We start from the raw sequence: 144,179 nt of genomic DNA on the forward strand, positions 1-144,179 counted from the left end.
TCGCAACTGGTCAGAATGATCGCTAGTCCAGGATCGAACCGAGTCTATCAGTGACAATGAGGGAGTACAGAGACAAATCACATGACTCTTTTCGAGAACAGTGTCGGGGAATGTAGGCAATTGGACCCCCCCCGGGGAACGTGACAAGGCATCCGCCTTCCCATGCGCCGTTCCAGGACGGTGCATGATCCGGAAGTCAAAAGAGGAAAAGAAAAGATGCCATCGGACCTGTCTGCTATTAATGCATTTCAGAGAGGCCAAATCCTGTAGATTCCGATGATCGGAGTATACTGTGATAGGATATTTAGCCCCCAGAAGATGATGACGCCAAACACGGAAAGCGTCCATGACAGCCAAGAGTTCTTTTTCCGTAACGGTATAATGAGACTCAGTACTGGAAAACTTACGGGAGTGGTATGCCACTGGATGTAATTTGCCTGTATTAGGACATGTTTGTGACAGTACCGCCCCGAGGGCAAAGGAAGAGGCATCAGCCTCGACTATGAACGGAAGATCAGGATTGGGATGTTGGAGTACCGGTGCGGTAGTAAAGGCGGTTTTCAAAGTCTCAAAAGCCTCCTGCTGTTCTCTCTGCCACTGATATGGTACCCGAGGACTAGTCAGGGTCGTGAGTGGGGCTACAATCGTAGAAAAGGAAGAAATGAAACGCCTATAAAAGATGGCGAATCCTAAAAAGGCCTGCAAGGACTTGAGTGTTTGAGGTACTGGCCAATCTAAGACAGCTTTGACCTTAGACTCGTTCATAGACAACGCCCCAGGGGTGATGTGGAAACCCAAAAACTCAACAGAGGTCTTATGGAACTGACATTTCTCAGGTTTGGCAAATAAGGAATGTTTGCTTAAACGGGTTAATACTTCTCGGACGTGTTTTACATGGTCATCAAGATCTCGAGAGAAGATCAGGATGTCGTCCAAATACACAACCATGTACACATCCAGAATATCCCTGAAAATGTCATTCATGAATCGTTGGAACGTGGCCGGGGCGTTACATAAGCCAAAGGGCATGACAAGATATTCGTACAAGCCGTAACGAGTACAGAAAGCAGTTTTCCACTCGTCTCCCTCGCGAACGCGTACCAAATTGTATGCGCCGCGTAGATCAAGTTTGGTAAAGATGGAAGCATGTGTTAAATGATCTAAGAGTGGAGTGATTAACGGGATGGGATATCTATCCTTCTTGGTGATCGCGTTAAGACGCCGATAATCCACACAAGGACGTAAATCCCCCTCCTTCTTGGGTACAAAGAAGATAGGACTTGCCGCTGGTGAAGTGGAGGGGCGGATGTGTCCTAAACGCAGGGCGTTCTGTAAATATTCTTTTAACACCAGTTCCTCCGAAGGAGACAAAGAGTAGATCCTGCCCGAAGGAACAGTGGAATCAGGAAGCAATTCGATTGGGCAGTCATAAGTTCTATGTGGAGGAAGTACCTCAGACGAGCCTCGATCGAAAACTGATTCGAAAGCCCGATATTCTGGTGGAATCCCAGACACCAACCCCCCAACAGTATGGGACTGTATGACTTCTGGATCGTCAACTGTCAGTGTGAGTTGTGCTAAGGCTCCCAAGACCCGAGAGGGTGTGTCAGGGGCTTGATGGATCGGGAGACAATAATTCTGACAAATATCGGACTCAAAGAGTACAGTGCCTGCTTGCCAATTGATCAGTGGATTATGTTCACGTAACCAGGGAATCCCTAGTATGATACCGAATTGAGGTGCGGTGATCAAATCAAAACATAAGGTTTCTGTGTGTATGTCTTGTATGTTCAACAAGAGGGGTGCAGTTTGATGTCTAACAGGACCAGAAACCAATGCGGAACCATCTACGGCTTGAACATGTTCCGGTCGTGTTTTTACCACTAAGGGTAGATTGAGGGAATGGGCCAAATCAATATCTATGTAATTACCAGTGGCACCGGAATCAATAATGATATTGACTGCATGTAGAAGGCCAGTAGAGGGACATAGAGTAGCCTTTACGGAGATGGGTTGAACACGAGCAAAGGCAAGAGGGGTTCCCGGAGAAGAAGATGGGACACTCGACCTGGTCTCCGGTTCTAAGGTCGAGCCATCCGAAAAACCTGACTCTTCTTGGGACGTCGAGGACACTCTTTCACGAAATGTCCAGTGGTGCCACAGTAAAAGCATGCATTATCTACCCTTCTACGTTCCCTCTCAGATGTTGTAATAGGACTGCGTACCCCTCCCACTTGCATAGGTTCTTCAGTACCGGAAGCGGGAGTAATAACAAGAGTAGGAGAGGAGGAGGCCCCCAATTCAGCTCTACGCTCCAATCGACGTGCATCTACCTGCAGGACGAGATCAACTAATTCCTGATACTGAGTAGGCATAGAAGGGATCACTGCTAAAGCGTCTTTCATGGTGTTACTCAACCCCCTATAAAAGACCACCGCCCGCTTGTTTTCTGGCCATGATGTTTCCGCAACTAGCTGATTGAACCGGGTGATGTAATCTATCAGAGTTCTTTTGCCCTGAGTCAATTCTAACAACTCCAAATCCCTAGACTGTGCCTTGTGTCGAGTATCGAATACTCGGGACATTTCTAGGACCAACATATCAAAGTCGTAAAGAACCGGGCTATTATTTTCTAACAGGGGATTAGCCCAAGCGGCAGCTGTTCCGGCTAAATGGGAAAGGGCAAAGGCGGCCTTAGCAGTGGACGTGGGAAAAGCCAAAGGCCTGCATAAGAAATGTAACTTGCACTGGTTAACAAAGGTTCTGAATTTCTTGGGATCACCCTGGTAACGTTCAGGAGCAGCCAGGGGGGAAGGAGTCGGGAGGATTATTGGAGTCGGGACTGTAGAAGTAGCCAAGGGAGGGGGTGTAATGGAGGAGCTGCCATCTCCAAACTCAGGGTCTGCAGGAAGGGAATGCTGAACGCTCTGTATGGTATCCAACCTTTGATGGATCACTGTGTTTGCGGCGGCCATATCTGCCCTTAATATTGTAATTGCCAGAACTAAAGCAGTTATGGGTTCGTCCGTGGATCCCTGCATCGTCTAACACGACTATACGGCTTCTCAGTCTGTTCTGACTTGAGTGTCGTGTAGACCGATGAGACCTCCGTCCCCAAGTGACGCACAGGGGAACAATATAGAAACCCGCTGTGCGACCCTTGAGGCCACAGGTGAGAGATGTCTTCCCAGATCCACGGAGCCTCTGGAACACCGATGCTGCTGTCAAGAAGGAATGAGGTTAAGCACCAGGCAATCACAATACAGGCAGGTAAACAAAAGAATCTAAAGTGTCTTACCTATCTGGTGTAAGGGAGACCCAGGAAACCTAGTAGGGAGGTTCGAGGCTCAACAAGATACAGCGGTCCCTGGAGTGGTAGAACCGCAGGTAAGCGTGGATCCAGGTGGGCCACCTGTAAGATAGGGCTTGACTTGGGCGTAGAAGTACAGCAAGGTATTCAGGGATGATCCAAAGACAAGTCGATGTGCAGTCCAAATATCCGGCAACAGGTCAACAGTTCCAGGCAAAGGTACAAAGGGTGTCCAAGAGAGTCCAAGATAGAGTTCCGTGGTCGAGGTAGCAAGGAGCAGGTATAAACGCCAAACAGGGTCCGAAGCCAGCTGAGAAGCAATGATCGTCCTGCCTCTCAGATCTTTATACTGTGTGCCCCTGGGTCATGTGACGTCTCTGGGCCATGTGACGTCCACCAAGATCACGTGAGGAACGCCACACTGTATCACGTGACCGACGTGATGACGTAACGCCGTCCTTTCTGCGATACATCCTCCAAGGCAGTTGCCAATGCAGGAAAGGTTGTAAACGAGCCCGTACACCAAAGGAGGTACAGTGTTTTCGGTTCTGTGGGTTCACCGAATCCCTTGAGCCTCGAAGCTGGGGTGGAGATGTTTGGGGGATGTGAGCAGTGTTCTGATGTGGGGAGGCCTGATGTGCTGAGGATCGCCTAACACCTGCCCCTAAGCAGGGCTACTAATCTCTACTCTACACAAAGGACAGTCAAAAGAGATAATCATCAGGATGTCAAGGTGGCAAAACAAAAATTCAGTCCTTTATTCCCAATCCTATTCTAACCATAGAGTCTTTCCATATTTCTTAAGAAAACATAAACTAACCAAGACAGACTTTAGTAAACTGCCCAAACGAGGGGAAGCTGTATGTTTCTGACTCTATCCATGTGTTTATTTATGATAGGCCCTTGTCTATGTGAATGTTCCCAAGCATGCAATTCTTCTGCTGCTGGAGTGTCGTCCCGGGGCTTCAGCTAGGTCTTTCTCTCTCTCTCTCTCTCTCTCTCTCTCTCTCTCTCTCTCTCTCTCTCTCTCTCTCTCACACACCCTCTCTCGCTCGATCTCTGTCCCTCTCTGAAATCAATCTTGTTCTTTCCACACCGTGGCTCCTTTCCTTTCCACTCCCCACCATAGAGTTTCTTCCTACTGTCCCAGTCGGGGCCTCTGCTCTTTTCTTTCTCTCCACTCTGGGGATTCTTGGTCGTCTCCCCACTCTCGGGCTTGTCTCACTCCCTCTCCCCACTTTGGGATGTCTTACCTCTCTCCCTGCATCAGAGGTTTTCTGACTTCTTCTCCCCAATATGGGGAATCTCTGTGTTCTGCCATTTCTGGGACATTCCTCACTCCTTTTCCCCACTCGAGGCCTTTTCGGTATGGTTCCCTTTCAGGGGGACGTTTCTCAATTTTCCTCCCCACTCTGGAGGTTCATGGCATTCTCCCCTCTCTGGGCCGTTTCTCTCCCTTTCTCCTCAGGCTTGGAATGGCTGGTTATCTCCCCACTCTGGCTTGTCTCAGCTATGATCAACATCTTCTCTTTATGTCCACATCCACAGTGCAGGGATACCTTCTTCAGGCCAATTTCTTTTAAAATTGCAGCCAGTCATCTACCCATCAGATGAGGTGGGGCATCCAACCCAGCCTGGGAAATAAAATCAGAACTGACCATTAGTTAGCCAGGTTTCACTTCATGAACACATTTTTTTAAAAGCACTATATGCTGGTGTAACTGTTCAAAGACAGTGATCAGTCAATTAATTTAGCCCTTCTCCAACATGTTGGGCTCATATCAGACAGATTGACGCCCTCACGACTCTCTTTACAGGGGGAAAGATCATTATACTCGGCTTGAGGCTTCCCAATTTCAATTTTTCATTTAGCCCTTCGGGTAACAATACATTTACAAAAAGGCATATTTGGTTACTAAACCGTCACTATCAATGAATTACCTTATCTCCCTCAATGCGCTTTTTACAGGCATTTTGTGCAAGTAGTCATGGCGGTCCCTTTTGCAGATCCGTCTTTTTTGGCTTGATGTAGTTAAAGCAATACATTCACACATGGACGGAAAGGATAATGTATATTTTAGTATATTGCAGCTCTCCGTTTTCGGTGAGAAAACGTGCTATTACTAGCAACCAATTGATGTATCCCAAAATATGTTTTTCTTAATACACAAAACGCGCGCACCTCGGCAAGTACCGGAAAGTACCGCTTGGCTGCATTCTCTGCTCTCAAGGACTCCTCACTAGGGTTTTCTTTTTCAACATTATACCGTGCTGGAGCCACTTAGAACTACATTGCCCATAAGGTGACTTTACTGCACCCCCTGAGAATATTAGCTATAACATCTACTATATCTCCATTATATACTTACCTGTATCTCTCTTCTTTAGGCACTTTACTGCTTTTGAAGGCGGGGCTATAAAATCCAGCTTGCGTGCACACGCCGCGCGCGCACCTCAGCAAGTATCGGAAAGTAACGCTTGGCCGCGTTCTCTGCTCTCAAGGACTCTTCACTACGGTTTTCTTTTCCAACATTATACCGTGCTGGAGCCATTTAGAACTACATTGCCCATAAGGCACTTTACTGCTTTTGAAGGAGGGGCTATAAAATCCAGCTTGCGCGCGCTCCGCGCGCATGCACCTTGGCAAATACCGGAAAGTACTGTTTGGCCGCGTTCTCTGCTCTCAAGGACTCTTCACTACGGTTTTCTTTTTCAACATTATACCGTGCCGGAGCCATTTAGAACTACATTGCCCATAAGGTGACTTTACTGCATCCCCTGAGAATATTAGTTATAACATCTACTATATCTCCATTATATACTTACCTGTATCTCTTTTCTTTAAGCTTTTTACTGCTTTTGAAGGCAGGGCTATAAAATCCAGCTCGCGCACGCACCGCACACGCCCACCTCGGCAAGTACTGGAAAGTACCGCTTGCCCGCTTTGCTGCGCTTGTCGCGGGTTATGGGCAGGGTGGTGCTCTCCGGTGCTTCCCAGCATAATTCTACAGTCCCCCCCTAGTCTGAGTTGACTAGTGTTCACAATGAAGATAAATTTGATGTCTTTGAAAACAGGTATGCCACTGGAAGTAGGAGCCCATACTTCATTTGGTGCCACCTCCGTGATGAACTCACCACAATGTCCAATAAAAAAACTGCGGCTAAATTCTACCCCTCGTGAGGGACTGGTTAAATCTAGATCAACTTCTAAAATACAAAAACCATCGGGCATGGACATCCACCCCTTCTGTCAAGGACAAATCCCATATGGAATAGTAGATCTGGAAAAAACTGGAGACTCTGCACCTTTACAATCTCCTTCAACACAAATACAGGACACTAATTACCATTCACAGAACGGAACTCTACACAAACTGAATGAGAAAGGAAATGGAAATCATTCGGGGTTACAAGCACAGAAACTTCAGGTAAAAGAAAGCATTGTTCCGGATACTTCTGTTGTTTTTGCAAAGGAAAATGTCTCTCTGACTGACAGCATACTACTGTGCAATGCATTAACAGGTATTAGTGTTTCGAATTCAAAATTTTCTAATCAAAATGTCACAGCCGATTTGGCAATTATTGACATTGACGTAAATAATTCATGCTTTTCTTCGCACACAATGTCTGAACATTTGTCGAAATCTCCTAATTTATTTACAAATGTTAGCAACATGAATTCGGTTGAGAAATTATCTTTCATTGCTCCCACTCCACGTAAACCTATTCCATTTCACCCATCCTATGATGCAACTGAACAGGGAGGAAATGTGAGTGGTTTAACTGAGATAGCTTTAAAATCAATGAATGCTGCTATACACTATTTAGCTAGGCTGTTTGAGACATTAAGCACTAAAACTGATAAACAATCACAACAACTTGACCAAATTATAGCCTGGCAGCAAACATTGGTCAATAAAGTGGTCTTTTTGGGTACTCCCATTGCTCCAATTATTGGTAAGGTTTCAGTTAGTTCACAAACTGAAGTACATCACAATGAAAAATATGATTTAGAGTTGCTAAGCCATCCAATTCCCTACATTCTGAACCCCATTACAGACTTAGCTTGTAATAGCTCTAAAGAACCTGTTCTTCCAAATGGAAAAGGTACTCAAAATAAAACTGAGAAAAAAGTAAATTATGCACTTTTTGAACGAGCTAGTTCAAAGGTAGTCGAACTGAATACTAAAGACAAACAAAATAAGGCTGAACGAGCTAGTTCAAATGTAGTGGAACTGCATAATAAAAACAAACAAAATAAGGCCGATCTAGCTAAGAAATCGAAAAATATAAAAAGTGTTAAATCAATATCAACATCACAAACAAGGTATTAAAAATCTTACATGTCCGCGCACAGCAGCAACCGCAGCGTCTAAGGCGATTGCCAGGAAATATATGATACAAACTCAGCACAGGAGAAATCAGATTATCCTGGACAAGAGTACACAAATCGAATCCTACATTCCCCTTAATGCTCTGGCAAACGCTGTTGCGCAAGATACAACGGGTAGAATGGCATATGATAATGAAGAAACTTTAAAACTGATCAGTATTTCTGACCTTGAAAATCAAAGATTAATTGCTCGTCGAAACGAAATTAGGTATGCAGTTGATGAATATATGTCATCTAAACGAAAATATTGCTATTCATGAGATGCAAACAAATAAGTCAAATTCACGTCTGCAGCATGATGAACTAGTCTCAAAGCCTGCCCGTACTCAATCTGAACTTGACCTACGCAATGAGCACAATGAAATAAAACCTACCACCCAGTTCTGCCAATTGTCAACTGGCACTGACATACAGAATCTGATAAAAACAACATTGTTTCAGATTCTGGATGAAAGAGCTATTATAATTGGCAAAGATGACAGAGCTAGTGCAATTGGAAAGACTTTGCAAGCTTCGACAGATCACTTCAAACAGCCAAAAACAGCAACTTGTTTTGTAAAACGCCCTGCTGTTCATTCCTTAGCTCTGATTTGTCGCCCTCTTCCTTTACAAACAGTACAATCTAAATAGAGCTTCGGTGTTATCTATATTTAGTGAGATCCCTGGTCTGGATGACATAGGCACTATTGATATAGAACAGGTTGAATTCACTGACATCTCGAGTAGGTCTTCTGTGACCCTATGGATACATTCCAGAGTAGTAGGTAACGCCATTTGGGCTGTGAAATCTCAACCCTTTGATCTAGGTTTTGTGCTGCTATCAGGACCTAGCATGTCTGACATTACCTCAAATGGTATGACAAGCAAACCCATTATGAACATGGGCAACTCTAAGCAAACATCATGTAACCATGCCTGTAAGTGTATGCAAACAAATTGCTCAATGTTAGCTATCTTCAGTTGAATCTCATACATTATCTTTAATTAGCTGGAACTCAAGTGGTTTTAAGCACCTTATAAATAACACGATTTCTAACTTGCAGTCCCACGATATCGTCTTGTTGCAAGAAACATGGCTAATGACTACACCTTCTTGGGACAACTATGACATCTTCTTGACTCCAGCTAAAAAGGGAAGTTTTGGGAGACCAATATCTGGCTTATTAGTTGCCATCAAGCAAAGCTCGTTTATAACCTCACAAATATGGTTCCCACCAAACCCTTTTGTTCAAATGCTTAAACTTTCTAGAGACAATGTATTTTATGCACTTAATATTTACCCCTGGGGATAACTGACAATGAGTTTTTGGAATGTATGAATGAAGCTCTGGATTTAGTGGCTTTAGATAGTAATATCACCAATTTAATAATAACTGGTGATTTAAATCTTCATTGTCTAGAACCTTCTCGACAAAAAAATCAGAATCGATTACTAAAGTGGTTTAATTTCATTGAATCCAGAAATCTATTCATGCTAAATGGTGCCTGTAAGTCAGATATATGGCCAAATTTAACTTTGCAGAGAGGTTCCAGCTCTGGGATTATAGATTATATTTATGTGAATGAAGAAATGTTAAATTCAATGCAATCCTTTCAAGTTCTTTATTTTGATGCGAGCGATCACAATTTACTGAACGTTATCTGGTTACCAAAAAATCAGATGATTACAAGACATAATGAATATATCCCTGGATCTATGAACATAAACACAGCTCGGAATAGGCTAACAGGGACAGAAACATCTTTAGAAGCGTTCAGAGATTGTTGTGGCTCGCTGACGAATAATGAAGGAATTAATAAACAGACCTTTTCAATACCATACCCGAAACTAATGCAATTGTTTCAGCTGGATTCAATCAGGCAGAGAACATAACATACACCACATCAGCACATTTATATTCATGATTTAAGAATTATGAAATCAAAAATTCGATCTGAAAAAAGACAAGCCCTAAAATGACTGAAGAGTAGTCAACTCATTGCTCTAACTTGAATTCGAAATAAATACAGGAATTGGGTAAGAGGCATGAAAGCAAAGCTCTATCAAAATGATGGTAGTCACATGTTGAAAGTATTGTCTTCCAAAAACTCTGCAGAATCGTGGATAATTATAAATCAAGTCACTACAGGACATCAAGTAGCAGTTCAAACAAATGATGTGAAAGAAAATGATTGGATCAAATATTTCACAACTATCTATTCTGCATCCACTTCTTTATCACCCTTAATTTTGTTTGAGAGGCATAGAGAGTTTCACTTAAAATTTGACAGAGAAGATATATTATACTTTATCTATAAAGTTAGTAAATCGAGGGCACCTCGCCCCGATGGTTTATCAAGCATGACCATGAAACAACATCCGAAATATGGGCCGACATACTGTATATCACGTTTAACAACATAATTTCAGAACAAAAAATACCAGCCTCCTGGAAACACTCAATTACCATCCCTGTTTACAAAAAGGGTGACCGTGTAAATCCAGCGAGTTATAGACCAATATCTTTGCTTGATGCTCCTGGGAAGATCTTTTGTCACATTATTTTGAAAGAACTGAACAAGTCGTCCAGTAAACATTTTAAAAGAGATCCCTTCCAGTCAGGATTTGTAAGTGGGCTAGGTACCATACCAAATATGATTGCTCAATCACAATATGCTTTCTGGAAACAATCCTTATATTTTGCTTTTATTGATTTTCGTATGGCTTTTGATTCCATAGACCGCACTTTATTATTTTTTAAGTTAAAATCATTTGGTTGTCCACCATCTTTACTGGCTTTGATAATACAACTCCATTCAGATACTACAATGCAGGTGCGTCTGTCATTGGAAGGACTTCTTTCAGCATCATTTAACACCTTTTCAGGCCTCAAACAAGGTTGTATTATGGCATCTATTTTGTTTAACCTGTTTATTTTGGACATGGGCGAATCATTTATAGAAACTGTTTCTGATGCGCTGAGACTAGGTAGTCAGCGTATAGCCTGGTTGTTGTACCCTGATGACCTGGTCTTAGTGTCCCAGACTCCAAAGGGCCTACACAACTTATTGTCCTCATTGGCGTCCTATGTCAAGAAGAACAATTTAGTTGTCAATCTTGAAAAAACACAAATATCAGTCTTTAAGAACAACGGAAAGACTCGGAAAGCTGCCTTCAAAAACTGGACCTTTCAGGATGAACCCTTGCAAATTGTATTTGAGTAAAAATACTTGGGTATCACATTTCAGAGCACGGTCACAAATTCCATTTTTTTAATTAATATTCAGTCTAAACTAACATCTTTAATTTCGCCAGCTAGAATATTGGTTTATATATTTGGAAACATTACTTATAAACATCTACTCCTTTTCTATGAACAGAAAGTAATTCTTATATTAACTTATGGAATTGAATCTATGCTTTATACATCAAATAAGATGTGGAACAGGCTAGAGGCACGTTTTTGGAGAAAAGTGTTACATCTTCCTAATTGTACTCCGATGCCGATCTTCAGGTTCGAATTTGGCCTAAATTCTCTGGCTGGTCGAGTCATGTGGCGAATGTGCACCTTCTTTAGAAAATGCCTCTTGAGTTTGGAAACCAATAACAATCTGAGTGTTGTGGCTTGCCATCTAATTTCATCAAATTTTTATTTTCCTTTCGTATGGCGCAATAGTGTGTTGAATGCCTTCATGGGCGCAGATATCTCAATAACGCTATTGCTAGAACATCAAACACGAGCCAAGATCAAATTCTATCACTGGGATTGGATAAAAAATCATGAGACTTGTCTAAAATACAAAGATTTTGACACACATAGTTTCAGACATAAAAAGTTACGTCAAATGACAAGTTATCTACTGAAATTTCCATCTCCTAAGGAAAACATATTTACGTTTCAGACTGAATTTGTGGCTCACAAGGGACATCCTTGCAAGGAGAAAAGTCACATCAGCTGAAGTGAATTTCTGTTGGTTTTGTAATATCAGTACAGAAAAGGAAACCATTCAACATGTTGCAGTATCATGCCCCCTATTAAGAGCACAGTGGAAAAAAAATTCTAGCTGATCCGCTGTTCCTGTATAATGTCACGGACGAAAAGCAAATTTGGAATCAATTATTTTCTAGCACAAAATTTACTGTGATGAAGGCAATAGTACAATTCCTTGATGTAGCATTTTCTGAAGCAACCTAAGAGTAAATATGTATATTAGGTTGCATTTTTTATAGTGCATAACTATGTATTTTTATATGGACCATGTATGAAATTCTCTATGTATATAGAAGATATATAATTGTTTTATCGTAAATTGAATGTGTAAATAACAAGATTGTATTTCAAAAGTTGATTTTACAAGCTGTATCAAATCAAACAAAAAAATAAAATACACAAAACTCTATGGTAGTCTAACAAGTGCCCTATCTCTAAAAGGCTTTCTAGATTTTACAGCGTTTATGCAACAATTATGGTGACTGTTCATCATGTTTCCCCTGTATAACGTCTGACCGTCTAACAGTCTCGCTCCTATTCACATAATTCAAATCCCTGAGTGCAGGACCACAATTCGGTATAGTACATGTGAATGGTATCACTGCATATAACCTGGGTTCATAGTCTGATACTTGCTTTTGATGTATACATCTTACCTTGCGACTGTTCCGAGGGAACGTTTATAAGGCAGCAAGGCTCTGATAGGAATCTTGCACGTTCACCTTGCAAAGGGTAACCCTAGCAACAAGCTCATGTATTTATCCGTGTAGACCTATAGTGTTGGGGATCCAATCGATTCCAGTGAGTCGGATGGGTGCCTTTACTAGGAGCATGGAAAGACATGGGGATATGCCTGCTTGCTGTCTTCATCATTTTGGGAGACACAACTGGGTAAAAGCTATATTAAGGGATGGCCAGAACAAGAATGTGGTAAAGTTGGCGAGATATATGCTGGTATTATTTTGGGGACAGACTCAAATCAAGGACATATATTGCTTCATGATTGACAAGCCCTATGGGAGTAGGATGCAAGTAGACCGGTCTAAAGCCTCCTGACATATTACAATTAATTAGGCTTGTTTGATCTCTAAGGAAGTGATTAAATAATTTAATAAGAAATGTTTGGAAACAGTGTAATCTTTGTGCAACACAGACAGTGTAATCTTTGTGTACCACAAAATGTGCATTCCAATAAACAAACCCTTGACCCTTTCACAATTGGAGATTATGCTGCACTTAAGGCTACGGCGTTCCCATCAAAATGTAAGGGGATTAATTCTACCTAACCAGATAAGGCAACTGCAAAGTCTATAGAGCCAAAGGAGATTAAGGCTCTGCCATCAAAACAATAAATGGGTTCCTCTAAAATGGCTGCTGCCTGGAAAACATTCATACTCAGAGATGAACTCCAGAAGATAGCATTCCATAGTAGTGGGCATCAATGGGACTGAACCAGAACATTGCACACAAATGGCCCTCCACATGAAGATTTGGTTTAATGAAGATTTGGTTTAAAGCAATTGACTTCAGACACCCTGATTGCAAGAGAGTTGGCATCCTCTGACTGCACATTATCTACAGTTGCTGAACACAGCACATATAGGTATAGATTATGAGAGTAAGTGACTATCTGCCAGCTACAGATGAAAGTTATATCTTCATTATTGATGCTTCCAATTTTAATAATTCATCTCTCCAGATTATTTTGCAATCTTGTACATGTGTCTGACCACCTTAATACAGGTTCTTGAGAAATTCTTCTCTCTAGGAAAGTAAACAGATACTGTACAGAATTATGTTTGCATTTGTATTTGTATTTTGTTTATAGAGCGCACCAATCCCTGAGGCATCTGGGTGCATTGCTTGCATAAGAATTAGTTACATGTTACAATAGATTTACAATAAATTACACTTACATCAATACAGACATTGGGTCACCTGAATACAGATCACATGGGTTGCATGAAAGAGGAATGCATGGGTAAGTACAGATTGATGAGGTGAGTCAGATTCAGCTCAGTGCAGAATAAAGAAAAAGGCAGTCATCAGGCTGACACGTTGTTAATTCTCTTGTGTGAAGAGTCAGGTTTTAGCCTTTTTTCTAAGAATGGTGAAGGATGGTTCGGATCTAAGCGTTAAGCGTAGGGAGTTCCACAGCTTTGCTGCTGGTACTGGGAAGCTACTACCTATTAGCAGTCTCTAGGTTTATTCTCGTTCAACTATAACACAGCCCGCAATAGCAGCGTGTAGTTAGGGTTAAGTTGCTAAACTCATAGGAAGACCACATTTTCGGCGGCGTATAACTTTGCTCCCCCTGGAGGAATCGTCACCAAACCTTGCAAAAAAAGTATTTGGCTGGCTCTGAATTTGTTCGCCAAGTTTTGTGATGTTTCGTGCAGTGAGGGGCAAAGTTATAGAGGGGTCACCAATTATTTTTTTTTCTCCATAGACTGAATGGGGAAAAGTTTGCGCAAGGCTACAGGCAGAATGGCTGGGCGGATTTTCACCAGATTTGTGGGAGGAGCGGGGGGTTGGGTCAGAAAGCATGCTTTTGTGTCTTTGGTGGAAATCCAACCAGTACTTTTGTTGCAAAGAACTGAAATGTACATCCCAAAAAATTAGTGCTATCTGGGTCCACCTTGCGGACCCATTTCCTTGTTCACTCCACGGACCTAAGTCTCATTGGCCTACGGTACGCCGTTATGTCGGTGAACATTGGACGCGACCGGTGGTTGGCTGGAGGGAAGCCTGCTGTGCGTCAAATGTTTTGGGAAACGCTGCCATGGTGTATCAGAGGATAGTGTTGTAGTGTGTGTAGCAAGGCTCTAAGCCACTGTGTGCATGGCTGGGCCTCTTGTACATAGCAGTGTGTGCATTAAAATTAGTCACAACTGGCTCCACTCCGGCGTCCCAATTCCCTGTTGCCTGCGCAGTCAAAATTTTGATTGCACTGCAATGTGCAGTGACGGGATGTGTGTCAAAAGTGTTTCATGACGGTGGTATATTGTATCGGAGGACAATGCAGCAGCGAAAGGGCCTGAAAAACGTATTGTACGGCATCTGGTGGTGGGAAGAAGGGATGGAAAGGGCGTGGGAGTGAGAAGTGCTTCATGTGATATATCTCATTATACAAGAAGACGGTGGTCTACCAGCACTATCCGTGCATGCTCCACCAATGCACGGATACCTCAACAGGCAACAATCTTGTGTGGCCATTGCAAGCAGCCTTCGTTATGGCATGCAAGCTGCAGCAGCAATTTCTTTCTGTGATGAGTGGTGGCAGGCACATTTGCATTCCACGAGTGCATTCCACCAGACATTAGGATTTAAACATTGTCCACTGGTTGAAAGTAGGTGCCACATTATTGCTTATTGTTGCTTATTGTGTGTGGTTTGGCTGCAGTGCACACACTGTTGGTTGCATGGGTGGTTGCATGGGTGTGGTGATTGGTAGAACAATCTACAGTTAACAGTGTATGGGTGGAGATGGTGCAGTGACCAGTTGTACAGTGTGTACACTGAGTGCACTAACGGAATAGTGTACATATGGAAGAGGTCCCGGTGCATCTGGTTCTTATGTGTGCTTGCGTAGTGTGCATTGCACAGATTAGTAAGTGTTGCAGTGCACTACACACCATTGGTTCTATGCACATAGTAGAGTGTTGGGAGCAGGCCCAAATGTTGTAAAGATTGTCTTGTTTGGTTGGTATGCTTATAATGCTTTGTGATTGGAAGTGGGTAGTGGTGCCAAACACAGTGATAGGTTTCTGCATTACGGTAAGTGGAACACGTGTCCTTGCCTCCGTGCTTTATGGTACAGTGGTTGGGTGGAAGTGCTGGTGCATATGTTGCCTTTGTGATTTCTGGTGCATGCGTACATGGTTGCCTGCATAGCTCTGTTATGTTGTGGTGAGTGTGACCTAGTCCTTCATCACATCCACCACAATATAATGCAGAGATGCAGTTGTCACTCTGCATGCATTTGAAGTTGGTGAGTAGCACACAATGGTTGCAGAGGGCATTGTGCACTTGTTGGAACAGCAGAAGTGAGATGCTATGCAAGCCTACGTCTGCACCATAGCACGCCACCATAATGCAGACATGCAGTTTTAAGTAGGCGTGTCTCAGATGGTGGTGACATTCCAGAAATGGTTCTGCAGGACCTTGTAGACGTGGTAGAACAGCACAAGTGACCTGATATGTGTCCGGTACCATATGGTGTACATTATGCCACCACCTTGGACATTAAGGATGCGCATGGCGCTATTTGCGTTTGGCATGAGTTGGATTGTGGTATGTGGCAAATGTCCCCCTTCATGAGGCTATTATGTTGTGCTGGGTGTAGGTAAGGGCTACACTATTGGGTACATGGCCAAGGGCCATAGGCCGTTGGTTATGCACCCAAGAGCCTATCCTTTGACGACAGCCAGAACACCATACCGCAGCCATGCAGAGTTGGCTCTGCATCTCTCGGAGGATGGTGACCTTTGAATAATGGGTGCAGAGAGCATTTTACGCTGGGTGGAACAACCAAAGTGAGGTGCTATGCGTTCACGAGGACATGGTGTGGGTCATTGCATGTGTTGCACATTAGGGGTCCATATGTTAGCATTTCAGTTTGCTATGGGATGGCCTTTACAAGACCTTTGCTTGAGGTAGTGTTTTAACATATTGTGCCATGAACGTAAGTCAGCAGCATCATACAGTTGCAATATGGGCAATGTACAGAGCCTCTCACATGCCGTTAAGCACAGTCAATGCAACATCATGGAGCCATGCATGCAAAGATGTGGCCAGGGTGAAAGGTGGCAGGTGCTATTGCAGATGGGGAATGCATTTCACATGACATGAGGAGTACAACGTGGCAGCACTAGGGTGTGCTGTGTGTGGAGAGGGCCTAGGGTCTTGGATGCATGCCTTACACAAACAGCTATGTGGGTTGCTTGCATTTCGTGTGTGGTTTGTGAGTTGTGCTTGCATTGTTGATTCCATGTGTGTGCTCATTGTTCGCACATGGTACATTTTACAGTGCATGGCAGGAGCTTATGAAGTGAACAGTTCTGCAGTGTGTCCACTGAGTGCTGTGGTGAGAAAGTGTGTGTGTACTAGTGCATAGGGCTCAACTGCATAGTGTATTTGCTTGAGTAGTCTGCATTGTGAAGGTTACTAACTACTGTACTACACTTTGAAGTATTTTATCATTGGACTTGGTGGAGTGCTGGGAGGAAAAAACTATGGATACCTGCAGTTCGTGGTGCTGGGTGCCGCTCTGGGTGAATGTGGATGCTGGAAGCGTGCATCGGTTTGGAGTGCTGTTACTTGGAGATGCTCCACATGACACAAGACCTGTACTGTGAGTGTGTAAATGTACGTCTGCAGTGCAGTGCAGGAATGATAGTGTTCGATGCAGAGGTCGTGGATGTGAACAGTACATGCGTGTGCGACTATTGAATACTACCTAATGTGGGAGTGTTGCATACACAATAGTGGAAACGGACTAAGGAGTGTCTGTGCTTTACTGGGGTGTGGCCGTCACTGTAGCTGGGAAGGCGCACATGCTACAATCTGCCCTTCTGAGCATGGTGCCTTTGCAAATGGAACTGGGGGGATTATCCAATCAGTTGTCGAGGGTGTATTTTACAGGAAAGGGTGGTGATATATTTCCCCAAACCTCAATGCAGTGAGGTTGACAGAGATGGACAGACACAGAGCACTCCTCATGGCTGATACCTTTGTGCAAGATGTGCACAGGTATGCCGTGGAAAGAAGCATTGATACTAACTTTCAGTTGGAAGGCTTTTTGGGGCACAGTGTATTAGTGGGGTTTCGGTGCAATGGTTCACCTTTGCACATGTGTGACCTCTTTTGGTAGTGTGGATGTTGTGGTTGTGCATTATGGAACACTTCATTTGGGGTACATGTCGTGCTCACGTGTGCTCTCACCTCAAGAAGTTGATGGCAGCAGTGATGCAGATCTTTCCCACTGTCAAGGTGATTTTCTTCTCCATACCAGCAAGAGGTGAATGGGACCATGCCGGTGTAATTTGCCCACAGCCAGAGGTCGGGAGGTGTTTCACAAACAGAAGCAACTGTGACTTTATGTGCAGTGCTGGGATGTTCTGCATCGACTATGACAGCATTAATGAGCAAGATATGCAGTGGTTCCAAGGAAATTGAATTCTTTTACCTCCATTGGCAATGCTGTTTTATTTGCCACTCTGCATGCAGTGTTGCATACAATCCTGTAGAACTGTAAGAGAAGCATTGATGTTCAGTCCATACAAAAGTCAGGAGGAGAAGCAAACAGAAACACATCGAAAGAGATAAAAAAGAAATTGTATGCAAGCACGTACATAACAAAAACAGGACAAAAAAAACCTTTTGCTTTCTGAGACAGTACTACAGACCCAAACCCTTATCCTGTTTCACAATTACCTCCCCAACACACCCCTCCACCCCCCCCCTCACTCCCTAGCACAAAAACCTAGTGGATTACTCTTTACTTTCACGCTTTCACGTGCCACATCCAGCCATTTTCTGGATGGGAGCCATGGAAAGGAAACTCTGGAGTGAAAGACACTGTTTATAAGGTTGGTGGGTCTGGTGTGTACGCAAACACTCTGCCAGTAGGTCTCTTTGCACAAAGAAGTGCAGAAGGCTATGGTGGAAGTGAGCAAGGTAAGGGACAGGCATCCGGAGTGTATGCATGCACTGTATGTATTTGTTTGCAGTTAGTAACATGCAAGCTGTGCTGTGTGTGCGCAATATTTTTTGAAAAGTGTGCAGTAAGTGGGTTACTGCGGAAACAAAAACAGCTTTGCAGTGTACACGGTAAGTGGCAGGCATCCTACTGTTGTGCATGCATTGAGTGTAAGATATTATACGATGCGCAATTGTATGCTACGGCATTCGTAATTCACCTACAGACATGTCTAGCAAAGCACTCAAGGCAAGGGAGGGGAAACAGACGGGAGACAGAGACAACGACCCTACTAGGCCAGGTGTGACTTAGATCGGCCAAGTGCATGGGTGGAGGGAGGGCAAGGTACAGTACATGGGAAGAAGAACAAATGACTTTAAGTAAAAATAAGGGCCAATTGTGCCAAGTGCACAGATAAGTGCACACAAGAGGTGGTGGATGCACTGTTAGGCATACAGAAAACAGTCCTCAAGTGCAGGTTTTGCTAGAAAGCCAGAGTAGGGGTTTGCCTGGCGGGGGGAGGTGACATGGGTCAGACACCACAGAGTCACCAGGTAAGTAGTGCAGAATAAGTTAACATCAGGCAGTTAGCCAGGGAGAGGAGCAGAAACAGCAGACGCTAAGAGAAAGGGTTTGAGGTGCTTTCGGAACTGGCGATGGTTCCCCTCAAGTGTCAGGGTGGCAGGGAGGCTGTTGCAGAGGGAGGCCCCAAGGCGAAAAAGCACATCTACCAACAACAGTTTTTTTGCAGAAGCACCTGATCCTGAGGGAATTGGAGACGAATGAGGGAAGAGCTCGCAAACGCAGATATATAGGGAGTTACAGTTGGAGGTATTGAGGTCCCAGGGGCCAGAAGGCCTTCTGCATAATGCAGAGTCTTCTCACTTTATTCCTCGCAGCCACTGGGAGATATTGGTGACATTTCAGTGCAAGAAAGATACCATCCTAAGTCGCGCACTCCTCTTCCGGATGTGTTCCAGAGGGTGGAGAGTAGAAGGGGGCAGATTTAAAAAGAACCTTTTGCAATGGTGCAGCCTACACAGAAGTACAGTTGTGCAGACAATGATCTTAAGGAAAGTTGCTTTTGCTTGGTACGATACATTCAATGCTGCTATTGATGGCATTTTTCTATGATTTATGTAGGAGGTGGGTTAGTGGGGAAAACATTTCGTAGCTTTGTCAGAAGCAAAGCAGGGAGTTTCTGTGTTGATATTACGCTGTATGATATGGGTGAATGAGGATGTTGCAAGCACACATCACTGAAGTGCCACTTCATGGGAGGGGATGATAAAAAAATTGAATGCTTTCAAAGAACATAATGGCCGCTCAGTGGCAGATTCTGTGCGGAGAGGCACTTATAACACAGTCATACACATAGTGCAGAAAATATTTCTGTACCATTTTGTGGTGATGGCTGCGCAAGTGGATGAATGTGGATGTACAAATCTTGCAATCTTTTACTGAACTTTCTACTGGACATGTTGTAAAGTGACAGTACACTAGCAGGCTGAATTTGTAATGGTACCTATGAAGTGTTGTACAGAATTGACAGTGTTAGATGGTAACGTCTTGGATGGCATTGGTGGAATCGTGTTTGCCCTTTTACCCGTACCAAATGAGGTCATCCTGGACAAAGGGTAGTGGAAAGGGAAGAAGGACTGCTCCTGCTTTACTGGAGTGTGGCCCTCACAGTACTCTGGGCACCGTGCATGCCACAATCTGCGGTTCTTAAGTTGCTGTCTAATCAGAATTATCCAATCAGTTACTGTGGGTGTGGTTCACAGGAAGGAGCGGTCAATCTGCTGTACATTATACTCTGCATAGTGAGGCTGGTTGACATGGTGAAACCCATTGGGGGTCATTACGAGATTGGAGGTAAGGGATAAACGATGCCGGTAAAGGATTACCAGCATCGTTTACTGCTCCGGGCCCTTACGACCCACCAACCTGCTATTAGAGGCACTGTAACTAATGGTGCCTCAAATAGCGGCATGGGCGCGGGCACGTGACCTTCCATGCCAGAAATACCAGCATGGCGTAAACAGGAGGCTATCACAAGTCAGGCGGACATGCAAATAACCGCCTACTGAAGCCCGAAAAGTACCTTACCTGCATGTAGTAAATACCGGCATCGCAGACCACCCGTAAACGGCCATGTGCAGTGTTCCCAACTGCCACAGGTGCACACAATCAGCACAGGTGGAGGCAACATAGACTGGGCCAGCACAAAAGGAGCACACCCTACCCCTTCCCACACCCAGTCACACACCAAAATGATTCCAATACTACTAGCAATGCTGGGGCTGGAGGACATTATTGCAGTGGAACTGCTGCAACAACAACAACAACAACAGGCAGCACAGAGGAGACGCAAGAGGAGAAGGAGGGTGAGACAGGCACGGCAAGCCCCACCAGTGCAGCCAGTGGTACCACGCAGGCATCCCCCAATCCCTCGCATCTGAGCCAGTCCATTCAACCTAACCCCTGAGCAGATCCACACCCTGTACCGTCTGGACCGGGACACCATCACCACCATTGTGGACATGATACATGACGACATCGTCAGCCTGATTGAAATATGCACTGCCATCCCACTTCTACTGAAGGTAGTGTCTGTGCTCCAATTCCTGGCCACAGGCACCTACCAGCACACAGGAGGGCACATGCATGGCATATCACAACCATTATTCTCACGTTCGCTGAACCAAGTGCTCGATGCCCTCCTGAAGCACACAGGCGACCAAATTTTCCTACCACGGACAGCCCAAGAGATCTCCAACACCAAAGTTGGTTTCCATTCACTGCCCGGCATCCCTGGTTGCATTGGCGCCATCAACTGCACCCATGTCGAATTGGTGGTCCCACATGCCATGGAGGTAGTGTACCGCAACCGTGAGTTATACCACTCCATCAACGTGCAAATGGTATTTGACACAAACAAGATCATCACACATTGTTGTGCCCGATTTCCCGGATCAACCCATGATTCAATGGTCTTGCGGTACTCCATGATACCACGCTACATGGAGCGATGTGCAGGGCAGAGAACCTGGCTTCTCAGTGAGTTGCATGTCAGGCTCATTGTAATGCGATGTGGGTAGGTGATTGGGGGGAGCGATGCATAATTCACCTGACTGAGATGGGGGGAGATGCATACTGCACCTGGCTGAGATGGGGGGGAGATGCATATGCCACCTGGCTGAGATGGGGGGGAGAGATGCATACTTCACCTGGCTGAGAGTACCTGAGAGGATGTACCATGCTCATACCCCAAAGCAGGCCAGACTTGACCCGACACCTGACCACAAAATGCAAAACGTAAGCTGCCCTACCACGAAAATGATGCAGTGCAACAACCATTACATAGCCATCAACATGTACACTGCACATAATCAGACCGTAGCCCCCACAGCAAAATGCAGCGACAAGCAATTAAGATGGCCAATGTACAGCACCAAATACCATCATCAAAAAGGACAGGTCTCCATTACTGCATACAAAGGAGGCACATGATGTCAAAATACATGTACACACCCCTACACCAACACAGAGGTCCACCAAAACAGCATGCCACCATTTGTCATGCATAGTGAGATCATCATGACACTGCCATCAACGTTGACAGGATGGAAGCATACAAATCACTGCACATCACCCAGATCATGGGAACAACCAGTGTGGACTACCACAGTGCATGAGCACTCACATGGAATTGGCCCCAACTGCGCCCACTAGACGATGGCACGCACACCTGTCTATAAGAGGAATACACACATAGCAGTCACATCATGTGTCTCCATTCATGCATGTGGGTGCAAACAGGAAATGAATGCATGCTATGGTGTCATTGCTACAGGTCCCATATGATGTGAGGACCTACACATAATCATTGTTGCCCTCATGCAGGTGATGCAGGCTATCCCTTGAAGAGGTGGCTCCTTACCCAAGTCCGGAACCCGCAGAACAGGCATGAGGAGAACTACAATCGTGCGCATACACGTACCCGTGTGTTGATTGAGCAGACATTTGGCCTCTTGAAGACACGGTTTCGCTGCCTAAGCAGGTCTGGTGGGGCACTACTGTACGCCATGAGAAGGTGGGCAAGATCGTCATGGCATGTGTCATGCTATACAATATGTGCATCAGACGGAATGTGCCTCTGCCCCCTGATGCTGAACTGCAACCACCTGACGATGAGAATGAGGAGGGTGGAGACGGGGCTGCACTTCAGGGAGGCAGCGATGCACAGAAGGGAGGTGCCATGCATCAGACTCTGATTGACCAATGTTTCAAGCACACATGGATGGGGAGTGTGACATGGAGGTGGAACTCAGGGCACTGGGTGTGTCAGGGACATGGACACTGTAGACTGCTCACCAATAAAGCACACGTAGACAATAAGCAATGTCCACACATGTGAATTCAGATTTCTCAACAGGTGTAGTCAGAATATGTATCATGTCAAGTGCAGAAGCCCCACACACACTTCTCACCCCTCTCCCTTTCCCTTTCCCCACAACTTCCCCACACACCTTCTCCCCCTCCACCTCCCCCCACAACTTCCCCACACACCCTCTCCCCCTCCGCCTCCCCCCACAACTTCCCCACACACCCTCTCCCCTCTCCCCCTCCCCCCACAATTTCCCCACACACCCACTCCCCTTTCCCACTCCCCCCTGTAAGGATATTTGGCGTGTTACAGCACAGAGTACAGCACTACTGCACAGGTAGCAATTTTTTTTTTGATGCAGCACCAAATGCCTATGGTGCATTGCTATATGTGTTGCCAGGATAATATGGACATATAAGTAAAATCAGGCTATTCAGTCAAAAACGATTTTTACATATAAGATGCAAATCTATTTTCACGTGCACATTCAAAAATGCACAATACTTTTCACCTGAAATGCCTATGGTACAAGAGACACATTTGAAAATTAATAACTAACATTATTAATAAACAACCTGACTAATAAAATTCATTTAACATAACCCACTAATAAAAATGTGTCTCCACTGCAGAATTAGGCCTATTCTGAAAGTGAACTTTTCAACGCACATTCATTTTTTTTTTCGTTTTCTCTGCTGATCTGTCCACATAACTACAGGAAGCAAAAGGGCTCGAAAGAACAGGAAATCAGTTGGTTACAAAGTATTACTATAAAAATGAGCCATTGTGTAGAGAGGGAGGAGATGGCATGATTGATTCTGATTGGAGCAGCGTCATAGCAAGTATCATGCTAGAGGCAGTGATTAGGGTTTTGCTGGGGAGTTTTGAAGGAGAGAGGGAGAAGAGTGGAGATTTGGAGAGCTGGGAGAAGGACCTGTTTTTTTCCTGGTTGGAGCATTTCTGCTGAAAAAGCTGAGAGTTCCAGGCAATGACCCCGGTTTGAGAACGAAAGGCGCTCGTTTTCACTGGGGTTAATCTTCAAGGGAGCCACATTCAGAAAGGGAACAGCTGAAGAAAACTCGGGCTGAACAGATAAGGTAATTACATAAGTGTGGGAGCTGAGTGTGTACGAGAATATTCAGTCAGTGTAGGAAAGGAGATTCCTGTGCCTTAATCACATGTTAATGTTGCCAATTGAGTTCTTTTCTCCGCCACTCTCTTTTCAGTGTATCAGAGACAATGCTATTACTGTGCTATTTTATTTATTTCTGTAAAGAGTGAGATCGTGTTTAAATGCAACTTTTATAATACAGAAAAATATTTGAAAGCAGACGGGTGGTGTGTTTTATATTTACCAATACAGTGCTGATGATGTGGGGAGATTTTTAAACAGTGCAATTGTCATTTTAAGACAGATGTGTGCATGATCATATTCAGTATGGACAGTTGTGAGTGACTGTTTGTAGCATAGCTCGTTGGAGGTACATGAGCCAACGGGAAGAGGGACTCTCTGAACATAGTTCCCTACCGTATATAAGGTAGTGGAAAATACCACAAAATTACCACATATAGCTCTCTGTCGTAAATAAGTCAGTGAGATCGCCCATGGTGGCACACTAACACTAACACTGAAAATGTGGTATTCCTAAAATGTAGGTCTGAGGTCTCTCTAGTGATTACACGGAAAATCTAAGCAAAGATAAGGGATTCTGGATATTGGGGCCACAAATAAAACAAGGGAATTATGCTCACCAAAATACCACCAACCAAGCATACCAACCACGCATACCAAATATGCATGTCTGGGTGCTGAAATAATGCATGTCCACTGTATTATTGTTGTACATGGCCCAATCTGAATACAAGGAGTGATTGTTGCTAAGTTATTTTTTCGGCGGTAATAAAATACCGTCAGGCCCCAAATCTCCACAAAATACCCTACATATTTATGGTGCGTTGCAGGCCGGGAAAGTGATCATAGAGTACCTACTGGGCGTGGCAAGCGTGTCTCACACTGCCATTTGCACATTAAAGGGAACCCATTTTATAGTAGCAGTGTGCCACTAAAAACGAATTTCAGAATGTCACAAAGGGAAACCACATTCTCAGATCTAGTGCAATATTTAGAGGCAAAGTTGTTTGCACATGGGAATTGGTCGTTCAATAGCACGTTAGAATGGAGTAACCACATTCAGGGTGAGGTGCAGAAAGAAAAACTAGACAATATTTTTGCAGAAGGCAGCATAATTCAGGTCTGCCTTACAAGATTATTGAATGCAGCCCATAAAAGTGCAGAGAAAGACTGTTTAATACGGCTATGCAGCAAAATATGGTTTATTTTAAACAAGTCCCTGCGAATGCAAGAGAATGATACTCAGCTAATTAACAGGTTAAAGACTGAATTAGATGGGGCAAGTAAAAATCAGGAAATGTTGAGAGCAGAATTGGATGTATGCCAAAAAGACATGCAATTAAAATGCAGAGACTTTGATACTCAGTTATCCAAAAGCAAGAAACAATTTGAAGATATTGAGCAAGAATTGGCACACTTAAAAGCCTTAGTGGATCACATTAGACAGGATAAAGATGAGGTTGTTTCAGAGATGCAGATTTTACAAAAAGAACATTGTGAAAAAGAATGTGATCTCCAGAGTGCAGAACAAGAAATGATTAAAATGATTCAAGAAAGAGACAAGAGAAATAAAGAGTTCAATGAATGCCAAATGCAAATGTGCGACATACAGGAGGTGATTAATAAGATGAATGGTGAAAACAACTATTTGCAAGATGAAGCCAACAGACTCCTTAAAAAGTGTAAGGACTTAGAACAGCAAATGTGCATTCCCAGGTGGTGGTGCCTGACATTTTTAAAGCACTCCAGATACCTAAGGAACAGTACAGACAATATTTTCATTTAACTTTAGATGCCCCGACGGCCAGCATCATAAGGGGATTAAATGAACAGCAGAATATGACATGGTCGGAGTTTGAAAAAGAAATTAGGCGTCATTTTTCTCCTTTTCAGTCATTGCAGGAGGCAAAGAAAGTGGCTTACACAATTACTGCTGGACCTAATACATCCCCTCGCCAATTTTTACAAGACTTAAAAAGAGCATTTTCTCGCTTTGATGTATCTTTTGACTCAAATTCCAATGAGTTTAAAACTGCATACTTCTATGGGCTACAGAAGGACATCATATCCCAATTGGTCCGTGAATTTGACCGTGACAAGTCCCTTGAATGGATTGTACATCAAAGCACAAAACTATATGAGGTACTCTATTGTCAGGGTAGAGAAAGTGATAAAATGAAAGATACTAGACCTAAATCTAAAGAACCCTCAGCCACAGTAATGGAAATCAGGTCAGCCAAAATGTCCCTTGAGTCTGCTCAAAGCCAAGGTAAAAATAATGTGACACCTGAACAAAGGGGTAATCAACAAAGATCGCCATTTCCTGTACCAATGTTCCAATCACATGATCCTAGTAATAGAGAGAGCTACATCAGCCCTAGGTATTTAGGGGACAGACCCCGGGTAGGATACCGGCCTGATATGGCAGGTATGAACAATAACCAGAGACAAAATCAAGATCAAAGAAATGATGGTCCCTACCAGTCATTGGGGACACAGAGCAGATTTGATCCCAACACCATGATATATGGTAATCAGGATAGGCCCCGATATGTGGATCGATTTACTGATAATGGAAATCAACTTAGGGGCCAATACCCACAATCTGAGAGACAGGACATGAGGCAAAACGTGAACTACAATCCACGCCAGTACAATGATTCCACACCAGGGGACTATAATCAAAGGATGGGTGCAACCCGCTCCCCTCCACAAATGAATCAAGAGTTCAGAAACCATCCCAACCGACATCAATCACCTGAGAGGTATCAGAATAGATCCAATCAGGGGGAAAACAACCAATATCGACCTAGGCCACAGAAAGAGGATCCTAGAGAGATGGAAAGGTTCCAGTGCCTTGAGGCCCAAGTGAAAATGTTAGCTGAGCAAATAGGAAAGCTCTGTACAGCGCAAAAACAACCTTCCAAAGAGGGGGCTGATGGCCATAGCAATGACCGGGGGGCTTCCGAAAAGTGACTAAGTACTCATGATAACTGCAGTGCCAAAATGACAGATTGCTCTGATATAATTTTGCATAACGACTCTGAGATGCCTAATGGATTAAAAATTAAAGTGCCAGTAAATGAACTTGTGACAGAAAGTGCAAATACTTCTAAAAAAGAGGTACGGTTTAACCTGGAGCTAAATAAAACAGTAAAGATTTGCACAAATGAAAAAGAAACATTAGGAATTTCAAAAGAACAAAGGGACAGATTTAAGAAAAATGACTCATGGATGGGGAATACCAGTGAACAGGGAGTAAGTGGGGATGCTATAGCTCCTTCCCTGGGCAAGCAAAACAATGACCAAACACAGACAGAAAAAGGAAATACTCACAAGGATGGTACAAGTCAATCACCTGAAGAATTCTTTGAGCCACATATTTTTGAAGAGGCTGAAAGGGCTGGTATCACACTAAATGATCACAAATGCACAGAATTAAAAAATGACAAATTGCTGAATGATGTTGTTACACATGTTCAGTTGGAGGATTGTAATGTGGTCTCTAATGTTACCCAGATGGATGGGCGAACAGTGGCCACACTCCAAAAAACCTCTGATCATGGAGAAATGAATAAAATCTCTCGCGCAGAAATAGGTAAAAAGGAGGGAAAAATGTCTTTTCATTTACCAATGTGTTTAGCCAAAAGTGAAAAAGGCCTGAGAAAGGTGAGCCCTGAAATCAGTAAGAATTCACATTTCTTATGTGTATTAGAGGAAGTTGAGGACAGATATTATGCACCCATCACTGTAGAAGAAAAATGCCACACCTTTGCTATGATTGACACTGGCGCACAGGCCACACTTATGTCCAAGGAGCTGGTAAAGAGTATCAATGAAGGGAGACCCCCACAGAGTCAGATCACAGTGAAGGAAAATCAAGGCCCAGTGCATAACTTTAATGGGGAGGAGGTGCCCATCATAGGTGTAACTGAGGTTGACATAAAAATAGGAAAGCACAGAATGAAACAAGAGGTATTGATCACATCTATTTGTGAAATTCCATTTCTGATGGGGACAGATTGTCTGAAAAGATTATCTCCTCTAATAGATGGGGTGAATGGAGTGTTGTGGTCCTTAACCAAAAAACCATTGAGGCCTAAGAAACTAAAATCACAAAACAGCAATATAAATGAATGTCACACCGTTGCCAAAACAAATGATGCTGTGGAGGTATATCTCCAGAATAGCTGCATACCTAGTGTCACTGTTATATTAATGTGTCAAGACAAAATGCAGAGCGACAATGAAAAACTACCTGTACAAATATACTTGGACCCAAGGAAAAATTGGCAGACTGCCATAGATGAGCACACATTACGTTTTTATTTAAAAGAGAAAACATACAAACAGAATATTGCTCCTAAAACAGATTCAGAAAAACACATTACCACTCTGGCAGAAATACACATGGGAGATGAGCAACCATGGGTTCATGTTGGTATAAATGACTATTTTAAAACAATAAAAGCCACTTTAGCGCTTGAACATGAAAGGAGTTTCATTAATGAGAAATTGTTGCAAAAAATAATGGAAAGGGAAGAAATCCCGAGATTTAGGATTTAAAACCAATATGTTTCTGGCTTGGACAGTTCAGACTTTGAAAACTGAATTGCAGGCAGATGCATTCTTAAAATTAGCATTGGGCAGAAAACAATTTACCATAATGTATGGATAGTGAGTGGAGCACAAAATGAATTTTACATGGGAAATGACATCATGCACAGAATGTGTATGGTGTTAGATTTCCTTAATCAAAAAATATGGTCACGCCTAGGTGGTCCGGCACCTGAATTTGAAGACAAAAGAAGGGCTTATCATTGTGCACAACTGGTTCCTTATGCAATCGAATTACAAATGAGGAAAGATACTATTATTCCTGCATTTACAAAACAGTTTGCAATAATACTGAAATGCAAAAATGGACAGCAGATGAAAGGCTCTGATGCATTTGTATGCCTGAATGAATCCATAAAACTGCAAGGCCTGGATTATGAATACATTCCATTGGTAGATATTGTTGAAGGATCTGTAAAAATTATGGTAAATAATAAAGGTTGTCAGGATATTCATTTAGAGGAAAACTTCCCATTAGGAATGGCCATACAAAAATCACATTATACGGCAGATCTAAATAACATGGTGATTGGAAATATTCCTGAAAAGTATGTAGATGCCAAAGGTGAGTTGCCAGAACACCTGGACTCTCAGCCCAAAGGAATATTTAAAATTAATTCTGTGTATCCTTATGATTCAAATGAGACAGTGTGCTGCCATCAAGAGGATTGCATAATATTTAATTTAAATGAAAATGAAACAGAAAATCAGCCCATTGAAGTGGAAGCTGATATGCCAAAATATTTAAAAGTGGCAGCTTTACAAAAAGACACAGCCACATAGTTAGAGGAAAGCGCCGAGATTCCCTTACCAGAAGATTTTCCAGAATATTCTTAGCGAATGCGTGTGAAAGCAATGAAGAGAGGGACAATCTGAGGGAGATATTTATGGAGTTTAAGGATGTATTTGCAAAAGATGCTTATGATTGTGGTTTAACTGATTTACATGTGGCCACACTACCAGAAGGGTGTATCAGAAATCCAGTGTTTGTACGCCAGTATAGAAAACCACTGGCATGTTTAGAATCATTGGCAGAGATTATTAAAAATTTGGAATCGCGGGGAATCATCAGGCCCATTCATAGCACATCCAATACACCTATTTTAGGTGTGTTAAAGCCAAATGGTCAATGGCGGCTGTGTGCAGACTTGAGAGAGTTAAATAAAAGAGTACCAGTATCTAGATGGCCACTGCCATTCATTGATCAGGGCCTAGCTCAGGTACATGGTTCAAATGTATTTACCACATTAGATCTCACCTCTGGATATTGGTGCGTGCCATTGGCAGAGGAGATACAACATTTATTTTCCTTTACATTTGACAGGACTCAATATGCCTGGCTTAGAGCTCCGTTCGGGTACATCAATAGTGGGAGTGAATTTGGCATATTTTTGAGAAAGGCCATGCTGGATGCAGCGGAAAGAGGAACAATAGTTTATGTGGACGATGTCCTGATAAAAAATGAAAGCCTGAAAAGCCATTTTGATGAAATAAGACATGTACTTGGCCAATTGCAGAAAGCAGGCGCCAAAGTATCTTTGCAAAAAGCACAATGGTGCAAGAAAAAAGTGAACTTTCTAGGGCATGAAGTGACTGAACATGGGCTAAATCCACAAAAGAAGAAAATAGAGGCCATACAAAGATTAAAAGATCCTAAAAATGTGAAAGGAGTAAAAAGTTTATTAGGGATGACAGGCTATAACAGAAAGTTCATTGAAAATTATGCAGAAATCACTCAACCATTGACTAAACTGCTTAAACTGAATACTCCCTGGAAATGGGAAAAAGAGCAGTCTGATGCAGTGGCTAGATTAAAGGAATGTCTTGTAAAGGCACCATGTTTAGCATACCCCATAAAGGACAGGGATTTCTTTATAGAAATAGGTTTTTCTGAACATTGTATGTCAGCAGTGTTATCACAAAAACACGATTTGAATCACAAAACCATTGCATATGCAAGTAAGGCATTTTCTCAAGTTGAAATGAAATTTAAAGAATGTGCAAAGGCCCTATTAACCACTGTGTGGGCGCTACAACATTTCCGCCCCATTGTTCAGGGAGAAAAGGTAATTATTGAAACAAATCATCAACCTTTGCAATTTTTAGAGAGTAAAAGAATTAGATCAGGTAATCTAGCGCAATCCAGAATCACTTCATGGACGCTGGCATTACAAGGTTTTCCCGTAGAAGTGAGATATGGACAAAATAAAAAGAACCCAATTGCTCAAGGGTTAGCTGACTTACATGACTGTGCAGCTGAACAAATACCAAATGAAATGGAAGTAGAAACTAGTTTGCAGGAATTTGAACAATCACCACACAAAGCTTTTGATGAAAAAACATGCAAGGATTTGCCAACTGTATATGTGGATGGTTGTGCTTTTCACATTGAAAATGACAGTAATAAACAGTTAGTGGCAGGAATAGGAAATGTCTGGTTTAAATGTGAAGGTGTCCCCAGTATAGGGATGAGGATTGGAGATAGGAGCAGTCAGGTGGCGGAATTGGCAGCCATTTATAAAGCAATTGCTACTGCAGTTGATAAAAAGTTCAGTGAAATTGTCCTGGTGACTGATTCTGACTATGCACGGAATAGCTTTGTGGAGTATTTGCCTGGTTGGAAAGCAAGAGGCATGGTTACATATAACAAAAAGCCACTTAAGCATGGAAAAATGATACAAGCCATAGACAAATTGGTGTCAGAGAATAAGTTAACAATATACTGGAGAAAAATTTGTGGGCATTTAAAAACACCAGGAGAGGATAAGGAGGGAAATGATAAGGCAGACCACCTGGCTAAGATTGGGGCTGTGATGGGAGAATTGCTACCTATTGATTATTTAATGGGTGAAATACAAATTGATGCAGTCACACGTTCTAAAGCACCAAAGGAGGTAGATCAACCGGTGGTGCAGTGGAGTCATGACACGCCAGACCAAGATTTGATTGAGGCACAAAAGAATGATCAAATTTTGGGAATCTATTATCATCATTTGATAGATCCCGAACAAAATTCTTTGACAGAAAATGATTGTATGGGAAAAGAGGAGTTGAGGGTGTTATTAAAGAACAAAACACGAATTAGATTACAGGATGGGCTCATGATTAGAGAGTCCATAACAGGACAAATACAGTGGGTAGTACCTCTTTCATTCAGAGGACTAATGCTACACCATGCACATGATGCCATAACTGCAGGCCATAGAGGTTCACAAAAAACATTAGAAATACTAAAAGATTATGCTTACTGGCCACATATGTCCCAAGATGTGGAATTATATACTAGAGGATGTCTAGTATGCGCCCAATCTAAACCTGCTTCACCAATGCATAGAGCACCATTGATGAAAAGAGGCCTAACTCTCCCATGGTCAGATTTGCAAATAGACTATGTAGGTCCTTTAAAAAGGTCGAGCAGGGGACACCGTTATATTTTGAGTGTGGTATGTTTGATGTCGAAGTGGATTGAATGCATTCCTGCACCAGATTGTAGTGCGCAAACAGCAGCCACATTGCTGGTGAACCATGTGTTCTCAAGGTTTGGGTTGCCACAAAGAATTGAGTCAGACAGAGGAAGTCATTTCACAAGTACTCTAATGAGTAAGGTATGGAAAATACTAGGTGTGAAAAGGAAACTACATATCGCATATCGGGCGGCGTCTTCAGGTACAGTTGAAAGAAGCAATAGGTCTGTTGTGGATATTTTAAAGAAATTTGTGGCAGAAGCAGGTTCCAGCTGGGATTTACGTTTACCGTTGGTTTTGATGGCAATCAGATCAACTCCTGCCAAGGCAACAGGTGTTAGCCCCCATGAGGTCTTGACAGGTAGGAAAATGGTGTTACCACACCACCTACTATACAGAACACATGAGCAGACACTTGTGAGTGCATCCACAGTTCATGAATATATTGATGAACTGAGGAGGCATTTGCAACATGCATTTGCTTTTGTGCAGAGAAATCTGGAAAGAGCTGCTGACAGTGCAAAATCTTATTATGACAAAAAGACATCAGTAAAGGAATACAGTGTAGGGGATCAGGTGTACAAGTTTCATTTTGGAAAAAGTAAACAGAAAAATTCTAAATTTCTAGCAGCCTGGCAGGGGCCATTTCGAATTATAGATAAGGTCTCTCCTGTAGTTTATAAAATTTTGAAAAATGAAGGTGAAACAGCAATAGAGCAGTTTGTCCATGTAAATCAAATCAAACCATGCCATCCCAGACATGAGATCAGGCAGCTTGAGCATGTGGAAACAGATAAAGTCCCGTGAACACAAAAAGAGAAAATAAATGGGTACAATCAGGAGGCAGTGACAAAGAAGTTAAAAAGTTGATTGTTATAATGGCACATAAACACTGTAATATATGTAAAAATATATAATATAAAATAAATAAATAAATAAATAAAAATATATAATGGAAGCTCATGGTTGGTGTGCAGAGAGAAAATGTATTAAATATTGAATACTGTTTATATGTGCTTGTTTTCTTGTAACTTGTGTTTAATTTAAAAAAAAAAAAACGAAATATTTTTATCAAGCATGTTTTATTTTTGGAAAAAGGGTGAAGTTAGTATGGTGCTATGTACTTAATTTGTTTATTTTCTATTTGATTTAGAAAATTAACATTATTTGGTCGGAGGTTCCGGGATCAGAGGCCACGGGAGATGATGGAGTCCTGGAGTCCCCTGGATGAAGACCAAAAGATGCCTGCCTCCAGGTGGAGGTGAAGACAAGATAACCAGAATGCTAAAAAAGATGACTCCTATGGATCTAAGATTGCCAAGATGAATGTGTACTCGAATGAACCAAATAACATCGCTGGTCGGGACATATCAGGGGCAGACAAGAGTCCTGACATATGGAGTTCCACGTATTTATTATTTTAATTATTTATTTTAATTTGTTATATTAATTATTTGTTTTGGTTAGTTGTTTTATTTCATTGTTTTTAATTGACTTGTAAAATCTAAACTTAGAGTAATGCCACTTCCACTGAGAAGGCAAATGTAGAACATTTTGTAAACTAATAAACTCAGATGAATACTGTGTTGATTGCAACTTTTTCATTGATGCACATGAATATTCATTTTGTTGGATTGCTATATTGTGAAAAGAAGAAAAAGAACAAATTGTTTTTTGGAATTGGCTCGGATCGTAGCCAAATTCTAAAAACAAAAGGAGGGTATGTAAGGATATTTGGCATGTTACAGCACAGAGTACAGCACTACTGCACAGGTAGCAATTTTTTTTTGATGCAGCACCAAATGCCTATGGTGCATTGCTATATGTGTTGCCAGGATAACATGGACATATAAGTAAAATCAGGCTATTCAGTCAAAAACGATTTTTACATATAAGATGCAAATCTATTTCCACGTGCACATTCAAAAATGCACAATACTTTTCACCTGAAATGCCTATGGTGCAAGAGACACATTTGAAAATTAATAACTAACATTATTAATAAACAACCTCACTAATAAAATTCATTTAACATAACCCACTAATAAAAATGTGTCTCCACTGCAGAATTAGGCCTATTCTGAAAGTGAACTTTTAAACGCACATTCATTTTTTTTTTCGTTTTCTCTGCTGATCTGTCCACATAACTACAGGAAGCAAAAGGGCTCGAAAGAACAGGAAATCAGTTGGTTACAAAGTATTACTATAAAAATGAGCCATTGTGTAGAGAGGGAGGAGATGGCATGATTGATTCTGATTGGAGCAGCGTCATAGCAAGTATCATGCTAGAGGCAGTGATTAGGGTTTTGCTGGGGAGTTTTGAAGGAGAGAGGGAGAAGAGTGGAGATTTGGAGAGCTGGGAGAAGGACCTGTTTTTTCCTGGTTGGAGCATTTCTGCTGAAAAAGCTGAGAGTTCCAGGCAATGACCCCGGTTTGAGAACGAAAGGTGCTCGTTTTCACTGGGGTTAATCTTCAAGGGAGCCACATTCAGAAAGAGAACAGCTGAAGAAAACTCGGGCTGAACAGATAAGGTAATTACATAAGTGTGGGAGCTGAGTGTGTACGAGAATATTCAGTCAGTGTAGGAAAGGAGATTCCTGTGCCTTAATCACATGTTAATGTTTCCAATTGAGTTCTTTTCTCCGCCACTCTCTTTTCAGTGTATCAGAGACAATGCTATTACTGTGCTATTTTATTTATTTCTGTAAAGAGTGAGATCGTGTTTAAATGCAACTTTTATAATACAGAAAAATATTTGAAAGCAGACGGGTGGTGTGTTTTATATTTACCAATACAGTGCTGATGATGTGGGGAGATTTTTAAACAGTGCAATTGTCATTTTAAGACAGATGTGTGCATGATCATATTCAGTATGGACAGTTGTGAGTGACTGTTTGTAGCATAGCTCGTTGGAGGTACATGAGCCAACGGGAAGAGGGACTCTCTGAACATAGTTTCCTACCGTATATAAGGTAGTGGAAATTACCACAAAATTACCACATATAGCTCTCTGTCGTAAATAAGTCAGTGAGATCGCCCATGGTGGCACACTAACACTTACACTGAAAATGTGGTATTCCTAAAATGTAGGTCTGAGGTCTCTCTAGTGATTACACGAAAAATCTAAGCAAAGATAAGGGATTCTGGATATTGGGGCCACAAATAAAACAAGGGAATTATGCTCACCAAAATACCACCAACCAAGCATACCAACCACGCATACCAAATATGCATGTCTGGGTGCTGAAATAATGCATGTCCACTGTATTATTGTTGTACATGGCCCAATCTGAATACAAGGAGTGATTGTTGCTAAGTTATTTTTTCGGCGGTAATAAAATACCGTCAGGCACCAAATCTCCACAAAATACCCTACACCCCTCAACTTCCCCACACATGGTGTGCACTGGCATGCACCATAAATCCACATGAGACCAGAATGCCTGGCAGAACCTACAGCCGTTCTCTTCCGGCAGCAGATGGACCCCTGTCTGACCTGCGCAGGTTCCGCCCAGACCTACGCAGGGGGCTTGACTTATTGGAGCTGGCATTGGAGGATGTCCCAGGTTGTTCTGTCACCTGTGCCGGACGCATGGCCTCCATTGCTGCCATCATTTGAGAGAGGACCTGCCGCACTACTGCCAATTCACTGCATATGTCTTTTGAGGAGTTCCCAATCGCAGATTTGAGGGATGAAGCACATTATCTCATCCCTTTCCCGGCCACATTCCGTGATGTGCTGTGTCAACAGCCCTGTCAACTTCTCCTGCCGCTTCTGGATTGCCCTGATCCCCTCTTGGCTGTTCAGGACACTGGTTGATGTGTGAGGTGCTACCGACATGGTTGGTTCCTCATGCACGGTTGGCGTGGGGCTGAAACTACCGGGCATGACTCCCCAGGAGACAGCTCATGGCTGATGCTGTTGTGTATGCTGGATGGGGAGAGGTGTGGTGAATGCAGGGGGCTGTAGCAGTGGTTGTGCCTTGTGGCAGAACATCTGCCTCGTCAACGGTCACAGCTGCTGTGACAGCTGTCTCCCCCACAGTACTGCTGGCAGCCGATACAGTGCCTTCAGCCACTGGCTCCTGTGTGTTGGTGGCTGGTGTGGGCGCTGTGCTGGGGGCCGTAGTGCACATTGGTGCTGTGGGTTCTCGGGTTGTCTTGCCCTTCCGCGTTAGTCCAGGTTGCCCTCTTCCCCTTGATGTAGAGGGGCGGTTTTCTCCGCCCCTGGCCTTCTTGTGTGGTGTTGCGGCATCCTCCCTGGGGTCCTGGTCATCGCTGTCTGATGGCGTGCCTGTGGGGGACCAAGAGAGGGAGAGGATTAGTGATGGGTCTACATGCATCAGGCATGCATTGGGGTAGCTGCATTGATATGGAATGGCAGTTGATTGGCATTGGGATAGTTACATGTGGGTTGCTTGGCTTTTGGGAGGGTGATGCAGGGATGTGTCTGGGATGAGACATATATGGGGTGTATCATGCATGTGGACAAGATGGTGCTATGCACTGCCTGTAGGCAGTCTTGCAAATATGTGTCTGGCGGAACCTGCTTTCCATCATTGCACTGTCAGTTCAGGGGGACATCATCGTGTTGGTCTTTGCAGTGTTTCATTTGGGACACCTACTTGCATCGGCCGATGACGGGGCTCCTCGCTCCATGTCCCCCACTCCCTCAATAGCCTCCATCCCAATGGTGCTTGCTGATCTCCTCTCAGGGTTGCATTTTAATGGGGGAGTCTGCACCTACACCTGTTGCCATCACCTGCTTGCGGTTGGCCAAGAGGATGTTCAGCACGCGTAAATGCAGGTCGTCCCAGCGCTTCCGGACATCTTTATGGGTGAGGGGGGTGGTGCCAACGGCACTCACTTTCTGCGCCACCTCCGCCCATAACTCCTTCTTCTGCTGCACTGCAGGTCGAGAGATGTTGGTGGAGAATGCAACATCTGCATGTTCTTGCAGCGTCTCAGCCAGCATATTCAGCTCCTCTGGTGAGAAGCGCTCCTTGTGCAAGCGCTCTGCACTTTATTTGAGTGCTCTGGGCATGGTGAGATGCTGCAGGTAGTGGTAGAGGTGTGGTAGAGGTGTGGTGGAGAGATGGCTCCTGGTTACAGAGGATGGCAATGGATTGTGTTTTTAAAGATGGCTGCCGTGCTCTTTCCCGTTCCTGTGCGATGACGCTACCTCCGGTTCCGCTTATTAGCGGCGACCGCTAATTGCGGTCACCGCTAATAGCGGTCACCGCTAATGCCGATGGCTTGGATGGCGGTGGAGCTACCTGCGATTTGCACAATGCTGGCAAGGGCGATTTTTCACCCTTTTACAGCATGGCGGAAAGGTTGTTACCGGCATGGCGCAAAGCTCAAGCCTGCATAATCCTAATCGCCCTCTAATAGCGGCCTTGTGGCAACATGGACACAGTATTTGCTCCATGCCGGTAAGAGCCGTACCTTACCTCCAAACTCGTAATGAGGGCCATTGTGTTGCCAATAGGTGATGCCTTTCTACTAGATCTGCACAAGTATGCCCTGGAAAGAACCTTTGACTGCAATTTCGGGTTGGAAGGAGTGGTCGCATTGTAGAACAGTGTCTACGAGCACAGTTTCGCTGACATGGATGCACTTTGCAATGACCTGGTCACTTTTGCCAGAGCCGTTGTTATCGTCATCCACTACGGTGGCATGCTTATGGGTTACTTGTCTTGTTTAGGCTTGTTCCATCGACTGAAGAGGTTGCTAAATCTAGTGAAGAGGCTTTTCCCACTGCCAAGATGCTTTTCTCATCCATTACACCACGAAGCGTATGGGCCACTGCTCATGGATGTTGTTCCGAGCCAGACGCAGGAAGGTGTCTCATCAATAGAAGCATGAATACTTTTTTGGCTGCTGCTGGGATGTTCTTCTGCAACAATTACCTCATTAGTTGTGGAAATGCTGAATTTTTCAAAGCAAATGGCATTTCTTTGTCGCCCATTGGTAATGCCGTTTTGTTTGCCCGTCAACAAGATGCGCTGAAGAGTTTACTGTAACATTGTCCGACAAGAAAACACAAAATCAGAGAAAAAGTGAAAACAGGTGTTCCTCTAGAAGCGTCTAAAAAAAAAAATAAGGCTCTCTTAAGAGCTGCCCCTTTCAACCTACAGCCCCCCTAACTTGGTTGCATGTTATTCCCCCACACTCGCACGCAGCACAAAAGCTACATTTGGGGTTTTTCAGGATGGCAGCAATGGAAATGGGACTGTGAGCCACAGGGATTGCGCAATAACATTTCTGGGAGGAGTGTGTACGCAGAGGACTGTTGTACAGAAATGATACTGTTACATGGAGAGCTCTTCAATGTCATTGGTGTAAGGGTGTGGAACTTTTTGACAGTATGCAATGACGGCGTGCTGCAAAGAAGAAACTGGAAAGGGAAGAAGGAATGTTTCTGCTTCACTGGCCTCGCCGTGCTTGGGGAAATGCACATGTGCATGCTGCCCTTTGCCGCTAGCTACCCATGAGATTGGGAAAATGGGGACTATTGCAGCTGCGGGTGTGGGTCACAGCAAGGTCTGTTAATCATTTTCTCCATTACTGTGCATACTCAGCTGGACTGACATGGTTGCTATTAGTTGCAGACACACTGTGCACAGCAGATTTGGTGAACCATTACTTACAGGGAAAACCTATGTGGCCTGCTACTCTGTTGTAAAAAGCTGCAAACAGATTGCACAGCACCTCTGGGGTGTGCCCTTTTGTAGGGTTTCTGTGGACAAATTTCACCCAGAAAGCAGGTCTACATTGTTCCAAAACATACATACATGTGCAACGGCACATTGTGGTGTGTTTGTAAGCATGTACTTTCCGAAAAACACTCTGTACATTGCTGAACCCTGCACTTTCCCGCTATTCGCGGGACCGGCTCCTGTCTCCGAAATAAGGGCTTGCATGGTGACATCGCCACTGTTTTCCTTTGGGACAACTGTCCGCTGGACGCGTTTTGGGCAGAACACATTGTTCGCACGTGCATGGGTGTCCTATGCACACCGTTGCCATTTCTCTACTGACTAAAAGTGGGCCACATGTGCGCCAACCATTTAGAGTGATGCTGGCTATTTATAGGGTACAGCAGGTGGGATGGATGCACCAACCTATTTTACTGTTCCTTTGCATACGCTGCAATTTGGCGATGTCCCCAAGACACAGAGGAACAGATACACATGTACGTACTTGCACTACGCACAAATATCCGGTCCCACACTCATTGATAGGTGGTGGACAACATGCGGAGATGCAGAGCCTGCTGGCGGTGTACGGATACCTCCATTGTCATTGTGGATAGGCTGGAAAGCTGCAGTGTCCGTAGGACACCTACTTTTTTCTTACTTCGGTCATTGCAACACGGATTGTGTGCCGCTGAGTCAGAACCCATTTCAGGTAAAAAAGAATACCACACAAATACTAAGCAACATTCTCATTATTACTGTTCCTTGAACACATGCATACACCCCATTTGGAAAGGAAGGAGTAGCAGAAGTACGTATTGTGGGGAAATGGGGATTTGCACATCTTGGTTGTGAGGGGAGGAAGAGTTTGATGTATTACCGTAATGTCTCCCATGAAATGGATTTTGAGGGAATGGCGGGCTCCAACATGGGGAAGGGTGATCCAGTGCTGTCATTTTGCCCAAATCATATCCTTGCATGCAACCTTTAAAGTGGCACAATTGTTCACCAATTTCTCCACTTTGACTTCCACGCTGTCTATTTCCCCGTGCACAGAGTTTCTTTCCTTTTCTATGCCTGTATGCTGTTGTGGAAGGGTTGCCGCTTGTACTGCCTTGTATTCCTTTCCAATATGTTCTCTTACCGAAAACAGAAAGTGTTTGGTGTGCATGCAGCAATGGGTTTACTAGAGAAAGTCATTGCGTCATGAGGGAAATTTTCTTCCTGCCACTCTAAAGTGCTTGCAATTGCTGCATTACACTAAGACACGTTATGCTTCCATACTATTGCATACTGTAGCACCTGTGCAATTATTTTACAAAGTTTAGGGTCCTTACTACATTGTAGTAATGTTCAGGTCTTTCACTTTTCAGTCGTTACTCTTGCGGTTCCTCCTTTCTTACCCTTTACAGTAGCAGTGCGGTAAGATTGGTGAAGGCAGACTTCCCTTCTGTTGTTGATGCATTCCGTTATGGTGTAATCCCTATGCCTTTGTCCTGTTTGCTTCATAAGTGCACAATTTGCAAACCTACTCTATTTTTCCTGGCAATTCTTGAACATGGTGCTGTGTGTCTATGTTCTTTGGATTTGATGATTGGTACCACAATGTAAGAGAGCACCTACCTTCCTCAGCAGGTTGGAAGCCACATGATCTCCGCAAAAAGAAGCATAGTCCGTGACTGCTGTCCGCAATAACAAGGTGCCAGCAGTTGCAATATGTTGCACAGTTCTTCTTTACAAACTAAGGGTATCCTGCTAAAAAACAATGAAATTCACTGACAAAAAACATTGTTAAAGGGACTTTTGGTTAAGTTGCACTAGTAAAAACCTATGCAAAACCTATGCAATTCAATGGACAAACGTTGTTACAGGGACTTAAAAAACACAGGAATTCACCAGTCATGGTAAGCTAAGCAACCATAACTCGCGCTACCCCTGTGCACTGCAAGGACTAACAACCATGGCGGTGCACGGTGATGGCGCGAGTTATGGTTGCTTAGGTTACCATAACTGGTGAATTTAACACATTTTTTGCACTGAATTTCATAGTTTTTAGTAGCACAAATTAACCATTATGTCCCTTTAACAAAGTTGTTTTACTGAATTTCATAGGTTTTTAGTAGCGCAACTTAACCATAAAGTTCCTGTAACAAAGTTTTTCCACTGAATTACATGGCCACGGTAGTGGCCATGTCGTTATGGTTAAGTTGGGGTTTCCATAGGAAGAGCACTTTTTGGGGGGCTTATAACTTTGCTCCTCCTGGACGAATCCTCACCAAACTTTGCAAAAAAGTATATGGCCCACTCTGAACTTTTTTGCAAAGTTTGGTGAGGATTCGTTTAGGGGGGAAAAGTTATAGATGGGGTCCCAAAATGTCTTTTACCATAGACTGAATGGGAAAAAAATGTTGCTCGCCCCTACAGCCCAAACCGCTGGATGGATTTTCACCAAATTTGGACCAGGAGCAGCAGCCTGGTCCTGAAACTGTGCTTTTGCAGATTTGGTGAAAATCCGTCCAGTAGTTTTTTTAAAAATGACTAAAAAGTGGGTCCTAAAAAATTAGTGATATCTGTGTTCGGTCCGCAGACACACTTCCCTGATCGCTACGCGGACAGTGTCCTGATTGGCTTAGATCATGTCCGCAGACATGCAACGTGTTCGCTGATTAGACGGTGTGGAGCGTGAAGCGCATCAGATTTTCGGTGGCGCCTGCCATCTTGGATTCGCGGACAGACAGCGCGGTGTGTTGGTGTGTAGGAGTGTTTGGGGAGGGTGGGAGAGTATTAGATAGGTTGAAAGTTGTGTTTTTTTTATGTGGTAGACGTTCTTGTTGTGTTCGATTTGTCTGCGGACATCACGGGTGTTCTGAAATGTTCTAAATAAACTGAATGGGGGGTGTTCTGAGGACTCAATATGTGTCTGTTTTGTTCTGAAGCAAGCTGAAGCTGTTCTAAGAACAGTCGAGGTGTCCAGAAATGTTCATAAATAAACAAAATGGGGGTGTCCTGGGGACGCTGTCCGTATTGTTCGTTGTCAAGTTGAAAATGTTCTAAGAACTCTCGCGGTGTCCTTAAATGTTCGTGAATAAACATAATGGGGGGGTTCTGAGGACGCTGTCCGTATAGTTCGTTGTCAAGTTGAAAATGTTCTAAGAACTCTCGCGTTGTCCTGAAATGTTCATAGGGGATGTCCTGAGGACGCTGTCCGTATTGTTCTCTGGCAAGTTGAATGTGCTCTAAGAACACTCGCGGTGTCCTGAAATGTTCGCAAATAAACAAAATGGGGGTGTCCTGAGGACAATGTCCGTATTGTTCATTGTGAAGTTGAAAGTGTTCGAAGAACTCTTGCGTTGTCCTGAAATGTTCGTAGGGGGTGTCCTGAAGACGCTGTCCGTATTGTTAGATGGCAAGTTGAATGTGTTCTAAGAACACTCGCGGTGTCCTGAAATGTTGGTAGGGGGTGTTCTGAAGACGCTGTCCGTATTGTTCGATAGCAAGTTGAACGTGTTCTAAGAACACTAGTGGTGTCCTGAAATTTTCGTAGGGGGTGTTCTGATGATGCTGTTCGTCCTGTCTGGCAAGTTGAATGTGTTCTAAGAACTCTCGCGGTGTCCTGAAATCTTCGCAAATAAACAAAATGGGGGTGTTCTGAGGACACTGTCCATAGTGTTCTTTAACAAGTTGATTGTGTTCTAAGAACACTTGTGGTGTCCTGAAATGTTCGCAAATAAACAAAAAGGGGTGTTCTGAGGACTCTGTCCGTATTGTTCTCTGGCAAGTTGAATGTGTTCTAAGAACACTCGCGGTGTCCTGAAATGTTCGGAAATAAACAAAATGGGGGTGTCCTGAGGATGCTGTCCGTATTGTTCATTGTGAAGTTGAAAGTGTTTGAAGAACTCTTGCGTTGCACTGAAATGTTCGTAGGGGGTGTCCTGAAGACGCTGTCCGTATTGTTAGATGGCATGTTGAATGTGTTCTAAGAACACTCGCGGTGTCCTGAAATGTTCGTAAGGGGTGTTCTGAAGACGCTGTCCGTATTGTTCGATAGCAAGTTGAATGTGTTCTAAGAACACTCGTGGTGTCCTGAAATGTTCGTAGGGGGTGTTCTGATGACGCTGTTCGTCCTGACTGGCAAGTTGAATGTGTTCTAAGAACACTCGCGGTGTCCTGAAATGTTCGCAAATAAACAAAATGGGGTGTCCTGAGGATGCTGTGCGTATTGTTCGTTGTGAAGTTGAAAGTGTTCTAAGAACTCTCGCGTTGTCCTGAAATGTTCGTAGGGGGTGTCCTGAAGACGGTGTCCGTATTGTTCGATGGGAAGTTGAATGTGTTCTAAGAACACTTGAGGTGTCCTGAAATGTTCGTAGGGGGTGTTCTGATGACGCTGTCCATCCTGAGGACGCTGTCCGTATTGTTCTCTGGCAAGTTGAATGTGTTCTAAGAACACTCGCGGTGTCCTGAAATGTTTGTAAATAAACAAAATGGGGGTGTTCTGAGGACGCTGTCTGTATTGTTCCCTGGCAAGTTGAATGTGTTCTAAGAACTCTCGCGGTGTCCTGAAATGTTTGCAAATAAACAAAATGGGGATGTTCTGAGGACACTGTCCATAGTGTTCTTTATCAAGTTGATTGTGTTCTAAGAACACTCGTGGTGTCCTGAAATGTTCGCAAATAAACAAAATGGGGTGTTCTGAGGACTCTGTCCGTATTGTTCTCTGGCAAGTTGAATGTGTTCTAAGAACACTTGCGGTGTCCTGAAATGTTCGCAAATAAACAAAATGGGGGTGTCCTGAGGAGGCTGTGCGTATTGTTCATTGTGAAGTTGAAAGTGTTCTAAGAACTCTCGCGTTGTCCTGAAATGTTCGTAGGGGGTGTCCTGAAGACGCTGTCCGTATTGTTCTATGGCAAGTTGAATGTGTTCTAAGAACTGTCGCGGTGTCCTGAAATGTTCGTAAATAAACAAAATGGGGGTGTTCTGAGGACGCTGTCCATATTGTTTGTTGGCAAGTTGAAAGTGTTCTAAGAACTCTCGGGTTGTCCTGAAATGTTCGTAGGGGGTGTCCTGAAGACGGTGTCCGTATTGTTCGATGGGAAGTTGAATGTGTTCTAAGAACACTTGAGGTGTCCTGAAATGTTCGTAGGGGGTGTTCTGATTACGCTGTCCATCCTGAGGACGCTGTCCGTATTGTTCTCTGGCAAGTTGAATGTGTTCTAAGAACACTCGCGGTGTCCTGAAATGTTCGTAAATAAACAAAATGGGGGTGTTCTGAGGACGCTGTCTGTATTGTTCTCTGGCAAGTTGAATGTGTTCTAAGAACTCTCACGGTGTCCTGAAATGTTCGCAAATAAACAAAATGGGGGTGTTCTGAGGACACTGTCCATAGTGTTCTTTATCAAGTTGATTGTGTTCTAAAAACACTCGTGGTGTCCTGAAATGTTCGTAAATAAACAAAATGGGGGTGTTCTGAGGACGCTGTCTGTATTGTTCTCTGGCAAGTTGAATGTGTTCTAAGAACTCTCGCGGTGTCCTGAAATGTTCGCAAATAAACAAAATGGGGGTGTTCTGAGGACACTGTCCATAGTGTTCTTTATCAAGTTGATTGTGTTCTAAGAACACTTGTGGTGTCCTGAAATGTTCGCAAATAAACAAAATGGGGTGTTCTGAGGACTCTGTCCGTATTGTTCTCTGGCAAGTTGAATGTGTTCTAAGAACACTCGCGGTGTCCTGAAATGTTCGCAAATAAACAAAATGGGGGTGTCCTGAGGACGCTGTGCGTATTGTTCATTGTGAAGTTGAAAGTGTTCTAAGAAGTCTTGCGTTGTCCTGAAATGTTCGTAGGGGGTGTCCTGAAGACGCTGTCCGTATTGTTCTATGGCAAGTTGAATGTGTTCTAAGAACACTCGTGGTGTTCTGAAATGTTCGCAAATAAACAAAATGGGGGTGTCCTGAGGACACTGTCCGTATTGTTCATTGTGAAGTTGAAAGTGTTCGAAGAACTCTTGCGTTGTCCTGAAATGTTCGTAGGGGGTGTCCTGAAGACGCTGTCCGTATTGTTAGATGGCAAGTTGAATGTGTTCTAAGAAAACTCGCGGTGTCCTGAAATGTTGGTAGGGGGTGTTCGCAAATAAACAAAATGGGGATGTTCTGAGGACACTGTCCATAGTGTACTTTATCAAGTTGATTGTGTTCTAAGAACACTCGTGGTGTCCTGAAATGTTCGCAAATAAACAAAATGGGGTGTTCTGAGGACTCTGTCCGTATTGTTCTCTGGCAAGTTGAATGTGTTCTAAGAACACTCGCGGTGTCCTGAAATGTTCGCAAATAAACAAAATGGGGGTGTCCTGAGGACGCTGTGCGTATTGTTCATTGTGAAGTTGAAAGTGTTCTAAGAACTCTCGCGTTGTCCTGAAATGTTCGTAGGGGGTGTCCTGAAGACGCTGTCCGTATTGTTCTATGGCAAGTTGAATGTGTTCTAAGAACTCTCGCGGTGTCCTGAAATGTTCGGAAATAAACAAAATGGGGATGTTCTGAGGACACTGTCCATAGTGTTCTTTATCAAGTTCATTGTGTTCTAAGAACACTCGTGGTGTCCTGAAATGTTCGTAAATAAACAAAATGGGGGTGTTCTGAGGACGCTGTCTGTATTGTTCTGTGGCAAGTTGAATGTGTTCTAAGAACTCTCTCGGTGTCCTGAAATGTTCGAAAAATAAACAAAATGGGGATGTTCTGAGGACACTGTCCATAGTGTTCTTTATCAAGTTGATTGTGTTCTAAGAACACTCGTGGTGTCCTGAAATGTTCGTAAATAAACACAATGGGGGTGTTCTGAGGGCGCTGTCTGTATTGTTCTCTGGCAAGTTGAATGTGTTCTAAGAACTCTCGCGGTGTCCTGAAATGTTCGCAAATAAACAAAATGGGGGTGTTCTGAGGACACTGTCCATAGTGTTCTTTATCAAGTTGATTGTGTTCTAAAAACACTCATGGTGTCCTGAAATGTTCGTAAATAAACAAAATGGGGGTGTTCTGAGGACGCTGTCTGTATTGTTCTCTGGCAAGTTGAATGTGTTGTAAGAACTCTCGCGGTGTCCTGAAATGTTCGCAAATAAAGAAAATGGGAGTGTTCTGAGGACACTGTCCATAGTGTTCTTTATCAAGTTGATTGTGTTCTAAGAACACTCGTGGTGTCCTGAAATGTTCGCAAATAAACAAAATGGGGTGTTCTGAGGACTCTGTCCGTATTGTTCTCTGGCAAGTTGAATGTGTTCTAAGAACACTCGCGGTGTCCTGAAATGTTCGCAAATAAACAAAATGGGGGTGTCCTGAGGACGCTGTGCGTATTGTTCATTGTGAAGTTGAAAGTGTTATAAGAACTCTCGCGTTGTCCTGAAATGTTCGTAGGGGTGTCCTGAAGACGCTGTCCGTATTGTTGTATGGCAAGTTGAATGTGTTCTAAGAACATTCGTGGTGTTCTGAAATGTTCGCAAATAAACAAAATGGGGGTGTCCTGAGGACACTGTCCGTATTGTTCATTGTGAAGTTGAAAGTGTTCGAAGAACTCTTGCGTTGTCCTGAAATGTTCATAGGGGGTGTCCTGAAGACGCTGTCCGTATTGTTAGATGGCAAGTTGAATGTGTTCTAAGAACACTCGCGGTGTCCTGAAATGTTCGCGAATAAACAAAATGGGGGTGTCCTGAGGACGCTGTCCGTATTTTTCATTGTGAAGTTGAAAGTGTTCGAAGAACTCTTGCGTTGCACTGAAATGTTCGTAGGGGGTGTCCTGAAGACACTGTCCGTATTGTTAGATGGCATGTTGAATGTGTTCTAAGAACACTCGCGGTGTCCTGAAATGTTCGTAGGGGGTGTTCTGAAGACGCTGTCCGTATTGTTCGATAGCAAGTTGAATGTGTTCTAAGAACACTCGTGGTGTCCTGAAATGTTCGTAGGGGGTGTTCTGATGACGCTGTTCGTCCTGACTGGCAAGTTGAATGTGTTCTAAGAACACTTGCGGTGTCCTGAAATTTTCGCAAATAAACAAAATGGGGTGTCCTGAGGATTCTGTGCGTATTGTTCGTTGTGAAGTTGGAAGTGTTCTAAGAACTCTCGCGTTGTCCTGAAATGTTCGTAGGAGGTGTCCTGAAGACGGTGTCCGTATTGTTCGATGGGAAGTTGAATGTGTTCTAAGAACACTTGAGGTGTCCTGAAATGTTCGTAGGGGGTGTTCTGATGACGCTGTCCATCCTGAGGACGCTGTCTGTATTGTTCTCTGGCAAATTGAATGTGTTCTAAGAACACTCGCGGTTTCCTGAAATGTTTGTAAATAAACAAAATGGGGGTGTTCTGAGGACGCTGTCTGTATTGTTCTCTGGCAAGTTGAATGTGTTCTAAGAACTCTCGCGGTGTCCTGAAATGTTCGCAAATAAACAAAATGGGGATGTTCTGAGGACACTGTCCATAGTGTTCTTTATCAAGTTGATTGTGTTCTAAGAACACTCGTGGTGTCCTGAAATATTCGCAAATAAACAAAATGGGGTGTTCTGAGGACGCTGTGCGTATTGTTCATTGTGAAGTTGAAAGTGTTCTAAGAACTCTCGCGTTGTCCTGAAATGTTCGTAGGGGGTGTCCTGAAGACGCTGTCCGTATTGTTCTATGGCAAGTTGAATGTGTTCTAAGAACTCTCGCGGTGTCCTGAAATGTTCGCAAATAAACAAAATGGGGGTGTCCTGAGGACGCTGTGCGTATTGTTCATTGTGAAGTTGAAAGTGTTCTAAGAACTCTCGCGTTGTCCTGAAATGTTCGTAGGGGGTGTCCTGAAGACGCTGTCCGTATTGTTCTATGGCAAGTTGAATGTGTTCTAAGAACTCTCGCGGTGTCCTGAAATGTTCGTAAATAAACAAAATGGGGGTGTTCTGAGAACGCTGTGCATATTGTTTGTTGGCAAGTTGAAAGTGTTCTAAGAACTCTCGCGTTGTCCTGAAATGTTCGTAGGGGGTGTCCTAAAGACGGTGTCCGTATTGTTCGATGGGAAGTTGAATGTGTTCTAAGAACACTTGAGGTGTCCTGAAATGTTCGTAGGGGGTGTTCTGATTACGCTGTCCATCCTGAGGACGCTGTCCGTATTGTTCTCTGGCAAGTTGAATGTGTTCTAAGAACACTCGCGGCGTCCTGAAATGTTCGTAAATAAATAAAATGGAGGTGTTCTGAGGACGCTCTCTGTATTGTTCTCTGGCAAGTTGAATGTGTTCTAAGAACTCTCGGGGTGTCCTGAAATGTTCGCAAATAAACAAAATGGGGGTGTTCTGAGGACACTGTCCATAGTGTTCTTTATCAAGTTGATTGTGTTCTAAGAACACTCGTGGTGTCCTGAAATGTTTGCAAATAAACAAAATGGGGTGTTCTGAGGACTCTGTCCGTATTGTTCTCTGGCAAGTTGAATGTGTTCTAAGAACACTCGCGGTGTCCTGAAATGTTTGCAAATAAACAAAATGGGGGTGTCCTGAGGACGCTGTGCGTATTGTTCATTGTGAAGTTGAAAGTGTTCTAAGAACTCTCGCCTTGTCCTGAAATGTTCGTAGGGGGTGTCCTGAAGACGCTGTCCGTATTGTTCTATGGCAAGTTGAATGTGTTCTAAGAACACTCGTGGTGTTCTGAAATGTTCGCAAATAAACAAAATGGGGTGTCCTGAGGACACTGTCCGTATTGTTCATTGTGAAGTTGAAAGTGTTCTAAGAACTCTCGCGTTGTCCTGAAATGTTCGTAGGGGGTGTCCTGAAGACGCTGTCCGTATTGTTCTATGTCAAGTTGAATGTGTTCTAAGAACACTCGTGGTGTTCTGAAATGTTCGCAAATAAACAAAATGGGGGTGTCCTGAGGACACTGTCCGTATTGTTCATTGTGAAGTTGAAAGTGTTCGAAGAACTCTTGCGTTGTCCTGAAATGTTCGTAGGGGGTGTCCGGAAGACGCTGTCCGTATTGTTAGATGGCAAGTTGAATGTGTTCTAAGAAAACTCGCGGTGTCCTGAAATGTTGGTAGGGGGTGTTCTGAAGACGCTGTCCGTATTGTTCGAGAGCAAGTTGAACGTGTTCTAAGAACACTAGTGGTGTCCTGAAATTTTCGTAGGGGGTGTTCTGATGATGCTGTTCGTCCTGACTGGCAAGTTGAATGTGTTCTAAGAACTCTCGCGGTGTCCTGAAATCTTTGCAAATAAACAAAATGGGGGTGTTCTGAGGTCACTGTCCATAGTGTTCTTTAACAAGTTGATTGTGTTCTAAGAACACTTGTGGTGTCCTGAAATGTTTGCAAATAAACAAAAAAGGGTGTTCTGAGGACTCTGTCCGTATTGTTCTCTGGCAAGTTGAATGTGTTCTAAGAACACTCGCGGTGTCCTGAAATGTTTGCAAATAAACAAAATGGGGGTGTCCTGAGGACGCTGTCTGTATTGTTCATTGTGAAGTTGAAAGTGTTCGAAGAACTCTTGCGTTGCACTAAAATGTTCGTAGGGGGTGTCCTGAAGACACTGTCCGTATTGTTAGATGGCATGTTGAATGTGTTCTAAGAACACTCGCGGTGTCCTGAAATGTTCGTAGGGGGTGTTCTGAAGACGCTGTCCGTATTGTTCGATAGCAAGTTGAATGTGTTCTAAGAACACTTGTGGTGTCCTGAAAAGTTCGTAGGGGGTGTTCTGATGACGCTGTTCGTCCTAACTGGCAAGTTGAATGTGTTCTAAGAACACTCGCGGTGTCCTGAAATGTTCGCAAATAAACAAAATGGGGTGTCCTGAGGATGCTGTGCGTATTGTTCGTTGTGAAGTTGAAAGTGTTCTAAGAACTCTCGCCTTGTCCTGAAATGTTCGTAGGGGGTGTCCTGAAGACGGTGTCCGTATTGTTCGATGGGAAGTTGAATGTGTTCTAAGAACACTTGAGGTGTCCTGAAATGTTCGCAAATAAACAAAATGGGGATGTTCTGAGGACACTGTCCATAGTGTACTTTATCAAGTTGATTGTGTTCTAAGAACACTCGTGGTGTCCTGAAATGTTCGCAAATAAACAAAATGGGGTGTTCTGAGGACTCTGTCCGTATTGTTCTCTGGCAAGTTGAATGTGTTCTAAGAACACTTGCGGTGTCCTGAAATGTTCGCAAATAAACAAAATGGGGGTGTCCTGAAGACGCTGTCCGTATTGTTCTATGGCAAGTTGAATGTGTTCTAAGAACTCTCGCGGTGTCCTGAAATGTTCGTAAATAAACAAAATGGGGATGTTCTGAGGACACTGTCCATAGTGTTCTTTATCAAGTTCATTGTGTTCTAAGAACACTCGTGGTGTCCTGAAATGTTCGTAAATAAACAAAATGGGGGTGTTCTGAGGACGCTGTCTGTATTGTTCTGTGGCAAGTTGAATGTGTTCTAAGAACTCTCTCGGTGTCCTGAAATGTTCGAAAAATAAACAAAATGGGGATGTTCTGAGGACACTGTCCATAGTGTTCTTTATCAAGTTGATTGTGTTCTAAGAACACTCCTGGTGTCCTGAAATGTTCGTAAATAAACAAAATGGGGGTGTTCTGAGGACGCTGTCTGTATTGTTCTCTGGCAAGTTGAATGTGTTCTAAGAACTCTTGCGGTGTCCTGAAATGTTCGCAAATAAACAAAATGGGGGTGTTCTGAGGACACTGTCCATAGTGTTCTTTATCAAGTTGATTGTGTTCTAAAAACACTCATGGTGTCCTGAAATGTTCGTAAATAAACAAAATGGGGGTGTTCTGAGGACGCTGTCTGTATTGTTCTCTGGCAAGTTGAATGTGTTCTAAGAACTCTCGCGGTGTCCTGAAATGTTCGCAAATAAAGAAAATGGGAGTGTTCTGAGGAGACTGTCCATAGTGTTCTTTATCAAGTTGATTGTGTTCTAAGAACACTCGTGGTGTCCTGAAATGTTCGCAAATAAACAAAATGGGGTTTCCTGAAGACTCTGTCCGTATTGTTGTATGGCAAGTTGAATGTGTTCTAAGAACACTCGTGGTGTTCTGAAATGTTCGCAAATAAACAAAATGGGGGTGTCCTGAGGACACTGTCCGTATTGTTCATTGTGAAGTTGAAAGTGTTCGAAGAACTCTTGCGTTGCACTGAAATGTTCGTAGGGGGTGTCCTGAAGACACTGTCCGTATTGTTAGATGGCATGTTGAATGTGTTCTAAGAACACTCGCGGTGTCCTGAAATGTTTGAAAAATAAACAAAATGGGGATGTTCTGAGGACACTGTCCATAGTGTTCTTTATCAAGTTGATTGTGTTCTAAGAACACTCGTGGTGTCCTGAAATGTTCGTAAATAAACAAAATGGGGGTGTTCTGAGGACGCTGTCTGTATTGTTCTGTGGCAAGTTGAATGTGTTCTAAGAACTCTCTCGGTGTCCTGAAATGTTCGAAAAATAAACAAAATGGGGATGTTCTGAGGACACTGTCCATAGTGTTCTTTATCAAGTTGATTGTGTTCTAAGAACACTCGTGGTGTCCTGAAATGTTCGTAAATAAACAAAATGGGGGTGTTCTGAGGACGCTGTCTGTATTGTTCTCTGGCAAGTTGAATGTGTTCTAAAAACTCTTGCGGTGTCCTGAAATGTTCGCAAATAAACAAAATGGGGGTGTTCTGAGGACACTGTCCATAGTGTTCTTTATCAAGTTGATTGTGTTCTAAAAACACTCATGGTGTCCTGAAATGTTCGTAAATAAACAAAATGGGGGTGTTCTGAGGACGCTGTCTGTATTGTTCTCTGGCAAGTTGGATGTGTTCTAAGAACTCTCGCGGTGTCCTGAAATGTTCGCAAATAAAGAAAATGGGAGTGTTCTGAGGACACGGTCCATAGTGTTCTTTATCAAGTTGATTGTGTTCTAAGAACACTCGTGGTGTCCTGAAATGTTCGCAAATAAACAAAATGGGGTGTTCTGAGGACTCTGTCCGTATTGTTCTCTGGCAAGTTGAATGTGTTCTAAGAACACTCGCGGTGTCCTGAAATGTTCGCAAATAAACAAAATGGGGGTGTCCTGAGGACGCTGTGCGTATTGTTCATTGTGAAGTTGAAAGTGTTCTAAGAACTCTCGCGTTGTCCTGAAATGTTCGTAGGGGGTTTCCTGAAGACGCTGTCCGTATTGTTGTATGGCAAGTTGAATGTGTTCTAAGAACACTCGTGGTGTTCTGAAATGTTCGCAAATAAACAAAATGGGGGTGTCCTGAGGACACTGTCCGTATTGTTCATTGTGAAGTTGAAAGTGTTCGAAGAACTCTTGCGTTGTCCTGAAATGTTCATAGGGGGTGTCCTGAAGATGCTGTCCGTATTGTTAGATGGCAAGTTGAATGTGTTCTAAGAACACTCGCGGTGTCCTGAAATGTTGGTAGGGGGTGTTCTGAAGACGCTGTCCGTATTGTTCGATAGCAAGTTGAACGTGTTCTAAGAACACTAGTGGTGTCCTGAAATTTTCGTAGGGGGTGTTCTGATGATGCTGTTCGTCCTGACTGGCAAGTTGAATGTGTTCTAAGAACTCTCGCGGTGTCCTGAAATCTTCGCAAATAAACAAAATGGGGGTGTTCTGAGGACACTGTCCATAGTGTTCTTTAACAAGTTGATTGTGTTCTAAGAACACTTGTGGTGTCCTGAAATGTTCGCAAATAAACAAAAAGGGGTGTTCTGAGGACTCTGTCTGTATTGTTCTCTGGCAAGTTGAATGTGTTCTGAGAACATTCGCGGTGTCCTGAAATGTTCGCAAATAAACAAAATGGGGGTGTCCTGAGGACGCTGTCCGTATTGTTCATTGTGAAGTTGAAAGTGTTCGAAGAACTCTTGCGTTGCACTGAAATGTTCGTAGGGGGTGTCCTGAAGACACTGTCCGTATTGTTAGATGGCATGTTGAATGTGTTCTAAGAACACTCGCGGTGTCCTGAAATGTTCGTAGGGGGTGTTCTGAAGACGCTGTCCGTATTGTTCGATAGCAAGTTGAATGTGTTCTAAGAACACTCGTGGTGTCCTGAAATGTTCGTAGGGGGTGTTCTGATGACGCTGTTCGTCCTGACTGGCAAGTTGAATGTGTTCTAAGAACACTTGCGGTGTCCTGAAATGTTCGCAAATAAACAAAATGGGGTGTCCTGAGGATTCTGTGCGTATTGTTCGTTGTGAAGTTGGAAGTGTTCTAAGAACTCTCGCGTTGCCCTGAAATGTTCGTAGGAGGTGTCCTGAAGACGGTGTCCGTATTGTTCGATGGGAAGTTGAATGTGTTCTAAGAACACTTGAGGTGTCCTGAAATGTTCGTAGGGGGTGTTCTGATGACGCTGTCCATCCTGAGGACGCTGTCTGTATTGTTCTCTGGCAAATTGAATGTGTTCTAAGAACACTCGCGGTGTCCTGAAATGTTTGTAAATAAACAAAATGGGGGTGTTCTGAGAACAATACGGACAGAGTCCTCAGAACACCCCATTTTGTTTATTTGCGAACATTTCAGGACACCACGAGTGTTCTTAGAACACAATCAACTTGATAAAGAACACTATGGACAGTGTCCTCAGAACATCCCCATTTTGTTTATTGGCGAACATTTCAGGACACCGCGAGAGTTCTTAGAACACATTCAACTTGCCAGAGAACAATACAGACAGCTATTGTTCTCTGGCAAGTTGAATGTGTTCTAAGAACTCTCGCAGTGTCCTGAAATGTTCGCCAATAAACAAAATGGGGATGTTCTGAGGACACTGTCCATAGTGTTCTTTATCAAGTTGATTGTGTTCTAAGAACACTCGTGGTGTCCTGAAATGTTCGCAAATAAACAAAATGGGGTGTTCTGAGGACGCTGTGCGTATTGTTCATTGTGAAGTTGAAAGTGTTCTAAGAACTCTCGCGTTGTCCTGAAATGTTCGTAGGGGGTGTCCTGAAGACGCTGTCCGTATTGTTCTATGGCAAGTTGAATGTGTTCTAAGAACTCTCGGGTGTCCTGAAATGTTCGCAAATAAACAAAATGGGGGTGTCCTGAGGACGCTGTGCGTATTGTTCATTGTGAAGTTGAAAGTGTTCTAAGAACTCTCGCGGTGTCCTGAAATGTTCGTAAATAAACAAAATGGGGGTGTTCTGAGAACGCTGTGCATATTGTTTGTTGGCAAGTTGAAAGTGTTCTAAGAACTCTCGCGTTGTCCTGAAATGTTCGTAGGGGGTGTCCTAAAGACGGTGTCCGTATTGTTCGATGGGAAGTTGAATGTGTTCTAAGAACACTTGAGGTGTCCTGAAATGTTCGTAGGGGGTGTTCTGATTACGCTGTCCATCCTGAGGACGCTGTCCGTATTGTTCTCTGGCAAGTTGAATGTGTTCTAAGAACACTCGCGGTGTCCTGAAATGTTCGTAAATAAATAAAATGGAAGTGTTCTGAGGACACTGTCCATAGTGTTCTTTATCAAGTTGATTGTGTTCTAAGAACACTCGTGGTGTCCTGAAATGTTCGCAAATAAACAAAATTGGTGTTCTGAGGACTCTGTCCGTATTGTTCTCTGGCAAGTTGAATGTGTTCTAAGAACACTCGCGGTGTCCTGAAATGTTCGCAAATAAACAAAATGGGGGTGTCCTGAGGAGGCTGTGCGTATTGTTCATTGTGAAGTTGAAAGTGTTCTAAGAACTCTCGCGTTGTCCTGAAATGTTCGTAGGGGGTGTCCTGAAGACGCTGTCCGTATTGTTCTATGGCAAGTTGAATGTGTTCTAAGAACTGTCGCGGTGTCCTGAAATGTTCGTAAATAAACAAAATGGGGGTGTTCTGAGGACGCTGTCCATATTGTTTGTTGGCAAGTTGAAAGTGTTCTAAGAACTCTCGGGTTGTCCTGAAATGTTCGTAGGGGGTGTCCTGAAGACGGTGTCCGTATTGTTCGATGGGAAGTTGAATGTGTTCTAAGAACACTTGAGGTGTCCTGAAATGTTCGTAGGGGGTGTTCTGATTACGCTGTCCATCCTGAGGACGCTGTCCGTATTGTTCTCTGGCAAGTTGAATGTGTTCTAAGAACACTCGCGGTGTCCTGAAATGTTCGTAAATAAACAAAATGGGGGTGTTCTGAGGACGCTGTCTGTATTGTTCTCTGGCAAGTTGAATGTGTTCTAAGAACTCTCACGGTGTCCTGAAATGTTCGCAAATAAACAAAATGGGGGTGTTCTGAGGACACTGTCCATAGTGTTCTTTATCAAGTTGATTGTGTTCTAAAAACACTCGTGGTGTCCTGAAATGTTCGTAAATAAACAAAATGGGGGTGTTCTGAGGACGCTGTCTGTATTGTTCTCTGGCAAGTTGAATGTGTTCTAAGAACTCTCGCGGTGTCCTGAAATGTTCGCAAATAAACAAAATGGGGGTGTTCTGAGGACACTGTCCATAGTGTTCTTTATCAAGTTGATTGTGTTTTAAGAACACTTGTGGTGTCCTGAAATGTTCGCAAATAAACAAAATGGGGTGTTCTGAGGACTCTGTCCGTATTGTTCTCTGGCAAGTTGAATGTGTTCTAAGAACACTCGCGGTGTCCTGAAATGTTCGCAAATAAACAAAATGGGGGTGTCCTGAGGACGCTGTGCGTATTGTTCATTGTGAAGTTGAAAGTGTTCTAAGAAGTCTTGCGTTGTCCTGAAATGTTTGTAGGGGGTGTCCTGAAGACGCTGTCCGTATTGTTCTATGGCAAGTTGAATGTGTTCTAAGAACACTCGTGGTGTTCTAAAATGTTCGCAAATAAACAAAATGGGGGTGTCCTGAGGACACTGTCCGTATTGTTCATTGTGAAGTTGAAAGTGTTCGAAGAACTCTTGCGTTGTCCTGAAATGTTCGTAGGGGGTGTCCTGAAGACGCTGTCCGTATTGTTAGATGGCAAGTTGAATGTGTTCTAAGAAAACTCGCGGTGTCCTGAAATGTTGGTAGGGGGTGTTCGCAAATAAACAAAATGGGGATGTTCTGAGGACACTGTCCATAGTGTACTTGATCAAGTTGATTGTGTTCTAAGAACACTCGTGGTGTCCTGAAATGTTCGCAAATAAACAAAATGGGGTGTTCTGAGGACTCTGTCCGTATTGTTCTCTGGCAAGTTGAATGTGTTCTAAGAACACTTGCGGTGTCCTGAAATGTTCACAAATAAACAAAATGGGGGTGTCCTGAGGACGCTGTGCGTATTGTTCATTGTGAAGTTGAAAGTGTTCTAAGAACTCTCGCGTTGTCCTGAAATGTTCGTAGGGGGTGTCCTGAAGACGCTGTCCGTATTGTTCTATGGCAAGTTGAATGTGTTCTAAGAACTCTCGCGGTGTCCTGAAATGTTCGGAAATAAACAAAATGGGGATGTTCTGAGGACACTGTCCATAGTGTTCTTTATCAAGTTCATTGTGTTCTAAGAATACTCGTGGTGTCCTGAAATGTTCGTAAATAAACAAAATGGGGGTGTTCTGAGGACGCTGTCTGTATTGTTCTGTGGCAAGTTGAATGTGTTCTAAGAACTCTCTCGGTGTCCTGAAATGTTCGAAAAATAAACAAAATGGGGATGTTCTGAGGACACTGTCCATAGTGTTCTTTATCAAGTTGATTGTGTTCTAAGAACACTCGTGGTGTCCTGAAATGTTCGTAAATAAACACAATGGGGGTGTTCTGAGGGCGCTGTCTGTATTGTTCTCTGGCAAGTTGAATGTGTTCTAAGAACTCTCGCGGTGTCCTGAAATGTTCGCAAATAAACAAAATGGGGGTGTTCTGAGGACACTGTCCATAGTGTTCTTTATCAAGTTGATTGTGTTCTAAAAACACTCATGGTGTCCTGAAATGTTCGTAAATATACAAAATGGGGGTGTTCTGAGGACGCTGTCTGTATTGTTCTCTGGCAAGTTGAATGTGTTGTAAGAACTCTCGCGGTGTCCTGAAATGTTCGCAAATAAAGAAAATGGGAGTGTTCTGAGGACACTGTCCATAGTGTTCTTTATCAAGTTGATTGTGTTCTAAGAACACTCGTGGTGTCCTGAAATGTTCGCAAATAAACAAAATGGGGTGTTCTGAGGACTCTGTCCGTATTGTTCTCTGGCAAGTTGAATGTGTTCTAAGAACACTCGCGGTGTCCTGAAATGTTCGCAAATAAACAAAATGGGGGTGTCCTGAGGACGCTGTGCGTATTGTTCATTGTGAAGTTGAAAGTGTTCTAAGAACTCTCGCGTTGTCCTGAAATGTTCGTAGGGGTGTCCTGAAGACGCTGTCCGTATTGTTGTATGGCAAGTTGAATGTGTTCTAAGAACATTCGTGGTGTTCTGAAATGTTCGCAAATAAACAAAATGGGGGTGTCCTGAGGACACTGTCCGTTTTGTTCATTGTGAAGTTGAAAGTGTTCGAAGAACTCTTGCGTTGTCCTGAAATGTTCATAGGGGGTGTCCTGAAGACGCTGTCCGTATTGTTAGATGGCAAGTTGAATGTGTTCTAAGAACACTCGCGGTGTCCTGAAATGTTCGCAAATAAACAAAATGGGGGTGTCCTGAGGACGCTGTCCGTATTTTTCATTGTGAAGTTGAAAGTGTTCGAAGAACTCTTGCGTTGCACTGAAATGTTCGTAGGGGGTGTCCTGAAGACACTGTCCGTATTGTTAGATGGCATGTTGAATGTGTTCTAAGAACACTCGCGGTGTCCTGAAATGTTCGTAGGGGGTGTTCTGAAGACGCTGTCCGTATTGTTCGATAGCAAGTTGAATGTGTTCTAAGAACACTCGTGGTGTCCTGAAATGTTCGTAGGGGGTGTTCTGATGACGCTGTTCGTCCTGACTGGCAAGTTGAATGTGTTCTAAGAACACTTGCGGTGTCCTGAAATTTTCGCAAATAAACAAAATGGGGTGTCCTGAGGATTCTGTGCGTATTGTTCGTTGTGAAGTTGGAAGTGTTCTAAGAACTCTCGCGTTGTCCTGAAATGTTCGTAGGAGGTGTCCTGAAGACGGTGTCCGTATTGTTCGATGGGAAGTTGAATGTGTTCTAAGAACACTTGAGGTGTCCTGAAATGTTCGTAGGGGGTGTTCTGATGACGCTGTCCATCCTGAGGACGCTGTCTGTATTGTTCTCTGGCAAATTGAATGTGTTCTAAGAACACTCGCGGTGTCCTGAAATGTTTGTAAATAAATAAAATGGGGGTGTTCTGAGGACGCTGTCTGTATTGTTCTCTGGCAAGTTGAATGTGTTCTAAGAACTCTCGCGGTGTCCTGAAATGTTCGCAAATAAACAAAATGGGGATGTTCTGAGGACACTGTCCATAGTGTTCTTTATCAAGTTGATTGTGTTCTAAGAACACTCGTGGTGTCCTGAAATGTTCGCAAATAAACAAAATGGGGTGTTCTGAGGACGCTGTGCGTATTGTTCATTGTGAAGTTGAAAGTGTTCTAAGAACTCTCGCGTTGTCCTGAAATGTTCGTAGGGGGTGTCCTGAAGACGCTGTCCGTATTGTTCTATGGCAAGTTGAATGTGTTCTAAGAACTCTCGCGGTGTCCTGAAATGTTCGCAAATAAACAAAATGGGGGTGTCCTGAGGACGCTGTGCGTATTGTTCATTGTGAAGTTGAAAGTGTTCTAAGAACTCTCGCGTTGTCCTGAAAGGTTCGTAGGGGGTGTCCTGAAGACGCTGTCCGTATTGTTCTATGGCAAGTTGAATGTGTTCTAAGAACTCTCGCGGTGTCCTGAAATGTTTGTAAATAAACATAATGGGGGTGTTCTGAGAACGCTGTGCATATTGTTTGTTGGCAAGTTGAAAGTGTTCTAAGAACTCTTGCGTTGTCCTGAAATGTTCGTAGGGGGTGTCCTAAAGACGGTGTCCGTATTGTTCGATGGGAAGTTGAATGTGTTCTAAGAACACTTGAGGTGTCCTGAAATGTTCGTAGGGGGTGTTCTGATTACGCTGTCCATCCTGAGGACGCTGTCCGTATTGTTCTCTGGCAAGTTGAATGTGTTCTAAGAACACTCGCGGTGTCCTGAAATGTTCGTAAATAAATAAAATGGAGGTTTTCTGAGGACGCTGTCTGTATTGTTCTCTGGCAAGTTGAATGTGTTCTAAGAACTCTCGGGGTGTCCTGAAATGTTCGCAAATAAACAAAATGGGGGTGTTCTGAGGACACTGTCCATAGTGTTCTTTATCAAGTTGATTGTGTTCTAAGAACACTCGTGGTGTCCTGAAATGTTCGCAAATAAACAAAATGGGGTGTTCTGAGGACTCTGTCCGTATTGTTCTCTGGCAAGTTGAATGTGTTCTAAGAACACTCGCGGTGTCCTGAAATGTTCGCAAATAAACAAAATGGGGGTGTCCTGAGGACGCTGTGCGTATTGTTCATTGTGAAGTTGAAAGTGTTCTAAGAACTCTCGCCTTGTTCTGAAATGTTCGTAGGGGGTGTCCTGAAGACGCTGTCCGTATTGTTCTATGGCAAGTTGAATGTGTTCTAAGAACACTCGTGGTGTTCTGAAATGTTCGCAAATAAACAAAATGGGGGTGTCCTGAGGACGCTGTGCGTATTGTTCATTGTGAAGTTGAAAGTGTTCTAAGAACTCTCTCCTTGTCCTGAAATGTTCGTAGGGGGTGTCCTGAAGACGCTGTCCGTATTGTTCTATGGCAAGTTGAATGTGTTCTAAGAACACTCGTGGTGTTCTGAAATGTTCGCAAATAAACAAAATGGGGTGTCCTGAGGACACTGTCCGTATTGTTCATTGTGAAGTTGAAAGTGTTCTAAGAACTCTCACTTTGCCCTGAAATGTTCGTAGGGGGTGTCCTGAAGACGCTGTCCGTATTGTTCTATGGCAAGTTGAATGTGTTCTAAGAACACTCGTGGTGTTCTGAAATGTTCGCAAATAAACAAAATGGGGGTGTCCTGAGGACACTGTCCGTATTGTTCATTGTGAAGTTGAAAGTGTTCGAAGAACTCTTGCGTTGTCCTGAAATGTTCGTAGGGGGTGTCCGGAAGACGCTGTCCGTATTGTTAGATGGCAAGTTGAATGTGTTCTAAGAAAACTCGCGGTGTCCTGAAATGTTGGTAGGGGGTGTTCTGAAGACGCTGTCCGTATTGTTCGAGAGCAAGTTGAACGTGTTCTAAGAACACTAGTGGTGTCCTGAAATTTTCGTAGGGGGTGTTCTGATGATGCTGTTCGTCCTGACTGGCAAGTTGAATGTGTTCTAAGAACTCTCGCGGTGTCCTGAAATCTTTGCAAATAAACAAAATGGGGGTGTTCTGAGGTCACTGTCCATAGTGTTCTTTATCAAGTTGATTGTGTTCTAAAAACACTCATGGTGTCCTGAAATGTTCGTAAATAAACAAAATGGGGGTGTTCTGAGGACGCTGTCTGTATTGTTCTCTGGCAAGTTGAATGTGTTCTAAGAACTCTCGCGGTGTCCTGAAATGTTCGCAAATAAAGAAAATGGGAGTGTTCTGAGGAGACTGTCCATAGTGTTCTTTATCAAGTTGATTGTGTTCTAAGAACACTCGTGGTGTCCTGAAATGTTCGCAAATAAACAAAATGGGGTGTTCTGAGGACTCTGTCCTTATTGTTCTCTGGCAAGTTAAATGTGTTCTAAGAACACTCGCGGTGTCCTGAAATGTTCGCAAATAAACAAAATGGGGGTGTCCTGAGGACGCTGTGCGTATTGTTCATTGTGAAGTTGAAAGTGTTCTAAGAACTCTCGCGTTGTCCTGAAATGTTCGTAGGGGGTGTCCTGAAGACGCTGTCCGTATTGTTGTATGGCAAGTTGAATGTGTTCTAAGAACACTCGTGGTGTTCTGAAATGTTCGCAAATAAACAAAATGGGGGTGTCCTGAGGACACTGTCCGTATTGTTCATTGTGAAGTTGAAAGTGTTCGAAGAACTCTTGCGTTGCACTGAAATGTTCATAGGGGGTGTCCTGAAGACACTGTCCGTATTGTTAGATGGCATGTTGAATGTGTTCTAAGAACACTCGCGGTGTCCTGAAATGTTCGTAGGGGGTGTTCTGAAGACGCTGTCCGTATTGTTCGATAGCAAGTTGAATGTGTTCTAAGAACACTTGTGGTGTCCTGAAATGTTCGTAGGGGGTGTTCTGATGACGCTGTTCGTCCTGACTGGCAAGTTGAATGTGTTCTAAGAACACTCGCGGTGTCCTGAAATGTTCGCAAATAAACAAAATGGGGTGTCCTGAGGATGCTGTGCGTATTGTTCGTTGTGAAGTTGAAAGTGTTCTAAGAACTCTCGCCTTGTCCTGAAATGTTCGTAGGGGGTGTCCTGAAGACGGTGTCCGTATTGTTCGATGGGAAGTTGAATGTGTTCTAAGAACACTTGAGGTGTCCTGAAATGTTCGCAAATAAACAAAATGGGGATGTTCTGAGGACCCTGTCCATAGTGTACTTTATCAAGTTGATTGTGTTCTAAGAACACTCGTGGTGTCCTGAAATGTTCGCAAATAAACAAAATGGGGTGTTCTGAGGACACTGTCCGTATTGTTCATTGTGAAGTTGAAAGTGTTCGAAGAACTCTTGCGTTGCACTGAAATGTTCGTAGGGGGTGTCCTGAAGACACTGTCCGTATTGTTAGATGGCATGTTGAATGTGTTCTAAGAACACTCGCGGTGTCCTGAAATGTTTGAAAAATAAACAAAATGGGGATGTTCTGAGGACACTGTCCATAGTGTTCTTTATCAAGTTGATTGTGTTCTAAGAACACTCGTGGTGTCCTGAAATGTTCGTAAATAAACAAAATGGGGGTGTTCTGAGGACGCTGTCTGTATTGTTCTCTGGCAAGTTGAATGTGTTCTAAAAACTCTTGCGGTGTCCTGAAATGTTCGCAAATAAACAAAATGGGGGTGTTCTGAGGACACTGTCCATAGTGTTCTTTATCAAGTTGATTGTGTTCTAAAAACACTCATGGTGTCCTGAAATGTTCGTAAATAAACAAAATGGGGGTGTTCTGAGGACGCTTTCTGTATTGTTCTCTGGCAAGTTGAATGTGTTCTAAGAACTCTCGCGGTGTCCTGAAATGTTCGCAAATAAAGAAAATGGGAGTGTTCTGAGGACACGGTCCATAGTGTTCTTTATCAAGTTGATTGTGTTCTAAGAACACTCGTGGTGTCCTGAAATGTTCGCAAATAAACAAAATGGGGTGTTCTGAGGACTCTGTCCGTATTGTTCTCTGGCAAGTTGAATGTGTTCTAAGAACACTCGTGGTGTCCTGAAATGTTCGTAAATAAACAAAATGGGGGTGTTCTGAGGACGCTGTATGTATTGTTCTGTGGCAAGTTGAATGTGTTCTAAGAACTCTCTCGGTGTCCTGAAATGTTCGAAAAATAAACAAAATGGGGATGTTCTGAGGACACTGTCCATAGTGTTCTTTATCAAGTTGATTGTGTTCTAAGAACACTCGTGGTGTCCTGAAATGTTCGTAAATAAACAAAATGGGGGTGTTCTGAGGACGCTGTCTGTATTGTTCTCTGGCAAGTTGAATGTGTTCTAAAAACTCTTGCGGTGTCCTGAAATGTTCGCAAATAAACAAAATGGGGGTGTTCTGAGGACACTGTCCATAGTGTTCTTTATCAAGTTGATTGTGTTCTAAAAACACTCATGGTGTCCTGAAATGTTCGTAAATAAACAAAATGGGGGTGTTCTGAGGACGCTTTCTGTATTGTTCTCTGGCAAGTTGAATGTGTTCTAAGAACTCTCGCGGTGTCCTGAAATGTTCGCAAATAAAGAAAATGGGAGTGTTCTGAGGACACGGTCCATAGTGTTCTTTATCAAGTTGATTGTGTTCTAAGAACACTCGTGGTGTCCTGAAATGTTCGCAAATAAACAAAATGGGGTGTTCTGAGGACTCTGTCCGTATTGTTCTCTGGCAAGTTGAATGTGTTCTAAGAACACTCGCGGTGTCCTGAAATGTTCGCAAATAAACAAAATGGGGGTGTCCTGAGGACGCTGTGCGTATTGTTCATTGTGAAGTTGAAAGTGTTCTAAGAACTCTCGCGTTGTCCTGAAATGTTCGTAGGGGGTGTCCTGAAGACGCTGTCCGTATTGTTGTATGGCAAGTTGAATGTGTTCTAAGAACACTCGTGGTGTTCTGAAATGTTCGCAAATAAACAAAATGGGGGTGTCCTGAGGACACTGTCCGTATTGTTCATTGTGAAGTTGAAAGTGTTCGAAGAACTCTTGCGTTGTCCTGAAATGTTCATAGGGGGTGTCCTGAAGATGCTGTCCGTATTGTTAGATGGCAAGTTGAATGTGTTCTAAGAACACTCGCGGTGTCCTGAAATGTTGGTAGGGGGTGTTCTGAAGACGCTGTCCGTATTGTTCGATAGCAAGTTGAACGTGTTCTAAGAACACTAGTGGTGTCCTGAAATTTTCGTAGGGGGTGTTCTGATGATGCTGTTCGTCCTGACTGGCAAGTTGAATGTGTTCTAAGAACTCTCGCGGTGTCCTGAAATCTTCGCAAATAAACAAAATGGGGGTGTTCTGAGGACACTGTCCATAGTGTTCTTTAACAAGTTGATTGTGTTCTAAGAACACTTGTGGTGTCCTGAAATGTTCGCAAATAAACAAAAAGGGGTGTTCTGAGGACTCTGTCTGTATTGTTCTCTGGCAAGTTGAATGTGTTCTGAGAACATTCGCGGTGTCCTGAAATGTTCGCAAATAAACAAAATGGGGGTGTCCTGAGGACGCTGTCCGTATTGTTCATTGTGAAGTTGAAAGTGTTCGAAGAACTCTTGCGTTGCACTGAAATGTTCGTAGGGGGTGTCCTGAAGACACTGTCCGTATTGTTAGATGGCATGTTGAATGTGTTCTAAGAACACTCGCGGTGTCCTGAAATGTTCGTAGGGGGTGTTCTGAAGACGCTGTCCGTATTGTTCGATAGCAAGTTGAATGTGTTCTAAGAACACTCGTGGTGTCCTGAAATGTTCGTAGGGGGTGTTCTGATGACGCTGTTCGTCCTGACTGGCAAGTTGAATGTGTTCTAAGAACACTTGCGGTGTCCTGAAATGTTCGCAAATAAACAAAATGGGGTGTCCTGAGGATTCTGTGCGTATTGTTCGTTGTGAAGTTGGAAGTGTTCTAAGAACTCTCGCGTTGCCCTGAAATGTTCGTAGGAGGTGTCCTGAAGACGGTGTCCGTATTGTTCGATGGGAAGTTGAATGTGTTCTAAGAACACTTGAGGTGTCCTGAAATGTTCGTAGGGGGTGTTCTGATGACGCTGTCCATCCTGAGGACGCTGTCTGTATTGTTCTCTGGCAAATTGAATGTGTTCTAAGAACACTCGCGGTGTCCTGAAATGTTTGTAAATAAACAAAATGGGGGTGTTCTGAGAACAATACGGACAGAGTCCTCAGAACACCCCATTTTGTTTATTTGCGAACATTTCAGGACACCACGAGTGTTCTTAGAACACAATCAACTTGATAAAGAACACTATGGACAGTGTCCTCAGAACATCCCCATTTTGTTTATTGGCGAACATTTCAGGACACCGCGAGAGTTCTTAGAACACATTCAACTTGCCAGAGAACAATACAGACAGCTATTGTTCTCTGGCAAGTTGAATGTGTTCTAAGAACTCTCGCGGTGTCCTGAAATGTTCGCCAATAAACAAAATGGGGATGTTCTGAGGACACTGTCCATAGTGTTCTTTATCAAGTTGATTGTGTTCTAAGAACACTCGTGGTGTCCTGAAATGTTCGCAAATAAACAAAATGGGGTGTTCTGAGGACGCTGTGCGTATTGTTCATTGTGAAGTTGAAAGTGTTCTAAGAACTCTTGCGTTGTCCTGAAATGTTCGTAGGGGGTGTCCTGAAGACGCTGTCCGTATTGTTCTATGGCAAGTTGAATGTGTTCTATGAACTCTCACGGTGTCCTGAAATGTTCGCAAATAAACAAAATGGGGGTGTCCTGAGGACGCTGTGCGTATTGTTCATTGTGAAGTTGAAAGTGTTCTAAGAACTCTCGCGGTGTCCTGAAATGTTCGTAAATAAACAAAATGGGGGTGTTCTGAGAACGCTGTGCATATTGTTTGTTGGCAAGTTGAAAGTGTTCTAAGAACTCTCGCGTTGTCCTGAAATGTTCGTAGGGGGTGTCCTAAAGACGGTGTCCGTATTGTTCGATGGGAAGTTGAATGTGTTCTAAGAACACTTGAGGTGTCCTGAAATGTTCGTAGGGGGTGTTCTGATTACGCTGTCCATCCTGAGGACGCTGTCCGTATTGTTCTCTGGCAAGTTGAATGTGTTCTAAGAACACTCGCGGTGTCCTGAAATGTTCGTAAATAAATAAAATGGAAGTGTTCTGAGGACACTGTCCATAGTGTTCTTTATCAAGTTGATTGTGTTCTAAGAACACTCGTGGTGTCCTGAAATGTTCGCAAATAAACAAAATTGGTGTTCTGAGGACTCTGTCCGTATTGTTCTCTGGCAAGTTGAATGTGTTCTAAGAACACTCGCGGTGTCCTGAAATGTTCGCAAATGAACAAAATGGGGGTGTCCTGAGGAGGCTGTGCGTATTGTTCATTGTGAAGTTGAAAGTGTTCTAAGAACTCTCGCGTTGTCCTGAAATGTTCGTAGGGGGTGTCCTGAAGACGCTGTCCGTATTGTTCTATGGCAAGTTGAATGTGTTCTAAGAACTGTCGCGGTGTCCTGAAATGTTCGTAAATAAACAAAATGGGGGTGTTCTGAGGACGCTGTCCATATTGTTTGTTGGCAAGTTGAAAGTGTTCTAAGAACTCTCGGGTTGTCCTGAAATGTTCGTAGGGGGTGTCCTGAAGACGGTGTCCGTATTGTTCGATGGGAAGTTGAATGTGTTCTAAGAACACTTGAGGTGTCCTGAAATGTTCGTAGGGGGTGTTCTGATTACGCTGTCCATCCTGAGGACGCTGTCCGTATTGTTCTCTGGCAAGTTGAATGTGTTCTAAGAACACTCGCGGTGTCCTGAAATGTTCGTAAATAAACAAAATGGGGGTGTTCTGAGGACGCTGTCTGTATTGTTCTCTGGCAAGTTGAATGTGTTCTAAGAACTCTCACGGTGTCCTGAAATGTTCGCAAATAAACAAAATGGGGGTGTTCTGAGGACACTGTCCATAGTGTTCTTTATCAAGTTGATTGTGTTCTAAAAACACTTGTGGTGTCCTGAAATGTTCGTAAATAAACAAAATGGGGGTGTTCTGAGGACGCTGTCTGTATTGTTCTCTGGCAAGTTGAATGTGTTCTAAGAACTCTCGCGGTGTCCTGAAATGTTCGCAAATAAACAAAATGGGGGTGTTCTGAGGACACTGTCCATAGTGTTCTTTATCAAGTTGATTGTGTTTTAAGAACACTTGTGGTGTCCTGAAATGTTCGCAAATAAACAAAATGGGGTGTTCTGAGGACTCTGTCCGTATTGTTCTCTGGCAAGTTGAATGTGTTCTAAGAACACTCGCGGTGTCCTGAAATGTTCGCAAATAAACAAAATGGGGGTGTCCTGAGGACGCTGTGCGTATTGTTCATTGTGAAGTTGAAAGTGTTCTAAGAAGTCTTGCGTTGTCCTGAAATGTTTGTAGGGGGTGTCCTGAAGACGCTGTCCGTATTGTTCTATGGCAAGTTGAATGTGTTCTAAGAACACTCGTGGTGTTCTGAAATGTTCGCAAATAAACAAAATGGGGGTGTCCTGAGGACACTGTCCGTATTGTTCATTGTGAAGTTGAAAGTGTTCGAAGAACTCTTGCGTTGTCCTGAAATGTTCGTAGGGGGTGTCCTGAAGACGCTGTCCGTATTGTTAGATGGCAAGTTGAATGTGTTCTAAGAAAACTCGCGGTGTCCTGAAATGTTGGTAGGGGGTGTTCGCAAATAAACAAAATGGGGATGTTCTGAGGACACTGTCCATAGTGTACTTGATCAAGTTGATTGTGTTCTAAGAACACTCGTGGTGTCCTGAAATGTTCGCAAATAAACAAAATGGGGTGTTCTGAGGACTCTGTCCGTATTGTTCTCTGGCAAGTTGAATGTGTTCTAAGAACACTTGCGGTGTCCTGAAATGTTCACAAATAAACAAAATGGGGGTGTCCTGAGGACGCTGTGCGTATTGTTCATTGTGAAGTTGAAAGTGTTCTAAGAACTCTCGCGTTGTCCTGAAATGTTCGTAGGGGGTGTCCTGAAGACGCTGTCCGTATTGTTCTATGGCAAGTTGAATGTGTTCTAAGAACTCTCGCGGTGTCCTGAAATGTTCGGAAATAAACAAAATGGGGATGTTCTGAGGACACTGTCCATAGTGTTCTTTATCAAGTTCATTGTGTTCTAAGAATACTCGTGGTGTCCTGAAATGTTCGTAAATAAACAAAATGGGGGTGTTCTGAGGACGCTGTCTGTATTGTTCTGTGGCAAGTTGAATGTGTTCTAAGAACTCTCTCGGTGTCCTGAAATGTTCGAAAAATAAACAAAATGGGGATGTTCTGAGGACACTGTCCATAGTGTTCTTTATCAAGTTGATTGTGTTCTAAGAACACTCGTGGTGTCCTGAAATGTTCGTAAATAAACACAATGGGGGTGTTCTGAGGGCGCTGTCTGTATTGTTCTCTGGCAAGTTGAATGTGTTCTAAGAACTCTCGCGGTGTCCTGAAATGTTCGCAAATAAACAAAATGGGGGTGTTCTGAGGACACTGTCCATAGTGTTCTTTATCAAGTTGATTGTGTTCTAAAAACACTCATGGTGTCCTGAAATGTTCGTAAATAAACAAAATGGGGGTGTTCTGAGGACGCTGTCTGTATTGTTCTCTGGCAAGTTGAATGTGTTGTAAGAACTCTCGCGGTGTCCTGAAATGTTCGCAAATAAAGAAAATGGGAGTGTTCTGAGGACACTGTCCATAGTGTTCTTTATCAAGTTGATTGTGTTCTAAGAACACTCGTGGTGTCCTGAAATGTTCGCAAATAAACAAAATGGGGTGTTCTGAGGACTCTGTCCGTATTGTTCTCTGGCAAGTTGAATGTGTTCTAAGAACACTCGCGGTGTCCTGAAATGTTCGCAAATAAACAAAATGGGGGTGTCCTGAGGACGCTGTGCGTATTGTTCATTGTGAAGTTGAAAGTGTTCTAAGAACTCTCGCGTTGTCCTGAAATGTTCGTAGGGGTGTCCTGAAGACGCTGTCCGTATTGTTGTATGGCAAGTTGAATGTGTTCTAAGAACATTCGTGGTGTTCTGAAATGTTCGCAAATAAACAAAATGGGGGTGTCCTGAGGACACTGTCCGTTTTGTTCATTGTGAAGTTGAAAGTGTTCGAAGAACTCTTGCGTTGTCCTGAAATGTTCATAGGGGGTGTCCTGAAGACGCTGTCCGTATTGTTAGATGGCAAGTTGAATGTGTTCTAAGAACACTCGCGGTGTCCTGAAATGTTCGCAAATAAACAAAATGGGGGTGTCCTGAGGACGCTGTCCGTATTTTTCATTGTGACGTTGAAAGTGTTCGAAGAACTCTTGCGTTGCACTGAAATGTTCGTAGGGGGTGTCCTGAAGACACTGTCCGTATTGTTAGATGGCATGTTGAATGTGTTCTAAGAACACTCGCGGTGTCCTGAAATGTTCGTAGGGGGTGTTCTGAAGACGCTGTCCGTATTGTTCGATAGCAAGTTGAATGTGTTCTAAGAACACTCGTGGTGTCCTGAAATGTTCGTAGGGGGTGTTCTGATGACGCTGTTCGTCCTGACTGGCAAGTTGAATGTGTTCTAAGAACACTTGCGGTGTCCTGAAATTTTCGCAAATAAACAAAATGGGGTGTCCTGAGGATTCTGTGCGTATTGTTCGTTGTGAAGTTGGAAGTGTTCTAAGAACTCTCGCGTTGTCCTGAAATGTTCGTAGGAGGTGTCCTGAAGACGGTGTCCGTATTGTTCGATGGGAAGTTGAATGTGTTCTAAGAACACTTGAGGTGTCCTGAAATGTTCGTAGGGGGTGTTCTGATGACGCTGTCCATCCTGAGGACGCTGTCTGTATTGTTCTCTGGCAAATTGAATGTGTTCTAAGAACACTCGCGGTGTCCTGAAATGTTTGTAAATAAATAAAATGGGGGTGTTCTGAGGACGCTGTCTGTATTGTTCTCTGGCAAGTTGAATGTGTTCTAAGAACTCTCGCGGTGTCCTGAAATGTTCGCAAATAAACAAAATGGGGATGTTCTGAGGACACTGTCCATAGTGTTCTTTATCAAGTTGATTGTGTTCTAAGAACACTCGTGGTGTCCTGAAATGTTCACAAATAAACAAAATGGGGTGTTCTGAGGACGCTGTGGGTATTGTTCATTGTGAAGTTGAAAGTGTTCTAAGAACTCTCGCGTTGTCCTGAAATGTTCGTAGGGGGTGTCCTGAAGACGCTGTCCGTATTGTTCTATGGCAAGTTGAATGTGTTCTAAGAACTCTCGCGGTGTCCTGAAATGTTCGCAAATAAACAAAATGGGGGTGTCCTGAGGACGCTGTGCGTATTGTTCATTGTGAAGTTGAAAGTGTTCTAAGAACTCTCGCGTTGTCCTGAAAGGTTCGTAGGGGGTGTCCTGAAGACGCTGTCCGTATTGTTCTATGGCAAGTTGAATGTGTTCTAAGAACTCTCGCGGTGTCCTGAAATGTTCGTAAATAAACATAATGGGGGTGTTCTGAGAACGCTGTGCATATTGTTTGTTGGCAAGTTGAAAGTGTTCTAAGAACTCTCGCGTTGTCCTGAAATGTTCGTAGGGGGTGTCCTAAAGACGGTGTCCGTATTGTTCGATGGGAAGTTGAATGTGTTCTAAGAACACTTGAGGTGTCCTGAAATGTTCGTAGGGGGTGTTCTGATTACGCTGTCCATCCTGAGGACGCTGTCCGTATTGTTCTCTGGCAAGTTGAATGTGTTCTAAGAACACTCGCGGTGTCCTGAAATGTTCGTAAATAAATAAAATGGAGGTGTTCTGAGGACGCTGTCTGTATTGTTCTCTGGCAAGTTGAATGTGTTCTAAGAACTCTCGGGGTGTCCTGAAATGTTCGCAAATAAACAAAATGGGGGTGTTCTGAGGACACTGTCCATAGTGTTCTTTATCAAGTTGATTGTGTTCTAAGAACACTCGTGGTGTCCTGAAATGTTCGCAAATAAACAAAATGGGGTGTTCTGAGGACTCTGTCCGTATTGTTCTCTGGCAAGTTGAATGTGTTCTAAGAACACTCGCGGTGTCCTGAAATGTTCGCAAATAAACAAAATGGGGGTGTCCTGAGGACGCTGTGCGTATTGTTCATTGTGAAGTTGAAAGTGTTCTAAGAACTCTCGCCTTGTCCTGAAATGTTCGTAGGGGGTGTCCTGAAGACGCTGTCCGTATTGTTCTATGGCAAGTTGAATGTGTTCTAAGAACACTCGTGGTGTTCTGAAATGTTCGCAAATAAACAAAATGGGGGTGTCCTGAGGACGCTGTGCGTATTGTTCATTGTGAAGTTGAAAGTGTTCTAAGAACTCTCTCCTTGTCCTGAAATGTTCGTAGGGGGTGTCCTGAAGACGCTGTCCGTATTGTTCTATGGCAAGTTGAATGTGTTCTAAGAACACTCGTGGTGTTCTGAAATGTTCGCAAATAAACAAAATGGGGTGTCCTGAGGACACTGTCCGTATTGTTCATTGTGAAGTTGAAAGTGTTCTAAGAACTCTCGCGTTGCCCTGAAATGTTCGTAGGGGGTGTCCTGAAGACGCTGTCCGTATTGTTCTATGGCAAGTTGAATGTGTTCTAAGAACACTCGTGGTGTTCTGAAATGTTCGCAAATAAACAAAATGGGGGTGTCCTGAGGACACTGTCCGTATTGTTCATTGTGAAGTTGAAAGTGTTCGAAGAACTCTTGCGTTGTCCTGAAATGTTCGTAGGGGGTGTCCGGAAGACGCTGTCCGTATTGTTAGATGGCAAGTTGAATGTGTTCTAAGAAAACTCGCGGTGTCCTGAAATGTTGGTAGGGGGTGTTCTGAAGACGCTGTCCGTATTGTTCGAGAGCAAGTTGAACGTGTTCTAAGAACACTAGTGGTGTCCTGAAATTTTCGTAGGGGGTGTTCTGATGATGCTGTTCGTCCTGACTGGCAAGTTGAATGTGTTCTAAGAACTCTCGCGGTGTCCTGAAATCTTTGCAAATAAACAAAATGGGGGTGTTCTGAGGTCACTGTCCATAGTGTTCTTTATCAAGTTGATTGTGTTCTAAAAACACTCATGGTGTCCTGAAATGTTCGTAAATAAACAAAATGGGGGTGTTCTGAGGACGCTGTCTGTATTGTTCTCTGGCAAGTTGAATGTGTTCTAAGAACTCTCGCGGTGTCCTGAAATGTTCGCAAATAAAGAAAATGGGAGTGTTCTGAGGAGACTGTCCATAGTGTTCTTTATCAAGTTGATTGTGTTCTAAGAACACTCGTGGTGTCCTGAAATGTTCGCAAATAAACAAAATGGGGTGTTCTGAGGACTCTGTCCTTATTGTTCTCTGGCAAGTTAAATGTGTTCTAAGAACACTCGCGGTGTCCTGAAATGTTCGCAAATAAACAAAATGGGGGTGTCCTGAGGACGCTGTGCGTATTGTTCATTGTGAAGTTGAAAGTGTTCTAAGAACTCTCGCGTTGTCCTGAAATGTTCGTAGGGGGTGTCCTGAAGACGCTGTCCGTATTGTTGTATGGCAAGTTGAATGTGTTCTAAGAACACTCGTGGTGTTCTGAAATGTTCGCAAATAAACAAAATGGGGGTGTCCTGAGGACACTGTCCGTATTGTTCATTGTGAAGTTGAAAGTGTTCGAAGAACTCTTGCGTTGCACTGAAATGTTCATAGGGGGTGTCCTGAAGACACTGTCCGTATTGTTAGATGGCATGTTGAATGTGTTCTAAGAACACTCGCGGTGTCCTGAAATGTTCGTAGGGGGTGTTCTGAAGACGCTGTCCGTATTGTTCGATAGCAAGTTGAATGTGTTCTAAGAACACTTGTGGTGTCCTGAAATGTTCGTAGGGGGTGTTCTGATGACGCTGTTCGTCCTGACTGGCAAGTTGAATGTGTTCTAAGAACACTCGCAGTGTCCTGAAATGTTCGCAAATAAACAAAATGGGGTGTCCTGAGGATGCTGTGCGTATTGTTCGTTGTGAAGTTGAAAGTGTTCTAAGAACTCTCGCCTTGTCCTGAAATGTTCGTAGGGGGTGTCCTGAAGACGGTGTCCGTATTGTTCGATGGGAAGTTGAATATGTTCTAAGAACACTTGAGGTGTCCTGAAATGTTCGCAAATAAACAAAATGGGGATGTTCTGAGGACACTGTCCATAGTGTACTTTATCAAGTTGATTGTGTTCTAAGAACACTCGTGGTGTCCTGAAATGTTCGCAAATAAACAAAATGGGGTGTTCTGAGGACTCTGTCCGTATTGTTCTCTGGCAAGTTGAATGTGTTCTAAGAACACTTGCGGTGTCCTGAAATGTTCGCAAATAAACAAAATGGGGGTGTCCTGAGGACGCTGTGCGTATTGTTCATTGTGAAGTTGAAAGTGTTCTAAGAACTCTCGCGTTGTCCTGAAATGTTCGTAGGGGGTGTCCTGAAGACGCTGTCTGTATTGTTCTATGGCAAGTTGAATGTGTTCTAAGAACTCTCGCGGTGTCCTGAAATGTTCGTAAATAAACAAAATGGGGATGTTCTGAGGACACTGTCCATAGTGTTCTTTATCAAGTTCATTGTGTTCTAAGAACACTCGTGGTGTCCTGAAATGTTCGTAAATAAACAAAATGGGGGTGTTCTGAGGACGCTGTCTGTATTGTTCTGTGGCAAGTTGAATGTGTTCTAAGAACTCTCGCGGTGTCCTGAAATGTTCGCCAATAAACAAAATGGGGATGTTCTGAGGACACTGTCCATAGTGTTCTTTATCAAGTTGATTGTGTTCTAAGAACACTCGTGGTGTCCTGAAATGTTCGCAAATAAACAAAATGGGGTGTTCTGAGGACGCTGTGCGTATTGTTCATTGTGAAGTTGAAAGTGTTCTAAGAACTCTCGCGTTGTCCTGAAATGTTCGTAGGGGGTGTCCTGAAGACGCTGTCCGTATTGTTCTATGGCAAGTTGAATGTGTTCTAAGAACTCTCGCGTTGTCCTGAAATGTTCGTAGGGGGTGTCCTGAAGACGCTGTCCGTATTGTTCGATAGCAAGTTGAATGTGTTCTAAGAACACTTGTGGTGTCCTGAAATGTTCGTAGGGGGTGTTCTGATGACGCTGTTCGTCCTGACTGGCAAGTTGAATGTGTTCTAAGAACACTCGCGGTGTCCTGAAATGTTCGCAAATAAACAAAATGGGGTGTCCTGAGGATGCTGTGCGTATTGTTCGTTGTGAAGTTGAAAGTGTTCTAAGAACTCTCGCCTTGTCCTGAAATGTTCTTAGGGGGTGTCCTGAAGACGGTGTCCGTATTGTTCGATGGGAAGTTGAATGTGTTCTAAGAACACTTGAGGTGTCCTGAAATGTTCGCAAATAAACAAAATGGGGATGTTCTGAGGACACTGTCCATAGTGTACTTTATCAAGTTGATTGTGTTCTAAGAACACTCGTGGTGTCCTGAAATGTTCGCAAATAAACAAAATGGGGTGTTCTGAGGACTCTGTCCGTATTGTTCTCTGGCAAGTTGAATGTGTTCTAAGAACACTTGCGGTGTCCTGAAATGTTCGCAAATAAACAAAATGGGGGTGTCCTGAGGAAGCTGTGCGTATTGTTCATTGTGAAGTTGAAAGTGTTCTAAGAACTCTCGCGTTGTCCTGAAATGTTCGTAGGGGGTGTCCTGAAGACCCTGTCCGTATTGTTCTATGGCAAGTTGAATGTGTTCTAAGAACTCTCGCGGTGTCCTGAAATGTTCGTAAATAAACAAAATGGGGATGTTCTGAGGACACTGTCCATAGTGTTCTTTATCAAGTTCATTGTGTTCTAAGAACACTCGTGGTGTCCTGAAATGTTCGTAAATAAACAAAATGGGGGTGTTCTGAGGACGCTGTCTGTATTGTTCTGTGGCAAGTTGAATGTGTTCTAAGAACTCTCTCGGTGTCCTGAAATGTTCGAAAAATAAACAAAATGGGGATGTTCTGAGGACACTGTCCATAGTGTTCTTTATCAAGTTGATTGTGTTCTAAGAACACGCCTGGTGTCCTGAAATGTTCGTAAATAAACAAAATGGGGGTGTTCTGAGGACGCTGTCTGTATTGTTCTCTGGCAAGTTGAATGTGTTCTAAGAACTCTTGCGGTGTCCTGAAATGTTCGCAAATAAACAAAATGGGGGTGTTCTGAGGACACTGTCCATAGTGTTCTTTATCAAGTTGATTGTGTTCTAAAAACACTCATGGTGTCCTGAAATGTTCGTAAATAAACAAAATGGGGGTGTTCTGAGGACGCTGTCTGTATTGTTCTCTGGCAAGTTGAATGTGTTCTAAGAACTCTCGCGGTGTCCTGAAATGTTCGCAAATAAAGAAAATGGGAGTGTTCTGAGGAGACTGTCCATAGTGTTCTTTATCAAGGTGATTGTGTTCTAAGAACACTCGTGGTGTCCTGAAATGTTCGCAAATAAACAAAATGGGGTGTTCTGAGGACTCTGTCCTTATTGTTCTCTGGCAAGTTAAATGTGTTCTAAGAACACTCGCGGTGTCCTGAAATGTTCGCAAATAAACAAAATGGGGGTGTCCTGAGGACGCTGTGCGTATTGTTCATTGTGAAGTTGAAAGTGTTCTAAGAACTCTCGCGTTGTCCTGAAATGTTCGTAGGGGGTGTCCTGAAGACGCTGTCCGTATTGTTGTATGGCAAGTTGAATGTGTTCTAAGAACACTCGTGGTGTTCTGAAATGTTCGCAAATAAACAAAATGGGGGTGTCCTGAGGACACTGTCCGTATTGTTCATTGTGAAGTTGAAAGTGTTCGAAGAACTCTTGCGTTGTCCTGAAATGTTCATAGGGGGTGTCCTGAAGACGCTGTCCGTATTGTTAGATGGCAAGTTGAATGTGTTCTAAGAACACTCGCGGTGTCCTGAAATGTTGGTAGGGGGTGTTCTGAAGACGCTGTCCGTATTGTTCGATAGCAAGTTGAACGTGTTCTAAGAACACTAGTGGTGTCCTGAAATTTTCGTAGGGGGTGTTCTGATGATGCTGTTCGTCCTGACTGGCAAGTTGAATGTGTTCTAAGAACTCTCGCGGTGTCCTGAAATCTTCGCAAATAAACAAAATGGGGGTGTTCTGAGGACACTGTCCATAGTGTTCTTTAACAAGTTGATTGTGTTCTAAGAACACTTGTGGTGTCCTGAAATGTTCGCAAATAAACAAAAAGGGGTGTTCTGAGGACTCTGTCTGTATTGTTCTCTGGCAAGTTGAATGTGTTCTGAGAACATTCGCGGTGTCCTGAAATGTTCGCAAATAAACAAAATGGGGGTGTCCTGAGGACGCTGTCCGTATTGTTCATTGTGAAGTTGAAAGTGTTCGAAGAACTCTTGCGTTGCACTGAAATGTTCGTAGGGGGTGTCCTGAAGACACTGTCCGTATTGTTAGATGGCATGTTGAATGTGTTCTAAGAACACTCGCGGTGTCCTGAAATGTTCGTAGGGGGTGTTCTGAAGACGCTGTCCGTATTGTTCGATAGCAAGTTGAATGTGTTCTAAGAACACTCGTGGTGTCCTGAAATGTTCGTAGGGGGTGTTCTGATGACGCTGTTCGTCCTGACTGGCAAGTTGAATGTGTTCTAAGAACACTTGCGGTGTCCTGAAATTTTCGCAAATAAACAAAATGGGGTGTCCTGAGGATTCTGTGCGTATTGTTCGTTGTGAAGTTGGAAGTGTTCTAAGAACTCTCGCGTTGTCCTGAAATGTTCGTAGGAGGTATCCTGAAGACGGTGTCCGTATTGTTCGATGTGAAGTTGAATGTGTTCTAAGAACACTTGAGGTGTCCTGAAATGTTCGTAGGGGGTGTTCTGATGACGCTGTCCATCCTGAGGACGCTGTCTGTATTGTTCTCTGGCAAATTGAATGTGTTCTAAGAACACTCGCGGTGTCCTGAAATGTTTGTAAATAAACAAAATGGGGGTGTTCTGAGGACGCTGTCTGTATTGTTCTCTGGCAAGTTGAATGTGTTCTAAGAACTCTCGCGGTGTCCTGAAATGTTCGCCAATAAACAAAATGGGGATGTTCTGAGGACACTGTCCATAGTGTTCTTTATCAAGTTGATTGTGTTCTAAGAACACTCGTGGTGTCCTGAAATGTTCGCAAATAAACAAAATGGGGTGTTCTGAGGACGCTGTGCGTATTGTTCATTGTGAAGTTGAAAGTGTTCTAAGAACTCTCGCGTTGTCCTGAAATGTTCGTAGGGGGTGTCCTGAAGACGCTGTCCGTATTGTTCTATGGCAAGTTGAATGTGTTCTAAGAACTCTCGCGTTGTCCTGAAATGTTCGTAGGGGGTGTCCTGAAGACGCTGTCCGTATTGTTCGATAGCAAGTTGAATGTGTTCTAAGAACACTTGTGGTGTCCTGAAATGTTCGTAGGGGGTGTTCTGATGACGCTGTTCGTCCTGACTGGCAAGTTGAATGTGTTCTAAGAACACTCGCGGTGTCCTGAAATGTTCGCAAATAAACAAAATGGGGTGTCCTGAGGATGCTGTGCGTATTGTTCGTTGTGAAGTTGAAAGTGTTCTAAGAACTCTCGCCTTGTCCTGAAATGTTCGTAGGGGGTGTCCTGAAGACGGTGTCCGTATTGTTCGATGGGAAGTTGAATGTGTTCTAAGAACACTTGAGGTGTCCTGAAATGTTCGCAAATAAACAAAATGGGGATGTTCTGAGGACACTGTCCATAGTGTACTTTATCAAGTTGATTGTGTTCTAAGAACACTCGTGGTGTCCTGAAATGTTCGCAAATAAACAAAATGGGGTGTTCTGAGGACTCTGTCCGTATTGTTCTCTGGCAAGTTTAATGTGTTCTAAGAACACTTGCGGTGTCCTGAAATGTTCGCAAATAAACAAAATGGGGGTGTCCTGAGGACGCTGTGCGTATTGTTCATTGTGAAGTTGAAAGTGTTCTAAGAACTCTCGCGTTGTCCTGAAATGTTCGTAGGGGGTGTCCTGAAGACGCTGTCCGTATTGTTCTATGGCAAGTTGAATGTGTTCTAAGAACTCTCGCGGTGTCCTGAAATGTTCGTAAATAAACAAAATGGGGATGTTCTGAGGACACTGTCCATAGTGTTCTTTATCAAGTTCATTGTGTTCTAAGAACACTCGTGGTGTCCTGAAATGTTCGTAAATAAACAAAATGGGGGTGTTCTGAGGACGCTGTCTGTATTGTTCTGTGGCAAGTTGAATGTGTTCTAAGAACTCTCTCGGTGTCCTGAAATGTTCGAAAAATAAACAAAATGGGGATGTTCTGAGGACACTGTCCATAGTGTTCTTTATCAAGTTGATTGTGTTCTAAGAACACTCCTGGTGTCCTGAAATGTTCGTAAATAAACAAAATGGGGGTGTTCTGAGGACGCTGTCTGTATTGTTCTCTGGCAAGTTGAATGTGTTCTAAGAACTCTTGCGGTGTCCTGAAATGTTCGCAAATAAACAAAATGGGGGTGTTCTGAGGACACTGTCCATAGTGTTCTTTATCAAGTTGATTGTGTTCTAAAAACACTCATGGTGTCCTGAAATGTTCGTAAATAAACAAAATGGGGGTGTTCTGAGGACGCTGTCTGTATTGTTCTCTGGCAAGTTGAATGTGTTCTAAGAACTCTCGCGGTGTCCTGAAATGTTCGCAAATAAAGAAAATGGGAGTGTTCTGAGGAGACTGTCCATAGTGTTCTTTATCAAGTTGATTGTGTTCTAAGAACACTCGTGGTGTCCTGAAATGTTCGCAAATAAACAAAATGGGGTGTTCTGAGGACTCTGTCCTTATTGTTCTCTGGCAAGTTAAATGTGTTCTAAGAACACTCGCGGTGTCCTGAAATGTTCGCAAATAAACAAAATGGGGGTGTCCTGAGGACGGTGTGCGTATTGTTCATTGTGAAGTTGAAAGTGTTCTAAGAACTCTCGCGTTGTCCTGAAATGTTCGTAGGGGGTGTCCTGAAGACGCTGTCCGTATTGTTGTATGGCAAGTTGAATGTGTTCTAAGAACACTCGTGGTGTTCTGAAATGTTCGCAAATAAACAAAATGGGGGTGTCCTGAGGACACTGTCCGTATTGTTCATTGTGAAGTTGAAAGTGTTCGAAGAACTCTTGCGTTTCACTGAAATGTTCGTAGGGGGTGTCCTGAAGACACTGTCCGTATTGTTAGATGGCATGTTGAATGTGTTCTAAGAACACTCGTGGTGTCCTGAAATGTTTGAAAAATAAACAAAATGGGGATGTTCTGAGGACACTGTCCATAGTGTTCTTTATCAAGTTGATTGTGTTCTAAGAACACTCGTGGTGTCCTGAAATGTTCGTAAATAAACAAAATGGGGGTGTTCTGAGGACGCTGTCTGTATTGTTCTGTGGCAAGTTGAATGTGTTCTAAGAACTCTCTCGGTGTCCTGAAATGTTCGAAAAATAAACAAAATGGGGATGTTCTGAGGACACTGTCCATAGTGTTCTTTATCAAGTTGATTGTGTTCTAAGAACACTCGTGGTGTCCTGAAATGTTCGTAAATAAACAAAATGGGGGTGTTCTGAGGACGCTGTCTGTATTGTTCTCTGGCAAGTTGAATGTGTTCTAAGAACTCTCGCGGTGTCATGAAATGTTCGCAAATAAACAAAATGGGGGTGTTCTGAGGACACTGTCCATAGTGTTCTTTATCAAGTTGATTGTGTTCTAAAAACACTCATGGTGTCCTGAAATGTTCGTAAATAAACAAAATGGGGGTGTTCTGAGGACGCTGTCTGTATTGTTCTCTGGCAAGTTGAATGTGTTCTAAGAACTCTCGCGGTGTCCTGAAATGTTCGCAAATAAAGAAAATGGGAGTGTTCTGAGGACACGGTCCATAGTGTTCTTTATCAAGTTGATTGTGTTCTAAGAACACTCGTGGTGTCCTGAAATGTTCGCAAATAAACAAAATGGGGTGTTCTGAGGACTCTGTCCGTATTGTTCTCTGGCAAGTTGAATGTGTTCTAAGAACACTCGCGGTGTCCTGAAATGTTCGCAAATAAACAAAATGGGGGTGTCCTGAGGACGCTGTGCGTATTGTTCATTGTGAAGTTGAAAGTGTTCTAAGAACTCTCGCGTTGTCCTGAAATGTTCGTAGGGGGTGTCCTGAAGACGCTGTCCGTATTGTTGTATGGCAAGTTGAATGTGTTCTAAGAACACTCGTGGTGTTCTGAAATGTTCGCAAATAAACAAAATGGGGGTGTCCTGAGGACACTGTCCGTATTGTTCATTGTGAAGTTGAAAGTGTTCGAAGAACTCTTGCGTTGTCCTGAAATGTTCATAGGGGGTGTCCTGAAGACGCTGTCCGTATTGTTAGATGGCAAGTTGAATGTGTTCTAAGAACACTCGCGGTGTCCTGAAATGTTGGTAGGGGGTGTTCTGAAGACGCTGTCCGTATTGTTGTATGGCAAGTTGAATGTGTTCTAAGAACACTCGTGGTGTTCTGAAATGTTCGCAAATAAACAAAATGGGGATGTTCTGAGGACACTGTCCATAGTGTTCTTTATCAAGTTGATTGTGTTCTAAGAACACTCGTGGTGTCCTGAAATGTTCGTAAATAAACAAAATGGGGGTGTTCTGAGGACGTTGTCTGTATTGTTCTCTGGCAAGTTGAATGTGTTCTAAGAACTCTCGCGGTGTCCTGAAATGTTCGCAAATAAACAAAATGGGGGTGTTCTGAGGACACTGTCCATAGTGTTCTTTATCAAGTTGATTGTGTTCTAAAAACACTCATGGTGTCCTGAAATGTTCGTAAATAAACAAAATGGGGGTGTTCTGAGGACGCTGTCTGTATTGTTCTCTGGCAAGTTGAATGTGTTCTAAGAACTCTCGCGGTGTCCTGAAATGTTCGCAAATAAAGAAAATGGGAGTGTTCTGAGGACACGGTCCATAGTGTTCTTTATCAAGTTGATTGTGTTCTAAGAACACTCGTGGTGTCCTGAAATGTTCGCAAATAAACAAAATGGGGTGTTCTGAGGACTCTGTCCGTATTGTTCTCTGGCAAGTTGAATGTGTTCTAAGAACACTCGCGGTGTCCTGAAATGTTCGCAAATAAACAAAATGGGGGTGTCCTGAGGACGCTGTGCGTATTGTTCATTGTGAAGTTGAAAGTGTTCTAAGAACTCTCGCGTTGTCCTGAAATGTTCGTAGGGGGTGTCCTGAAGACGCTGTCCGTATTGTTGTATGGCAAGTTGAATGTGTTCTAAGAACACTCGTGGTGTTCTGAAATGTTCGCAAATAAACAAAATGGGGGTGTCCTGAGGACACTGTCCGTATTGTTCATTGTGAAGTTGAAAGTGTTCGAAGAACTCTTGCGTTGTCCTGAAATGTTCATAGGGGGTGTCCTGAAGACGCTGTCCGTATTGTTAGATGGCAAGTTGAATGTGTTCTAAGAACACTCGCGGTGTCCTGAAATGTTGGTAGGGGGTGTTCTGAAGACGCTGTCCGTATTGTTCGATAGCAAGTTGAACGTGTTCTAAGAACACTAGTGGTGTCCTGAAATTTTCGTAGGGGGTGTTCTGATGATGCTGTTCGTCCTGACTGGCAAGTTGAATGTGTTCTAAGAACTCTCGCGGTGTCCTGAAATCTTCGCAAATAAACAAAATGGGGGTGTTCTGAGGACACTGTCCATAGTGTTCTTTAACAAGTTGATTGTGTTCTAAGAACACTTGTGGTGTCCTGAAATGTTCGCAAATAAACAAAAAGGGGTGTTCTGAGGACTCTGTCTGTATTGTTCTCTGGCAATTTGAATGTGTTCTGAGAACATTCGCGGTGTCCTGAAATGTTCGCAAATAAACAAAATGGGGGTGTCCTGAGGACGCTGTCCGTATTGTTCATTGTGAAGTTGAAAGTGTTCGAAGAACTCTTGCGTTGCACTGAAATGTTCGTAGGGGGTGTCCTGAAGACACTGTCCGTATTGTTAGATGGCATGTTGAATGTGTTCTAAGAACACTCGCGGTGTCCTGAAATGTTCGTAGGGGGTGTTCTGAAGACGCTGTCCGTATTGTTCGATAGCAAGTTGAATGTGTTCTAAGAACACTCGTGGTGTCCTGAAATGTTCGTAGGGGGTGTTCTGATGACGCTGTTCGTCCTGACTGGCAAGTTGAATGTGTTCTAAGAACACTTGCGGTGTCCTGAAATGTTCGCAAATAAACAAAATGGGGTGTCCTGAGGATTCTGTGCGTATTGTTCGTTGTGAAGTTGGAAGTGTTCTAAGAACTCTCGCGTTGTCCTGAAATGTTCGTAGGAGGTGTCCTGAAGACGGTGTCCGTATTGTTCGATGTGAAGTTGAATGTGTTCTAAGAACACTTGAGGTGTCCTGAAATGTTCGTAGGGGGTGTTCTGATGACGCTGTCCATCCTGAGGACGCTGTCTGTATTGTTCTCTGGCAAATTGAATGTGTTCTAAGAACACTCGCGGTGTCCTGAAATGTTTGTAAATAAACAAAATGGGGGTGTTCTGAGGACGCTGTCTGTATTGTTCTTTGGCAAGTTGAATGTGTTCTAAGAACTCTCGCGGTGTCCTGAAATGTTCGCCAATAAACAAAATGGGGATGTTCTGAGGACACTGTCCATAGTGTTCTTTATCAAGTTGATTGTGTTCTAAGAACACTCGTGGTGTCCTGAAATGTTCGCAAATAAACAAAATGGGGTGTTCTGAGGACGCTGTGCGTATTGATCATTGTGAAGTTGAAAGTGTTCTAAGAACTCTCGCGTTGTCCTGAAATGTTCGTAGGGGGTGTCCTGAAGACGCTGTCCGTATTGTTCTATGGCAAGTTGAATGTGTTCTAAGAACTCTCGCGGTGTCCTGAAATGTTCGCAAATAAACAAAATGGGGGTGTCCTGAGGACGCTGTGCGTATTGTTCATTGTGAAGTTGAAAGTGTTCTAAGAACTCTCGCGGTGTCCTGAAATGTTCGTAAATAAACAAAATGGGGGTGTTCTGAGAACGCTGTGCATATTGTTTGTTGGCAAGTTGAAAGTGTTCTAAGAACTCTCGCGTTGTCCTGAAATGTTCGTAGGGGGTGTCCTAAAGACGGTGTCCGTATTGTTCGATGGGAAGTTGAATGTGTTCTAAGAACACTTGAGGTGTCCTGAAATGTTCGTAGGGGGTGTTCTGATTACGCTGTCCATCCTGAGGACGCTGTCCGTATTGTTCTCTGGCAAGTTGAATGTGTTCTAAGAACACTCGCGGTGTCCTGAAATGTTCGTAAATAAACAAAATGGGGATGTTCTGAGGACACTGTCCATAGTGTACTTTATCAAGTTGATTGTGTTCTAAGAACACTCGTGGTGTCCTGAAATGTTCGCAAATAAACAAAATGGGGTGTTCTGAGGACTCTGTCCGTATTGTTCTCTGGCAAGTTGAATGTGTTCTAAGAACACTTGCGGTGTCCTGAAATGTTCACAAATAAACAAAATGGGGGTGTCCTGAGGACGCTGTGCGTATTGTTCATTGTGAAGTTGAAAGTGTTCTAAGAACTCTCGCGTTGTCCTGAAATGTTCGTAGGGGGTGTCCTGAAGACGCTGTCCGTATTGTTCTATGGCAAGTTGAATGTGTTCTAAGAACTCTCGCGGTGTCCTGAAATGTTCGGAAATAAACAAAATGGGGATGTTCTGAGGACACTGTCCATAGTGTTATTTATCAAGTTCATTGTGTTCTAAGAACACTCGTGGTGTCCTGAAATGTTCGTAAATAAACAAAATGGGGGTGTTCTGAGGACGCTGTCTGTATTGTTCTGTGGCAAGTTGAATGTGTTCTAAGAACTCTCTCGGTGTCCTGAAATGTTCGAAAAATAAACAAAATGGGGATGTTCTGAGGACACTGTCCATAGTGTTCTTTATCAAGTTGATTGTGTTCTAAGAACACTCGTGGTGTCCTGAAATGTTCGTAAATAAACAAAATGGGGGTGTTCTGAGAACGCTGTGCATATTGTTTGTTGGCAAGTTGAAAGTGTTCTAAGAACTCTCGCGTTGTCCTGAAATGTTCGTAGGGGGTGTCCTAAAGACGGTGTCCGTATTGTTCGATGGGAAGTTGAATGTGTTCTAAGAACACTTGAGGTGTCCTGAAATGTTCGTAGGGGGTGTTCTGATTACGCTGTCCATCCTGAGGACGCTGTCCGTATTGTTCTCTGGCAAGTTGAATGTGTTCTAAGAACACTCGCGGTGTCCTGAAATGTTCGTAAATAAACAAAATGGGGATGTTCTGAGGACACTGTCCATAGTGTACTTTATCAAGTTGATTGTGTTCTAAGAACACTCGTGGTGTCCTGAAATGTTCGCAAATAAACAAAATGGGGTGTTCTGAGGACTCTGTCCGTATTGTTCTCTGGCAAGTTGAATGTGTTCTAAGAACACTTGCGGTGTCCTGAAATGTTCACAAATAAACAAAATGGGGGTGTCCTGAGGACGCTGTGCGTATTGTTCATTGTGAAGTTGAAAGTGTTCTAAGAACTCTCGCGTTGTCCTGAAATGTTCGTAGGGGGTGTCCTGAAGACGCTGTCCGTATTGTTCTATGGCAAGTTGAATGTGTTCTAAGAACTCTCGCGGTGTCCTGAAATGTTCGTAAATAAACAAAATGGGGATGTTCTGAGGACACTGTCCATAGTGTTCTTTATCAAGTTCATTGTGTTCTAAGAACACTCGTGGTGTCCTGAAATGTTCGTAAATAAACAAAATGTTGGTGTTCTGAGGACGCTGTCTGTATTGTTCTGTGGCAAGTTGAATGTGTTCTAAGAACTCTCTCGGTGTCCTGAAATGTTCGAAAAATAAACAAAATGGGGATGTTCTGAGGACACTGTCCATAGTGTTCTTTATCAAGTTGATTGTGTTCTAAGAACACTCCTGGTGTCCTGAAATGTTCGTAAATAAACAAAATGGGGGTGTTCTGAGGACGCTGTCTGTATTGTTCTCTGGCAAGTTGAATGTGTTCTAAGAACTCTTGCGGTGTCCTGAAATGTTCGCAAATAAACAAAATGGGGGTGTTCTGAGGACACTGTCCATAGTGTTCTTTATCAAGTTGATTGTGTTCTAAAAACACTCATGGTGTCCTGAAATGTTCGTAAATAAACAAAATGGGGGTGTTCTGAGGACGCTGTCTGTATTGTTCTCTGGCAAGTTGAATGTGTTCTAAGAACTCTCGCGGTGTCCTGAAATGTTCGCAAATAAAGAAAATGGGAGTGTTCTGAGGAGACTGTCCATAGTGTTCTTTATCAAGTTGATTGTGTTCTAAGAACACTCGTGGTGTCCTGAAATGTTCGCAAATAAACAAAATGGGGTGTTCTGAGGACTCTGTCCTTATTGTTCTCTGGCAAGTTAAATGTGTTCTAAGAACACTCGCGGTGTCCTGAAATGTTCGCAAATAAACAAAATGGGGGTGTCCTGAGGACGGTGTGCGTATTGTTCATTGTGAAGTTGAAAGTGTTCTAAGAACTCTCGCGTTGTCCTGAAATGTTCGTAGGGGGTGTCCTGAAGACGCTGTCCGTATTGTTGTATGGCAAGTTGAATGTGTTCTAAGAACACTCGTGGTGTTCTGAAATGTTCGCAAATAAACAAAATGGGGGTGTCCTGAGGACACTGTCCGTATTGTTCATTGTGAAGTTGAAAGTGTTCGAAGAACTCTTGCGTTTCACTGAAATGTTCGTAGGGGGTGTCCTGAAGACACTGTCCGTATTGTTAGATGGCATGTTGAATGTGTTCTAAGAACACTCGTGGTGTCCTGAAATGTTTGAAAAATAAACAAAATGGGGATGTTCTGAGGACACTGTCCATAGTGTTCTTTATCAAGTTGATTGTGTTCTAAGAACACTCGTGGTGTCCTGAAATGTTCGTAAATAAACAAAATGGGGGTGTTCTGAGGACGCTGTCTGTATTGTTCTGTGGCAAGTTGAATGTGTTCTAAGAACTCTCTCGGTGTCCTGAAATGTTCGAAAAATAAACAAAATGGGGATGTTCTGAGGACACTGTCCATAGTGTTCTTTATCAAGTTGATTGTGTTCTAAGAACACTCGTGGTGTCCTGAAATGTTCGTAAATAAACAAAATGGGGGTGTTCTGAGGACGCTGTCTGTATTGTTCTCTGGCAAGTTGAATGTGTTCTAAGAACTCTCGCGGTGTCATGAAATGTTCGCAAATAAACAAAATGGGGGTGTTCTGAGGACACTGTCCATAGTGTTCTTTATCAAGTTGATTGTGTTCTAAAAACACTCATGGTGTCCTGAAATGTTCGTAAATAAACAAAATGGGGGTGTTCTGAGGACGCTGTCTGTATTGTTCTCTGGCAAGTTGAATGTGTTCTAAGAACTCTCGCGGTGTCCTGAAATGTTCGCAAATAAAGAAAATGGGAGTGTTCTGAGGACACGGTCCATAGTGTTCTTTATCAAGTTGATTGTGTTCTAAGAACACTCGTGGTGTCCTGAAATGTTCGCAAATAAACAAAATGGGGTGTTCTGAGGACTCTGTCCGTATTGTTCTCTGGCAAGTTGAATGTGTTCTAAGAACACTCGCGGTGTCCTGAAATGTTCGCAAATAAACAAAATGGGGGTGTCCTGAGGACGCTGTGCGTATTGTTCATTGTGAAGTTGAAAGTGTTCTAAGAACTCTCGCGTTGTCCTGAAATGTTCGTAGGGGGTGTCCTGAAGACGCTGTCCGTATTGTTGTATGGCAAGTTGAATGTGTTCTAAGAACACTCGTGGTGTTCTGAAATGTTCGCAAATAAACAAAATGGGGGTGTCCTGAGGACACTGTCCGTATTGTTCATTGTGAAGTTGAAAGTGTTCGAAGAACTCTTGCGTTGTCCTGAAATGTTCATAGGGGGTGTCCTGAAGACGCTGTCCGTATTGTTAGATGGCAAGTTGAATGTGTTCTAAGAACACTCGCGGTGTCCTGAAATGTTGGTAGGGGGTGTTCTGAAGACGCTGTCCGTATTGTTGTATGGCAAGTTGAATGTGTTCTAAGAACACTCGTGGTGTTCTGAAATGTTCGCAAATAAACAAAATGGGGATGTTCTGAGGACACTGTCCATAGTGTTCTTTATCAAGTTGATTGTGTTCTAAGAACACTCGTGGTGTCCTGAAATGTTCGTAAATAAACAAAATGGGGGTGTTCTGAGGACGTTGTCTGTATTGTTCTCTGGCAAGTTGAATGTGTTCTAAGAACTCTCGCGGTGTCCTGAAATGTTCGCAAATAAACAAAATGGGGGTGTTCTGAGGACACTGTCCATAGTGTTCTTTATCAAGTTGATTGTGTTCTAAAAACACTCATGGTGTCCTGAAATGTTCGTAAATAAACAAAATGGGGGTGTTCTGAGGACGCTGTCTGTATTGTTCTCTGGCAAGTTGAATGTGTTCTAAGAACTCTCGCGGTGTCCTGAAATGTTCGCAAATAAAGAAAATGGGAGTGTTCTGAGGACACGGTCCATAGTGTTCTTTATCAAGTTGATTGTGTTCTAAGAACACTCGTGGTGTCCTGAAATGTTCGCAAATAAACAAAATGGGGTGTTCTGAGGACTCTGTCCGTATTGTTCTCTGGCAAGTTGAATGTGTTCTAAGAACACTCGCGGTGTCCTGAAATGTTCGCAAATAAACAAAATGGGGGTGTCCTGAGGACGCTGTGCGTATTGTTCATTGTGAAGTTGAAAGTGTTCTAAGAACTCTCGCGTTGTCCTGAAATGTTCGTAGGGGGTGTCCTGAAGACGCTGTCCGTATTGTTGTATGGCAAGTTGAATGTGTTCTAAGAACACTCGTGGTGTTCTGAAATGTTCGCAAATAAACAAAATGGGGGTGTCCTGAGGACACTGTCCGTATTGTTCATTGTGAAGTTGAAAGTGTTCGAAGAACTCTTGCGTTGTCCTGAAATGTTCATAGGGGGTGTCCTGAAGACGCTGTCCGTATTGTTAGATGGCAAGTTGAATGTGTTCTAAGAACACTCGCGGTGTCCTGAAATGTTGGTAGGGGGTGTTCTGAAGACGCTGTCCGTATTGTTCGATAGCAAGTTGAACGTGTTCTAAGAACACTAGTGGTGTCCTGAAATTTTCGTAGGGGGTGTTCTGATGATGCTGTTCGTCCTGACTGGCAAGTTGAATGTGTTCTAAGAACTCTCGCGGTGTCCTGAAATCTTCGCAAATAAACAAAATGGGGGTGTTCTGAGGACACTGTCCATAGTGTTCTTTAACAAGTTGATTGTGTTCTAAGAACACTTGTGGTGTCCTGAAATGTTCGCAAATAAACAAAAAGGGGTGTTCTGAGGACTCTGTCTGTATTGTTCTCTGGCAAGTTGAATGTGTTCTGAGAACATTCGCGGTGTCCTGAAATGTTCGCAAATAAACAAAATGGGGGTGTCCTGAGGACGCTGTCCGTATTGTTCATTGTGAAGTTGAAAGTGTTCGAAGAACTCTTGCGTTGCACTGAAATGTTCGTAGGGGGTGTCCTGAAGACACTGTCCGTATTGTTAGATGGCATGTTGAATGTGTTCTAAGAACACTCGCGGTGTCCTGAAATGTTCGTAGGGGGTGTTCTGAAGACGCTGTCCGTATTGTTCGATAGCAAGTTGAATGTGTTCTAAGAACACTCGTGGTGTCCTGAAATGTTCGTAGGGGGTGTTCTGATGACGCTGTTCGTCCTGACTGGCAAGTTGAATGTGTTCTAAGAACACTTGCGGTGTCCTGAAATGTTCGCAAATAAACAAAATGGGGTGTCCTGAGGATTCTGTGCGTATTGTTCGTTGTGAAGTTGGAAGTGTTCTAAGAACTCTCGCGTTGTCCTGAAATGTTCGTAGGAGGTGTCCTGAAGACGGTGTCCGTATTGTTCGATGTGAAGTTGAATGTGTTCTAAGAACACTTGAGGTGTCCTGAAATGTTCGTAGGGGGTGTTCTGATGACGCTGTCCATCCTGAGGACGCTGTCTGTATTGTTCTCTGGCAAATTGAATGTGTTCTAAGAACACTCGCGGTGTCCTGAAATGTTTGTAAATAAACAAAATGGGGGTGTTCTGAGGACGCTGTCTGTATTGTTCTCTGGCAAGTTGAATGTGTTCTAAGAACTCTCGCGGTGTCCTGAAATGTTCGCCAATAAACAAAATGGGGATGTTCTGAGGACACTGTCCATAGTGTTCTTTATCAAGTTGATTGTGTTCTAAGAACACTCGTGGTGTCCTGAAATGTTCGCAAATAAACAAAATGGGGTGTTCTGAGGACGCTGTGCGTATTGTTCATTGTGAAGTTGAAAGTGTTCTAAGAACTCTCGCGTTGTCCTGAAATGTTCGTAGGGGGTGTCCTGAAGACGCTGTCCGTATTGTTCTATGGCAAGTTGAATGTGTTCTAAGAACTCTCGCGGTGTCCTGAAATGTTCGCAAATAAACAAAATGGGGGTGTCCTGAGGACGCTGTGCGTATTGTTCATTGTGAAGTTGAAAGTGTTCTAAGAACTCTCGCGGTGTCCTGAAATGTTCGTAAATAAACAAAATGGGGGTGTTCTGAGAACGCTGTGCATATTGTTTGTTGGCAAGTTGAAAGTGTTCTAAGAACTCTCGCGTTGTCCTGAAATGTTCGTAGGGGGTGTCCTAAAGACGGTGTCCGTATTGTTCGATGGGAAGTTGAATGTGTTCTAAGAACACTTGAGGTGTCCTGAAATGTTCGTAGGGGGTGTTCTGATTACGCTGTCCATCCTGAGGACGCTGTCCGTATTGTTCTCTGGCAAGTTGAATGTGTTCTAAGAACACTCGCGGTGTCCTGAAATGTTCGTAAATAAACAAAATGGGGATGTTCTGAGGACACTGTCCATAGTGTACTTTATCAAGTTGATTGTGTTCTAAGAACACTCGTGGTGTCCTGAAATGTTCGCAAATAAACAAAATGGGGTGTTCTGAGGACTCTGTCCGTATTGTTCTCTGGCAAGTTGAATGTGTTCTAAGAACACTTGCGGTGTCCTGAAATGTTCACAAATAAACAAAATGGGGGTGTCCTGAGGACGCTGTGCGTATTGTTCATTGTGAAGTTGAAAGTGTTCTAAGAACTCTCGCGTTGTCCTGAAATGTTCGTAGGGGGTGTCCTGAAGACGCTGTCCGTATTGTTCTATGGCAAGTTGAATGTGTTCTAAGAACTCTCGCGGTGTCCTGAAATGTTCGGAAATAAACAAAATGGGGATGTTCTGAGGACACTGTCCATAGTGTTATTTATCAAGTTCATTGTGTTCTAAGAACACTCGTGGTGTCCTGAAATGTTCGTAAATAAACAAAATGGGGGTGTTCTGAGGACGCTGTCTGTATTGTTCTGTGGCAAGTTGAATGTGTTCTAAGAACTCTCTCGGTGTCCTGAAATGTTTGAAAAATAAACAAAATGGGGATGTTCTGAGGACACTGTCCATAGTGTTCTTTATCAAGTTGATTGTGTTCTAAGAACACTCGTGGTGTCCTGAAATGTTCGTAAATAAACACAATGGGGGTGTTCTGAGCGCGCTGTCTGTATTGTTCTCTGGCAAGTTGAATGTGTTCTAAGAACTCTCGCGGTGTCCTGAAATGTTCGCAAATAAACAAAATGGGGGTGTTCTGAGGACACTGTCCATAGTGTTCTTTATCAAGTTGATTGTGTTCTAAAAACACTCATGGTGTCCTGAAATGTTCGTAAATAAACAAAATGGGGGTGTTCTGAGGACGCTGTCTGTATTGTTCTCTGGCAAGTTGAATGTGTTGTAAGAACTCTCGCGGTGTCCTGAAATGTTCGCAAATAAAGAAAATGGGAGTGTTCTGAGGACACTGTCCATAGTGTTCTTTATCAAGTTGATTGTGTTCTAAGAACACTCGTGGTGTCCTGAAATGTTCGCAAATAAACAAAATGGGGTGTTCTGAGGACTCTGTCCGTATTGTTCTCTGGCAAGTTCAATGTGTTCTAAGAACACTCGCGGTGTCCTGAAATGTTCGCAAATAAACAAAATGGGGGTGTCCTGAGGACGCTGTGCGTATTGTTCATTGTGAAGTTGAAAGTGTTCTAAGAACTCTCGCGTTGTCCTGAAATGTTCGTAGGGGTGTCCTGAAGACGCTGTCCGTATTGTTGTATGGCAAGTTGAATGTGTTCTAAGAACATTCGTGGTGTTCTGAAATGTTCGCAAATAAACAAAATGGGGGTGTCCTGAGGACACTGTCCGTATTGTTCATTGTGAAGTTGAAAGTGTTCGAAGAACTCTTGCGTTGCACTGAAATGTTCGTAGGGGGTGTCCTGAAGACACTGTCCGTATTGTTAGATGGCATGTTGAATGTGTTCTAAGAACACTCGCGGTGTCCTGAAATGTTCGTAGGGGGTGTTCTGAAGACGCTGTCCGTATTGTTCGATAGCAAGTTGAATGTGTTCTAAGAACACTCGTGGTGTCCTGAAATGTTCGTAGGGGGTGTTCTGATGACGCTGTTCGTCCTGACTGGCAAGTTGAATGTGTTCTAAGAACACTTGCGGTGTCCTGAAATTTTCGCAAATAAACAAAATGGGGTGTCCTGAGGATTCTGTGGGTATTGCTCGTTGTGAAGTTGGAAGTGTTCTAAGAACTCTCGCGTTGTCCTGAAATGTTCGTAGGAGGTGTCCTGAAGACGGTGTCCGTATTGTTCGATGGGAAGTTGAATGTGTTCTAAGAACACTTGAGGTGTCCTGAAATGTTCGTAGGGGGTGTTCTGATGACGCTGTCCATCCTGAGGACGCTGTCTGTATTGTTCTCTGGCAAATTGAATGTGTTCTAAGAACACTCGCGGTGTCCTGAAATGTTTGTAAATAAACAAAATGGGGGTGTTCTGAGGACGCTGTCTGTATTGTTCTCTGGCAAGTTGAATGTGTTCTAAGAACTCTCGCGGTGTCCTGAAATGTTCGCAAATAAACAAAATGGGGATGTTCTGAGGACACTGTCCATAGTGTTCTTTATCAAGTTGATTGTGTTCTAAGAACTCTCGCGTTGTCCTGAAATGTTCGTAGGGGGTGTCCTGAAGACGCTGTCCGTATTGTTCTATGGCAAGTTGAATGTGTTCTAAGAACTCTCGCGGTGTCCTGAAATGTTCGCAAATAAACAAAATGGGGGTGTCCTGAGGACGCTGTGCGTATTGTTCATTGTGAAGTTGAAAGTGTTCTAAGAACTCTCGCGTTGTCCTGAAATGTTCGTAGGGGGTGTCCTGAAGACGCTGTCCGTATTGTTCTATGGCAAGTTGAATGTGTTCTAAGAACTCTCGCGGTGTCCTGAAATGTTCGTAAATAAACAAAATGGGGGTGTTCTGAGAACGCTGTGCATATTGTTTGTTGGCAAGTTGAAAGTGTTCTAAGAACTCTCGCGTTGTCCTAAAATGTTCGTAGGGGGTGTCCTAAAGACGGTGTCCGTATTGTTCGATGGGAAGTTGAATGTGTTCTAAGAACACTTGAGGTGTCCTGAAATGTTCGTAGGGGGTGTTCTGATTACGCTGTCCATCTTGAGGACGCTGTCCGTATTGTTCTCTGGCAAGTTAAATGTGTTCTAAGAACACTCGCGGTGTCCTGAAATGTTCGTAAATAAATAAAATGGAGGTGTTCTGAGGACGCTGTCTGTATTGTTCTCTGGCAAGTTGAATGTGTTCTAAGAACTCTCGGGGTGTCCTGAAATGTTCGCAAATAAACAAAATGGGGGTGTTCTGAGGACACTGTCCATAGTGTTCTTTATCAAGTTGATTGTGTTCTAAGAACACTCGTGGTGTCCTGAAATGTTCGCAAATAAACAAAATGGGGTGTTCTGAGGACTCTGTCCGTATTGTTCTCTGGCAAGTTGAATGTGTTCTAAGAACACTCGCGGTGTCCTGAAATGTTCGCAAATAAACAAAATGGGGGTGTCCTGAGGACGCTGTGCGTATTGTTCATTGTGAAGTTAGAAGTGTTCGAAGAACTCTTGCGTTGCACTGAAATGTTCGTAGGGGGTGTCCTGAAGACACTGTCCGTATTGTTAGATGGCATGTTGAATGTGTTCTAAGAACACTCGCGGTGTCCTGAAATGTTTGAAAAATAAACAAAATGGGGATTTTCTGAGGACACTGTCCATAGTGTTCTTTATCAAGTTGATTGTGTTCTAAGAACACTCGTGGTGTCCTGAAATGTTCGTAAATAAACAAAATGGGGGTGTTCTGAGGACGCTGTCTGTATTGTTCTGTGGCAAGTTGAATGTGTTCTAAGAACTCTCTCGGTGTCCTGAAATGTTCGAAAAATAAAAAAAATGGGGATGTTCTGAGGACACTGTCCATAGTGTTCTTTATCAAGTTGATTGTGTTCTAAGAACACTCGTGGTGTCCTGAAATGTTCGTAAATAAACAAAATGGGGGTGTTCTGAGGACGCTGTCTGTATTGTTCTCTGGCAAGTTGAATGTGTTCTAAGAACTCTCGCGGTGTCCTGAAATGTTCGCAAATAAACAAAATGGGGGTGTTCTGAGGACACTGTCCATAGTGTTCTTTATCAAGTTGATTGTGTTCTAAAAACACTCATGGTGTCCTGAAATGTTCGTAAATAAACAAAATGGGGGTGTTCTGAGGACGCTGTCTGTATTGTTCTCTGGCAAGTTGAATGTGTTCTAAGAACTCTCGCGGTGTCCTGAAATGTTCGCAAATAAAGAAAATGGGAGTGTTCTGAGGACACGGTCCATAGTGTTCTTTATCAAGTTGATTGTGTTCTAAGAACACTCGTGGTGTCCTGAAATGTTCGCAAATAAACAAAATGGGGTGTTCTGAGGACTCTGTCCGTATTGTTCTCTGGCAAGTTGAATGTGTTCTAAGAACACTCGCGGTGTCCTGAAATGTTCGCAAATAAACAAAATGGGGGTGTCCTGAGGACGCTGTGCGTATTGTTCATTGTGAAGTTGAAAGTGTTCTAAGAACTCTCGCGTTGTCCTGAAATGTTCGTAGGGGGTGTCCTGAAGACGCTGTCCGTATTGTTGTATGGCAAGTTGAATGTGTTCTAAGAACACTCGTGGTGTTCTGAAATGTTCGCAAATAAACAAAATGGGGGTGTCCTGAGGACACTGTCCGTATTGTTCATTGTGAAGTTGAAAGTGTTCGAAGAACTCTTGCGTTGTCCTGAAATGTTCATAGGGGGTGTCCTGAAGACGCTGTCCGTATTGTTAGATGGCAAGTTGAATGTGTTCTAAGAACACTCGCGGTGTCCTGAAATGTTGGTAGGGGGTGTTCTGAAGACGCTGTCCGTATTGTTCGATAGCAAGTTGAACGTGTTCTAAGAACACTAGTGGTGTCCTGAAATTTTCGTAGGGGGTGTTCTGATGATGCTGTTCGTCCTGACTGGCAAGTTGAATGTGTTCTAAGAACTCTCGCGGTGTCCTGAAATCTTCGCAAATAAACAAAATGGGGGTGTTCTGAGGACACTGTCCATAGTGTTCTTTAACAAGTTGATTGTGTTCTAAGAACACTTGTGGTGTCCTGAAATGTTCGCAAATAAACAAAAAGGGGTGTTCTGAGGACTCTGTCTGTATTGTTCTCTGGCAAGTTGAATGTGTTCTGAGAACATTCGCGGTGTCCTGAAATGTTCGCAAATAAACAAAATGGGGGTGTCCTGAGGACGCTGTCCGTATTGTTCATTGTGAAGTTGAAAGTGTTCGAAGAACTCTTGCGTTGCACTGAAATGTTCGTAGGGGGTGTCCTGAAGACACTGTCCGTATTGTTAGATGGCATGTTGAATGTGTTCTAAGAACACTCGCGGTGTCCTGAAATGTTCGTAGGGGGTGTTCTGAAGACGCTGTCCGTATTGTTCGATAGCAAGTTGAATGTGTTCTAAGAACACTCGTGGTGTCCTGAAATGTTCGTAGGGGGTGTTCTGATGACGCTGTTCGTCCTGACTGGCAAGTTGAATGTGTTCTAAGAACACTTGCGGTGTCCTGAAATGTTCGCAAATAAACAAAATGGGGTGTCCTGAGGATTCTGTGCGTATTGTTCGTTGTGAAGTTGGAAGTGTTCTAAGAACTCTCGCGTTGTCCTGAAATGTTCGTAGGAGGTATCCTGAAGACGGTGTCCGTATTGTTCGATGTGAAGTTGAATGTGTTCTAAGAACACTTGAGGTGTCCTGAAATGTTCGTAGGGGGTGTTCTGATGACGCTGTCCATCCTGAGGACGCTGTCTGTATTGTTCTCTGGCAAATTGAATGTGTTCTAAGAACACTCGCGGTGTCCTGAAATGTTTGTAAATAAACAAAATGGGGGTGTTCTGAGGACGCTGTCTGTATTGTTCTCTGGCAAGTTGAATGTGTTCTAAGAACTCTCGCGGTGTCCTGAAATGTTCGCCAATAAACAAAATGGGGATGTTCTGAGGACACTGTCCATAGTGTTCTTTATCAAGTTGATTGTGTTCTAAGAACACTCGTGGTGTCCTGAAATGTTCGCAAATAAACAAAATGGGGTGTTCTGAGGACGCTGTGCGTATTGTTCATTGTGAAGTTGAAAGTGTTCTAAGAACTCTCGCGTTGTCCTGAAATGTTCGTAGGGGGTGTCCTGAAGACGCTGTCCGTATTGTTCTATGGCAAGTTGAATGTGTTCTAAGAACTCTCGCGTTGTCCTGAAATGTTCGTAGGGGGTGTCCTGAAGACGCTGTCCGTATTGTTCGATAGCAAGTTGAATGTGTTCTAAGAACACTTGTGGTGTCCTGAAATGTTCGTAGGGGGTGTTCTGATGACGCTGTTCGTCCTGACTGGCAAGTTGAATGTGTTCTAAGAACACTCGCGGTGTCCTGAAATGTTCGCAAATAAACAAAATGGGGTGTCCTGAGGATGCTGTGCGTATTGTTCGTTGTGAAGTTGAAAGTGTTCTAAGAACTCTCGCCTTGTCCTGAAATGTTCGTAGGGGGTGTCCTGAAGACGGTGTCCGTATTGTTCGATGGGAAGTTGAATGTGTTCTAAGAACACTTGAGGTGTCCTGAAATGTTCGCAAATGAACAAAATGGGGATGTTCTGAGGACACTGTCCATAGTGTACTTTATCAAGTTGATTGTGTTCTAAGAACACACGTGGTGTCCTGAAATGTTCGCAAATAAACAAAATGGGGTGTTCTGAGGACTCTGTCCGTATTGTTCTCTGGCAAGTTGAATGTGTTCTAAGAACACTTGCGGTGTCCTGAAATGTTCGCAAATAAACAAAATGGGGGTGTCCTGAGGACGCTGTGCGTATTGTTCATTGTGAAGTTGAAAGTGTTCTAAGAACTCTCGCGTTGTCCTGAAATGTTCGTAGGGGGTGTCCTGAAGACCCTGTCCGTATTGTTCTATGGCAAGTTGAATGTGTTCTAAGAACTCTCGCGGTGTCCTGAAATGTTCGTAAATAAACAAAATGGGGATGTTCTGAGGACACTGTCCATAGTGTTCTTTATCAAGTTCATTGTGTTCTAAGAACACTCGTGGTGTCCTGAAATGTTCGTAAATAAACAAAATGGGGGTGTTCTGAGGACGCTGTCTGTATTGTTCTGTGGCAAGTTGAATGTGTTCTAAGAACTCTCTCGGTGTCCTGAAATGTTCGAAAAATAAACAAAATGGGGATGTTCTGAGGACACTGTCCATAGTGTTCTTTATCAAGTTGATTGTGTTCTAAGAACACTCCTGGTGTCCTGAAATGTTCGTAAATAAACAAAATGGGGGTGTTCTGAGGACGCTGTCTGTATTGTTCTCTGGCAAGTTGAATGTGTTCTAAGAACTCTTGCGGTGTCCTGAAATGTTCGCAAATAAACAAAATGGGGGTGTTCTGAGGACACTGTCCATAGTGTTCTTTATCAAGTTGATTGTGTTCTAAAAACACTCATGGTGTCCTGAAATGTTCGTAAATAAACAAAATGGGGGTGTTCTGAGGACGCTGTCTGTATTGTTCTCTGGCAAGTTGAATGTGTTCTAAGAACTCTCGCGGTGTCCTGAAATGTTCGCAAATAAAGAAAATGGGAGTGTTCTGAGGAGACTGTCCATAGTGTTCTTTATCAAGGTGATTGTGTTCTAAGAACACTCGTGGTGTCCTGAAATGTTCGCAAATAAACAAAATGGGGTGTTCTGAGGACTCTGTCCTTATTGTTCTCTGGCAAGTTAAATGTGTTCTAAGAACACTCGCGGTGTCCTGAAATGTTCGCAAATAAACAAAATGGGGGTGTCCTGAGGACGCTGTGCGTATTGTTCATTGTGAAGTTGAAAGTGTTCTAAGAACTCTCGCGTTGTCCTGAAATGTTCGTAGGGGGTGTCCTGAAGACGCTGTCCGTATTGTTGTATGGCAAGTTGAATGTGTTCTAAGAACACTCGTGGTGTTCTGAAATGTTCGCAAATAAACAAAATGGGGGTGTCCTGAGGACACTGTCCGTATTGTTCATTGTGAAGTTGAAAGTGTTCGAAGAACTCTTGCGTTGTCCTGAAATGTTCATAGGGGGTGTCCTGAAGACGCTGTCCGTATTGTTAGATGGCAAGTTGAATGTGTTCTAAGAACACTCGCGGTGTCCTGAAATGTTGGTAGGGGGTGTTCTGAAGACGCTGTCCGTATTGTTCGATAGCAAGTTGAACGTGTTCTAAGAACACTAGTGGTGTCCTGAAATTTTCGTAGGGGGTGTTCTGATGCTGCTGTTCGTCCTGACTGGCAAGTTGAATGTGTTCTAAGAACTCTCGCGGTGTCCTGAAATCTTCGCAAATAAACAAAATGGGGGTGTTCTGAGGACACTGTCCATAGTGTTCTTTAACAAGTTGATTGTGTTCTAAGAACACTTGTGGTGTCCTGAAATGTTCGCAAATAAACAAAAAGGGGTGTTCTGAGGACTCTGTCTGTATTGTTCTCTGGCAAGTTGAATGTGTTCTGAGAACATTCGCGGTGTCCTGAAATGTTCGCAAATAAACAAAATGGGGGTGTCCTGAGGACGCTGTCCGTATTGTTCATTGTGAAGTTGAAAGTGTTCGAAGAACTCTTGCGTTGCACTGAAATGTTCGTAGGGGGTGTCCTGAAGACACTGTCCGTATTGTTAGATGGCATGTTGAATGTGTTCTAAGAACACTCGCGGTGTCCTGAAATGTTCGTAGGGGGTGTTCTGAAGACGCTGTCCGTATTGTTCGATAGCAAGTTGAATGTGTTCTAAGAACACTCGTGGTGTCCTGAAATGTTCGTAGGGGGTGTTCTGATGACGCTGTTCGTCCTGACTGGCAAGTTGAATGTGTTCTAAGAACACTTGCGGTGTCCTGAAATGTTCGCAAATAAACAAAATGGGGTGTCCTGAGGATTCTGTGCGTATTGTTCGTTGTGAAGTTGGAAGTGTTCTAAGAACTCTCGCGTTGTCCTGAAATGTTCGTAGGAGGTATCCTGAAGACGGTGTCCGTATTGTTCGATGTGAAGTTGAATGTGTTCTAAGAACACTTGAGGTGTCCTGAAATGTTCGTAGGGGGTGTTCTGATGACGCTGTCCATCCTGAGGACGCTGTCCGTATTGTTCTCTGGCAAGTTGAATGTGTTCTAAGAACACTCGCGGTGTCCTGAAATGTTCGTAAATAAACAAAATGGGGATGTTCTGAGGACACTGTCCATAGTGTACTTTATCAAGTTGATTGTGTTCTAAGAACACTCGTGGTGTCCTGAAATGTTCGCAAATAAACAAAATGGGGTGTTCTGAGGACTCTGTCCGTATTGTTCTCTGGCAAGTTGAATGTGTTCTAAGAACACTTGCGGTGTCCTGAAATGTTCACAAATAAACAAAATGGGGGTGTCCTGAGGACGCTGTGCGTATTGTTCATTGTGAAGTTGAAAGTGTTCTAAGAACTCTCGCGTTGTCCTGAAATGTTCGTAGGGGGTGTCCTGAAGACGCTGTCCGTATTGTTCTATGGCAAGTTGAATGTGTTCTAAGAACTCTCGCGGTGTCCTGAAATGTTCGGAAATAAACAAAATGGGGATGTTCTGAGGACACTGTCCATAGTGTTATTTATCAAGTTCATTGTGTTCTAAGAACACTCGTGGTGTCCTGAAATGTTCGTAAATAAACAAAATGGGGGTGTTCTGAGGACGCTGTCTGTATTGTTCTGTGGCAAGTTGAATGTGTTCTAAGAACTCTCTCGGTGTCCTGAAATGTTCGAAAAATAAACAAAATGGGGATGTTCTGAGGACACTGTCCATAGTGTTCTTTATCAAGTTGATTGTGTTCTAAGAACACTCGTGGTGTCCTGAAATGTTCGTAAATAAACACAATGGGGGTGTTCTGAGCGCGCTGTCTGTATTGTTCTCTGGCAAGTTGAATGTGTTCTAAGAACTCTCGCGGTGTCCTGAAATGTTCGCAAATAAACAAAATGGGGGTGTTCTGAGGACACTGTCCATAGTGTTCTTTATCAAGTTGATTGTGTTCTAAAAACACTCATGGTGTCCTGAAATGTTCGTAAATAAACAAAATGGGGGTGTTCTGAGGACGCTGTCTGTATTGTTCTCTGGCAAGTTGAATGTGTTGTAAGAACTCTCGCGGTGTCCTGAAATGTTCGCAAATAAAGAAAATGGGAGTGTTCTGAGGACACTGTCCATAGTGTTCTTTATCAAGTTGATTGTGTTCTAAGAACACTCGTGGTGTCCTGAAATGTTCGCAAATAAACAAAATGGGGTGTTCTGAGGACTCTGTCCGTATTGTTCTCTGGCAAGTTCAATGTGTTCTAAGAACACTCGCGGTGTCCTGAAATGTTCGCAAATAAACAAAATGGGGGTGTCCTGAGGACGCTGTGCGTATTGTTCATTGTGAAGTTGAAAGTGTTCTAAGAACTCTCGCGTTGTCCTGAAATGTTCGTAGGGGTGTCCTGAAGACGCTGTCCGTATTGTTGTATGGCAAGTTGAATGTGTTCTAAGAACATTCGTGGTGTTCTGAAATGTTCGCAAATAAACAAAATGGGGGTGTCCTGAGGACACTGTCCGTATTGTTCATTGTGAAGTTGAAAGTGTTCGAAGAACTCTTGCGTTGTCCTGAAATGTTCATAGGGGGTGTCCTGAAGATGCTGTCCGTATTGTTAGATGGCAAGTTGAATGTGTTCTAAGAACACTCGCGGTGTCCTGAAATGTTCGCAAATAAACAAAATGGGGGTGTCCTGAGGACGCTGTCCGTATTTTTCATTGTGAAGTTGAAAGTGTTCGAAGAACTCTTGCGTTGCACTGAAATGTTCGTAGGGGGTGTCCTGAAGACACTGTCCGTATTGTTAGATGGCATGTTGAATGTGTTCTAAGAACACTCGCGGTGTCCTGAAATGTTCGTAGGGGGTGTTCTGAAGACGCTGTCTGTATTGTTCGATAGCAAGTTGAATGTGTTCTAAGAACACTCGTGGTGTCCTGAAATGTTCGTAGGGGGTGTTCTGATGACGCTGTTCGTCCTGACTGGCAAGTTGAATGTGTTCTAAGAACACTTGCGGTGTCCTGAAATATTCGCAAATAAACAAAATGGGGTGTCCTGAGGATTCTGTGGGTATTGCTCGTTGTGAAGTTGGAAGTGTTCTAAGAACTCTCGCGTTGTCCTGAAATGTTCGTAGGAGGTGTCCTGAAGACGGTGTCCGTATTGTTCGATGGGAAGTTGAATGTGTTCTAAGAACACTTGAGGTGTCCTGAAATGTTCGTAGGAGGTGTTCTGATGACGCTGTCCATCCTGAGGACGCTGTCTGTATTGTTCTCTGGCAAATTGAATGTGTTCTAAGAACACTCGCGGTGTCCTGAAATGTTTGTAAATAAACAAAATGGGGGTGTTCTGAGGACGCTGTCTGTATTGTTCTCTGGCAAGTTGAATGTGTTCTAAGAACTCTCGCGGTGTCCTGAAATGTTCGCAAATAAAAAAAATGGGGATGTTCTGAGGACACTGTCCATAGTGTTCTTTATCAAGTTGATTGTGTTCTAAGAACTCTCGCGTTGTCCTGAAATGTTCGTAGGGGGTGTCCTGAAGACGCTGTCCGTATTGTTCTATGGCAAGTTGAATGTGTTCTAAGAACTCTCGCGGTGTCCTGAAATGTTCGCAAATAAACAAAATGGGGGTGTCCTGAGGACGCTGTGCGTATTGTTCATTGTGAAGTTGAAAGTGTTCTAAGAACTCTCGCGTTGTCCTGAAATGTTCGTAGGGGGTGTCCTGAAGACGCTGTCCGTATTGTTCTATGGCAAGTTGAATGTGTTCTAAGAACTCTCGCGGTGTCCTGAAATGTTCGTAAATAAACAAAATGGGGGTGTTCTGAGAACGCTGTGCATATTGTTTGTTGGCAAGTTGAAAGTGTTCTAAGAACTCTCGCGTTGTCCGAAAATGTTCGTAGGGGGTGTCCTAAAGACGGTGTCCGTATTGTTCGATGGGAAGTTGAATGTGTTCTAAGAACACTCGCGGTGTCCTGAAATGTTCATAGGGGGTGTTCTGATTACGCTGTCCATCCTGAGGACGCTGTCCGTATTGTTCTCTGGCAAGTTAAATGTGTTCTAAGAACACTCGCGGTGTCCTGAAATGTTCGTAAATAAATAAAATGGAGGTGTTCTGAGGACGCTGTCTGTATTGTTCTCTGGCAAGTTGAATGTGTTCTAAGAACTCTCGGGGTGTCCTGAAATCTTCGCAAATATACAAAATGGGGGTGTTCTGAGGACACTGTCCATAGTGTTCTTTATCAAGTTGATTGTGTTCTAAGAACACTCGTGGTGTCCTGAAATGTTCGCAAATAAACAAAATGGGGTGTTCTGAGGACTCTGTCCGTATTGTTCTCTGGCAAGTTGAATGTGTTCTAAGAACACTCGCGGTGTCCTGAAATGTTCGCAAATAAACAAAATGGGGGTGTCCTGAGGACGCTGTGCGTATTGTTCATTGTGAAGTTGAAAGTGTTCGAAGAACTCTTGCGTTGCACTGAAATGTTCGTAGGGGGTGTCCTGAAGACACTGTCCGTATTGTTAGATGGCATGTTGAATGTGTTCTAAGAACACTCGCGGTGTCCTGAAATGTTTGAAAAATAAACAAAATGGGGATGTTCTGAGGACACTGTCCATAGTGTTCTTTATCAAGTTGATTGTGTTCTAAGAACACTCGTGGTGTCCTGAAATGTTCGTAAATAAACAAAATGGGGGTGTTCTGAGGACGCTGTCTGTATTGTTCTGTGGCAAGTTGAATGTGTTCTAAGAACTCTCTCGGTGTCCTGAAATGTTCGAAAAATAAAAAAAATGGGGATGTTCTGAGGACACTGTCCATAGTGTTCTTTATCAAGTTGATTGTGTTCTAAGAACACTCGTGGTGTCCTGAAATGTTCGTAAATAAACAAAATGGGGGTGTTCTGAGGACGCTGTCTGTATTGTTCTCTGGCAAGTTGAATGTGTTCTAAGAACTCTCGCGGTGTCCTGAAATGTTCGCAAATAAACAAAATGGGGGTGTTCTGAGGACACTGTCCATAGTGTTCTTTATCAAGTTGATTGTGTTCTAAAAACACTCATGGTGTCCTGAAATGTTCGTAAATAAACAAAATGGGGGTGTTCTGAGGACGCTGTCTGTATTGTTCTCTGGCAAGTTGAATGTGTTCTAAGAACTCTCGCGGTGTCCTGAAATGTTCGCAAATAAAGAAAATGGGAGTGTTCTGAGGACACGGTCCATAGTGTTCTTTATCAAGTTGATTGTGTTCTAAGAACACTCGTGGTGTCCTGAAATGTTCGCAAATAAACAAAATGGGGTGTTCTGAGGACTCTGTCCGTATTGTTCTCTGGCAAGTTGAATGTGTTCTAAGAACACTCGCGGTGTCCTGAAATGTTCGCAAATAAACAAAATGGGGGTGTCCTGAGGACGCTGTGCGTATTGTTCATTGTGAAGTTGAAAGTGTTCTAAGAACTCTCGCGTTGTCCTGAAATGTTCGTAGGGGGTGTCCTGAAGACGCTGTCCGTATTGTTGTATGGCAAGTTGAATGTGTTCTAAGAACACTCGTGGTGTTCTGAAATGTTCGCAAATAAACAAAATGGGGGTGTCCTGAGGACACTGTCCGTATTGTTCATTGTGAAGTTGAAAGTGTTCGAAGAACTCTTGCGTTGTCCTGAAATGTTCATAGGGGGTGTCCTGAAGACGCTGTCCGTATTGTTAGATGGCAAGTTGAATGTGTTCTAAGAACACTCGCGGTGTCCTGAAATGTTGGTAGGGGGTGTTCTGAAGACGCTGTCCGTATTGTTCGATAGCAAGTTGAACGTGTTCTAAGAACACTAGTGGTGTCCTGAAATTTTCGTAGGGGGTGTTCTGATGATGCTGTTCGTCCTGACTGGCAAGTTGAATGTGTTCTAAGAACTCTCGCGGTGTCCTGAAATCTTCGCAAATAAACAAAATGGGGGTGTTCTGAGGACACTGTCCATAGTGTTCTTTAACAAGTTGATTGTGTTCTAAGAACACTTGTGGTGTTGAAATGTTCGCAAATAAACAAAAAGGGGTGTTCTGAGGACTCTGTCTGTATTGTTCTCTGGCAAGTTGAATGTGTTCTGAGAACATTCGCGGTGTCCTGAAATGTTCGCAAATAAACAAAATGGGGGTGTCCTGAGGACGCTGTCCGTATTGTTCATTGTGAAGTTGAAAGTGTTCGAAGAACTCTTGCGTTGCACTGAAATGTTCGTAGGGGGTGTCCTGAAGACACTGTCCGTATTGTTAGATGGCATGTTGAATGTGTTCTAAGAACACTCGCGGTGTCCTGAAATGTTCGTAGGGGGTGTTCTGAAGACGCTGTCCGTATTGTTCGATAGCAAGTTGAATGTGTTCTAAGAACACTCGTGGTGTCCTGAAATGTTCGTAGGGGGTGTTCTGATGACGCTGTTCGTCCTGACTGGCAAGTTGAATGTGTTCTAAGAACACTTGCGGTGTCCTGAAATGTTCGCAAATAAACAAAATGGGGTGTCCTGAGGATTCTGTGCGTATTGTTCGTTGTGAAGTTGGAAGTGTTCTAAGAACTCTCGCGTTGTCCTGAAATGTTCGTAGGAGGTATCCTGAAGACGGTGTCCGTATTGTTCGATGTGAAGTTGAATGTGTTCTAAGAACACTTGAGGTGTCCTGAAATGTTCGTAGGGGGTGTTCTGATGACGCTGTCCATCCTGAGGACGCTGTCTGTATTGTTCTCTGGCAAATTGAATGTGTTCTAAGAACACTCGCGGTGTCCTGAAATGTTTGTAAATAAACAAAATGGGGGTGTTCTGAGGACGCTGTCTGTATTGTTCTCTGGCAAGTTGAATGTGTTCTAAGAACTCTCGCGGTGTCCTGAAATGTTCGCCAATAAACAAAATGGGGATGTTCTGAGGACACTGTCCATAGTGTTCTTTATCAAGTTGATTGTGTTCTAAGAACACTCGTGGTGTCCTGAAATGTTCGCAAATAAACAAAATGGGGTGTTCTGAGGACGCTGTGCGTATTGTTCATTGTGAAGTTGAAAGTGTTCTAAGAACTCTCGCGTTGTCCTGAAATGTTCGTAGGGGGTGTCCTGAAGACGCTGTCCGTATTGTTCTATGGCAAGTTGAATGTGTTCTAAGAACTCTCGCGTTGTCCTGAAATGTTCGTAGGGGGTGTCCTGAAGACGCTGTCCGTATTGTTCGATAGCAAGTTGAATGTGTTCTAAGAACACTTGTGGTGTCCTGAAATGTTCGTAGGGGGTGTTCTGATGACGCTGTTCGTCCTGACTGGCAAGTTGAATGTGTTCTAAGAACACTCGCGGTGTCCTGAAATGTTCGCAAATAAACAAAATGGGGTGTCCTGAGGATGCTGTGCGTATTGTTCGTTGTGAAGTTGAAAGTGTTCTAAGAACTCTCGCCTTGTCCTGAAATGTTCGTAGGGGGTGTCCTGAAGACGGTGTCCGTATTGTTCGATGGGAAGTTGAATGTGTTCTAAGAACACTTGAGGTGTCCTGAAATGTTCGCAAATAAACAAAATGGGGATGTTCTGAGGACACTGTCCATAGTGTACTTTATCAAGTTGATTGTGTTCTAAGAACACTCGTGGTGTCCTGAAATGTTCGCAAATAAACAAAATGGGGTGTTCTGAGGACTCTGTCCGTATTGTTCTCTGGCAAGTTGAATGTGTTCTAAGAACACTTGCGGTGTCCTGAAATGTTCGCAAATAAACAAAATGGGGGTGTCCTGAGGACGCTGTGCGTATTGTTCATTGTGAAGTTGAAAGTGTTCTAAGAACTCTCGCGTTGTCCTGAAATGTTCGTAGGGGGTGTCCTGAAGACCCTGTCCGTATTGTTCTATGGCAAGTTGAATGTGTTCTAAGAACTCTCGCGGTGTCCTGAAATGTTCGTAAATAAACAAAATGGGGATGTTCTGAGGACACTGTCCATAGTGTTCTTTATCAAGTTCATTGTGTTCTAAGAACACTCGTGGTGTCCTGAAATGTTCGTAAATAAACAAAATGGGGGTGTTCTGAGGACGCTGTCTGTATTGTTCTGTGGCAAGTTGAATGTGTTCTAAGAACTCTCTCGGTGTCCTGAAATGTTCGAAAAATAAACAAAATGGGGATGTTCTGAGGACACTGTCCATAGTGTTCTTTATCAAGTTGATTGTGTTCTAAGAACACTCCTGGTGTCCTGAAATGTTCGTAAATAAACAAAATGGGGGTGTTCTGAGGACGCTGTCTGTATTGTTCTCTGGCAAGTTGAATGTGTTCTAAGAACTCTTGCGGTGTCCTGAAATGTTCGCAAATAAACAAAATGGGGGTGTTCTGAGGACACTGTCCATAGTGTTCTTTATCAAGTTGATTGTGTTCTAAAAACACTCATGGTGTCCTGAAATGTTCGTAAATAAACAAAATGGGGGTGTTCTGAGGACGCTGTCTGTATTGTTCTCTGGCAAGTTGAATGTGTTCTAAGAACTCTCGCGGTGTCCTGAAATGTTCGCAAATAAAGAAAATGGGAGTGTTCTGAGGAGACTGTCCATAGTGTTCTTTATCAAGGTGATTGTGTTCTAAGAACACTCGTGGTGTCCTGAAATGTTCACAAATAAACAAAATGGGGTGTTCTGAGGACTCTGTCCTTATTGTTCTCTGGCAAGTTAAATGTGTTCTAAGAACACTCGCGGTGTCCTGAAATGTTCGCAAATAAACAAAATGGGGGTGTCCTGAGGACGCTGTGCGTATTGTTCATTGTGAAGTTGAAAGTGTTCTAAGAACTCTCGCGTTGTCCTGAAATGTTCGTAGGGGGTGTCCTGAAGACGCTGTCCGTATTGTTGTATGGCAAGTTGAATGTGTTCTAAGAACACTCGTGGTGTTCTGAAATGTTCGCAAATAAACAAAATGGGGGTGTCCTGAGGACACTGTCCGTATTGTTCATTGTGAAGTTGAAAGTGTTCGAAGAACTCTTGCGTTGTCCTGAAATGTTCATAGGGGGTGTCCTGAAGACGCTGTCCGTATTGTTAGATGGCAAGTTGAATGTGTTCTAAGAACACTCGCGGTGTCCTGAAATGTTGGTAGGGGGTGTTCTGAAGACGCTGTCCGTATTGTTCGATAGCAAGTTGAACGTGTTCTAAGAACACTAGTGGTGTCCTGAAATTTTCGTAGGGGGTGTTCTGATGATGCTGTTCGTCCTGACTGGCAAGTTGAATGTGTTCTAAGAACTCTCGCGGTGTCCTGAAATCTTCGCAAATAAACAAAATGTGGGTGTTCTGAGGACACTGTCCATAGTGTTCTTTAACAAGTTGATTGTGTTCTAAGAACACTTGTGGTGTCCTGAAATGTTCGCAAATAAACAAAAAGGGGTGTTCTGAGGACTCTGTCTGTATTGTTCTCTGGCAAGTTGAATGTGTTCTGAGAACATTCGCGGTGTCCTGAAATGTTCGCAAATAAACAAAATGGGGGTGTCCTGAGGACGCTGTCCGTATTGTTCATTGTGAAGTTGAAAGTGTTCGAAGAACTCTTGCGTTGCACTGAAATGTTCGTAGGGGGTGTCCTGAAGACACTGTCCGTATTGTTAGATGGCATGTTGAATGTGTTCTAAGAACACTCGCGGTGTCCTGAAATGTTCGTAGGGGGTGTTCTGAAGACGCTGTCCGTATTGTTCGATAGCAAGTTGAATGTGTTCTAAGAACACTCGTGGTGTCCTGAAATGTTCGTAGGGGGTGTTCTGATGACGCTGTTCGTCCTGACTGGCAAGTTGAATGTGTTCTAAGAACACTTGCGGTGTCCTGAAATGTTCGCAAATAAACAAAATGGGGTGTCCTGAGGATTCTGTGCGTATTGTTCGTTGTGAAGTTGGAAGTGTTCTAAGAACTCTCGCGTTGTCCTGAAATGTTCGTAGGAGGTATCCTGAAGACGGTGTCCGTATTGTTCGATGTGAAGTTGAATGTGTTCTAAGAACACTTGAGGTGTCCTGAAATGTTCGTAGGGGGTGTTCTGATGACGCTGTCCATCCTGAGGACGCTGTCTGTATTGTTCTCTGGCAAATTGAATGTGTTCTAAGAACACTCGCGGTGTCCTGAAATGTTTGTAAATAAACAAAATGGGGGTGTTCTGAGGACGCTGTCTGTATTGTTCTCTGGCAAGTTGAATGTGTTCTAAGAACTCTCGCGGTGTCCTGAAATGTTCGCCAATAAACAAAATGGGGATGTTCTGAGGACACTGTCCATAGTGTTCTTTATCAAGTTGATTGTGTTCTAAGAACACTCGTGGTGTCCTGAAATGTTCGCAAATAAACAAAATGGGGTGTTCTGAGGACGCTGTGCGTATTGTTCATTGTGAAGTTGAAAGTGTTCTAAGAACTCTCGCGTTGTCCTGAAATGTTCGTAGGGGGTGTCCTGAAGACGCTGTCCGTATTGTTCTATGGCAAGTTGAATGTGTTCTAAGAACTCTCGCGTTGTCCTGAAATGTTCGTAGGGGGTGTCCTGAAGACGCTGTCCGTATTGTTCGATAGCAAGTTGAATGTGTTCTAAGAACACTTGTGGTGTCCTGAAATGTTCGTAGGGGGTGTTCTGATGACGCTGTTCGTCCTGACTGGCAAGTTGAATGTGTTCTAAGAACACTCGTGGTGTCCTGAAATGTTCGCAAATAAACAAAATGGGGTGTCCTGAGGATGCTGTGCGTATTCTTCGTTGTGAAGTTGAAAGTGTTCTAAGAACTCTCGCCTTGTCCTGAAATGTTCGTAGGGGGTGTCCTGAAGACGGTGTCCGTATTGTTCGATGGGAAGTTAAATGTGTTCTAAGAACACTTGAGGTGTCCTGAAATGTTCGCAAATAAACAAAATGGGGATGTTCTGAGGACACTGTCCATAGTGTACTTTATCAAGTTGATTGTGTTCTAAGAACACTCGTGGTGTCCTGAAATGTTCGCAAATAAACAAAATGGGGTGTTCTGAGGACTCTGTCCGTATTGTTCTCTGGCAAGTTGAATGTGTTCTAAGAACACTTGCGGTGTCCTGAAATGTTCGCAAATAAACAAAATGGGGGTGTCCTGAGGACGCTGTGCGTATTGTTCATTGTGAAGTTGAAAGTGTTCTAAGAACTCTCGCGTTGTCCTGAAATGTTCGTAGGGGGTGTCCTGAAGACGCTGTCCGTATTGTTCTATGGCAAGTTGAATGTGTTCTAAGAACTCTCGCGGTGTCCTGAAATGTTCGTAAATAAACAAAATGGGGATGTTCTGAGGACACTGTCCATAGTGTTCTTTATCAAGTTCATTGTGTTCTAAGAACACTCGTGGTGTCCTGAAATGTTCGTAAATAAACAAAATGGGGGTGTTCTGAGGACGCTGTCTGTATTGTTCTGTGGCAAGTTGAATGTGTTCTAAGAACTCTCTCGGTGTCCTGAAATGTTCGAAAAATAAACAAAATGGGGATGTTCTGAGGACACTGTCCATAGTGTTCTTTATCAAGTTGATTGTGTTCTAAGAACACTCCTGGTGTCCTGAAATGTTCGTAAATAAACAAAATGGGGGTGTCCTGAGGACGCTGTCTGTATTGTTCTCTGGCAAGTTGAATGTGTTCTAAGAACTCTTGCGGTGTCCTGAAATGTTCGCAAATAAACAAAATGGGGGTGTTCTGAGGACACTGTCCATAGTGTTCTTTATCAAGTTGATTGTGTTCTAAAAACACTCATGGTGTCCTGAAATGTTCGTAAATAAACAAAATGGGGGTGTTCTGAGGACGCTGTCTGTATTGTTCTCTGGCAAGTTGAATGTGTTCTAAGAACTCTCGCGGTGTCCTGAAATGTTCGCAAATAAAGAAAATGGGAGTGTTCTGAGGAGACTGTCCATAGTGTTCTTTATCAAGTTGATTGTGTTCTAAGAACACTCGTGGTGTCCTGAAATGTTCGCAAATAAACAAAATGGGGTGTTCTGAGGACTCTGTCCTTATTGTTCTCTGGCAAGTTAAATGTGTTCTAAGAACACTCGCGGTGTCCTGAAATGTTCGCAAATAAACAAAATGGGGGTGTCCTGAGGACGGTGTGCGTATTGTTCATTGTGAAGTTGAAAGTGTTCTAAGAACTCTCGCGTTGTCCTGAAATGTTCGTAGGGGGTGTCCTGAAGACGCTGTCCGTATTGTTGTATGGCAAGTTGAATGTGTTCTAAGAACACTCGTGGTGTTCTGAAATGTTCGCAAATAAACAAAATGGGGGTGTCCTGAGGACACTGTCCGTATTGTTCATTGTGAAGTTGAAAGTGTTCGAAGAACTCTTGCGTTGCACTGAAATGTTCGTAGGGGGTGTCCTGAAGACACTGTCCGTATTGTTAGATGGCATGTTGAATGTGTTCTAAGAACACTCGCGGTGTCCTGAAATGTTTGAAAAATAAACAAAATGGGGATGTTCTGAGGACACTGTCCATAGTGTTCTTTATCAAGTTGATTGTGTTCTAAGAACACTCGTGGTGTCCTGAAATGTTCGTAAATAAACAAAATGGGGGTGTTCTGAGGACGCTGTCTGTATTGTTCTGTGGCAAGTTGAATGTGTTCTAAGAACTCTCTCGGTGTCCTGAAATGTTCGAAAAATAAACAAAATGGGGATGTTCTGAGGACACTGTCCATAGTGTTCTTTATCAAGTTGATTGTGTTCTAAGAACACTCATGGTGTCCTGAAATGTTCGTAAATAAACAAAATGGGGGTGTTCTGAGGACGCTGTCTGTATTGTTCTCTGGCAAGTTGAATGTGTTCTAAGAACTCTCGCGGTGTCCTGAAATGTTCGCAAATAAACAAAATGCGGGTGTTCTGAGGACACTGTCCATAGTGTTCTTTATCAAGTTGATTGTGTTCTAAAAACACTCATGGTGTCCTGAAATGTTCGTAAATAAACAAAATGGGGGTGTTCTGAGGACGCTGTCTGTATTGTTCTCTGGCAAGTTGAATGTGTTCTAAGAACTCTCGCGGTGTCCTGAAATGTTCGCAAATAAAGAAAATGGGAGTGTTCTGAGGACACGGTCCATAGTGTTCTTTATCAAGTTGATTGTGTTCTAAGAACACTCGTGGTGTCCTGAAATGTTCGCAAATAAACAAAATGGGGTGTTCTGAGGACTCTGTCCGTATTGTTCTCTGGCAAGTTGAATGTGTTCTAAGAACACTCGCGGTGTCCTGAAATGTTCGCAAATAAACAAAATGGGGGTGTCCTGAGGACGCTGTGCGTATTGTTCATTGTGAAGTTGAAAGTGTTCTAAGAACTCTCGCGTTGTCCTGAAATGTTCGTAGGGGGTGTCCTGAAGACGCTGTCCGTATTGTTGTATGGCAAGTTGAATGTGTTCTAAGAACACTCGTGGTGTTCTGAAATGTTCGCAAATAAACAAAATGGGGGTGTCCTGAGGACACTGTCCGTATTGTTCATTGTGAAGTTGAAAGTGTTCGAAGAACTCTTGCGTTGTCCTGAAATGTTCATAGGGGGTGTCCTGAAGACGCTGTCCGTATTGTTAGATGGCAAGTTGAATGTGTTCTAAGAACACTCGCGGTGTCCTGAAATGTTGGTAGGGGGTGTTCTGAAGACGCTGTCCGTATTGTTCGATAGCAAGTTGAACGTGTTCTAAGAACACTAGTGGTGTCCTGAAATTTTCGTAGGGGGTGTTCTGATGATGCTGTTCGTCCTGACTGGCAAGTTGAATGTGTTCTAAGAACTCTCGCGGTGTCCTGAAATCTTCGCAAATAAACAAAATGGGGGTGTTCTGAGGACACTGTCCATAGTGTTCTTTAACAAGTTGATTGTGTTCTAAGAACACTTGTGGTGTCCTGAAATGTTCGCAAATAAACAAAAAGGGGTGTTCTGAGGACTCTGTCTGTATTGTTCTCTGGCAAGTTGAATGTGTTCTGAGAACATTCGCGGTGTCCTGAAATGTTCGCAAATAAACAAAATGGGGGTGTCCTGAGGACGCTGTCCGTATTGTTCATTGTGAAGTTGAAAGTGTTCGAAGAACTCTTGCGTTGCACTGAAATGTTCGTAGGGGGTGTCCTGAAGACACTGTCCGTATTGTTAGATGGCATGTTGAATGTGTTCTAAGAACACTCGCGGTGTCCTGAAATGTTCGTAGGGGGTGTTCTGAAGACGCTGTCCGTATTGTTCGATAGCAAGTTGAATGTGTTCTAAGAACACTCGTGGTGTCCTGAAATGTTCGTAGGGGGTGTTCTGATGACGCTGTTCGTCCTGACTGGCAAGTTGAATGTGTTCTAAGAACACTTGCGGTGTCCTGAAATGTTCGCAAATAAACAAAATGGGGTGTCCTGAGGATTCTGTGCGTATTGTTCGTTGTGAAGTTGGAAGTGTTCTAAGAACTCTCGCGTTGTCCTGAAATGTTCGTAGGAGGTGTCCTGAAGACGGTGTCCGTATTGTTCGATGTGAAGTTGAATGTGTTCTAAGAACACTTGAGGTGTCCTGAAATGTTCGTAGGGGGTGTTCTGATGACGCTGTCCATCCTGAGGACGCTGTCTGTATTGTTCTCTGGCAAATTGAATGTGTTCTAAGAACACTCGCGGTGTCCTGAAATGTTTGTAAATAAACAAAATGGGGGTGTTCTGAGGACGCTGTCTGTATTGTTCTCTGGCAAGTTGAATGTGTTCTAAGAACTCTCGCGGTGTCCTGAAATGTTCGCCAATAAACAAAATGGGGATGTTCTGAGGACACTGTCCATAGTGTTCTTTATCAAGTTGATTGTGTTCTAAGAACACTCGTGGTGTTCTGAAATGTTCGCAAATAAACAAAATGGGGTGTTCTGAGGACGCTGTGCGTATTGTTCATTGTGAAGTTGAAAGTGTTCTAAGAACTCTCGCGTTGTCCTGAAATGTTCGTAGGGGGTGTCCTGAAGACGCTGTCCGTATTGTTCTATGGCAAGTTGAATGTGTTCTAAGAACTCTCGCGTTGTCCTGAAATGTTCGTAGGGGGTGTCCCGAAGACGCTGTCCGTATTGTTCGATAGCAAGTTGAATGTGTTCTAAGAACTCTCGCGTTGTCCTGAAATGTTCGTAGGAGGTGTCCTGAAGACGGTGTCCGTATTGTTCGATGTGAAGTTGAATGTGTTCTAAGAACACTTGAGGTGTCCTGAAATGTTCGTAGGGGGTGTTCTGATGACGCTGTCCATCCTGAGGACGCTGTCTGTATTGTTCTCTGGCAAATTGAATGTGTTCTAAGAACACTCGCGGTGTCCTGAAATGTTTGTAAATAAACAAAATGGGGGTGTTCTGAGGACGCTGTCTGTATTGTTCTCTGGCAAGTTGAATGTGTTCTAAGAACTCTCGCGGTGTCCTGAAATGTTCGCCAATAAACAAAATGGGGATGTTCTGAGGACACTGTCCATAGTGTTCTTTATCAAGTTGATTGTGTTCTAAGAACACTCGTGGTGTTCTGAAATGTTCGCAAATAAACAAAATGGGGTGTTCTGAGGACGCTGTGCGTATTGTTCATTGTGAAGTTGAAAGTGTTCTAAGAACTCTCGCGTTGTCCTGAAATGTTCGTAGGGGGTGTCCTGAAGACGCTGTCCGTATTGTTCTATGGCAAGTTGAATGTGTTCTAAGAACTCTCGCGTTGTCCTGAAATGTTCGTAGGGGGTGTCCCGAAGACGCTGTCCGTATTGTTCGATAGCAAGTTGAATGTGTTCTAAGAACACTTGTGGTGTCCTGAAATGTTCGTAGGGGGTGTTCTGATGACGCTGTTCGTCCTGACTGGCAAGTTGAATGTGTTCTAAGAACACTCGCGGTGTCCTGAAATGTTCGCAAATAAACAAAATGGGGTGTCCTGAGGATGCTGTGCGTATTGTTCGTTGTGAAGTTGAAAGTGTTCTAAGAACTCTCGCCTTGTCCTGAAATGTTCGTAGGGGGTGTCCTGAAGACGGTGTCCGTATTGTTCGATGGGAAGTTGAATGTGTTCTAAGAACACTTGAGGTGTCCTGAAATGTTCGCAAATAAACAAAATGGGGATGTTCTGAGGACACTGTCCATAGTGTACTTTATCAAGTTGATTGTGTTCTAAGAACACTCGTGGTGTCCTGAAATGTTCGCAAATAAACAAAATGGGGTGTTCTGAGGACTCTGTCCGTATTGTTCTCTGGCAAGTTGAATGTGTTCTAAGAACACTTGCGGTGTCCTGAAATGTTCGCAAATAAACAAAATGGGGGTGTCCTGAGGACGCTGTGCGTATTGTTCATTGTGAAGTTGAAAGTGTTCTAAGAACTCTCGCGTTGTCCTGAAATGTTCGTAGGGGGTGTCCTGAAGACGCTGTCTGTATTGTTCTATGGCAAGTTGAATGTGTTCTAAGAACTCTCGCGGTGTCCTGAAATGTTCGTAAATAAACAAAATGGGGATGTTCTGAGGACACTGTCCATAGTGTTCTTTATCAAGTTCATTGTGTTCTAAGAACACTCGTGGTGTCCTGAAATGTTCGTAAATAAACAAAATGGGGGTGTTCTGAGGACGCTGTCTGTATTGTTCTGTGGCAAGTTGAATGTGTTCTAAGAACTCTCTCGGTGTCCTGAAATGTTCGAAAAATAAACAAAATGGGGATGTTCTGAGGACACTGTCCATAGTGTTCTTTATCAAGTTGATTGTGTTCTAAGAACACTCCTGGTGTCCTGAAATGTTCGTAAATAAACAAAATGGGGGTGTTCTGAGGACGCTGTCTGTATTGTTCTCTGGCAAGTTGAATGTGTTCTAAGAACTCTTGCAGTGTCCTGAAATGTTCGCAAATAAACAAAATGGAGGTGTTCTGAGGACACTGTCCATAGTGTTCTTTATCAAGTTGATTGTGTTCTAAAAACACTCATGGTGTCCTGAAATGTTCGTAAATAAACAAAATGGGGGTGTTCTGAGGACGCTGTCTGTATTGTTCTCTGGCAAGTTGAATGTGTTCTAAGAACTCTCGCGGTGTCCTGAAATGTTCGCAAATAAAGAAAATGGGAGTGTTCTGAGGAGACTGTCCATAGTGTTCTTTATCAAGTTGATTGTGTTCTAAGAACACTCGTGGTGTCCTGAAATGTTCGCAAATAAACAAAATGGGGTGTTCTGAGGACTCTGTCCTTATTGTTCTCTGGCAAGTTAAATGTGTTCTAAGAACACTCGCGGTGTCCTGAAATGTTCGCAAATAAACAAAATGGGGGTGTCCTGAGGACGCTGTGCGTATTGTTCATTGTGAAGTTGAAAGTGTTCTAAGAACTCTCGCGTTGTCCTGAAATGTTCGTAGGGGGTGTCCTGAAGACGCTGTCCGTATTGTTGTATGGCAAGTTGAATGTGTTCTAAGAACACTCGTGGTGTTCTGAAATGTTCGCAAATAAACAAAATGGGGGTGTCCTGAGGACACTGTCCGTATTCTTCATTGTGAAGTTGAAAGTGTTCGAAGAACTCTTGCGTTGCACTGAAATGTTCGTAGGGGGTGTCCTGAAGACACTGTCCGTATTGTTAGATGGCATGTTGAATGTGTTCTAAGAACACTCGCGGTGTCCTGAAATGTTTGAAAAATAAACAAAATGGGGATGTTCTGAGGACACTGTCCATAGTGTTCTTTATCAAGTTGATTGTGTTCTAAGAACACTCGTGGTGTCCTGAAATGTTCGTAAATAAACAAAATGGGGGTGTTCTGAGGACGCTGTCTGTATTGTTCTGTGGCAAGTTGAATGTGTTCTAAGAACTCTCTCGGTGTCCTGAAATGTTCGAAAAATAAACAAAATGGGGATGTTCTGAGGACACTGTCCATAGTGTTCTTTATCAAGTTGATTGTGTTCTAAGAACACTTGTGGTGTCCTGAAATGTTCGTAAATAAACAAAATGGGGGTGTTCTGAGGACGCTGTCTGTATTGTTCTCTGGCAAGTTGAATGTGTTCTAAGAACTCTCGCGGTGTCCTGAAATGTTCGCAAATAAACAAAATGGGGGTGTTCTGAGGACACTGTCCATAGTGTTCTTTATCAAGTTGATTGTGTTCTAAAAACACTCATGGTGTCCTGAAATGTTCGTAAATAAACAAAATGGGGGTGTTCTGAGGACGCTGTCTGTATTGTTCTCTGGCAAGTTGAATGTGTTCTAAGAACTCTCGCGGTGTCCTGAAATGTTCGCAAATAAAGAAAATGGGAGTGTTCTGAGGAGACTGTCCATAGTGTTCTTTATCAAGGTGATTGTGTTCTAAGAACACTCGTGGTGTCCTGAAATGTTCACAAATAAACAAAATGGGGTGTTCTGAGGACTCTGTCCTTATTGTTCTCTGGCAAGTTAAATGTGTTCTAAGAACACTCGCGGTGTCCTGAAATGTTCGCAAATAAACAAAATGGGGGTGTCCTGAGGACGCTGTGCGTATTGTTCATTGTGAAGTTGAAAGTGTTCTAAGAACTCTCGCGTTGTCCTGAAATGTTCGTAGGGGGTGTCCTGAAGACGCTGTCCGTATTGTTGTATGGCAAGTTGAATGTGTTCTAAGAACACTCGTGGTGTTCTGAAATGTTCGCAAATAAACAAAATGGGGGTGTCCTGAGGACACTGTCCGTATTGTTCATTGTGAAGTTGAAAGTGTTCGAAGAACTCTTGCGTTGTCCTGAAATGTTCATAGGGGGTGTCCTGAAGACGCTGTCCGTATTGTTAGATGGCAAGTTGAATGTGTTCTAAGAACACTCGCGGTGTCCTGAAATGTTGGTAGGGGGTGTTCTGAAGACGCTGTCCGTATTGTTCGATAGCAAGTTGAACGTGTTCTAAGAACACTAGTGGTGTCCTGAAATTTTCGTAGGGGGTGTTCTGATGATGCTGTTCGTCCTGACTGGCAAGTTGAATGTGTTCTAAGAACTCTCGCGGTGTCCTGAAATCTTCGCAAATAAACAAAATGGGGGTGTTCTGAGGACACTGTCCATAGTGTTCTTTAACAAGTTGATTGTGTTCTAAGAACACTTGTGGTGTCCTGAAATGTTCGCAAATAAACAAAAAGGGGTGTTCTGAGGACTCTGTCTGTATTGTTCTCTGGCAAGTTGAATGTGTTCTGAGAACATTCGCGGTGTCCTGAAATGTTCGCAAATAAACAAAATGGGGGTGTCCTGAGGACGCTGTCCGTATTGTTCATTGTGAAGTTGAAAGTGTTCGAAGAACTCTTGCGTTGCACTGAAATGTTCGTAGGGGGTGTCCTGAAGACACTGTCCGTATTGTTAGATGGCATGTTGAATGTGTTCTAAGAACACTCGCGGTGTCCTGAAATGTTCGTAGGGGGTGTTCTGAAGACGCTGTCCGTATTGTTCGATAGCAAGTTGAATGTGTTCTAAGAACACTCGTGGTGTCCTGAAATGTTCGTAGGGGGTGTTCTGATGACGCTGTTCGTCCTGACTGGCAAGTTGAATGTGTTCTAAGAACACTTGCGGTGTCCTGAAATGTTCGCAAATAAACAAAATGGGGTGTCCTGAGGATTCTGTGCGTATTGTTCATTGTGAAGTTGGAAGTGTTCTAAGAACTCTCGCGTTGTCCTGAAATGTTCGTAGGAGGTGTCCTGAAGACGGTGTCCGTATTGTTCGATGTGAAGTTGAATGTGTTCTAAGAACACTTGAGGTGTCCTGAAATGTTCGTAGGGGGTGTTCTGATGACGCTGTCCATCCTGAGGACGCTGTCTGTATTGTTCTCTGGCAAATTGAATGTGTTCTAAGAACACTCGCGGTGTCCTGAAATGTTTGTAAATAAACAAAATGGGGGTGTTCTGAGGACGCTGTCTGTATTGTTCTCTGGCAAGTTGAATGTGTTCTAAGAACTCTCGCGGTGTCCTGAAATGTTCGCCAATAAACAAAATGGGGATGTTCTGAGGACACTGTCCATAGTGTTCTTTATCAAGTTGATTGTGTTCTAAGAACACTCGTGGTGTCCTGAAATGTTCGCAAATAAACAAAATGGGGTGTTCTGAGGACGCTGTGCGTATTGTTCATTGTGAAGTTGAAAGTGTTCTAAGAACTCTCGCGTTGTCCTGAAATGTTCGTAGGGGGTGTCCTGAAGACGCTGTCCGTATTGTTCTATGGCAAGTTGAATGTGTTCTAAGAACTCTCGCGTTGTCCTGAAATGTTCGTAGGGGGTGTCCTGAAGACGCTGTCCGTATTGTTCGATAGCAAGTTGAATGTGTTCTAAGAACACTTGTGGTGTCCTGAAATGTTCGTAGGGGGTGTTCTGATGACGCTGTTCGTCCTGACTGGCAAGTTGAATGTGTTCTAAGAACACTCGCGGTGTCCTGAAATGTTCGCAAATAAACAAAATGGGGTGTCCTGAGGATGCTGTGCGTATTGTTCGTTGTGAAGTTGAAAGTGTTCTAAGAACTCTCGCCTTGTCCTGAAATGTTCGTAGGGGGTGTCCTGAAGACGGTGTCCGTATTGTTCGATGGGAAGTTGAATGTGTTCTAAGAACACTTGAGGTGTCCTGAAATGTTCGCAAATAAACAAAATGGGGATGTTCTGAGGACACTGTCCATAGTGTACTTTATCAAGTTGATTGTGTTCTAAGAACACTCGTGGTGTCCTGAAATGTTCGCAAATAAACAAAATGGGGTGTTCTGAGGACTCTGTCCGTATTGTTCTCTGGCAAGTTGAATGTGTTCTAAGAACACTTGCGGTGTCCTGAAATGTTCGCAAATAAACAAAATGGGGGTGTCCTGAGGACGCTGTGCGTATTGTTCATTGTGAAGTTGAAAGTGTTCTAAGAACTCTCGCGTTGTCCTGAAATGTTCGTAGGGGGTGTCCTGAAGACGCTGTCCGTATTGTTCTATGGCAAGTTGAATGTGTTCTAAGAACTCTCGCGGTGTCCTGAAATGTTCGTAAATAAACAAAATGGGGATGTTCTGAGGACACTGTCCATAGTGTTCTTTATCAAGTTCATTGTGTTCTAAGAACACTCGTGGTGTCCTGAAATGTTCGTAAATAAACAAAATGGGGGTGTTCTGAGGACGCTGTCTGTATTGTTCTGTGGCAAGTTGAATGTGTTCTAAGAACTCTCTCGGTGTCCTGAAATGTTCGAAAAATAAACAAAATGGGGATGTTCTGAGGACACTGTCCATAGTGTTCTTTATCAAGTTGATTGTGTTCTAAGAACACTCCTGGTGTCCTGAAATGTTCGTAAATAAACAAAATGGGGGTGTCCTGAGGACGCTGTCTGTATTGTTCTCTGGCAAGTTGAATGTGTTCTAAGAACTCTTGCGGTGTCCTGAAATGTTCGCAAATAAACAAAATGGGGGTGTTCTGAGGACACTGTCCATAGTGTTCTTTATCAAGTTGATTGTGTTCTAAAAACACTCATGGTGTCCTGAAATGTTCGTAAATAAACAAAATGGGGGTGTTCTGAGGACGCTGTCTGTATTGTTCTCTGGCAAGTTGAATGTGTTCTAAGAACTCTCGCGGTGTCCTGAAATGTTCGCAAATAAAGAAAATGGGAGTGTTCTGAGGAGACTGTCCATAGTGTTCTTTATCAAGTTGATTGTGTTCTAAGAACACTCGTGGTGTCCTGAAATGTTCGCAAATAAACAAAATGGGGTGTTCTGAGGACTCTGTCCTTATTGTTCTCTGGCAAGTTAAATGTGTTCTAAGAACACTCGCGGTGTCCTGAAATGTTCGCAAATAAACAAAATGGGGGTGTCCTGAGGACGGTGTGCGTATTGTTCATTGTGAAGTTGAAAGTGTTCTAAGAACTCTCGCGTTGTCCTGAAATGTTCGTAGGGGGTGTCCTGAAGACGCTGTCCGTATTGTTGTATGGCAAGTTGAATGTGTTCTAAGAACACTCGTGGTGTTCTGAAATGTTCGCAAATAAACAAAATGGGGGTGTCCTGAGGACACTGTCCGTATTGTTCATTGTGAAGTTGAAAGTGTTCGAAGAACTCTTGCGTTGCACTGAAATGTTCGTAGGGGGTGTCCTGAAGACACTGTCCGTATTGTTAGATGGCATGTTGAATGTGTTCTAAGAACACTCGCGGTGTCCTGAAATGTTTGAAAAATAAACAAAATGGGGATGTTCTGAGGACACTGTCCATAGTGTTCTTTATCAAGGTGATTGTGTTCTAAGAACACTCGTGGTGTCCTGAAATGTTCGTAAATAAACAAAATGGGGGTGTTCTGAGGACGCTGTCTGTATTGTTCTGTGGCAAGTTGAATGTGTTCTAAGAACTCTCTCGGTGTCCTGAAATGTTCGAAAAATAAACAAAATGGGGATGTTCTGAGGACACTGTCCATAGTGTTCTTTATCAAGTTGATTGTGTTCTAAGAACACTCGTGGTGTCCTGAAATGTTCGTAAATAAACAAAATGGGGGTGTTCTGAGGACGCTGTCTGTATTGTTCTCTGGCAAGTTGAATGTGTTCTAAGAACTCTCGCGGTGTCCTGAAATGTTCGCAAATAAACAAAATGCGGGTGTTCTGAGGACACTGTCCATAGTGTTCTTTATCAAGTTGATTGTGTTCTAAAAACACTCATGGTGTCCTGAAATGTTCGTAAATAAACAAAATGGGGGTGTTCTGAGGACGCTGTCTGTATTGTTCTCTGGCAAGTTGAATGTGTTCTAAGAACTCTCGCGGTGTCCTGAAATGTTCGCAAATAAAGAAAATGGGAGTGTTCTGAGGACACGGTCCATAGTGTTCTTTATCAAGTTGATTGTGTTCTAAGAACACTCGTGGTGTCCTGAAATGTTCGCAAATAAACAAAATGGGGTGTTCTGAGGACTCTGTCCGTATTGTTCTCTGGCAAGTTGAATGTGTTCTAAGAACACTCGCGGTGTCCTGAAATGTTCGCAAATAAACAAAATGGGGGTGTCCTGAGGACGCTGTGCGTATTGTTCATTGTGAAGTTGAAAGTGTTCTAAGAACTCTCGCGTTGTCCTGAAATGTTCGTAGGGGGTGTCCTGAAGACGCTGTCCGTATTGTTGTATGGCAAGTTGAATGTGTTCTAAGAACACTCGTGGTGTTCTGAAATGTTCGCAAATAAACAAAATGGGGGTGTCCTGAGGACACTGTCCGTATTGTTCATTGTGAAGTTGAAAGTGTTCGAAGAACTCTTGCGTTGTCCTGAAATGTTCATAGGGGGTGTCCTGAAGACGCTGTCCGTATTGTTAGATGGCAAGTTGAATGTGTTCTAAGAACACTCGCGGTGTCCTGAAATGTTGGTAGGGGGTGTTCTGAAGACGCTGTCCGTATTGTTCGATAGCAAGTTGAACGTGTTCTAAGAACACTAGTGGTGTCCTGAAATTTTCGTAGGGGGTGTTCTGATGATGCTGTTCGTCCTGACTGGCAAGTTGAATGTGTTCTAAGAACTCTCGCGGTGTCCTGAAATCTTCGCAAATAAACAAAATGGGGGTGTTCTGAGGACACTGTCCATAGTGTTCTTTAACAAGTTGATTGTGTTCTAAGAACACTTGTGGTGTCCTGAAATGTTCGCAAATAAACAAAAAGGGGTGTTCTGAGGACTCTGTCTGTATTGTTCTCTGGCAAGTTGAATGTGTTCTGAGAACATTCGCGGTGTCCTGAAATGTTCGCAAATAAACAAAATGGGGGTGTCCTGAGGACGCTGTCCGTATTGTTCATTGTGAAGTTGAAAGTGTTCGAAGAACTCTTGCGTTGCACTGAAATGTTCGTAGGGGGTGTCCTGAAGACACTGTCCGTATTGTTAGATGGCATGTTGAATGTGTTCTAAGAACACTCGCGGTGTCCTGAAATGTTCGTAGGGGGTGTTCTGAAGACGCTGTCCGTATTGTTCGATAGCAAGTTGAATGTGTTCTAAGAACACTCGTGGTGTCCTGAAATGTTCGTAGGGGGTGTTCTGATGACGCTGTTCGTCCTGACTGGCAAGTTGAATGTGTTCTAAGAACACTTGCGGTGTCCTGAAATGTTCGCAAATAAACAAAATGGGGTGTCCTGAGGATTCTGTGCGTATTGTTCGTTGTGAAGTTGGAAGTGTTCTAAGAACTCTCGCGTTGTCCTGAAATGTTCGTAGGAGGTGTCCTGAAGACGGTGTCCGTATTGTTCGATGTGAAGTTGAATGTGTTCTAAGAACACTTGAGGTGTCCTGAAATGTTCGTAGGGGGTGTTCTGATGACGCTGTCCATCCTGAGGACGCTGTCTGTATTGTTCTCTGGCAAATTGAATGTGTTCTAAGAACACTCGCGGTGTCCTGAAATGTTTGTAAATAAACAAAATGGGGGTGTTCTGAGGACGCTGTCTGTATTGTTCTCTGGCAAGTTGAATGTGTTCTAAGAACTCTCGCGGTGTCCTGAAATGTTCGCCAATAAACAAAATGGGGATGTTCTGAGGACACTGTCCATAGTGTTCTTTATCAAGTTGATTGTGTTCTAAGAACACTCGTGGTGTTCTGAAATGTTCGCAAATAAACAAAATGGGGTGTTCTGAGGACGCTGTGCGTATTGTTCATTGTGAAGTTGAAAGTGTTCTAAGAACTCTCGCGTTGTCCTGAAATGTTCGTAGGGGGTGTCCTGAAGACGCTGTCCGTATTGTTCTATGGCAAGTTGAATGTGTTCTAAGAACTCTCGCGTTGTCCTGAAATGTTCGTAGGGGGTGTCCCGAAGACGCTGTCCGTATTGTTCGATAGCAAGTTGAATGTGTTCTAAGAACACTTGTGGTGTCCTGAAATGTTCGTAGGGGGTGTTCTGATGACGCTGTTCGTCCTGACTGGCAAGTTGAATGTGTTCTAAGAACACTCGCAGTGTCCTGAAATGTTCGCAAATAAACAAAATGGGGTGTCCTGAGGATGCTGTGCGTATTGTTCGTTGTGAAGTTGAAAGTGTTCTAAGAACTCTCGCCTTGTCCTGAAATGTTCGTAGGGGGTGTCCTGAAGACGGTGTCCGTATTGTTCGATGGGAAGTTGAATGTGTTCTAAGAACACTTGAGGTGTCCTGAAATGTTCGCAAATAAACAAAATGGGGATGTTCTGAGGACACTGTCCATAGTGTACTTTATCAAGTTGATTGTGTTCTAAGAACACTCGTGGTGTCCTGAAATGTTCGCAAATAAACAAAATGGGGTGTTCTGAGGACTCTGTCCGTATTGTTCTCTGGCAAGTTGAATGTGTTCTAAGAACACTTGCGGTGTCCTGAAATGTTCGCAAATAAACAAAATGGGGGTGTCCTGAGGACGCTGTGCGTATTGTTCATTGTGAAGTTGAAAGTGTTCTAAGAACTCTCGCGTTGTCCTGAAATGTTCGTAGGGGGTGTCCTGAAGACGCTGTCTGTATTGTTCTATGGCAAGTTGAATGTGTTCTAAGAACTCTCGCGGTGTCCTGAAATGTTCGTAAATAAACAAAATGGGGATGTTCTGAGGACACTGTCCATAGTGTTCTTTATCAAGTTCATTGTGTTCTAAGAACACTCGTGGTGTCCTGAAATGTTCGTAAATAAACAAAATGGGGGTGTTCTGAGGACGCTGTCTGTATTGTTCTGTGGCAAGTTGAATGTGTTCTAAGAACTCTCTCGGTGTCCTGAAATGTTCGAAAAATAAACAAAATGGGGATGTTCTGAGGACACTGTCCATAGTGTTCTTTATCAAGTTGATTGTGTTCTAAGAACACTCCTGGTGTCCTGAAATGTTCGTAAATAAACAAAATGGGGGTGTTCTGAGGACGCTGTCTGTATTGTTCTCTGGCAAGTTGAATGTGTTCTAAGAACTCTTGCAGTGTCCTGAAATGTTCGCAAATAAACAAAATGGAGGTGTTCTGAGGACACTGTCCATAGTGTTCTTTATCAAGTTGATTGTGTTCTAAAAACACTCATGGTGTCCTGAAATGTTCGTAAATAAACAAAATGGGGGTGTTCTGAGGACGCTGTCTGTATTGTTCTCTGGCAAGTTGAATGTGTTCTAAGAACTCTCGCGGTGTCCTGAAATGTTCGCAAATAAAGAAAATGGGAGTGTTCTGAGGAGACTGTCCATAGTGTTCTTTATCAAGTTGATTGTGTTCTAAGAACACTCGTGGTGTCCTGAAATGTTCGCAAATAAACAAAATGGGGTGTTCTGAGGACTCTGTCCTTATTGTTCTCTGGCAAGTTAAATGTGTTCTAAGAACACTCGCGGTGTCCTGAAATGTTCGCAAATAAACAAAATGGGGGTGTCCTGAGGACGCTGTGCGTATTGTTCATTGTGAAGTTGAAAGTGTTCTAAGAACTCTCGCGTTGTCCTGAAATGTTCGTAGGGGGTGTCCTGAAGACGCTGTCCGTATTGTTGTATGGCAAGTTGAATGTGTTCTAAGAACACTCGTGGTGTTCTGAAATGTTCGCAAATAAACAAAATGGGGGTGTCCTGAGGACACTGTCCGTATTCTTCATTGTGAAGTTGAAAGTGTTCGAAGAACTCGTGCGTTGCACTGAAATGTTCGTAGGGGGTGTCCTGAAGACACTGTCCGTATTGTTAGATGGCATGTTGAATGTGTTCTAAGAACACTCGCGGTGTCCTGAAATGTTTGAAAAATAAACAAAATGGGGATGTTCTGAGGAGACTGTCCATAGTGTTCTTTATCAAGTTGATTGTGTTCTAAGAACACTCGTGGTGTCCTGAAATGTTCGTAAATAAACAAAATGGGGGTGTTCTGAGGACGCTGTCTGTATTGTTCTGTGGCAAGTTGAATGTGTTCTAAGAACTCTCTCGGTGTCCTGAAATGTTCGAAAAATAAACAAAATGGGGATGTTCTGAGGACACTGTCCATAGTGTTCTTTATCAAGTTGATTGTGTTCTAAGAACACTTGTGGTGTCCTGAAATGTTCGTAAATAAACAAAATGGGGGTGTTCTGAGGACGCTGTCTGTATTGTTCTCTGGCAAGTTGAATGTGTTCTAAGAACTCTCGCGGTGTCCTGAAATGTTCGCAAATAAACAAAATGGGGGTGTTCTGAGGACACTGTCCATAGTGTTCTTTATCAAGTTGATTGTGTTCTAAAAACACTCATGGTGTCCTGAAATGTTCGTAAATAAACAAAATGGGGGTGTTCTGAGGACGCTGTCTGTATTGTTCTCTGGCAAGTTGAATGTGTTCTAAGAACTCTCGCGGTGTCCTGAAATGTTCGCAAATAAAGAAAATGGGAGTGTTCTGAGGACACGGTCCATAGTGTTCTTTATCAAGTTGATTGTGTTCTAAGAACACTCGTGGTGTCCTGAAATGTTCGCAAATAAACAAAATGGCGTGTTCTGAGGACTCTGTCCGTATTGTTCTCTGGCAAGTTGAATGTGTTCTAAGAACACTCGCGGTGTCCTGAAATGTTCGCAAATAAACAAAATGGGGGTGTCCTGAGGACGCTTTGCGTATTGTTCATTGTGAAGTTGAAAGTGTTCTAAGAACTCTCGCGTTGTCCTGAAATGTTCGTAGGGGGTGTCCTGAAGACGCTGTCCGTATTGTTGTATGGCAAGTTGAATGTGTTCTAAGAACACTCGTGGTGTTCTGAAATGTTCGCAAATAAACAAAATGGGGGTGTCCTGAGGACACTGTCCGTATTGTTCATTGTGAAGTTGAAAGTGTTCGAAGAACTCTTGCGTTGTCCTGAAATGTTCATAGGGGGTGTCCTGAAGACGCTGTCCGTATTGTTAGATGGCAAGTTGAATGTGTTCTAAGAACACTCGCGGTGTCCTGAAATGTTGGTAGGGGGTGTTCTGAAGACGCTGTCCGTATTGTTCAATAGCAAGTTGAACGTGTTCTAAGAACACTAGTGGTGTCCTGAAATTTTTGTAGGGGGTGTTCTGATGATGCTGTTCGTCCTGACTGGCAAGTTGAATGTGTTCTAAGAACTCTCGCGGTGTCCTGAAATCTTCGCAAATAAACAAAATGGGGGTGTTCTGAGGACACTGTCCATAGTGTTCTTTAACAAGTTGATTGTGTTCTAAGAACACTTGTGGTGTCCTGAAATGTTCGCAAATAAACAAAAAGGGGTGTTCTGAGGACTCTGTCTGTATTGTTCTCTGGCAAGTTGAATGTGTTCTGAGAACATTCGCGGTGTCCTGAAATGTTCGCAAATAAACAAAATGGGGGTGTCATGAGGACGCTGTCCGTATTGTTCATTGTGAAGTTGAAAGTGTTCGAAGAACTCTTGCGTTGCACTGAAATGTTCGTAGGGGGTGTCCTGAAGACACTGTCCGTATTGTTAGATGGCATGTTGAATGTGTTCTAAGAACACTCGCGGTGTCCTGAAATGTTCGTAGGGGGTGTTCTGAAGACGCTGTCCGTATTGTTCGATAGCAAGTTGAATGTGTTCTAAGAACACTCGTGGTGTCCTGAAATGTTCGTAGGGGGTGTTCTGATGACGCTGTTCATCCTGACTGGCAAGTTGAATGTGTTCTAAGAACACTTGCGGTGTCCTGAAATGTTCGCAAATAAACAAAATGGGGTGTCCTGAGGATTCTGTGCGTATTGTTCGTTGTGAAGTTGGAAGTGTTCTAAGAACTCTCGCGTTGTCCTGAAATGTTCGTAGGAGGTGTCCTGAAGACGGTGTCCGTATTGTTCGATGTGAAGTTGAATGTGTTCTAAGAACACTTGAGGTGTCCTGAAATGTTCGTAGGGGGTGTTCTGATGACGCTGTCCATCCTGAGGACGCTGTCTGTATTGTTCTCTGGCAAATTGAATGTGTTCTAAGAACACTCGCGGTGTCCTGAAATGTTTGTAAATAAACAAAATGGGGGTGTTCTGAGGACGCTGTCTGTATTGTTCTCTGGCAAGTTGAATGTGTTCTAAGAACTCTCGCGGTGTCCTGAAATGTTCGCCAATAAACAAAATGGGGATGTTCTGAGGACACTGTCCATAGTGTTCTTTATCAAGTTGATTGTGTTCTAAGAACACTCGTGGTGTCCTGAAATGTTCGCAAATAAACAAAATGGGGTGTTCTGAGGACGCTGTGCGTATTGTTCATTGTGAAGTTGAAAGTGTTCTAAGAACTCTCGCGTTGTCCTGAAATGTTCGTAGGGGGTGTCCTGAAGACGCTGTCCGTATTGTTCTATGGCAAGTTGAATGTGTTCTAAGAACTCTCGCGGTGTCCTGAAATGTTCGCAAATAAACAAAATGGGGGTGTCCTGAGGACGCTGTGCGTATTGTTCATTGTGAAGTTGAAAGTGTTCTAAGAACTCTCGCGGTGTCCTGAAATGTTCGTAAATAAACAAAATGGGGGTGTTCTGAGAACGCTGTGCATATTGTTTGTTGGCAAGTTGAAAGTGTTCTAAGAACTCTCGCGTTGTCCTGAAATGTTCGTAGGGGGTGTCCTAAAGACGGTGTCCGTATTGTTCGATGGGAAGTTGAATGTGTTCTAAGAACACTTGAGGTGTCCTGAAATGTTCGTAGGGGGTGTTCTGATTACGCTGTCCATCCTGAGGACGCTGTCCGTATTGTTCTCTGGCAAGTTGAATGTGTTCTAAGAACACTCGCGGTGTCCTGAAATGTTCGTAAATAAATAAAATGGAGGTGTTCTGAGGAGGCTGTCTGTATTGTTCTCTGGCAAGTTGAATGTGTTCTAAGAACTCTCGCGGTGTCCTGAAATGTTCGCAAATAAACAAAATGGGGGTGTCCTGAGGACGCTGTGCGTATTGTTCATTGTGAAGTTGAAAGTGTTCTAAGAACTCTCGCATTGTCCTGAAATGTTCGTAGGGGGTGTCCTGAAGACGCTGTCCGTATTGTTCTATGGCAAGTTGAATGTGTTCTAAGAACACTCGTGGTGTTCTGAAATGTTCGCAAATAAAAAAAATGGGGGTGTCCTGAGGACACGGTCCGTATTGTTCATTGTGAAGTTGAAAGTGTTCGAAGAACTCTTGCGTTGTCCTGAAATGTTCGTAGGGGGTGTCCTGAAGACGCTGTCCGTATTGTTAGATGGCAAGTTGAATGTGTTCTAAGAAAACTCGCGGTGTCCTGAAATGTTGGTAGGGGGTGTTCTGAAGACGCTGTCCGTATTGTTCGAAAGCAAGTTGAACGTGTTCTAAGAACACTAGTGGTGTCCTGAAATTTTCGTAGGGGGTGTTCTGATGATGCTGTTCGTCCTGACTGGCAAGTTGAATGTGTTCTAAGAACTCTCGCGGTGTCCTGAAATCTTTGCAAATAAACAAAATGGGGGTGTTCTGAGGTCACTGTCCATAGTGTTCTTTAACAAGTTGATTGTGTTCTAAGAACGCTTGTGGTGTCCTGAAATGTTCGCAAATAAACAAAAAGGGGTGTTCTGAGGACTCTGTCCGTATTGTTCTCTGGCAAGTTGAATGTGTTCTAAGAACACTCGCGGTGTCCTGAAATGTTCGCAAATAAACAAAATGGGGGTGTCCTGAGGACGCTGTCCGTATTGTTCATTGTGAAGTTGAAAGTGTTCGAAGAACTCTTGCGTTGCACTGAAATGTTCGTAGGGGGTGTCCTGAAGACACTGTCCGTATTGTTAGATGGCATGTTGAATGTGTTCTAAGAACACTCGCGGTGTCCTGAAATGTTCGTAGGGGGTGTTCTGAAGACGCTGTCTGTATTGTTCGATAGCAAGTTGAATGTGTTCTAAGAACACTTGTGGTGTCCTGAAATGTTCGTAGGGGGTGTTCTGATGACGCCGTTCGTCCTGACTGGCAAGTTGAATGTGTTCTAAGAACACTCGCGGTGTCCTGAAATGTTCGCAAATAAACAAAATGGGGTGTCCTGAGGATGCTGTGCGTATTGTTCGTTGTGAAGTTGAAAGTGTTCTAAGAACTCTCGCCTTGTCCTGAAATGTTCGTAGGGGGTGTCCTGAAGACGGTGTCCGTATTGTTCGATGGGAAGTTGAATGTGTTCTAAGAACACTTGAGGTGTCCTGAAATGTTCGCAAATAAACAAAATGGGGATGTTCTGAGGACACTGTCCATAGTGTACTTTATCAAGTTGATTGTGTTCTAAGAACACTCGTGGTGTCCTGAAATGTTCGCAAATAAACAAAATGGGGTGTTCTGAGGACTCTGTCCGTATTGTTCTCTGGCAAGTTGAATGTGTTCTAAGAACACTTGCGGTGTCCTGAAATGTTCGCAAATAAACAAAATGGGGGTGTCCTGAGGACGCTGTGCGTATTGTTCATTGTGAAGTTGAAAGTGTTCTAAGAACTCTCGCGTTGTCCTGAAATGTTCGTAGGGGGTGTCCTGAAGACGCTGTCCGTATTGTTCTATGGCAAGTTGAATGTGTTCTAAGAACTCTCGCAGTGTCCTGAAATGTTCGTAAATAAACAAAATGGGGATGTTCTGAGGACGCTGTCTGTATTGTTCTGTGGCAAGTTGAATGTGTTCTAAGAACTCTCTCGGTGTCCTGAAATGTTCGAAAAATAAACAAAATGGGGATGTTCTGAGGACACTGTCCATAGTGTTCTTTATCAAGTTGATTGTGTTCTAAGAACACTCGTGGTGTCCTGAAATGTTCGTAAATAAACAAAATGGGGGTGTTCTGAGGACGCTGTCTGTATTGTTCTGTGGCAAGTTGAATGTGTTCCAAGAACTCTCTCGGTGTCCTGAAATGTTCGAAAAATAAACAAAATGGGGATGTTCTGAGGACACTGTCCATAGTGTTCTTTATCAAGTTGATTGTGTTCTAAGAACACTCGTGGTGTCCTGAAATGTTCGTAAATAAACAAAATGGGGGTGTTCTGAGGACGCTGTCTGTATTGTTCTCTGGCAAGTTGAATGTGTTCTAAGAACTCTCGCGGTGTCCTGAAATGTTCGCAAATAAACAAAATGGGGGTGTTCTGAGGACACTGTCCATAGTGTTCTTTATCAAGTTGATTGTGTTCTAAAAACACTCATGGTGTCCTGAAATGTTCGTAAATAAACAAAATGGGGGTGTTCTGAGGACGCTGTCTGTATTGTTCTCTGGCAAGTTGAATGTGTTCTAAGAACTCTCGCGGTGTCCTGAAATGTTCGCAAATAAAGAAAATGGGAGTGTTCTGAGGACACTGTCCATAGTGTTCTTTATCAAGTTGATTGTGTTCTAAGAACACTCGTGGTGTCCTGAAATGTTCGCAAATAAACAAAATGGGGTGTTCTGAGGACTCTGTCCGTATTGTTCTCTGGCAAGTTGAATGTGTTCTAAGAACACTCGCGGTGTCCTGAAATGTTCGCAAATAAACAAAATGGGGGTGTCCTGAGGACGCTGTGCGTATTGTTCATTGTGAAGTTGAAAGTGTTCTAAGAACTCTCGCGGTGTCCTGAAATGTTGGTAGGGGGTGTTCTGAAGACGCTGTCCGTATTGTTCGATAGCAAGTTGAACGTGTTCTAAGAACACTAGTGGTGTCCTGAAATTTTCGTAGGGGGTGTTCTGATGATGCTGTTCGTCCTGACTGGCAAGTTGAATGTGTTCTAAGAACTCTCGCGGTGTCCTGAAATCTTCGCAAATAAACAAAATGGGGGTGTTCTGAGGACACTGTCCATAGTGTTCTTTAACAAGTTGATTGTGTTCTAAGAACACTTGTGGTGTCCTGAAATGTTCGCAAATAAACAAAAAGGGGTGTTCTGAGGACTCTGTCTGTATTGTTCTCTGGCAAGTTGAATGTGTTCTGAGAACATTCGCGGTGTCCTGAAATGTTCGCAAATAAACAAAATGGGGGTGTCATGAGGACGCTGTCCGTATTGTTCATTGTGAAGTTGAAAGTGTTCGAAGAACTCTTGCGTTGCACTGAAATGTTCGTAGGGGGTGTCCTGAAGACACTGTCCGTATTGTTAGATGGCATGTTGAATGTGTTCTAAGAACACTCGCGGTGTCCTGAAATGTTCGTAGGGGGTGTTCTGAAGACGCTGTCCGTATTGTTCGATAGCAAGTTGAATGTGTTCTAAGAACACTCGTGGTGTCCTGAAATGTTCGTAGGGGGTGTTCTGATGACGCTGTTCATCCTGACTGGCAAGTTGAATGTGTTCTAAGAACACTTGCGGTGTCCTGAAATGTTCGCAAATAAACAAAATGGGGTGTCCTGAGGATTCTGTGCGTATTGTTCGTTGTGAAGTTGGAAGTGTTCTAAGAACTCTCGCGTTGTCCTGAAATGTTCGTAGGAGGTGTCCTGAAGACGGTGTCCGTATTGTTCGATGTGAAGTTGAATGTGTTCTAAGAACACTTGAGGTGTCCTGAAATGTTCGTAGGGGGTGTTCTGATGACGCTGTCCATCCTGAGGACGCTGTCTGTATTGTTCTCTGGCAAATTGAATGTGTTCTAAGAACACTCGCGGTGTCCTGAAATGTTTGTAAATAAACAAAATGGGGGTGTTCTGAGGACGCTGTCTGTATTGTTCTCTGGCAAGTTGAATGTGTTCTAAGAACTCTCGCGGTGTCCTGAAATGTTCGCCAATAAACAAAATGGGGATGTTCTGAGGACACTGTCCATAGTGTTCTTTATCAAGTTGATTGTGTTCTAAGAACACTCGTGGTGTCCTGAAATGTTCGCAAATAAACAAAATGGGGTGTTCTGAGGACGCTGTGCGTATTGTTCATTGTGAAGTTGAAAGTGTTCTAAGAACTCTCGCGTTGTCCTGAAATGTTCGTAGGGGGTGTCCTGAAGACGCTGTCCGTATTGTTCTATGGCAAGTTGAATGTGTTCTAAGAACTCTCGCGGTGTCCTGAAATGTTCGCAAATAAACAAAATGGGGGTGTCCTGAGGACGCTGTGCGTATTGTTCATTGTGAAGTTGAAAGTGTTCTAAGAACTCTCGCGGTGTCCTGAAATGTTCGTAAATAAACAAAATGGGGGTGTTCTGAGAACGCTGTGCATATTGTTTGTTGGCAAGTTGAAAGTGTTCTAAGAACTCTCGCGTTGTCCTGAAATGTTCGTAGGGGGTGTCCTAAAGACGGTGTCCGTATTGTTCGATGGGAAGTTGAATGTGTTCTAAGAACACTTGAGGTGTCCTGAAATGTTCGTAGGGGGTGTTCTGATTACGCTGTCCATCCTGAGGACGCTGTCCGTATTGTTCTCTGGCAAGTTGAATGTGTTCTAAGAACACTCGCGGTGTCCTGAAATGTTCGTAAATAAATAAAATGGAGGTGTTCTGAGGAGGCTGTCTGTATTGTTCTCTGGCAAGTTGAATGTGTTCTAAGAACTCTCGCGGTGTCCTGAAATGTTCGCAAATAAACAAAATGGGGGTGTCCTGAGGACGCTGTGCGTATTGTTCATTGTGAAGTTGAAAGTGTTCTAAGAACTCTCGCATTGTCCTGAAATGTTCGTAGGGGGTGTCCTGAAGACGCTGTCCGTATTGTTCTATGGCAAGTTGAATGTGTTCTAAGAACACTCGTGGTGTTCTGAAATGTTCGCAAATAAAAAAAATGGGGGTGTCCTGAGGACACGGTCCGTATTGTTCATTGTGAAGTTGAAAGTGTTCGAAGAACTCTTGCGTTGTCCTGAAATGTTCGTAGGGGGTGTCCTGAAGACGCTGTCCGTATTGTTAGATGGCAAGTTGAATGTGTTCTAAGAAAACTCGCGGTGTCCTGAAATGTTGGTAGGGGGTGTTCTGAAGACGCTGTCCGTATTGTTCGAAAGCAAGTTGAACGTGTTCTAAGAACACTAGTGGTGTCCTGAAATTTTCGTAGGGGGTGTTCTGATGATGCTGTTCGTCCTGACTGGCAAGTTGAATGTGTTCTAAGAACTCTCGCGGTGTCCTGAAATCTTTGCAAATAAACAAAATGGGGGTGTTCTGAGGTCACTGTCCATAGTGTTCTTTAACAAGTTGATTGTGTTCTAAGAACGCTTGTGGTGTCCTGAAATGTTCGCAAATAAACAAAAAGGGGTGTTCTGAGGACTCTGTCCGTATTGTTCTCTGGCAAGTTGAATGTGTTCTAAGAACACTCGCGGTGTCCTGAAATGTTCGCAAATAAACAAAATGGGGGTGTCCTGAGGACGCTGTCCGTATTGTTCATTGTGAAGTTGAAAGTGTTCGAAGAACTCTTGCGTTGCACTGAAATGTTCGTAGGGGGTGTCCTGAAGACACTGTCCGTATTGTTAGATGGCATGTTGAATGTGTTCTAAGAACACTCGCGGTGTCCTGAAATGTTCGTAGGGGGTGTTCTGAAGACGCTGTCTGTATTGTTCGATAGCAAGTTGAATGTGTTCTAAGAACACTTGTGGTGTCCTGAAATGTTCGTAGGGGGTGTTCTGATGACGCCGTTCGTCCTGACTGGCAAGTTGAATGTGTTCTAAGAACACTCGCGGTGTCCTGAAATGTTCGCAAATAAACAAAATGGGGTGTCCTGAGGATGCTGTGCGTATTGTTCGTTGTGAAGTTGAAAGTGTTCTAAGAACTCTCGCCTTGTCCTGAAATGTTCGTAGGGGGTGTCCTGAAGACGGTGTCCGTATTGTTCGATGGGAAGTTGAATGTGTTCTAAGAACACTTGAGGTGTCCTGAAATGTTCGCAAATAAACAAAATGGGGATGTTCTGAGGACACTGTCCATAGTGTACTTTATCAAGTTGATTGTGTTCTAAGAACACTCGTGGTGTCCTGAAATGTTCGCAAATAAACAAAATGGGGTGTTCTGAGGACTCTGTCCGTATTGTTCTCTGGCAAGTTGAATGTGTTCTAAGAACACTTGCGGTGTCCTGAAATGTTCGCAAATAAACAAAATGGGGGTGTCCTGAGGACGCTGTGCGTATTGTTCATTGTGAAGTTGAAAGTGTTCTAAGAACTCTCGCGTTGTCCTGAAATGTTCGTAGGGGGTGTCCTGAAGACGCTGTCCGTATTGTTCTATGGCAAGTTGAATGTGTTCTAAGAACTCTCGCAGTGTCCTGAAATGTTCGTAAATAAACAAAATGGGGATGTTCTGAGGACGCTGTCTGTATTGTTCTGTGGCAAGTTGAATGTGTTCTAAGAACTCTCTCGGTGTCCTGAAATGTTCGAAAAATAAACAAAATGGGGATGTTCTGAGGACACTGTCCATAGTGTTCTTTATCAAGTTGATTGTGTTCTAAGAACACTCGTGGTGTCCTGAAATGTTCGTAAATAAACAAAATGGGGGTGTTCTGAGGACGCTGTCTGTATTGTTCTGTGGCAAGTTGAATGTGTTCCAAGAACTCTCTCGGTGTCCTGAAATGTTCGAAAAATAAACAAAATGGGGATGTTCTGAGGACACTGTCCATAGTGTTCTTTATCAAGTTGATTGTGTTCTAAGAACACTCGTGGTGTCCTGAAATGTTCGTAAATAAACAAAATGGGGGTGTTCTGAGGACGCTGTCTGTATTGTTCTCTGGCAAGTTGAATGTGTTCTAAGAACTCTCGCGGTGTCCTGAAATGTTCGCAAATAAACAAAATGGGGGTGTTCTGAGGACACTGTCCATAGTGTTCTTTATCAAGTTGATTGTGTTCTAAAAACACTCATGGTGTCCTGAAATGTTCGTAAATAAACAAAATGGGGGTGTTCTGAGGACGCTGTCTGTATTGTTCTCTGGCAAGTTGAATGTGTTCTAAGAACTCTCGCGGTGTCCTGAAATGTTCGCAAATAAAGAAAATGGGAGTGTTCTGAGGACACTGTCCATAGTGTTCTTTATCAAGTTGATTGTGTTCTAAGAACACTCGTGGTGTCCTGAAATGTTCGCAAATAAACAAAATGGGGTGTTCTGAGGACTCTGTCCGTATTGTTCTCTGGCAAGTTGAATGTGTTCTAAGAACACTCGCGGTGTCCTGAAATGTTCGCAAATAAACAAAATGGGGGTGTCCTGAGGACGCTGTGCGTATTGTTCATTGTGAAGTTGAAAGTGTTCTAAGAACTCTCGCGGTGTCCTGAAATGTTGGTAGGGGGTGTTCTGAAGACGCTGTCCGTATTGTTCGATAGCAAGTTGAACGTGTTCTAAGAACACTAGTGGTGTCCTGAAATTTTCGTAGGGGGTGTTCTGATGATGCTGTTCGTCCTGACTGGCAAGTTGAATGGGTTCTAAGAACTCTCGCGGTGTCCTGAAATCTTCGCAAATAAACAAAATGGGGGTGTTCTGAGGACACTGTCCATAGTGTTCTTTAACAAGTTGATTGTGTTCTAAGAACACTTGTGGTCTCCTGAAATGTTCGCAAATAAACAAAAAGGGGTGTTCTGAGGACGCTGTCCGTATTGTTCATTGTGAAGTTGAAAGTGTTCGAAGAACTCTTGCGTTGCACTGAAATGTTCGTAGGGGGTGTCCTGAAGACACTGTTCGTATTGTTAGATGGCATGTTGAATGTGTTCTAAGAACACTCGCGGTGTCCTGAAATGTTCGTAGGGGGTGTTCTGAAGACGCTGTCCGTATTGTTCGATACAAGTTGAATGTGTTCTAAGAACACTCGTGGTGTCCTGAAATGTTCGTAGGGGGTGTTCTGATGACGCTGTTCGTCCTGACTGGCAAGTTGAATGTGTTCTAAGAACACTTGCGGTGTCCTGAAATGTTCGCAAATAAACAAAATGGGGGTGTCCTGAGGACGCTGTCCGTATTGTTCATTGTGAAGTTGAAAGTGTTCGAAGAACTCTTGCGTTGCACTGAAATGTTCGTAGGGGGTGTCCTGAAGACACTGTTCGTATTGTTAGATGGCATGTTGAATGTGTTCTAAGAACACTCGCGGTGTCCTGAAATGTTCGTAGGGGGTGTTCTGAAGACGCTGTCCGTATTGTTCGATAGCAAGTTGAATGTGTTCTAAGAACACTCGTGGTGTCCTGAAATGTTCGTAGGGGGTGTTCTGATGACGCTGTTCGTCCTGACTGGCAAGTTGAATGTGTTCTAAGAACACTTGCGGTGTCCTGAAATGTTCGCAAATAAACAAAATGGGGTGTCCTGAGGATTCTGTGCGTATTGTTCGTTGTGAAGTTGGAAGTGTTCTAAGAACTCTCGCGTTGTCCTGAAATGTTCGTAGGGGGTGTCCTGAAGACGGTGTCCGTATTGTTCGATGGGAAGTTGAATGTGTTCTAAGAACACTTGAGGTGTCCTGAAATGTTCGTAGGGGGTGTTCTGATGACGCTGTCCATCCTGAGGACGCTGTCTGTATTGTTCTCTGGCAAATTGAATGTGTTCTAAGAACACTCGCGGTGTCCTGAAATGTTTGTAAATAAACAAAATGGGGGTGTTCTGAGGACGCTGTCTGTATTGTTCTCTGGCAAGTTGAATGTGTTCTAAGAACTCTCGCGGTGTCCTGAAATGTTCGCAAATAAACAAAATGGGGATGTTCTGAGGACACTGTCCATAGTGTTCTTTATCAAGTTGATTGTGTTCTAAGAACACTCGTGGTGTCCTGAAATGTTCGCAAATAAACAAAATGGGGTGTTCTGAGGACGCTGTGCGTATTGTTCATTGTGAAGTTGAAAGTGTTCTAAGAACTCTCGCGTTGTCCTGAAATGTTCGTAGGGGGTGTCCTGAAGACGCTGTCCGTATTGTTCTATGGCAAGTTGAATGTGTTCTAAGAACTCTCGCGGTGTCCTGAAATGTTCGCAAATAAACAAAATGGGGGTGTCCTGAGGACGCTGTGCGTATTGTTCATTGTGAAGTTGAAAGTGTTCTAAGAACTCTCGCGTTGTCCTGAAATGTTCGTAGGGGGTGTCCTGAAGACGCTGTCCGTATTGTTCTATGGCAAGTTGAATGTGTTCTAAGAACTCTCGCGGTGTCCTGAAATGTTCGTAAATAAACAAAATGGGGGTGTTCTGAGAACGCTGTGCATATTGTTTGTTGGCAAGTTGAAAGTGTTCTAAGAACTCTCGCGTTGTCCTGAAATGTTCGTAGGGGGTGTCCTAAAGACGGTGTCCGTATTGTTCGATGGGAAGTTGAATGTGTTCTAAGAACACTTGAGGTGTCCTGAATTGTTCGTAGGGGGTGTTCTGATTACGCTGTCCATCCTGAGGACGCTGTCCGTATTGTTCTCTGGCAAGTTGAATGTGTTCTAAGAACACTCGCGGTGTCCTGAAATGTTTGTAAATAAACAAAATGGGGGTGTTCTGAGGACGCTGTCTGTATTGTTCTCTGGCAAGTTGAATGTGTTCTAAGAACTCTCGCGGTGTCCTGAAATGTTCGCCAATAAACAAAATGGGGATGTTCTGAGGACACTGTCCATAGTGTTCTTTATCAAGTTGATTGTGTTCTAAGAACACTCGTGGTGTCCTGAAATGTTCGCAAATAAACAAAATGGGGTGTTCTGAGGACGCTGTGCGTATTGTTCATTGTGAAGTTGAAAGTGTTCTAAGAACTCTCGCGTTGTCCTGAAATGTTCGTAGGGGGTGTCCTGAAGACGCTGTCCGTATTGTTCTATGGCAAGTTGAATGTGTTCTAAGAACTCTCGCGGTGTCCTGAAATGTTCGCAAATAAACAAAATGGGGGTGTCCTGAGGACGCTGTGCGTATTGTTCATTGTGAAGTTGAAAGTGTTCTAAGAACTCTCGCGGTGTCCTGAAATGTTCGTAAATAAACAAAATGGGGGTTTTCTGAGAACGCTGTGCATATTGTTTGTTGGCAAGTTGAAAGTGTTCTAAGAACTCTCGCGTTGTCCTGAAATGTTCGTAGGGGGTGTCCTAAAGACGGTGTCCGTATTGTTCGATGGGAAGTTGAATGTGTTCCAAGAACACTTGAGGTGTCCTGAAATGTTCGTAGGGGGTGTTCTGATTACGCTGTCCATCCTGAGGACGCTGTCCGTATTGTTCTCTGGCAAGTTGAATGTGTTCTAAGAACACTCGCGGTGTCCTGAAATGTTCGTAAATAAATAAAATGGAGGTGTTCTGAGGAGGCTGTCTGTATTGTTCTCTGGCAAGTTGAATGTGTTCTAAGAACTCTCGCGGTGTCCTGAAATGTTCGCAAATAAACAAAATGGGGGTGTTTTGAGGACACTGTCCATAGTGTTCTTTATCAAGTTGATTGTGTTCTAAGAACACTCGTGGTGTCCTGAAATGTTTGCAAATAAACAAAATGGGGTGTTCTGAGGACTCTGTCCGTATTGTTCTCTGGCAAGTTGAATGTGTTCTAAGAACACTCGCGGTGTCCTGAAATGTTCGCAAATAAACAAAATGGGGGTGTCCTGAGGACGCTGTGCGTATTGTTCATTGTGAAGTTGAAAGTGTTCTAAGAACTCTCGCATTGTCCTGAAATGTTCGTAGGGGGTGTCCTGAAGACGCTGTCCGTATTGTTAGATGGCAAGTTGAATGTGTTCTAAGAAAACTCGCGGTGTCCTGAAATGTTGGTAGGGGGTGTTCTGAAGACGCTGTCCGTATTGTTCGAAAGCAAGTTGAACGTGTTCTAAGAACACTAGTGGTGTCCTGAAATTTTCGTAGGGGGTGTTCTGATGATGCTGTTCGTCCTGACTGGCAAGTTGAATGTGTTCTAAGAACTCTCGCGGTGTCCTGAAATCTTTGCAAATAAACAAAATGGGGGTGTTCTGAGGTCACTGTCCATAGTGTTTTTTAACAAGTTGATTGTGTTCTAAGAACGCTTGTGGTGTCCTGAAATGTTCGCAAATAAACAAAAAGGGGTGTTCTGAGGACTCTGTCCGTATTGTTCTCTGGCAAGTTGAATGTGTTCTAAGAACACTCGCGGTGTCCTGAAATGTTCGCAAATAAACAAAATGGGGGTGTCCTGAGGACGCTGTCCGTATTGTTCATTGTGAAGTTGAAAGTGTTCGAAGAACTCTTGCGTTGCACTGAAATGTTCGTAGGGGGTGTCCTGAAGACACTGTCCGTATTGTTAGATGGCATGTTGAATGTGTTCTAAGAACACTCGCGGTGTCCTGAAATGTTCGTAGGGGGTGTTCTGAAGACGCTGTCCGTATTGTTCGATAGCAAGTTGAATGTGTTCTAAGAACACTTGTGGTGTCCTGAAATGTTCGTAGGGGGTGTTCTGATGACGCTGTTCGTCCTGACTGGCACGTTGAATGTGTTCTAAGAACACTCGCGGTGTCCTGAAATGTTCGCAAATAAACAAAATGGGGTGTCCTGAGGATGCTGTGCGTATTGTTCGTTGTGAAGTTGAAAGTGTTCTAAGAACTCTCGCCTTGTCCTGAAATGTTCGTAGGGGGTGTCCTGAAGACGGTGTCCGTATTGTTCGATGGGAAGTTGAATGTGTTCTAAGAACACTTGAGGTGTCCTGAAATGTTCGCAAATAAACAAAATGGGGATGTTCTGAGGACACTGTCCATAGTGTACTTTATCAAGTTGATTGTGTTCTAAGAACACTCGTGGTGTCCTGAAATGTTCGCAAATAAACAAAATAGGGTGTTCTGAGGACGCTGTGCGTATTGTTCATTGTGAAGTTGAAAGTGTTCTAAGAACTCTCGCGTTGTCCTGAAATGTTCGTAGGGGGTGTCCTGAAGACGCTGTCCGTATTGTTCTATGGCAAGTTGAATGTGTTCTAAGAACTCTCGCGGTGTCCTGAAATGTTCGCAAATAAACAAAATGGGGGTGTCCTGAGGACGCTGTGCGTATTGTTCATTGTGAAGTTGAAAGTGTTCTAAGAACTCTCGCGGTGTCCTGAAATGTTCGTAAATAAACAAAATGGGGGTGTTCTGAGAACGCTGTGCATATTGTTTGTTGGCAAGTTGAAAGTGTTCTAAGAACTCTCGCGTTGTCCTGAAATTTCGTAGGGGGTGTCCTAAAGACGGTGTCCGTATTGTTCGATGGGAAGTTGAATGTGTTCGAAGAACACTTGAGGTGTCCTGAAATGTTCGTAGGGGGTGTTCTGATTACGCTGTCCATCCTGAGGACGCTGTCCGTATTGTTCTCTGGCAAGTTGAATGTGTTCTAAGAACACTCGCGGTGTCCTGAAATGTTCGTAAATAAATAAAATGGAGGTGTTCTGAGGAGGCTGTCTGTATTGTTCTCTGGCAAGTTGAATGTGTTCTAAGAACTCTCGCGGTGTCCTGAAATGTTCGCAAATAAACAAAATGGGGGTGTCCTGAGGACGCTGTGCGTATTGTTCATTGTGAAGTTGAAAGTGTTCTAAGAACTCTCGCATTGTCCTGAAATGTTCGTAGGGGGTGTCCTGAAGACGCTGTCCGTATTGTTCTATGGCAAGTTGAATGTGTTCTAAGAACACTCGTGGTGTTCTGAAATGTTCGCAAATAAAAAAAATGGGGGTGTCCTGAGGACACGGTCCGTATTGTTCATTGTGAAGTTGAAAGTGTTCGAAGAACTCTTGCGTTGTCCTGAAATGTTCGTAGGGGGTGTCCTGAAGACGCTGTCCGTATTGTTAGATGGCAAGTTGAATGTGTTCTAAGAAAACTCGCGGTGTCCTGAAATGTTGGTAGGGGGTGTTCTGAAGACGCTGTCCGTATTGTTCGAAAGCAAGTTGAACGTGTTCTAAGAACACTAGTGGTGTCCTGAAATTTTCGTAGGGGGTGTTCTGATGATGCTGTTCGTCCTGACTGGCAAGTTGAATGTGTTCTAAGAACTCTCGCGGTGTCCTGAAATCTTTGCAAATAAACAAAATGGGGGTGTTCTGAGGTCACTGTCCATAGTGTTCTTTAACAAGTTGATTGTGTTCTAAGAACGCTTGTGGTGTCCTGAAATGTTCGCAAATAAACAAAAAGGGGTGTTTTGAGGACTCTGTCCGTATTGTTCTCTGGCAAGTTGAATGTGTTCTAAGAACACTCGCGGTGTCCTGAAATGTTCGCAAATAAACAAAATGGGGGTGTCCTGAGGACGCTGTCCGTATTGTTCATTGTGAAGTTGAAAGTGTTCGAAGAACTCTTGCGTTGCACTGAAATGTTCGTAGGGGGTGTCCTGAAGACACTGTCCGTATTGTTAGATGGCATGTTGAATGTGTTCTAAGAACACTCGCGGTGTCCTGAAATGTTCGTAGGGGGTGTTCTGAAGACGCTGTCTGTATTGTTCGATAGCAAGTTGAATGTGTTCTAAGAACACTTGTGGTGTCCTGAAATGTTCGTAGGGGGTGTTCTGATGACGCCGTTCGTCCTGACTGGCAAGTTGAATGTGTTCTAAGAACACTCGCGGTGTCCTGAAATGTTCGCAAATAAACAAAATGGGGTGTCCTGAGGATGCTGTGCGTATTGTTCGTTGTGAAGTTGAAAGTGTTCTAAGAACTCTCGCCTTGTCCTGAAATGTTCGTAGGGGGTGTCCTGAAGACGGTGTCCGTATTGTTCGATGGGAAGTTGAATGTGTTCTAAGAACACTTGAGGTGTCCTGAAATGTTCGCAAATAAACAAAATGGGGATGTTCTGAGGACACTGTCCATAGTGTACTTTATCAAGTTGATTGTGTTCTAAGAACACTCGTGGTGTCCTGAAATGTTCGCAAATAAACAAAATGGGGTGTTCTGAGGACTCTGTCCGTATTGTTCTCTGGCAAGTTGAATGTGTTCTAAGAACACTTGCGGTGTCCTGAAATGTTCGCAAATAAACAAAATGGGGGTGTCCTGAGGACGCTGTGCGTATTGTTCATTGTGAAGTTGAAAGTGTTCTAAGAACTCTCGCGTTGTCCTGAAATGTTCGTAGGGGGTGTCCTGAAGACGCTGTCCGTATTGTTCTATGGCAAGTTGAATGTGTTCTAAGAACTCTCGCAGTGTCCTGAAATGTTCGTAAATAAACAAAATGGGGATGTTCTGAGGACGCTGTCTGTATTGTTCTGTGGCAAGTTGAATGTGTTCTAAGAACTCTCTCGGTGTCCTGAAATGTTCGAAAAATAAACAAAATGGGGATGTTCTGAGGACACTGTCCATAGTGTTCTTTATCAAGTTGATTGTGTTCTAAGAACACTCGTGGTGTCCTGAAATGTTCGTAAATAAACAAAATGGGGGTGTTCTGAGGACGCTGTCTGTATTGTTCTGTGGCAAGTTGAATGTGTTCCAAGAACTCTCTCGGTGTCCTGAAATGTTCGAAAAATAAACAAAATGGGGATGTTCTGAGGACACTGTCCATAGTGTTCTTTATCAAGTTGATTGTGTTCTAAGAACACTCGTGGTGTCCTGAAATGTTCGTAAATAAACAAAATGGGGGTGTTCTGAGGACGCTGTCTGTATTGTTCTCTGGCAAGTTGAATGTGTTCTAAGAACTCTCGCGGTGTCCTGAAATGTTCGCAAATAAACAAAATGGGGGTGTTCTGAGGACACTGTCCATAGTGTTCTTTATCAAGTTGATTGTGTTCTAAAAACACTCATGGTGTCCTGAAATGTTCGTAAATAAACAAAATGGGGGTGTTCTGAGGACGCTGTCTGTATTGTTCTCTGGCAAGTTGAATGTGTTCTAAGAACTCTCGCGGTGTCCTGAAATGTTCGCAAATAAAGAAAATGGGAGTGTTCTGAGGACACTGTCCATAGTGTTCTTTATCAAGTTGATTGTGTTCTAAGAACACTCGTGGTGTCCTGAAATGTTCGCAAATAAACAAAATGGGGTGTTCTGAGGACTCTGTCCGTATTGTTCTCTGGCAAGTTGAATGTGTTCTAAGAACACTCGCGGTGTCCTGAAATGTTCGCAAATAAACAAAATGGGGGTGTCCTGAGGACGCTGTGCGTATTGTTCATTGTGAAGTTGAAAGTGTTCTAAGAACTCTCGCGGTGTCCTGAAATGTTGGTAGGGGGTGTTCTGAAGACGCTGTCCGTATTGTTCGATAGCAAGTTGAACGTGTTCTAAGAACACTAGTGGTGTCCTGAAATTTTCGTAGGGGGTGTTCTGATGATGCTGTTCGTCCTGACTGGCAAGTTGAATGGGTTCTAAGAACTCTCGCGGTGTCCTGAAATCTTCGCAAATAAACAAAATGGGGGTGTTCTGAGGACACTGTCCATAGTGTTCTTTAACAAGTTGATTGTGTTCTAAGAACACTTGTGGTGTCCTGAAATGTTCGCAAATAAACAAAAAGGGGTGTTCTGAGGACTCTGTCCGTATTGTTCTCTGGCAAGTTGAATGTGTCCTAAGAACACTCGCGGTGTCCTGAAATGTTCGCAAATAAACAAAATGGGGGTGTCCTGAGGACGCTGTCCGTATTGTTCATTGTGAAGTTGAAAGTGTTCGAAGAACTCTTGCGTTGCACTGAAATGTTCGTAGGGGGTGTCCTGAAGACACTGTTCGTATTGTTAGATGGCATGTTGAATGTGTTCTAAGAACACTCGCGGTGTCCTGAAATGTTCGTAGGGGGTGTTCTGAAGACGCTGTCCGTATTGTTCGATAGCAAGTTGAATGTGTTCTAAGAACACTCGTGGTGTCCTGAAATGTTCGTAGGGGGTGTTCTGATGACGCTGTTCGTCCTGACTGGCAAGTTGAATGTGTTCTAAGAACACTTGCGGTGTCCTGAAATGTTCGCAAATAAACAAAATGGGGTGTCCTGAGGATTCTGTGCGTATTGTTCGTTGTGAAGTTGGAAGTGTTCTAAGAACTCTCGCGTTGTCCTGAAATGTTCGTAGGGGGTGTCCTGAAGACGGTGTCCGTATTGTTCGATGGGAAGTTGAATGTGTTCTAAGAACACTTGAGGTGTCCTGAAATGTTCGTAGGGGGTGTTCTGATGACGCTGTCCATCCTGAGGACGCTGTCTGTATTGTTCTCTGGCAAATTGAATGTGTTCTAAGAACACTCGCGGTGTCCTGAAATGTTTGTAAATAAACAAAATGGGGGTGTTCTGAGGACGCTGTCTGTATTGTTCTCTGGCAAGTTGAATGTGTTCTAAGAACTCTCGCGGTGTCCTGAAATGTTCGCAAATAAACAAAATGGGGATGTTCTGAGGACACTGTCCATAGTGTTCTTTATCAAGTTGATTGTGTTCTAAGAACACTCGTGGTGTCCTGAAATGTTCGCAAATAAACAAAATGGGGTGTTCTGAGGACGCTGTGCGTATTGTTCATTGTGAAGTTGAAAGTGTTCTAAGAACTCTCACGTTGTCCTGAAATGTTCGTAGGGGGTGTCCTGAAGACGCTGTCCGTATTGTTCTATGGCAAGTTGAATGTGTTCTAAGAACTCTCGCGGTGTCCTGAAATGTTCGCAAATAAACAAAATGGGGGTGTCCTGAGGACGCTGTGCGTATTGTTCATTGTGAAGTTGAAAGTGTTCTAAGAACTCTCGCGTTGTCCTGAAATGTTCGTAGGGGGTGTCCTGAAGACGCTGTCCGTATTGTTCTATGGCAAGTTGAATGTGTTCTAAGAACTCTCGCGGTGTCCTGAAATGTTCGTAAATAAACAAAATGGGGGTGTTCTGAGAACGCTGTGCATATTGTTTGTTGGCAAGTTGAAAGTGTTCTAAGAACTCTCGCGTTGTCCTGAAATGTTCGTAGGGGGTGTCCTAAAGACGGTGTCCGTATTGTTCGATGGGAAGTTGAATGTGTTCTAAGAACACTTGAGGTGTCCTGAATTGTTCGTAGGGGGTGTTCTGATTACGCTGTCCATCCTGAGGACGCTGTCCGTATTGTTCTCTGGCAAGTTGAATGTGTTCTAAGAACACTCGCGGTGTCCTGAAATGTTTGTAAATAAACAAAATGGGGGTGTTCTGAGGACGCTGTCTGTATTGTTCTCTGGCAAGTTGAATGTGTTCTAAGAACTCTCGCGGTGTCCTGAAATGTTCGCCAATAAACAAAATGGGGATGTTCTGAGGACACTGTCCATAGTGTTCTTTATCAAGTTGATTGTGTTCTAAGAACACTCGTGGTGTCCTGAAATGTTCGCAAATAAACAAAATGGGGTGTTCTGAGGACGCTGTGCGTATTGTTCATTGTGAAGTTGAAAGTGTTCTAAGAACTCTCGCGGTGTCCTGAAATGTTCGTAAATAAACAAAATGGGGGTGTTCTGAGAACGCTGTGCATATTGTTTGTTGGCAAGTTGAAAGTGTTCTAAGAACTCTCGCGTTGTCCTGAAATTTCGTAGGGGGTGTCCTAAAGACGGTGTCCGTATTGTTCGATGGGAAGTTGAATGTGTTCTAAGAACACTTGAGGTGTCCTGAAATGTTCGTAAATAAATAAAATGGAGGTGTTCTGAGGAGGCTGTCTGTATTGTTCTCTGGCAAGTTGAATGTGTTCTAAGAACACTCGCGGTGTCCTGAAATGTTCGTAAATAAATAAAATGGAGGTGTTCTGAGGAGGCTGTCTGTATTGTTCTCTGGCAAGTTGAATGTGTTCTAAGAACTCTCGCGGTGTCCTGAAATGTTCGCAAATAAACAAAATGGGGGTGTCCTGAGGACGCTGTGCGTATTGTTCATTGTGAAGTTGAAAGTGTTCTAAGAACTCTCGCATTGTCCTGAAATGTTCGTAGGGGGTGTCCTGAAGACGCTGTCCGTATTGTTCTATGGCAAGTTGAATGTGTTCTAAGAACACTCGTGGTGTTCTGAAATGTTCGCAAATAAAAAAAATGGGGGTGTCCTGAGGACACGGTCCGTATTGTTCATTGTGAAGTTGAAAGTGTTCGAAGAACTCTTGCGTTGTCCTGAAATGTTCGTAGGGGGTGTCCTGAAGACGCTGTCCGTATTGTTAGATGGCAAGTTGAATGTGTTCTAAGAAAACTCGCGGTGTCCTGAAATGTTGGTAGGGGGTGTTCTGAAGACGCTGTCCGTATTGTTCGAAAGCAAGTTGAACGTGTTCTAAGAACACTAGTGGTGTCCTGAAATTTTCGTAGGGGGTGTTCTGATGATGCTGTTCGTCCTGACTGGCAAGTTGAATGTGTTCTAAGAACTCTCGCGGTGTCCTGAAATCTTTGCAAATAAACAAAATGGGGGTGTTCTGAGGTCACTGTCCATAGTGTTCTTTAACAAGTTGATTGTGTTCTAAGAACGCTTGTGGTGTCCTGAAATGTTCGCAAATAAACAAAAAGGGGTGTTTTGAGGACTCTGTCCGTATTGTTCTCTGGCAAGTTGAATGTGTTCTAAGAACACTCGCGGTGTCCTGAAATGTTCGCAAATAAACAAAATGGGGGTGTCCTGAGGACGCTGTCCGTATTGTTCATTGTGAAGTTGAAAGTGTTCGAAGAACTCTTGCGTTGCACTGAAATGTTCGTAGGGGGTGTCCTGAAGACACTGTCCGTATTGTTAGATGGCATGTTGAATGTGTTCTAAGAACACTCGCGGTGTCCTGAAATGTTCGTAGGGGGTGTTCTGAAGACGCTGTCTGTATTGTTCGATAGCAAGTTGAATGTGTTCTAAGAACACTTGTGGTGTCCTGAAATGTTCGTAGGGGGTGTTCTGATGACGCCGTTCGTCCTGACTGGCAAGTTGAATGTGTTCTAAGAACACTCGCGGTGTCCTGAAATGTTCGCAAATAAACAAAATGGGGTGTCCTGAGGATGCTGTGCGTATTGTTCGTTGTGAAGTTGAAAGTGTTCTAAGAACTCTCGCCTTGTCCTGAAATGTTCGTAGGGGGTGTCC

Source organism: Ambystoma mexicanum, chromosome 14 (genome assembly GCF_040938575.1).
Source record: "Ambystoma mexicanum isolate Mex_15411 chromosome 14, UKY_AmexF1_1, whole genome shotgun sequence".
NCBI classification, from domain to species: Eukaryota; Metazoa; Chordata; class Amphibia; order Caudata; family Ambystomatidae; genus Ambystoma; species Ambystoma mexicanum.